We start from the raw sequence: 113420 nt of genomic DNA, 5'->3' as shown, positions 1-113420 counted from the left end.
CCTCCCGCCCCGCCCCTGGCCCCGCCCGCCCGCCCAGCCCCGCCCCTGGCCCCGCCCGCCCGCCCAGCCCCGCCCGCCCGCCCAGCCCCGCCCGCCCGCCCAGCCCCGCCCCTGGCCCCGCCCGCCCGCCCAGCCCCGCCCCTGGCCCCGCCCGCCCGCCCGGCCCCGCCCCTGGCCCCGCCCGCCCGCCCAGCCCCGCCCCTGGCCCCGCCCGCCCGCCCAGCCCCGCCCCTGGCCCCGCCCGCAGAGGCCGCGCTTCTCCCGCGCCGTTTCCCGCGTCGGGGCTCGGCTCTGTCGCCCCCCGGCTGCCGGCGGCGATGGAGAGGACCCGCGCCGAGGTGGACGCGACACTGCAGACCGCCAAGCTGGACGCGGCCGAGCTGCTGCCCGCCGCGCACTGCCTGCGCTTCGGGCCCGCGGCCGCCGGCGACGTGTGCCTGCTGGAGCTGGAACCCGCGCTGTGCGGGCGGCTGCAGGCGGGGCACAGGTGGGGGGACACGGGGGCGGTGCAGAGAGGACCGGGGGACGGGGGGCGCAGGTCGGGGGACGCCAGGGGGTGCAGAGGGGACGGGGGCCGCGCAGAGAGGAGCCCGCTCTGCGCCGGAGGCTGCGGGCGGGGAGTCCAGAGAGGAGCCCGCGCGCCCCCTCGCCCGGGACCAGCGGGGCGGCCGGCCCGCCCAGCGGGCGGCCCCGCCGCGCTGACCTCGCAGCCCCGCGGGCGGGCGCGAGTCCGGAAGCGGCTCCGCGGAAGTCGAGGGGTGTTCCCGAACCGCGCGCCCAGGCCGAGCGCCGGCGTGTTACGGTGACGCCCGGCGGTAGTGTCAACATTTACGGAGTTCCTCTCGCCTTCTTCTTAGGTTTATTTTACCCAGGTTGTAGCCAGGACTTTGGGGGAAGTTTAAAACTTTTTTTTTTTTTTTTTAACAGATTAGGTAATTGTGGAAGGCCCTTAAAAAAAAAAAAAAACTTGCTTGGGGTCACTACTGAGAATCTGAAGCTGTTTTCTAATTCTAGGTCCGCTACACATTTGCTGCAAGACCATGGGTTAAAAAACATACAGGAAAAGTCCATTCTCTGTCTCAACTTTGTGCAGTCCCAGAAAAAGAGGAGTTAGGCGTTCTTGTTTAACTCTCTTCTGCACTGCTGTTCCGCTGGCGCCTGTATTTTATTATATAGTTGTGGCTCAGGTGGTAAAGAGTCGGCCTGCAATGCAGGAGACCGGGCTGGGAAGATCTGGAGGAGGGCACTCCAGTACTCTTGCCTGGAGAACCCCATGGACAGAGGAGCCTGGTGGGCTACAGGCCATGGAGTCTAGAAGGGTCGGACACAACTAGAGTGACTTTCACCTTTGTTATCTTGTAAGCTTTTAAAAATTGGGGGACTTCCCTGGGGGTCCAGTGGCTAAGACTCTGTGCTTCCAAGGCAGGGGACTGGGGTTCGATCCCTGATCAGGGAGCTAGATCCCACATGCCGCGGGTAAGACCTGGTGCCACTAAATAAATACATTTGTTTTCTTTTTAAATTATGCTGCCTTTAGGGTTTCACTTTTCTTACTTTACTCATCGAACTTTATTATAGTCATAGGCTAGTCTTCAGATGCTAGCAGTGAAGGATCTCTCAGGGAACTGAGGCAGAAGCATCACTGTGGGTTTTCATCTCAGCTGAGTTGGCAGGACTTTGAGAAGAGACTTCAGGTGTGAGCACCTGCTTTGTCCAGTTATAGTTAATCTAGCTGGCAAAAACCAGAATGGAAAGGTGTGTTACATTTTTGGGGGGGGGGATGAGGGAAGGGGTTGTTTCAAACAAAATATTGGAAAGCAGAGATGGTGCAGTGTGGACATACATGTTAAGAGTAGGTACTTGGGACTATTGAATGTTGTTAGCACCAGAAAGCTTAAAAAAAAAAAAAACCCCAAACCCCATATTTTCACTTAAATGAAGGATTAGTTTTTCTAAAAAAAAAAAAATCAGTCTTTCAGTTCCGGTTTTTTATCACTTATTTAAAAGAAGTGAGTTGGTTTCAGGAGGATTAAACGTAGGCGAGGAAGACGGCTAGAGTCAGCTCCGTTTCTGTCATCTCCAGTATCTGCGTCACTCATTTTTCTTCTTCCCCGTCTCACTTTTGACCTTCCCCTCTTCCTTCTTGCTTTTCTCCACCTGTGACCGCTTGTTAGAGACATCGTTTAGTTTGGAAACATACCCATTGCACGTGTTTCTTTCAGCACTGCGGCCTTCTTTTCTCAAGGTCCCAGTTTCTTTGATGGTTAGGCCAGGATGTGTTCGTTTGATGGTGAGGGGTTGCTCGGGCCAAAACAGGAAGGCCCACTTGGGTGGGTGCCACGGCCAGCAGCATAGTCCTCGTCAGGGAGCTTATTAGTAATGCAGAATCTTACATCCCATCCCAGATGAGTTGCATCCTGACCTGCTTTTTAACAGGGTTCCCTGACATGCATACTCAAAAGTTTGAAAAGTATTGGCTTTAGCGATTTTAGAAAGTTGTGACATCTTGACTGCAGGTTACAGACACTCTTCCCAGCGGTTTACACAAAGATGCCATGTGGTAACATTTGGCCTCTTTGGTTTTTTTTTTTTGGCCTGTATGGAGTTATTTTTCCTTAGTCAGTTGGTCCAGTCCTTGCCCTGTGGAGCCCATTATTGTGGGGGTGGGGAGGAGGCTGTGAGAGGAGGGGCCAGACATAGCCTCAAGACTTCGTTGTAAATTCTAGAAACCTGGAGGGTTTTGGAGCTGTGTGTAATGAGGCTGGCCATTGGTGTCTCAGTAGACCATGTATTTTCTTTTCCTGTTTTCCTGCAGTCTAGTGATTCGTGGTGATAAGGATGAGCAGGCCGTTCTGTGCAGTGAAGACAAAACATACGACTTGAAAGTAGCAGACACTTCCAATATGTTGCTTTTTATTCCCGGTTGTAAAATTCCAGAGCAGCTGAAGATGGAAGAAACACACTGTGACATCATTCACACTGAGGTACTGTCTTCTGTTTCCTGACTTGCTTGAAAAAGACAACATGCCTTTAACTGAAAACTCAAGGTGTGAACCTTCCCTGGTGGTTAAGACTGTGCTCCAGTGCAGGTGCCGCGGGTTCGCTTCCTGGTTGGAGAACTAAGATCTCCCATGCTTGAGGCCAAAAAAAAAGAAGAGACAAAACTGGAGGTGTGAAATGCATAATCACAGAGAATCTGAAATTGTCTCTGATGCAGCTGGAAATTTCTCAGCATTATTTTCATTTGTTTGGAGTCATGTAAAGTTGTTTTTATTTTCCCAATGTGATGTTTAAGTCCCAGATAAACTGAGCATTTTCTGTAATATAGAAAATTTACTATGAGGTGACTCATTCTAAAAGTTTTACCTATTTTCAGGGAGTTTTGCTGTGGATAGGTTTTGAAAGGTGATTCCCTCAAACTATAGCTAGTGCATTAGGTGATGTAGGGAAATGAAAAAATATGTCTTTGAGGGAAGTGTGTTTCTCACCTTTGAAGTTGGTTTAGTTCATCTCTATCCATAGCCATGTGTAACAAATTCTTAATTACTTTGGAGACTGTTGATGGCAGATACCAAACAGAAGTTTCTATCCTGGCTCAATAGTTACACATATACAGTCAAAGCACCTTAATGCTATTAGAGTAACTTCAAACCAACCACTTCCTAAAAAGAGAATTGGAATAGAACTAGGAAAATACTGGGACGCCTGAGTGGCTCATATGATGTTGCTAGAACAGAGGAGCTGCCAGTAAATATTGTACTCTGATTTTTGTAGTTACGTCTTTGATTGCGATGAGCTAGAAATTTTGACTTTGATCCTTTTGGAAAAGATGTGATTTTTTTCATCGTGTACCTGTCTTGTGGGTGTTTTGGAGAGGATATAAACATCCGTGAGTACCTTTGAGCTCTTCTTACCCGAGTTCTGTGTTCTGGGACCGAGTAAAACGTAACAGAGATCTGCTAGCCAGAGTTTCAGAATCTTTGGGTTGTACTTCAGGTGCTTAAAAAGGCTCGGTCAGGAATGCACCTGAGCAGAGCAGGCTGGCATTGATAAATGGCAGTGGGTGCCCAGGCTCGGGGGTGATAGGGAATGGGGGTCTGTGACAGATTGGGGTGCACAGGCCTCAGGCAGGTAGGTAGGTGCTTCTTGGCCTTGTGGGAAAGCAGCCCAGCATTGTGTAGACAAATCCATAGACCTTCTGATTTCTTTTGTCCAAGTGAAGCTTAAAATTTAGGTTTTAGGGGGCAAAATCTCCTTATTTTTCAATGTTGGCAATGAATTAAAAGTCCATACTAAACTTCCTTTTCTCCCTCAACACAAAAGCGCACCCCAGCATCTGTGTGTTGGGTCCAGCCCCTTTGTGAGCTGCGCATGAGCTCAGTAGTCTTTCTGTTTTGGTCCTTGAGCTTCGCTTAGACTCCCGGCTCTCCACCAGGCCCTGGGCCTTGTCTCCTCTGTCAGGGCTTCTACTGGTTTGAGAGTGGACGCGCCCCCTGACCTTCCGCCTTAAAGCTGCAGTGTATCCCAGAGAGAATCCGTTTCGGCCTTTCTCCATTTCTTTCATGTGAAACAGTTATTGAGTGCCTACTAAGTGCTGATGTTGATTGGGCAAATCCTGGAGATTGAAGAGAAGGATAGCAGCAATTTACCCGCCATTTAGCCACTGTCACCTGATTTGAGTGACAGGCCTCTAAGTATTTCTCAAGTCCAGTAAGGAATTAGTTGCTGTTCTACCTAGTAGAAGCTCTTGCATTGAATAGAAGTCTTTCTTTTTTCACATCTGCTTAATGTTAGCGTCATAAGCAACACAGGGCAAGACTGCTGCCTCTTCCCTGTAGCATCTGTGCACGATTTGAAGACTGTGATGATGCCTCTTCTTTACGTTAAGTTTTTCCGCCTAAATACCTTCTTTCTCTGTGGTTTCTCCCTGGTTTCCAGAATGTCACCTTGCTGGTCATTTTTTTCTGGGCACACTCCTTAAAGTTTCCAGAATACACGTGAGATGTGGAAGGCAGGAGGAGGGGGCAACAGGAATAGATGGTTGGATGGCATCACCAACTCAATGGACATGAGTTTGAGCAAACTTCGGGAGATAATGAAGGACAGGGAAGCCTGGCGTGCTGCAGTCCATGAGGTTGCAAAGAGTTGGATGTGACTTAGCCACTGAACAACGATGACAGTGGAAGCTTAATTATGCATTCTCATTATGTTGGCAGTGTCTTCTTGACTGAGATTTAAACAGATGTGACCTGCAGATGGGGAGCCATCTCAAGCAGATGGCTGGATGAGCACCTTCCCGGCAGAAAGCAGAATGCCTTGGCTCCCTTTTCTTGCTTCTAATGGAGGACAGATGTGTTGGATGAAATTTTACGTAAAGTTTTCTTTTAGAATGGGCCCTAAAAGATCATGATGTATTTGTAATCTGTAGATCTTTGGTTTTTCTAACAACTACTGGGAATTAAGAAGATGTAGACCTAAACTAAAGAAGTTAAAGAAACTTTTGATGGAAAATACCTATGAAGGGCCTGACAGTGAAAAGGAAAAGGATTCCAGTCACTTAAAAGTAAGACTATTATTTTCATTTTTTTAATTGGGATTTAAAAAATAGAGCTATAGTGGCATTCTTTAATGGTGACATTCTTTTTAAAGTTCATATTATGAAACTTTCAAATACACCCCAAAGCAGAAAGACTCGTGTTCTCTCTGTTGGCCGTTTATCAATATTTTGTCGATCTCATGTCTTCTGTCCCCCTGCTGCCTCCCACCGTATTTGTATTAGAAGTTCAACTGGTAGATCGTTTTTCTTTGTCACTGCCTTATTGAGATCTGCTTCATATACCAAGCAATTTGCTTATTTTAAAGTGTGTAATTCAGCAGTTTTCAGTACATTCACAGAGTTGTGTGATCATCAGCTTGATGAAGTTTGGAATATTTTTATCACCCCTCCACGGAAACTGTGCCCCTCAGCTGTTCCCTCTCAGTCCCGCCTTTCTCTCTCCCCTCAGCCCTGACCTCTCACTCCGGCCTTCTCTCTCTCTCTCTCCCCTCAGCCCTGACCTCTCACTCCCGCCTTTCTCTCTCTCTCTCTCCCCCACTCTCTCCCCTCAGCCCTGACCTCTCACTCCCACCTTTCTCTCTCTCCCCTCAGCCCTGACCTCTCACTCCCGCCTTTCTCTCTCTCTCTCTCCCCTCAGCCCTGACCTCTCACTCCCACCTTTCTCTCTCTCCCCTCAGCCCTGACCTCTCACTCCCGCCTTCTCTCTCTCTCTCTCCCCTCAGCCCTGACCTCTCACTCCCACCTTTCTCTCTCTCCCCCGCAGCCCTGACCTCTCACTCCCGCCTTCTCTCTCTCTCTCCCCCGCAGCCCTGACCTCCCACTCCCGCCTTTCTCTCTCTCTCTCTCCCCCGCAGCCCTGACCTCTCACTCCCGCCTTTCTCTCTCTCTCTCTCCCCTCAGCCCTGACCTCTCACTCCCGCCTTCTCTCTCTCTCTCCCCCGCAGCCCTGACCTCTCACTCCCACCTTTCTCTCTCTCCCCTCAGCCCTGACCTCTCACTCCCACCTTTCTCTCTCTCCCCTCAGTCCTGACCTCTCACTCCCGCCTTTCTCTCTCTCTCTCCCCTCAGCTCTAGGCTGCTTGTGGGCATTCTGTATGAATAGAATCAGATGAGTGGCCTCTTCTGGCAGGAGTCTCTGACCTAGCATGCTGTTTTCAGGGTCCATCCGTCCCTGTTCGTTGCTGAACGGTGCCCTGTCTTATGGGTGTGCCGTATTTCATGCGTCCATTCATTAGCTGATGAGCATTTTGGTAGCTTCTGCTTTTTGATTGTTGTTGATTACTTGCTAATTGTGAATAACACTGCTGTGAACATTCATGTACAAGTGTCTGGTGAACCTGTGTTTTAATTTTTCTTGGAGATGTACACACACACACGAGTGAAATTTATGGGTCCTGTGGTCACTCTATATGGGCTTTATATAGAATGTTTGTACAGAAACCCCTTTGCCAATTTTCAGTTGGATTACTGTATTAATAAATTGTTGGAGAGTTTTTTATGTAGTCTAAACACAAGCTCTTTGACAGATCGAGTTTGCAAATGTTTTCTTCTATTTTATGAGGTATCATTTCACTTTCTTGGCTTTTTAAACAAATTGTGGCAAGTAACAGGACAGAGGTTCCCGTTTTGATGGCGTCCGCGTGATGTGTTTCCATTTTATTGCTTGTGATTTCAGCATCTTATCTGAAACGATTCCACATTCAGCATCACAAAGATTTGCTTTGTTTTCTTCTAAGATATTCTCTGATTTTGTCTAGTTATCATTACACATTAACTAAAAAAATTAAGCTATAAATATTGCCTTATCTGTCCCTATGTATTTATTCCCACAAAATTCAATAAGTCTGAAAAAATTTCTTCGTCCTAAAATGCGTTTTTTTGTTTGTTTCAGTATACGACTGAAGATTTGCTTGATCAAATTCAGGCAAGTGAGGAAGAGATAATGACCCAGTTACAAGTTCTCAACGCCTGTGAGATTGGAGGTAGCGTCACTGTTATCAGTAGTGGCGGGACTGGGCATCATCTGCGAGAGAGGCTTTGTGCATCCCCTCTGTTTATTGCGTCCTCTTCTGGCCTCAGAGATGACGATGTTTGTGTTTTGGGGGGTGGGGTAGAGACTGCATGTGATCACCTCTAACAAGGATGTCAGTCTCTGACCAGTGACTTGACTCACTCCTTACAGGCCTTTTCCTTTGGAGTACATGGTAATAGAAGCACCTCATTTGATCAGGAAAGGTCTCAGATATCAGGAATCTGTTCCCTTCCTTGACTTCAATAGGTGAGGAAACCAAGGCCTGGGAAGGGAAACAGAGTGGTCCAGGGCCCCATGGCGAGATAGTGACAGGAGGCATCAAACCAGGGACTCGAACTCCTGGTTCAGAATTAACTCATTGAATTTCCAAACTGCTGGGAAGCTCTGTTTATTCTTGTGATCACTCAACATGCTTCTGAATGAGTGTGAAGTAGTTTATATAATAAACCTGTGTAAAAGCAGTAGCAGCGAGAGATTGACGGAGTAGCCCAGCAGAATCTTCTTCAGGGTTTTTTGACTTCTGGTCCGGAGTGGTGGAGTGGGAGCTTCCTCCCAACCCCTGCCCTCCCCACCTGCCGCATCTGGGCCTACATTAACATTTGAGTAGCCGTTTGTGTGCATTTCTCAGCCCTCTCAAACTTACCCAGAGAAGCAGCTTAGTTCTGCACCCATGTGTTAGGAAGGAGGAAATTGGCATGGTTTGGTGGATGCCCTTTTCAATTTACTCACAGTCTTCCAAGCAAGATTAGCTTCTGTGGTCAATTCTGCTGAGCAAAGCAGCTGCACATGACTTTAGAACTAACTGGAAGCACTAACTTCTTTGTTGTGGTTCCTTGAGTTTTTAATTGTGGAGGCCTGTTTCTAATTGCTATGGTATAGGGATACCATGAATATTAAGGTGAAGAATAGGAGCATGGATTTAATGCAGCCCTCTGCATGTTTTGTTTATGGCATGGGAATGGAAAATATTTTGGTGTGTGCATGGTGGGGGGGTACGCCTAGATTTTTTCCTACTTTTCTTTTTCAGTTTGCATCACACGCTCCCATGTTTTAACGTTGCTTTTACTCAGAATAGGAACATTCTCCCATGGAAATGATGGGTGTGCACTTGATTTGTTTCTCCAGAGATGGTGGCAGTGCCTTTGGTTATAAGATGGCATTTCATCATCTTTCACAGGATTGGGAATATATATCTGGACACCCAGCCTTTGTTTTGCTGCTGGTCCGCGTCGTACCTGAGTCAGTTATCTCGTGAATGAACTAGACTTCTTTTTTAAAACATATTTACTCTTTCATTTGGCTGCCTGGCACCTTAGTTGCTTGCGGTGTGTGGGTCTTCACTGCATCTTACGGGCCCTCCGCTGTGGTGCAGTGATTTTCCAGCTGTGCTGCTCGGGCCTCAGCACTTGGCGCCCACGGGCACGCTCATGGGGTGCAGGCTTAGTTGCTTCTCGGCATGCGGGATCTTAGTTCCCTGACTGGTGATCCAGCCCACATCCCCTGCATTGCACGGCATATTCCTGACAACTGGACCACCAGGATAGTCCTTGAATAGACTTCTTCATGAGCACGAGAACGGCTCTCAAAGGTGGCTGGTGGGAGGGCGTAACCACGACAGTGCCCTGCTGCAGAGGTCACTGTGTGGAGTATCCGGCCCGCGACCTGAGCTCCTTTGTGTGACCCTCTAAGAAAACGACTGGACCAGCTACCGGTTTCCCATTTCCATTTAGAACAACAAGATTATTATGAGATAATTGAGGATTAAAGCACTTGGAAAAAAAGTCAAAATGTTGGTTATGTGCAAAGTACTCTTTAAAAACCACCTGACCTCCCTTGACACAGTTTGCAATGATTGGGAGAGAAGCTGAAACAGAAGCATTGTTTATAAAGAAAGTTAAGACTTATCATGTCTCTTTTTTGCAGTGGGCAAGAGTATACTGCTACTGTATGAGTCCTATCAGTCAATTCATTTGTTTACATTAAATTTGTTTAAAATGAATGTTCTTTAGTAAATGTAACTTTGGGAATTTATAGGTTATTGGAGGATTCTCGAATTTGATTATGAGATGAAACTTCTGAATCATATAACTCAGCTTGTGGATTCTGAATCTTGGTCTTTTAGCAAAGTTCCTTTGAATACGTGCCTTCAGGAACTTGGACCATTGGAACCAGAGTAAGTATTTATTCCCCATCCGTCCAGATTTTAAGGGAAAGAAAATTATTATCCAGGGTAGGACTAAACTCAGGGCGTAGACTATATTTTAATATCGTATAGAAATCTGAAAAATATACAACTAAAAAGGACTTGGGAATTTTGGTCACTGAGGAGAATAAATGTCATCTTTTTTTCCTGCCATTAAAAATATAAAGAAATAATTAAATATGTTATTTTATAATAAATGTATGCTCACATGATTTGTATAAAAATATTTAACATGGGGCCTGGCACATCGTAGCTTTCCAGTATATTTTAGTTTTTATTTTTTAAAGTTTCTTGGCTGCACCACATAGCCTGTGGGATCTTAGTTCCCTGACCAGGAATCAAACCTGTGCTCCAGGGGAGTCCCAGTATTTCAAATTTATATCTTAGTTTATAGTTAGCAATAGTGTTTGAAAGCTAATGCATAAAATTGTGAAAACTTTTCAAACAAGTGTTTAAAACTTTTCAGGGAAATGATTGAACACTGTCTTAGATGTTATGGAAAGAAATACACAGAGGAAGGTAAGATTGGGAGGATATTTTAACGGGTGTTTTAACTCGTGGTGCGTTAAACTTGGCCTGCCTTTGAAGTGTCTTCCTGTTAAAACTAAGATCTCCATGGGGGGATGGGAGACGAGTTGCGTGTACTTCCTTCTGTGAATTTGCGCTGAGGGAAAGCGGACGGTGGTATAATTCAGAAGACTGTGTGGCACCATCTGCTGCCCTTTCCTTAGGCGAAGTTTATTTTGAACTGAGTGCAGATAAGATATGCAGAGCCACAGCACAGATGCTACTTCAGAACTCAGTGAAATTCAACCTCGCTGAGTTTCAGGAGGTATGGCAACAGAGTGTTCCCGAAGGAATGACAACGAGGCTTGATCAGCTTCAGGTAAGGTGGTGACGTGATTACCTCCATAACTCAGCAGGTTACGAGGTGAGATGAAGCCTGTATTGGAACTGAAGTTGGAGATGATTTATTTTCCTACCTTGAGGGTGCACTCTACATTCAATCCATCACAAAAATCCTTTAAAAAAACAAAACAAAAAACCCACAAACCCCACTTAATTGAAGTATAATTTACATATCACAGTTGCCTGTTTGTAAAGGATTTGTAGTACATTTAATGGGTTTCCAGCCCCCACAGTCTAGTTTTAGAACATTCGTCACCGGTAAGATCGCTTGGGCCCATTTACAGTTAGGTTGATGCGTAGGTTTCCCTTGGGCCTCCCTGGTGGCTCAGCTGGTACAGAATCCGCCTGCAATGCGGGAGACCTGGGTTCGATCCCTGGCTCGGGAAGATCCCCTGGAGAAGGGAATGGCTACGCACGCCAGGATTCTGGCCTGGAGAATCCCACGGACTGTATAGTCCATGGCGTCGCAGAGTCGGACATGACTGAGACTTTCACTTCCTAGGTTTCCTGGGATACTGGGACTTAGAGCAAGTTTGGGCAGCAGACACAATGAGTTCATATATAAGTTCAGCTAAAGAGGTCTGGTGCTTGTATGAAGGATTTGGGGTGAAGTTCAAATATTAGTCATTAGCAAGTAAGTAAGTGGTGGAGGGAGTCACAGGTTTAGAGGAGCTTACCCAGGCCAGTGACAGCAAAACAGTTAGAGGGCTGGTCCAGGGGCCCAGGGAATTACATCAGTTCAGGAGAAAAGGCATGAAATCGTGATGCAGGCTTGAAGAAGAGGTGATCAATACTGGCGAAGTAAAGGGGGCTAGTGAGATGAATCCAATAAAGGGCCCATGGGCTTGGTAACGACAGCTCACAGTGAGCTTTAGAACCAGAGCCTTTTCACTAAACTGGTGGTGGTAAAAGCCAGATTCGAGAAGGGAAGGGAAGTGACTGCTCAGAGGCGCTCTTTATGAAAAAGGCTATTGTAAGCTCCTCAGCTCCGTGATGCTGAGGTTTTAAATACCTCAGGCTAAGCTCAACATAAGGTAAGAGAATGAGTCACTTTTTTTTTTTTAACATTAAACCATTGCTTGAGCTCTCCTTTTTCTCATTTCTTACAGGGTTTGGCCTTGGTAGATAGACAGTCAAGACCAGAAATCATATTTCTGCTGAAAGTGGAAGACTTGCCTGAGGGGGATCAGGAACGGTTCAGTAGTCTGTTCTCTCTGAGAGAGAAGTGGACAGAAGAAGATATTGCTCCATATATTCAGTACGTACTTTATTACAAACGGATTTTGAGGGTTGTTCTTTTCTAACGGGGAGCAGAGGGTTTCCGCTTTGTGTTTTGAGTCTTCCTGATGCCTGCTTCCTTCCCAGCACTCTCAACTCCTGGCTGGCTCTCCTCTTCCCGTTCTCCATAAGTACTGATCTGGCTGGTGGGGGATGTGTCTTCTCTCTTCCTCTCTGCTGTGTCTAGAATCACTTCTCTGCTCTTCTTGCAAACTGCAACTCAGAGGAACAGTCTGCTGTGTACCCTTCTGTGACTGTAAGGCAACCACCCCTCTCTGATGGCCACCTTCTTTTTTCCTGCTGCCTTAGCATTTTGGGAGAAGTTTAACATTTTGGGAGAAGTCAGAATTCATAAGAACAAGTTCACCCTGAAGTCACTACTTGTAAGACTGACCCCAAATCCACTGCTGCTGCTGCTGCTGCCAAGTCGCTTCAGTCGTGTCTGACTCTGTGCGACCCCATGGACGGCAGCCCGCCAGGCTCCCCCGTCCCTGGGATTCTCCAAGCAAGAATACTGGAGTGGGTTGCCAGTTCCTTCTCCAACGCATGCATGCATGCTAAGTCGCTTCAGTCGTGTCCGACTCTGTGCGACTCCATGGATGGCAGCCCACCAGGCTCCTCTGTCCACAGGATTCTCCAGGCAAGAGTACTGGAGTGGGTTGCCATTTCCTTCTCCCAGAATCCACTAACAAACCCTACCACTTCCTGCCTGTGTCCCATATCTCTTGGGGCCTCTCTCTTCTCTTTACCCAGCCTCCGTTGTCTCATATCTCACATGGGGTTGAATAATACACGACTCATACTCTCACCTTGAAGGTTGGAGATGATACATACGTGTGATGTATCTAGTTCAGCTATGGCTTCGTAGCCTCTCTCCACTCTTATCTCTCCCACAAATACATACCCTTATGTTTGTTGGAAAGGTGGACTTAGGGGAGAGAGAGAGAAAGAACTAGTGCTGTGAATATCATGTTATGTTCCCTAGACTATTTATGATGTTCATTTTTTTGTTTATTTTGTTCATTAATTTTTTTTATTGTTCCCACAGAGATTTGTGCGGAGAGAAGCAAACCGTTGGTGCGCTGCTCACAAAATATGCTCGATCTTCAATGCAAAATGGTGTCAAAGTTTATAACTCAAGAAGACCCATTTCTTAAAAAGAACAACAGTTTTTTCTTTGGGACTAAAGTTGCTGGATATAAGAAAGTGTTTTTTTATGTATTTGTATTGCAGACTTTGAAAAACTGAATGCTGTGAGGCCTTTTCTCCTCATCTTCAGTATTTTAAAACTATTGCTCTTTTTTCTTAAAAGTGATAGGATATTTTATGTCTTTCAGGATATGTTTGTTTCATGTACACAGTGTGAACAAGGACAAAAGTGCTATTTTCTATATTTAGTATATCTCGGTGGTCTATATGAGTTCATTTATAGAGTAACAGGTTTGGTTTTTTATATTGAAAATTGCATTATTTAATTAGGATTTGACATTCTAGTCACTAATAAATTTGAAAGTTTTCAGAGAACTAAATAGCAATATTTTCTAGAAGAGAATTATTTATTTACTTAAATATCATTTCCCAAGTGAGTTCCCGTCTACTTTTGACCTTCCACCAAAACAGGAAATCACATGATGCTATCAACTGTTTAAAGTTGTTGTTTGTATTGATGAAATGGGCTTGATAATGGCTCCTGTTTGCCTGGCTCCTGTAGATATGATTTCAGAAAGAAACAGTGAGTGGTCCTGAAGAGAGATCTTAGTTCCCTGCCCAGGAATCAAATCTGGGAAGCCTGGATAAAAAACTGAGAATCCTAGCTGCCAGTCCACCACCAGGGGCTAGAAAGTGAAATTGAAAGTGTTAGGCGCTTAGTCGTATCCAACTCTTCAAACCCATGGACTGTAGCCCCTCCAGGCTCCTCAGTCCATGGGATTCTCCAGGTGAAACACTGGAGTCGGTTGCCATTTCCTTCTCTAGATCTTCCCAACCCAGGGATTGAACCCAGGTCTCCAGCATTGCAAGTAGATTCTTTATTGTTTCAGCCTTGAGGGAAGCACCAGGAGCTAGAGGCAAGAAGTAAAGCTCTTTCCTCCTTTGAAAACAAAAGTGTTTTGAGAAGGCAAAAACTGTAAACACAGGTACAGTTTATCTTCAGAGATATAGCATAACAAGTGGGGGAGCACAGAGAAACAGTTTAAGACAGAAAAAGGCAGAAATACACACCAGGAAAGAAAGGGTGTGGCCGTCCTCCCTAATGAGGAGGAGCTCAGTAAGTTCAGTTCAGTTCAGTCCAGTCGCTCAGTCGTGTCCGACTCTGCGACCCCATGAATCGCAGCACGCCAGCCCTCCCTGTCCATCACCAACTCCCGGAGTTCACTCAGACTCACGTCCATCGAGTCTGTGATGCCATCCAGCCATCTCATCCTCGGTCGTCCCCTTCTCCTCCTGCCCCCAATCCCTCCCAGCATCAGAGTCTTTTCCAATGAGTCAACTCTTCACATGAGGTGGCCAAAGTACTGGAGTTTCAGCTTTAGCATCATTCCTTCCAAAGAAATCCCTGGGCTGATCTCCTTCAGAATGGACTGGTTGGATCTCCTTGCAGTCCAAGGGACTCTCAAGAGTCTTCTCCAACACCACAGTTCAAAAGCATCAATTCTTCCCGCGCTCAGCTTTCTTCACAGTCCAACTCTCACATCCATACATGACCACTGGAAAAACCATAGCCTTGACTAGATGGTCCTTAGCAAAGTAATGTCTGCTTTTGAATATGCTGTCTAGGTTGGTCATAACTTTTCTTCCAAGGAGTAAGCGTCTGTTAATTTCATGGCTGCAGTCACCATCTGCAGTGATTTTGGAGCCCCCCAAAATAAAAGTCTGACACTGTTTCCACTGTTTCCCCATCTATTTCCCATGAAGTGATGGGACCGGATGCCATGATCTTCATTTTCTGAATGTTGAGCTTTAAGCCAACTTTTTCACTCTCTTTCACTTTCATCAAGAGGCTTTTTAGTTCCTCTTTACTTTCTGCCATAAGGGTGGTGTCATCTGCATACCTGAGGTTATAGAAATTTCTCCCAGCAATCTTGATTCCAGCTTGTGCTTCTTCCAGTCCAGCGTTTCTCATGATGTACTCTGCATATGTTAAATAAGCAGGGTGACAATATACAGCCTTGATGTACTCTTTTTCCTATTTGGAACCAGTCTGTTGTTCCATGTCCAGTTCTAACTGTTGCTTCCTGACCTGCATACAGATTTCTCAAGAGGCAGGTCAGGTGGTCTGGTATTCCCGTCTCTTGAAGAATTTTCCACAGTTTATTGTGATCCACACAGTCAAAGGCTTTGGCATAGTCAATAAACCAGAAATAGATGTTTTTCTGGAACTCTCTTGCTTTTTCCATGATCCAGTGGATGTTGGCAATTTGATCTTTGGTTCCTCTGCCTTTTCTAAAACCAGCTTGAACATCAGGGAGTTCACAGTTCATGTATTGCTGAAGCCTGGCTTGGAGAATTTTGAGCATGACTTTACTAGCATGTGAGATGAGTGCAATTGTGCGGTAGTTTGAGCATTCTTTGGCACTGGAATGAAAACACCTTTTCCAGTCCTGTGGCCACTGCTGAGTTTTCCAAATTTGCTGGCATATTGACTGCAGCACTTTCATAGCATCATCTTTCAGGATTTGAAATAGTTCAACTGGACTTCCATCACCTCCACTAGCTTTGTTTGTAGTGATGCTTTCTAAGGCCCACTTGACTTCACATTCCAGGATGTCTGGCTCTAGATTAGAGATCACACCATCATGATTATGTGGGTCGTGAAGATCTTTTTTGTACAGTTCTTCCATGTATTTTTGCCACCTCTTCTGAATATCTTCTGCTTCTGTTAGGTCCAGACCATTTCTGTCCTTTATCGAGCCCATCTTTGCATGCAATGTTCCCTTGGTATCTCTAATTTTCTTGAAGAGATCTCTAGTCTTTCCCATTCTGTTCTTTCCCTCTATTTCTTTGCATTGATCGCTGAAGAAGGCTGCCAGTAGGTGCCCAATATGCTACTGGAGATCAGTGGAGAAATAACTCCAGAGAAAATGAAGGGATATAGCCAAAAGAAAAACAATACCCAGCTTTGGATGTGACTGGTGATAGAAGCAAGGTCTGATGCTGTAAAGAGCAATATTGCACAGGAACCTGGAATGTCAGGTCCATGAATCAAGGCAAATTGGAAGTGGTCAAACAAGAGATGGCAAGAGTGAACGTTGACATTCTAGGAATCCGCGAACTAAAATGGACTGGAATGGGTGAATTTACCTGAGATGACCATTACATCTACTACTGCGGGCAGGAATCCCTCAGAAGAAATGGAGTAGCCATCATGGTCAACAAAATAGTCCGACATGCAGCACTTGGATGCAATCTCAAAAACGACAGAATGATCTCTGTTCGTCTCCAAGGCAAACCATTCAATATCACAGTTATCCAATTCTATGCCCCAACCAGTAACGCTGAAGAAGCTGAAGTTGAACGGTTTTATGAAGACCTACAAGACCTTTTAGAAATAACACCCAAAAAAGATGTCCTTTTCATTATAGGGGACTGCAATGCAAAAGTAGAAAGTCAAGAAACACCTGGAGTAACAGGCAAATTTGGCCTTGGAATGCGGAATGAAGCAGGGCAAAGACTAATAGAGTTTTGCCAAGAAAATGCACTGGTCATAGCAAACACCCTCTTCCAACAACACAAGAGAGACTCTACACATGGACATCACCAGATGGTCAGTACCGAGATCAGATTGATTATATTCTTTGCAGCAAAAGATGGAGAAGCTCTATACAGTCAACAAAAACAAGACCAGGAGCTGACTGTGGCTCAGATCATGAACTCCTTAATACCAAATTCAGACTTAAATTGAAGAAAGTAGGGAAAACCGCTAGACCATTCAGGTATGACCTAAATCAAATCCCTTATGATTATGCAGTGGAAGTGAGAAATAGATTTAAGGGCCCAGATCTGATAGAGTGCCTGATGAACTATGGAATGAGGTTCATGACATTGTACAGGAGACAGGGATCCAGACCATCCCCATGGAAAAGAAATGCAAAAAAGCAAAATGGTTGTCTGGGGAGGCCTTACACATAGGTGTGAAAAGAAGAGAGGCGAAAAGCAAAGGAGAAAAGGAAAGATATAAGCATCTGAATGCAGAGTTCCAGAGAATAGCGAGAAGAGATAAGAAAGCCTTCTTCAGTGATCAATGCAAAGAAATAGAGGAAAAGAACAGAATGGGAAAGACTAGAGATCTCTTCAAGAAAATTAGAGATACCAAGGGAGCACAATAAAGGTGACTTAAATCACTCTATAGGACAGTTCCTGGTCTTCGTTTCCCTTGGCCCATCTTCTTACTTCTTTCCCCAAATCTGATCTGTTCCAGGGAGCTCCCTAAGGTCCATGCGCAACTTTTTGCTAAAGATGGATTCCACCACAGAGATTACTGGGGGTATTGGTGACCTGCCTCCCTTTTCTACCTCCAAGGGGCCTTTTTGGACCTGAGGGGTCAGGAAGTTTCCTTGACCTCAGGAATGGTCATCTTATCTCTATTCCAGCAGAGCTCAGCTTCTGCAACTCGCTTTGTCCTTGGAGTGTGGGGAAAACAAAGCTTCAGTGTTTCTCCACTTGACAGACACCAGCTGCCCAGCCCAGGGGCCCCTCTATCTCCTGCCTCAGATGTGCACTTTGGGATGAAAGTCTGTGTACTACTTACTGCTTATTTGCCTCCCATTCTTTCCTTAACCCAGTGACCTCTTTTTAACCCAGTTGCATCTATCTTGCTAAATATTCTCCATCTTCCATGCAAAATGGTATTAAAAAGTCTGTAATTCAAGAACACCCTTTTCAGTACTAATCCCCTGTGAAGAATAACAATAGTTTATCCTATAATGAAGGCTACTGACACAGGTAATACTCAAAAACGACAAGTAATTTCTGGCTTTGGAATGCTTGATAAAGTTATCTTACATCTTTATTTTCCTAGAATGTTTTCCTCTAGACCAAAGTTCAAATTAATTTTAGTTAATGAACCTGTCATCAGGACAGGTGGAAGGGTTAAACCTGGTCCAAAGTTAAAAAAAAATAAAGTTAATAATCCACAACCAAGATTCAACTGTCACTGGAATTTACAACCGTTTTATTCTCAAGCACATGAAATGCAGATGACTTCAAAATAGTTCGGTGTTTCAGTATTTCTGCATCTGTATAATCCACTTATTTAATTAATTTTTCAATAAATACCGAGGCAGCAATGCCTAGTGAGGACGTGAATTCGAGTTAGAGTCCCTGAGGTGTAATCTCGTCTTTTCCAGCCGAAGTCACAGCTCCGGTGAGTTGAGGGTTCTTCCTACACAGTGCCCGGACGGACGCCTCCTGGTTTCCTAGGTCTCGGCCCCTGGCGCTTTGAAAACCTCGTCCCCATGCTTTTCAGTGTTTGCGCTACATCTTCATTCCTCTAAAATTTGATGTTTCTCCTTTCCGTTCTGCTGTCCTCGCGTCATCCACAAAACATCTGTTAAGTTTCCTCAGCTTCAACGGTTTTCAGCCGCCGTCTGCACATTAACTGGCAAACGCAAAACCGGGTGCTCGCTAAGCCCCGCCCACGGACCACAAGACTTCCGGCTGCCGCCTCAGCACTGCCCTTCTTCCGCTGACGTCAGGGGTCAGGGGTGCCGAGAAAGATGTCGGCCGGCGGGCGTCTTTGGGCGCTTCTGTGGGGAGGGTCTCCGTGACAGGCGCTCGACGGAGACGACGGACGAGCCGAGTCCCCAGAGCGAGTGTGAGGGGCGGCCGCGGCGGATCGGGCAGGGCCGGGCGTGGTGCCCAGGGCGCCCCCGCCGCCCCCGCCGCGGGCCGTGACTTTTGGGAGCGTGCGGGAACGGGGAGCGTCGGGTGCCCAAGGCCGGTGATGCCCCGCCGCCGCCCGGGAGGCCGGGAAGCCGAGCTCCGCGGGGCCCCCGATGCCGCCGACTGGCTCTGACCCCGCCAGAATGAACAGGAAGAAAGGAGACAAGGGCTTTGAAAGCCCAAGGCCGTATAAATTATAAGTATTTTTTTCTTTATCTCCCTTTTTTCTGGGGCTTCCCGGGTGGCTCAGACGGTTAAGAATCCGCCTGCAGTGCGGGAGACCCAGATTCGATCCCTGGGTCGGGAAGATGCCCTGGGGGAGGGAAAGGCTACCCATTCCAGTGTTCTTGCCTGGAGCATCCCATGGACAGAGGAGCCTGGCGGGCTACAGTTCACGGGGTCACAGAATGGACACGGCTGAGCGACTAACACTTCTAGGTTTGGTTTTCCTTAGTTATAATTAATCAGTTTCACTGATCGCTTGAAACTGACTTAGTGGGCCTGGAAAGCCTAGTGGGAAACGAAGCCGCCCAGAGTTTTGTAGGGCGAAAATGTTTTCAATGACAATGTAATTTCAGCAGATTTACTGCCCTTTTCAGATTGATGTACCTTTTTCTTAAATTGTATTTTAGTCCAAAAAAATTTACTTTCGTGGCTGTTGCTGAATTTTAAGTAAACAAGTTACGCTAATTTCTAGGGTTTTAGCATGAAAGATGAGTATGATTTTGAGTTGCTTAGAACACAGTTCTTGTTCACACTGGGATCGAATTATACGTTATTTAATAATTGAAATATTTTCTTTATTCTTTAATGTACAACCCATCAGGTCGTCTGCATCAACAACATAAACTTCCAGAGAAAATCTGTCGTGGTAAGTATATTCTCAGCAATTATAAGCGATAACAACAGCATGCTTTACAATACTTAGAAACTTTCCGGGTCATGGGTTTTGAGAACAGATACGAATTAGAATTCAAACGTGTATGACTTCAGGAGCCATGGCCTTACTACTATACTGGCCAACACCTCAATTCTCCCTTTCCTTTTTTCCTGTTTTCTGATAAAAATTTATTTCTCCTAGTATGTTGTGGAATATGAAAGTCTACATTACCAAACATTTTAGATTTGTCTGTGAAACAAGAATAAGTCCACAGTGAGATTTTTTTTTTCTGTGAAAAAATTAAGGCTGATACACAAACTGACTTATTAACTTGACTGTTCAGAGGCTGCTTTTGTTTTTCTAATTTTTGCCTGACCTTGTTTCCCTGGCATTGCTTTGTAGTAAAGTTCTAGATAAAGGTGTTTGAAACCTAGTAATTGCCCCCCTCCCCACCCCCCGTCCCCTGGCCAGTTTAGATGTATGGACTGTTATATCCCTATGGGTTGATAAATATGCATATATATATCCATATATGATATATATGCAAATATCTATGTGGATTGATATATTTGTTCTAGAAACGCCGTTGATAGCCTAAGACCCAGGGTTATGAATCTGCAGAGCTCCCTTTTCTTCTGTTTTCCATTTCTTCTTTGTGCCTCTCATTTGACCACCCTGACCAGCAGCCGGAGGCTAGTGCCCAGTTAATGCATCTTCTTGGATAGAGAGTAGGGTTAGAGGGCAGATTAGGAAGGGCAAAAGGAAAATATCTACAACAGTCTAACCCCTTTTGCCCCCAGATCATCCTCTCAACACTTCTGTTTAGATGACAGTGTTCCCAGCTTAAGGAACTCCCATCAGCTATTGTAGCATTAGTTATGTTGTGGCATTAGCTAACTACCTGCTTTTGTAAGTAAAGTTTTATTTGAACACAGCTACACCCATTTATTTATAAACTGTCTAAGGCTGCTTTGGAGCTACAATGGCAAAGTGGAATAGCTGTGAAACTGTGAGGCCTGTAATATCTATTTAGTCTCTGGCCCTTTAAGAAAAAGTTTGCTGATCCCTGAAGTAATCCATTTGTGTGAAGAAATGGCAGTTTCAGCATTCTTCCCACCTGAAATATTAGCTATCGCCTGTAATGGAAGAAAGATGGGTAAAGAATGTGAAAATTAGTGACTATAGCCTTTGCTTTCTTCAGTTGATATCAAGGTCAAAGTTGATGAACACAGCTTTCTTCCACCTATTCCATTTTTCTCTTTCCTTTTGACAGCATTTCTTTTGGTCTGTCATAGACCTTCATTTTGCATCCTTGCTGCTTTTGACTTCATTTGGGTTGTTGCAGTTTTCCATTGATTAGGGCTATTTGTCAAGAGGACCTCAGAGGCCTTCCATTCAACCCCCTGAATTGCAAATGGAATTCTTGCTTCTGTTGTGTAACAGAATCTCAGTTGCTGCTAGTCTTTCAGCCAGGACAGTGACCCCTTTCTGTGCCTGTTGGTTCAGTGGCATGAGGAGCCCTAAGTGGTTTAGTCTCAGCTTGCAATTTAATAAAGCCGTGGCTCCGTGCCCTGGTGGATGCGTTCCTCCTTTGGCCACTAGGCTTCTGAACGCCCCGAACCTGAAGTCTTCAAGACAGGAAGCAAAATCCTTTCAGTGGCTTTTTGAAGCAGTAATGAGCATAGTCACTCCCGCTTTTGCCCCTTGGCTCCCAGGTCTGTTTGGCTGTGCAGAGATGACCTAATGTTACAATAGCGGCCACTGGTTTAGGATGGCCTCCTGTTGGAGGTCTCAGTTGGTGCTGTAGCTAAGCCTTCAGCAGTTGATCATGTTGGCCACTTCTGGATGAGAGGACAAAATTAATTTTACATGTAAAATTTATGTGTAAATTCTGCCACACTTTTCTATACACATGGAAGTGTGTATGGGATAGTATGTTGACATGGATGGCTTTTTGGAAGTGAATTGTATGAACAGGGAAGGAAAATCTAGAGTATGTGTTTTTATAAGGATAAATTACTGTCTCCCCTCTACGATACCAGCTGTCTAATGTAGTCATTTTCCTGCTGAGTGACTAACTGATCCTTCCTGGGAAGATGCCTTGCTAGAAACTTATTTTGATCCTCTGCTGTGGGGAGGCGGGCACTCAGCATTGATGGTGACCAGATCAGGCTTTGTTGAGGGCAGAGCACGTTGTTGGGTTCCTGTGTAGCCTCCGTTCTTGCCACCATGACATCTTTGTGTATTAGAGTAGCTAGGGAAAAAGTCTGTGGACATCTGCTGGATAGATAATCTTGCCAGTTGATTTTTGAGGGCCCCTTCCACAGTCTCTGAGGATGCCTCTGTTGGTCATTTATGTGATAATATTTTCATATTATACCTACTCTGAGAAATTCATGTGTACACTTCCTTTTCCCATCACCCTCTTATTTTCAGTCTTGTAGTCTTGTTCTTTACACAGTCCTAGCCAGCTGGCCAACCTAGCAGCCGCCCCTGGACCCCTGCAGACATGGACTTGGTCCATTTCTGCTTCTGTAAACACCGTACTGCCTGTTCTGTTTCCTGGCGTCCTGCCCACAGTAGGGTTTTCTTCCGCTCTTACAGGACTACACTTCAGTGAGTTCTGATGGCAGTTACCATCCATTTTCAACTGTGCTAGCATGCTGTACAGACTTATTCATAATTCAGGCTTGTGTTTTGTCTTGTTATTAAACATGGGGAACTCTCCATGAGGTCATGGGTGTGGATTGAGGGGAAGTGGAGATTCGACGGGAGCAAGTCTCTTTGGGTTCTGAGTCAGTGGCGCATGCTGTTTGCTTTTTGTGCCTTAGGAGCCTTCTTGGGCCTGGTCCGGAGGCAGTGTTTCCATTAAAAGTGCCAAGCTGCTGCACGCACTCAGGTCATGATGGCCATTTCAGGCTAACAGAGACTGCCTGAAGTGTCTGGAAGGCCCATGGTCATGTGTCCGGTCTCTGCTGCAGGGTCTCGTAGCAAAGCAGCAGTTGCTTTGCACATAAAAGATAGTTGCTGGCAGAGGAGGTCCCGGGTCTGCTCTGAAACCCCGGAGTGGCAGTGCAGTGTCATCCTGCTGGAGAAAGCCAGAGCCAGTGCAGCATGCCTGTCTGCTGGGCACAGCCCAGTGCTGCTGGCTCCGCTGAGTCATACGGCCCGAGTGGGGCCGCTTGGACCACAGCCTGGACCCGCTGCAGAGCTCTGTCTTGTTCTGGACCTCTTCCAGGAGATGATTCCAGAAGTCCTAATGATTGCCTAGTAAGCGATATGCCTGAATGTATAGATTGCTTTCTGAATGCAAAGAAGCCTCCCAATTTTCCTGCCTTCTTTTTTTCCCCCTCTTGGTGGGAAGTGCAAAGTGCAGTAACTTTGACTTTGGGTTTATTTTTACGTGCCTCCGACCACTGGACTCTTAGAAGCTGTATTGATGTGACAGTCCCCTGAATGCCCGTGAGATTTAACTCTCAGCCTCTGCCGTCCACGAGTTTTCTAGTAAGGCGGGTCGGGAACCTGCTCTTCCTTTCTCACCAGGATAATGAGGTGCTGTTGGTATAACACACCAGTGTAACTCACTCTGGGCTATCCTGCGGTCTGGAGACTTTTGAACTTCGTTTTGACTGAGCAGAAAGTTGAGAGAGTTACTGGATGATAGTGATGGGGTTCTCATGTCTAGAAGACAGCCTGCTTCTATTTTTTTTCCCTGATGGGAATTGAGGGGGGAAAAAATTGCTTGATGATTCATGGCAATATTTGCTACTAGGAGCTGTGCTGATTTGCTGCAGTCAGAGTATGACTTCTGCAAACGTGGTTGTGGTTGGCAAGTTTGTGATAGTTCACGATCATTTTGCAAGACCCACTTGGCTTTTGCACTGGCCAGATAGCTGAGTTAAGTGAAGGGGGAGTAGGCGTCGTCCACGCCTCTGGGGGCGCTGATCTCTGCCATTCCTAGAGGTGCCAGGTTGTCTTGACGGTTGTGTTGAAGGGGGAAAGGTGGCCCGTTGGTGTCCACTCAGTCCTTCCACTGTAGACCTCACTCAGATCAGAGAATGACTGTGAGGTTTGCCAGTTACTGAAATGTATCCTGTATGTTTGGACTGCGTAATAAACACCAGGCCTACCCTGAGATAGATGTGGGAACCCCTTAAACCCCTTTATTACTTGACCTCCAGAGGTCGCCAGCCTGGGGCATTCCCTAGCAGTTTAGTGGTTAGGACTCGGCATTGTTGCTGCCGAGGGCCCAGGTTCAGTCCCTGGTCAGGGGACTAAGATAGCATAAGCTGCACTGTCTGGCAAAAACAACCCCCCTCCGCATCCCCTCAACACTCTCACATGCACGCACACGCACACGCACACCCTGACTTCCAGTCTGCCTAGTGAACTGTTGTAAAGTTCTGGGACTCCAGGGATTAGTGTCAGTTCTGAACCAAAATATAGTTAACTCCAGGAAAGGGGCAAAAAATAATTTATGTGAGGTGACATAGAAGTTAAGATTTAAAAGAAAGATAAGAGAGAGTTGACATGTTCGTAGGCGTGGGGGAAAGTCCTGTGAAAAGAGAGATTGTAGTTACAGGAGAAGGTAGTTAATAGAGCACGGCTTCTGAGAGCACTACAGAGCGGGGCCTCTAGCAGAGGAGTGGAAGGGACTCTTCAAAACGGGGGGAGGAGACAGGCGCGTGTAGCCGGAGGGCGAGAGACTTGATAGTCGACAGGAGAGTGGGTCAAGGTAAGGCTCTTAGACGGCCAAGGAGGACAGCAGCCCTGAAAATGCCAGGGAGGGTTTCAGAGAGAGACTGGAGGAGGCCAAGGAGCAGGAGTGGGCCACGGGGTCGGCAGGAGGGCTGGCAGGAGGGCAGGCATTGTGGACACTCGGGTGTGAAGCGTCTGCGTCGGGGCTGTGCCGAGCAGTGACGGGGTGTCTCCCCGTGTGTGACCTTGACTGCTGTCCCGGAGTGGCTGCGAAGATGGTAGGAGCGGAAATGCAGCAGCTGAGAAGCAGCGTTCCTGCCAGATCAGCTGTATCCACGTCCATGGCCCAGCGTGGCGGCTGAGATGGGGTAGAAAGGCAGAAAGGGAAAGTGGGAGCTTCCAGCGCATCAGGGAAAGGGGTAATGTTAACGAAAGGAACAGAGGATGGTGTTCAGTGCGGCGTGAGCACATAGGAGAAGAAGCAGAGTCTACGAAGAATAACAAAAGCTTTCACTGGATGCCAGCGTGATTTTAAGGGCTTTCCTTGTTTTAAATTGCTCAGTTACAATAGTACCAAAAGGTAGGTAGTATTGCTGTTCTTGTTTTGCAGATGAGGAAACTGAGGTACGGGCTTCCCAGGTAGCTCAGCAGTATAGAATCCTCCTGTCAGTGCAGGAGACAAAAGACGCAGGTTCAGTCCCTGGGTCAGGAAGCTCCTGTGTAGTAGGACATGACAACCCACTGCAGTATTCTTGCCTGGAAAATTCCATGGACAGACGAACCTGGCAGGCCCTTAGTCCGTGGGGTTGCAGAGTCAGACATGACTGCGTACACCACCACCACCACCACCACCAGAAACTGAGGTATGGAGAGCTGGAGAGACTTAGCTCATGCTCTTCCACCTGCTGAGTAGTAGAGCTGGGGCGTTAGGAACTCGAGGACACCGTTCTGCCCTCGCTCTCACAACCTGTGCTGCAGGAAAGCCTGAATAAAAGAATTTATAGCTTCTTTTCAAAGGGGTATCGAGAGATGTTTCATCTAAGGCGGGGAAGTAAAGGAGCTTTAGAAAAGGTTGAATAGTGCGAGGGACTCTAGGAGGACGGACGGTCAGGGTGAGGTGCTGGGGCAGGAGCGAGAGCAGGAAGAGGGGGCGGTTTGCAGCCCTGGAGGCTGCATCCTGCACCAGCTGGGGCTGCTGGAGCTGGGGCTGTCCTGCCGGCGCTGGGGCTGCCAGAGCTGGGGCTACAGGGTTGCAGGCCAGTCAGTGGGTCTGTGCCTGGCAGGCAGGTGCAGATTAGGGCTCTGGGTGGTGTCAGAGACCTGATGACTCAAGGAGGCTGGGCTTTCCTTACCGTGACGAAGTGTACTCCATTCACTGTTTCATTACTGTTAACCTTAGTTTAGAAAGCCAAAGCTTATTCTTCTGTCTCATGTAACTACTTCTTGACAGCAGTTTCCATAATCTTTTCTGGTTCACTTTGGATGTTATCTTAGGAAATGGCAACCCACTTCAGTACCTTTGCCTGGAAAATCCCATGGACGGAAGAGCCTGGTAGGCTACAGTCAGTGGGGTCCCAAAGACTCCGACACGACAGCAACTTCATTTTAGTTTTGCTTACAGTCTTTTGGCTAATCCAGGATCCATCATGTCGATTGGTCATTGGATTGCTGATGTGCTAGTTAAGGGAATTTAGGTCTTTCTACAATTGCTCACAGTTTCAGTTCAGTTCAGTCGCTCAGTCGTGTCCGACTCTTTGTGACCCCATGAATCGCAGCACGCCAGGCCTCCCTGTCCATCACCAACTCCCGGAGTTCACTCAGACTCACGTCCATCGAGTCTATGATGCCATCCAGCCATCTCATCCTCTGTCATCCCCTTCTCCTCCTGCCCCCAATCTCTCCCAGCATCAGAGTCTTTTCCAGTGAGTCAACTGTTCACATGAGGTGGCCAGAGTATTGGAGTTTCAGCTTCAACATCAGTCCTTCCAAAGAAATCCCAGGGCTTATCTTCAGAATGGACTGGTTGGATCTCCCTGCAAGCCAAGGGACTCTCAAGAGTCTTCTCCAACACCACAGTTCAAAAGCATCAATTCTTTGGTGCTCAGCTTTCTTCATAGTCTAATTCTCACATCCATACATGACCACAGGAAAAGCCATAGCCTTGACTAGATGGACCTTTGTTGGCAAAGTAATGTCTCTGCTTTTGAATATGCTATCTAGGTTGGTCATAACTTTTCTTCCAAGGAGTAAGCATCTTTTAATTTCATGGCCTTAGTCACCATCTGCAGTGATTTTGGAGCCCAAAAAATAAAGTCTGACACTGTTTCCACTGTTTCCCCATCTATTTCCCATGAAGTGATGGGACCGGATGCCATGATCTTCATTTTCTGAATGCTAAGTTTTAAGCCAACTTTTTCACTCTCCTCTTTCACTTTCATCAAGAGGCTTTTTAGTTCCTCTTCACTTTCTGCCATAAGGGTGGTGTCATCTGCATATCTGAGGTTATTGATATTTCTCCTGGCAATCTTGATTCCAGCTTGTGTTTCTTCCAGTCCAGCGTTTCTCATGATGTACTCTGCATATAAGTTAAATAAGCAGGGTGACAATATATAGCATTAATGTACTCCTTTTCCTATTTGGAACCAGTCTGTTGTTCCATGTCCAATTCTAACTGTTGCTTCCTGACCTGCATACAGATTTCTCAAGAGGCAGGTCAGGTGGTCTGATATTCCCGTCTCTTGAAGAATTTTCCACAGTTTATTGTGATCCACATAGTCAAAGGCTTTGGCATAGTCAATAAAGCAGAAATAGATGTTTTTCTGGAACTCGCTTGCTTTTTCCACGATCCAGTGGATGTTGGCAATTTGATCTCTGGTTCCTCTGCCTTTTCTAAAACCAGCTTGAACATCAGGGAGTTCACGGTTCATGTATTGCTGAAGCCTGGCTTGGAGAATTTTGAGCATGACTTTACTAGCGTGTGAGATGAGTATAATTGTGCAGCAGTTTGAGCATTCTTTGGCATTGCCTTTCTTTGGGATTGGAATGAAAACTGACCTTTTCCAGTCCTGTGGCCACTGCTGAGTTTTCCAGCATATTTGCTGGCATATTGAGTGCAGCACTTTCACAGCATCATCTTTCAGGATTTGAAATAGCTCAACTGCATCTGAATGCCGAGTTCCAAAGAATAGCAAGGAGAGATAAGAAAGCCTTCCTCAGCGATCAATGCAAAGAAATAGAGGAAAACAACAGAATGGAAAAGAGTAGAGATCTCTTCAAGAAAATTAGAGATACCAAGGAAACATTTCATGCAAAGATGGGCATGATAAAGGATAGAAATGGTATGGACCTAACAGAAGCAGAAGATATTAAGAAGAGGCAGCAAGAATACACAGAAGAACTGTACAAAAAAGATCTTCACGACCAAGATAATCACAGTGGTGTGATCACTCATCTAGAACCAGACATCCTGGAATGTGAAGTCAAGTGGGCCTTAGAAAGCATCACTACGAACAAAGCTAGTGGAGGTGATGGGATTCCAGTGTAACATATAGTAGTGCCTAATAATAGCCCTTATAATTAATTGTTGTAATCTTGTTCTCCATGGTTATTGCATGAGTTTTATTTTAGATATTCCTGAGATTTTCAACCCTTGAAATGTTACTGTTTCATGCTCTTCCATATTTTGTGTTTTCAACCCAGAATATTAAACTCACTGGACATACATTCCATGTTTCACTGGTCTGTCTTTCCCATTTGATTCAGAGCAGGAGGGTAGTGGACAGTGGATGTAACTGTCTCTCGTGTCTTTTGTACCTGCTTCTGATAGCTTGCTTACCGCCAGGCTGAGGTGGTGGAACTGCATGGCATTTGGGACTGCTTGGTAGAAAATCATCCAGCACTTTGAAGTGTCTGCTGCTCTTGGAGGCTGCAGTTGATTTTTTCCTCCTTGCCTGAATTTCTTGTAACTCTTGCTGCCTCACATGTCCCGATTTACCTCCCATGAGCAGAGATGCATACTTGTTAGCTTTGGTGGTATAGTTTTTACCCTGTTTTGAGGGGCTGTTTTTTTTCTTTTTTATAAACAACATTCACTGATACTTGGCCCCGTCGGGTCTTAGATGGGGCACGCGGAATTGCGGTGCCGGGCTCCTTGTTGTGGTTCGGGGGCTGCAGAGTGTGTGCTCTCAGTAGTTGGGGCTCTTGGACCTTGTTTTCCTGTGGTGTGTGGGGTCCTGGTTCCGCGGCCAAGGATTCAACCGGAGTCCCCTGCAGTGGGAGGTGGATTCTTAACCTCTGGACCACCAGGGAGGTCCCCAGGGGCAGTTTTCTTTTACTCCCTGAACTGATTTTGAGTCTCTCTTCGCTCTTGGATTTTTTTTTTTCCCCTTCCTCCCTGTTTGGGTTACAGTCTGTCTATAAATTCTTATATTTGAGAATTTTATATATAAAATTCTTACATTTGAGTCATTTTACTTTTTTTTTCTAGCATCTGGTTTTATTTTCACTGATAGTGAATGTGAAACACCAGGATGATAAAGTCAGAATTCACACCCATTTAGTCACTCAGACAACCACACTTGAGGTGAAGTTAGAGCACTTGTGTGTGTGTGAGATTCTGTCTCTGGAGTGTAGAATGTGTATAAGTAGAAATCAAAGAAATATGTTGTAAAGTATACCAGTATTAATTATAATGAAATTATTATTCCTTCTCTTTACAGGGATTTGTGGAACTGACTGTATTTCCCACAGTTGCAAACTTAAACAGAATCAAGTTGAACAGCAAGCAATGTAGAATATACCGAGTGAGGGTCAATGACTTAGAAGCTGCCTTTATTTATAATGATCCAACTTTGGAAGTTTGTCACAGCGAATCGAAACAGTGAGTCCCGTGCTTGTGAACGTTGATGTTTCCTGAAGGATCGATATTCTCACCATAGTTCTCTTGGATTACTATTAGACTCTGGCTCCCAGTTTATTTCCTGCAGTTACATAACTTCTGTTGCTTCTGCCACTTTGCCCATTTGACTCAAGAAATTTTACTGGCTCTGGTCAGCATAGTAAGTTATTAATTTTCCTTTATCAGAGAACTTTAAATTAATTTTCTTAGCCAGTTTTCTACTTTTGTTTTTTTAAAAATAATTTGTTTCATAGATATTAATCTTCAGTGAATTAGGGGATACTGTAATCTATAGAGCAGAAACTACTTTATTCTGTGAAATATTTGACAGCTTGATAAAATATAAAAATAGTCTGAAATACCTAAGTCCTTCACTTTAAATACTGCATCTGTCTAGGTTACTACTGATTTTATCAGTAGACACATATTTTTAATGATCAGCGTTATGTTCTACATTTTTCATTTAAATACTTTTTTTTTCACTTTGTTATTGTTTTTATGGTCAGGCAATATTCCATTTACTCAGTATAGTGTGGATTGTCTGGTTTTCTAGATTTTTTTTCTTTTACTTTGAATTATTTCCTTAGGAAAATAGGATTGCTTATTATTCTTATGGTTCTTTTTAACATTTTACTTGATTGTGCGCCAGTAAGGTGTGTGCTGGTTTAAATGCTGTCAAGTACATTTGAAGGCAGTTGTTTCTTCAGAGTTTTGATAACATGCATTGATGGCGTGCATTGCATCATTTCTTTGATTCTCAGTATTTGGGGGTAGAGTGCCCTAAACTATAAGCTCTCGTTTTTTAATAAGTTATAAGCTCCTTTTAGTCGCGGTGCTGTTTTAACTAGTCTAGAGGTGGAGAGCATCTGCGTGCTCCCTTTCTTCACACCTTGTACAGCGTCGCACAGCTTCTCCAAACCCATCGTCCCGTGTGGTGCTCGTCACCCCTTGTGAAGTAGAAAGGCCTCATATATCCATCTAACTGACCAGCTAGGAACCTGAGCTTTATCCTGTGCTTTCCACACCGTAACATCAGTTACACTCTGCCAGTTGCTGGTTGCATTGTCTGAATGCACTGCATTCCAGTGAGCTCCACGCGAGCAAGGGTCAGACTGCAGACCTGCCTTGTGCCTTGCTGTTTCCTCAGAGGCTGGCACACCACCTGGCATTCAGCAGAGATCTGTAGAGCGAGTGAGTGAATGAATCGCCCCAGGGATGCAGACCAGGATCCCAGGCCTCATGTCCTCCCATCCAACCAGGGTTCTTGAAGAACGGTAGGATGCGGAGAGCACTGGAGGCCGCTGCAGCAGGCTCCCCCTGAGATGCTCTCTTGATGGTTTCCACAGGAAGAGCGGGCTCCTGCAGTCGGCGTACAGGGCTGTGTTTCAGGTGTGCAGCAGAGGGCATGCACTGCGCGTGGACCATCTCTTCAGTCCCTTTCCCCTGTAGGCTGGTACAGAGTACTGAGCCGAGTGTAGGTCTCTGCACTTGGTGACGGGTGAGAAGCTCCTCCATCTCCTGGGCACAGAGCACGGTGTTTGCATGGCTGCTTTACCAGCTGTTGCTGCTCAGGTTTCAAAGAAGAAACTCTGACAGCGCAGTGGTAGGAGCAGTGGGCTCCAGATCTGCCGAGGAAGCGAGCTTTACTTGGTTAATTTTGAGATGATGATATCCCTCAAAACTTCTCTCCAGTGATAGGGAAGATGCCTCATCACTTTTAGTATGATAAAGAAAAGGGAGTCGTAAAGGAGAGTACTTTCAAAGGTTCAGTTGGGAGATTGGAAAGGATAGAATAAATTTTAATCTTTTCAGTGGCACCACCACTCTTAGCCGTGGTCGCTTAAATACTCAGGGCAGCCCCTGCTTTCCTGCCTGGGTCTAGAACCCTGTTTACTTTTTAAGAGAGACGCCAGTTGTTTTTGTTGGTGTTTGTTTATTCTCTGACTTGTTCAAAACAGGGTTTGAAATTGGTTTTAGAATTTTATTCGACAATAGTTTTTTAAAGTAGCTAATGAAATTAGCATGAAGAGTGAGAAAAGTATAGGATGGTGTGTACCACACCTGAGTTACTAGAGGAGAACTGTAGGTTTGGTTTTGAGATTTCTGGTTACCATGTGAAAGAGGGAAATGCTATTGTTCGTAAGATTCCTAAAACAGGACAGAAGCACACAGGTGGTTCAGAAGAAACATCGCTTAGCAGTTAAGATGTGAAAATGATCTCTTGTAATGATATTTATTTATTGATGATATTTATTCTTAAAGAAGACTTTGTTCACAGGTAGTTAAGGTGTGAAAACGATCTCTTGTGATGATGTTATTGATTTTTAAAGAAGACTTTGGGAATGACAGGTAGTTAAGATCTTTAGCATGTTTCTAGATACTTACACTACCTCTCTTGTTTCCAGAGTAACTCTCATTGTTGAATGAAGCAATACAATTTCTACTGAAGCTGAAGCAGAAATTGAATAGAGTAGATTTCAAATTGAAAATTAAACTTAAAACTCAGTGGTTAAACTTGATCTTGAGTACATACCGGAATGTCCTGAAGTTCAGAGAAGTAATATGCTACTTCATCACATTCTCTTCTCGTTTGTTTTACGGTTAGGGTGCCAAACCCTTCTATTTTTAATGGCAAGAGTATGCTTACCTTGGTTGAGATGTAGCGCTTTGAACTGCAGGGGGGATATAAGGGAGGGAAGCATTTAGATAAGAGATTAAAAGGCATTTCTTCCTAGTTTATCCAAGTAAACGTTAGCTGACACGTTAAATTACCTGTCCTAGCAACTAGAAACCCTGTTGGTTATGTAACATGTAAGACTTCTCCCCTTCTGTCTCTCTCTGGCTTATTGTCTGCCAGGAAAATAAGCCTTTGAAGTTTCTCCAAATACATTTTCTATTTGAACTTACATTGTAGATGTAGTTTGCTTCCATGGATGCTGTGTCTCTTTGGCGGCTTTTTCTTTGTTTTTGTTTGCTGCGTTTCTTTCTTCTTCGAAAAGGGAAATGTAGATGTTTGCCAGAGACTTTCTGTGCGTGCGCGGCCTGCAGTGGCTGACATGTCCCCTCCTTGATCCTCCCCTTCCACAGGTAGGCTTTGCTACCTTGAGAACAGTTTGTTTATTTTTCTCGAAAAGTCTCCACTTTCCTGAGTTTCAGGAATCAGTTTAGTTCCTGTCTCTTGTCTTCGTTTCCACTGAGGAGTGACAGTAGAAACAAAGCTGACTCAGCAGAGAGAGGTGACTGCCGAGCGGCTGAAGCCAATTCCAAAGCTGACTGCAGACAGAAGTGACAACTGAGCAACTGAAGCCTATTCTAAAGCTGACTGCAGACAGAAGTGTCGACGGAGCGGCTGAAGCCGATTCCAAAGCTGACTGCAGACAGAAGTGTCGACGGAGCGGCTGAAGCCGATTCTAAAGCTGACTGCAGACAGAAGTGTCTACTGAGTGGCTGAAGCTGATCCCAAAGCTGACTGCAGACAGAAGTGTTGAGGAGCGGCTGAAGCCGATTCCAAAGCTGACTGCAGACAGAAGTGCAGTGACGACTGAGCAGCTGAAGCCAATTCTTAACTGATGAGAATTGATATTTTAATTCCGTTTTTTAGATTCTCTAAGTCCTGTGTATATTTTTTCAGCCCTGTATTTTTATATAGACATCTGTGTAGAGAGATTTTAAGTGTTGCTATTTTGCTTGATGTCATATGGTAGAAGTGGTTGATTCCTTTATTGATTATTTATGGTTAGGTAATATGGATAGTTTTATATTTTAACTCATCCACAGTGCCTCACTGTCCGTTGTTGTCAGAGTATTGCTTGGAATTAAGTTGTCATAGTGGAGAGAACTTTGGGGTTTGTTTAGTCAAAACTCAAGAGGAATTTTTCCCTCTACTGTTCCACCTTCTGTTGAGCTCACTGTTTTGTAAAGCACCCCTTTCATTATTTCTGAATGTTAGAAAGTTGTTTATTACATTGAATTCGTCTGTTTTGCTATAATGTTCAGAAACTTATCCTAATTAAAAATTGTTTTCCTGTAAGTTTTCTCTTTCCCAGTCTGTCGCATCTCAGTACTCTCGGTCATTCCTCATGGAAAACTGTTGGCAAGGTTGTGAACCGTTCCCTCTGCCGTTCATGAATGCTTTCATTTGGCCTTGTGTTTTCTTACATGTGGTAACCCTGAAACTAAATATGGTTCTTCTTATTTGGACTTCCTGTAATCACACACGCACAGCAGCAGAACCATTTTGTTCTTATCTATACTCAGTGTTTCTAGTGACTTGACATTCATTAGGCTTCTCAAATTGTTGTTCAGTTGCTAAGTTGTGTCCAACTCTTTGCGACCTCGGGGACACCAGGCTCCTCCATCCTCTACTCTTTCCCGGAGTTTGCTCAGATTCTTGTCCATTGAATTGATGATACATCTAACCATCTTATTCTCTGCCACCTCCTGCTTTTGCCTTTAGTCTGCCCCAGCATCAGGATCTTTTCCAATGAGTCACTTCTTCACATCAGGTGGCCAAAGTATTGGAACTTCAGCTTCAGCAAGAGTGCTTGCAATGAATGTTCAGGGTTAATTTCCTTTAGGAGTGATTGATTTTATCTCCTTGCAGTCCAGGGGAATCAAGAGTCTTCTTCAGCACCCCAGTTCGAAAGCATCACTTCTTCGGCATTCATCCTTCTTTATGGACAACTCTCACATCAGTACATGACTACTGGAAAAGCCATAGCTTTGACTTCACAGACCTTTGTCAGCTAAGTGATGTCTCTGCTTTCTAATACGCTATCTAGGTTTGCCATAGCTTTCCTTCCAAGGAGCAAGCGTCTTTTAATTTCATGGCTGCAGTGATTGTAGAGCCAAAGAGAGTGGAATTTGCCACTGCCTCCACTTTCTCCCCTTCTGCCTGCCATGAAGTGATGGGGCCGGACGCCGTGATCTTATTTTTCTGAAGGTTGAGTTTCAAGCCAGTTTTTCTTTTTTTGTTGTTGTTTTGTTTTTTAACTTTTATTTTTACTTTATAATACTGTATTGGTTTTGCCATACATTGACATGAATCCACCACGGGTGTACATGCGATCCCAAACATGAACACCCCTCCCACCTCCCTCCCCACAACATCCCTCCGGGTCATCCCCGTGCACCAGCCCCAAGCATGCTGTATCCTGCATTGGACATAGACTGGTGATTTGATTCTTACATGATAGTATACATGTTTCAATGCCATTCTCCCAAATCATCCCACCCTCTCCCTCTCCCTCTGAGTCCAAAAGTCCGCTATACACATCTGTGTCTTTTTTGCTGTCTTGCATACAGGGTCATCATTGCCATCTTTCTAAATTCCATATATATGTGTTAGTATACTGTATTGGTGTTTTTCTTTCTGGCTTACTTCACTCTGTATAATCAGCTCCAGTTTCATCCATCTCATCAGAACTTATTCTAATGTATTCTTTTTAATGGCTGAGTAATATTCCATTGTGTATCTGTACCACAGCTTTCTTATCCATTCATCTGCTGATGGACATCTAGGTTGTTTCCATGTCCTGGCTATTATAAACAGTGCTGCGATGAGCATTGGGGTACATGTGTCTCTTTCAATTCTGGTTTCCTCAGTGTGTATGCCCAGCAGTGGGATTGCTGGGTCATATGGCAATTCTATTTGCAATTTTTTAAGGAGTCTCCACACTGTTTTCCACAGTGGTTGTACTAGTTTGCATTCCCACCAACAGTATAGGAGGGTTCCCTTTTCTCCACACCCTCTCCAGCATTTATTGCTTGCAGATTGTTGGATCGCAGACATTCTGACTGGTGTGAAATGGTACCTCATTGTGGTTTTGATTTGCATTTCTCTAATAATGAGTGATGTTGAGCATCTTTTCATGTGTTTGTTAGCCATCTGTATGTCTTCTTAGCCAGACTCATCAAGAAGCAAAGAGAGAAAAATCAAATCAATAAAATTAGAAATGAAAATGGAGAGATCACAACAGACAACACAGAAATACAAAGGATCATAAGAGACTACTGTCAGCAATTATATGCCAATAAAATGGACAACGTGGAAGAAATGGACAAATTCTTAGAAAAGTACAATATTCCAAAACTAAACCAGGAAGAAATAGAAAATCTTAACAGACCCATCACAAGCACGGAAATTGAAACTGTAATCAGAAATCTTCCAGCAAACAAAAGCCCAGGTCCAGACGGCTTCACAGCTGAATTCTACCAAAAATTTCGAGAAGAGCTAACTCCTATCCTACTCAAACTCTTCCAGAAAATTGCAGAGGAAGGTAAACTTCCAAACTCATTCTGTGAGGCCACCATCACCCTAATACCAAAACCTGACAAAGATAATACAAAAAAAGAAAACTACAGGCCAATACCACTGATGAACATAGATGCAAAAATCCTCAACAAAATTCTAGCAATCAGAATCCAACAACACATTAAAAAGATCATACATCATGACCAAGTGGGCTTTATCCCAGGGATGCAAGGATTCTTCAATATCCGCACATCAATCAATGTAATTCACCACATTAACAAATTGAAAAATAAAAGCCATATGATTATCTCAATAAATGCAGAGAAGGCCTTTGACAAAATTCAACATCCATTTATGATAAAAACTCTCGAGAAAGCAGGAATAGAAGGAACATACCTCAACATAATAAAAGCTATATATGACAAACCCACAGCAAACATTATCCTCAATGGTGAAAAATTGAAAGCATTTCCCCTAAAGTCAGGAACAAGACAAGGGTGCTCACTTTCACCGCTAGTTTTCAACATAGTTCTGGAAGTTTTGGGCACAGCAATCAGAGCAGAAAAAGAAATAAAAGGAATCCACATTGGAAAAGAAGAAGTAAAACTCTCACTGTTTGCAGATGACATGATCCTCTACATAGAAAACCCTAAATACTCCACCAGAAAATTACCAGAACTAATCAATGAATATAGTAAAGTTGCAGGATATAAAATCAACACACAGAAATCCCTTGCATTCCTATACACTAATAATGAGAAAGTAGAAAAAGAAATTAAGGAAACAATTCCATTCACCATTGCAATGAAAAGAATAAAATACTTAGGAATATATCTACCCAAAGAAACTAAAGACCTATATATAGAAAACTATAAAACACTGATGAGAGAAATCAAAGAGGACAGTAATAGATGGAGAAATATACCATGTTCATGGATTGGAAGAATCAATATAGTGAAAATGAGTATACTACCCAAAGCAATTTACAAATTCAGTGCAATCCCTATCAAGCTACCAGCCATATTTTTCACAGAACTAGAACAAATAATTTCAAGATTTGTATGGAAATACAAAAAACCTCGAATAGCCAAAGCAATCTTGAGAAAGAAGAATGGAACTGGAGGAATCAACTTGCCTGACTTCAGGCTCTACTACAAAGCCACAGTCATCAAGACAGTATGGTACTGGCACAAAGACAGAAATATAGATCAGTGGAACAAAATAGAAAACCCAGAGATAAATTCACACACCTATGGACACCTTATCTTTCACAAAGGAGGCAAGAATATACAATGGAGTAAAGACAATCTGTTTAACAAGTGGTGCTGGGAAAACTGGTCAACCACTTGTAAAAGAATGGAACTAGATCACTTTCTAACACCACACACAAAAATAAACTCAAAATGGATTAAAGATCTAAATGTAAGACCAGAAACTATAAAACTCCTAGAGGAGAACATAGGCAAAACACTCTCCGACATAAATCACAGCAGGATCCTCTATGATCCACCTCCCAGAATTCTGGAAATAAAAGCAAAAATAAATGGGATCTAATTAAAATTAAAAGCTTCTGCACAACAAAGGAAAATATAAGCAAGGTGAAAAGACAGCCTTCTGAATGGGAGAAAATAATAGCAAATGAAACAACTGACAAACAACTAATCTCAAAAATATACAAGCAACTTATACAGCTCAATTCCAGAAAAATAAACGACCCAATCAAAAAATGGGCCAAAGAACTAAATAGACATTTCTCAAGCCAGTTTTTCTACTCTTCTCTTTCACCATCATCAAGAGGCTCTTTGCTTTCTGCCATTAGAGTGGTGTCATGCAAATTGTGTTTCATCCAGCCCAACATTTCTCATGATAGACTCTGCATATAAGTTAAATAAGCAGGGTGACCATATACAGCCTTGTCATACTCCTTTCCCAGTTTTGAACCAGTCTGCTGATTCTAATTGTTGCTTCTTGACCTGCATACAGGTTTCTCAGGAGATAGGTGTGATAGTCTGATATTCCTGTCTCTTAAAGAATTTTCCATAATTTGTGTGATCCACACAGTCAAAGGCTTTCGAATAATCAATGAAGCAGAAGTTAGTGTTTTCTGGAATTCTCTTGCTTTTTCTATGATCCATCCAATGTAGGCAATTTGATCTTTGCTTCTTCTGCCTGTTTGAAACCCAGCTTATACATCTGGAAGTTCTTGGTTCACATACTACTGAAGCTTAACTTGGAGGATTTTGAGCATAACTTTGCTGGCATATGAAGTGAGCGCAACTATACAGTAGTTTGAACATTCTTTGACATTGCCTTTTTTGGGGATTGAAATGAAAACTGGTCTTTACTAGTTCTGTGGCCACTGTGGAGTTTTCCAAATTTGCTGATGTGTCGAGTGCAACACTTTAACAACATTATCTTTTAGGGTTTGAAATAACAGCTGGAATTCTATCACCTCCACTATCTTTGTTCATAGTAAGTAATGCTTCCTAAGGCCCATTTGACTTCACACTCCAGGATGTCTGGTTTTAGGTCAGTGACCACACCATCATGATTTAGGACATTTCTCGTGTAGCCACTTTAAATTCACTCAGGTTTTAACTTGTTATCGGTGGAATCCCCTAGGCCTTTTCATAGAAAAGCTTGTTCCAGTAGAGTTATCTCTGAGCAATCTTATTTCATGGCATCATATCAGATGTTCTTTCGATCATTTTTAAGGAGGCATTTTATTTTTTGGTTGTGCCATGCAGCGTTCAGGATCTTAGTGTCCTGACCAGGGGTCAGACCTGTGCCCCCTGCATGGGTAGCGTGGAGTCTTAACCACCGGACCACCAGGAACGTCCCTCATTTTTATTAATTTTGATATTGGTTCTGTTTTTGGAAAATGAATTTTTCTGTCAGTCTTTTATTTTGTCTGTGAACTGTCAAAACTAAGGACAGACGAGAACATTGAATGTTGACAAGAATATAGCGAAATTACTTTTCAGACGCCGTTAATAGAAATGTAAACTGAGATCAAAAGTGTTTGTGCTCTGTGAATGAAGAGTCCCACTTGCGCGCGCATGCCCAGCTTGTCCACCACGAGGAAAGCACAGCAGTGCTCTCAACAGTGTCGTAATCATCAGAGCTGCAAAGAACCTGAAGACCTGTCCGCACTAGAACGGGAGATTCACTGTTGGGGCTCTAAAAACGACGAGACTGAAGGACCGACGGTTAAGTGCAGAGACGTGGATGGATTTCACAAATGTAACATCGGATAGAACAAGTCACCCACGGGAAGGTGTGTGGAGTTGCTGGCCTGCCCCACTGTCGGCAGAGCGCTGGGTTCCCCCGCCGGTGAGAAGCAGGGCCCGGCTAGTGAGGACAGGAGGGCTTTGGGGGCTGCTGAAAGGCTTGGCCCTTGCTCACATTGCTGCTTCTGTTGGTTTTGTGAAAATTCATGGAGCTGAATACTTAGAGCATATACACTTTGCTGATGTGATATATTTTGCTTTCATGAATTTTTTTTTTAATGGAGATAAGGTTTACAAACAGTTGAATCTTAAGTTTTGCAGAATCTGCACATTCAGTTTTTAAAAGTACATGTTCTTGACGAAGAACAGATTATTTTAATTCAGTGTAGATATTTATAATTGGTTCTTGGAGAAAATTCTTTTGATTTTACCCTAATGTACTTGCTCTTCAGTGTCCTCTGTAGCGTCACTCCTCTTTAAGCTTTGTTTCCCTAAGGCAGCCTGGAGATTGACACTGCAGTGGTTACAGGCCAGGGGTGTGTTAGTGTTGTACAGCCATTATCATTCTGGAAATTGAAAACACTTACTATAATCTTGCCTTGTAATTTTTGGCTTTTATTGGGTTGTTATGAAAGGAAACATGTTTGGTTTGTATTATGAAAGGAAATAGTAAAATCCAAGCCATAAGAAGATTATTCCTCAAAACTGGCTTTCCAACAGATTCCATTTATAGTGACTCACCATTTTATTTGGACCACTTTACCTCTTCTCAGGAAATGAGATTAAGTGAGAATAATTTTCCATTAAAAAAAAAGAGTGATTTAATATATAATGTTTAAATATAGCTTTTTTGTAACAATGAGTTTTTTTATTTTTAAATTTCACAAATAACTGGCTTTCAGATTTTGTGATTTTGAAATTTTATTGAAGAGAAGTTACAACCTGTAGATGTCCGAAGTAGTCTTTAACTAGCAGAGTGTGTTAGCTAAGTGCTAGTAAGGATGCAGGGCTCCTGGCACTGTCTTGTACTGCTGATGGGGACGCAGAATGGTACAGCTGTTCTGGAAAACAGCTCAGCAGACTCTTATAAAGCTGAGCTTATAGTTGCCATGTGACTCAGCAGTCCCACACTTGCCTGTTTGTACTGCAGAAATGAAAATTAAATTCACATAAAAACTGATACACAGTTGTTTGTAGCAGTTTTATTCCTAATAGCCAAAAGCTGGAAAGAACCCAGCTGTCTTTCAGTGGATGAGTAAATAAACAATAAACAATCTATGGTACAGTCTCTACAGTGGAATACTGTTCATTATAATAAGGGACAGACTGGTGGTACGTGTACACCTTAGATGAGTTTCAAAGACATACTGAGTGAGATGAAAGCCAGCCTCAAAAATACATCCTTAGCATTCCATGTGTTTGGCACAGGGGACTCTGGGGGATGGCGGAGCTGTCCTGTATCCCACTCGTGGTAGTGGCTACACACGCTGACATTCACAGAATTACACACCAAAGGGAGAGAGTTACTTTTACTGTATGATAATTAAAAGAGAAAAGATGGTCCTGGAGTTTTTATGCCCTTTATTTCACATATCTATCTAACAGAAAGGCAGTGTTAAAAGTCCCGAGAAGTCGGCTTACCCACTTTCAGAGCCTTATACTCCGTAGCTCTGAAAGCCGTGGCTGGTGTGGCCTCCTTCCTGGTCCGTGGAGAGCTGCAGGCGCGGGAGGAGTGGCCTCTGCCGTGCTGAGGGTGTGGGAGTGTGACGCTTTCTTTAATGGCTCCTGGTTTGCTTTCCCTGCAGTCGTTCTGTAGAGTGCGTGAAACTTGTCTTTTAACCAGGGTAAAGCTTCCTTCAGCTAGTGAGGTGTCCCCGACTGTGCCTGGTGGAGTCAGCTCAGGGCAGGACGGCTGGCGTGCAGGTCACAGCAGTGTGCCTCACAAGGCCGCGTCTGATCTCGCTTCCTTGCGCTTGCCGTTCCTTGCCCTTTGTTCCATTCCCTCTGTGTTACTTTCGCTGATTGCAGTGAGGAAATGTGACTTGTATGTGTGTGAATATGTATGTATATGAGTTACTTTATGGAAAAAAATTAGAAAATCAGATGAGAACAGTGTTTTCATATTTCCACAAGTCTTCTGTTTATGGCTTTCATCCAGTGGGAAGTAAGGCCACGTACCCAGTGAACAGGTGGCTCAGTGGGAGAGAACCCACCTGCAACCCAGGAGACATGGATTTGATCCCTGGGTCGGGAAGACCCCCTGGAGGAGGGCATGGCAACCCACTCGAGTTATTCTAGTCTGGAGAATCCCATGGACAGAGGAGCCTGGTGGGCTGTGGGGTTGCAAAGAGTGGGACACGGCTGAGCTACTAAGCCTGCCTATTGAAAGTCCCTGGCATTTAGGGGATGTAACAGTGAACCACACGAATGTTCCCTCCTTCATAGAGCTTAAAACAGTGAACCACATGAACGTCCCTCCTTCATAGAGCTTACGTTGTCGTGCACTGTGGCGTGAGGAGGGGCAGTGGTATATTCTGAGGAATTAATCCTGACTCGTTTTAAACATCTTGAATTTCTGTCAGATTATAAAGCTTGTTGAATCCATTCACATTTTTGCCAGATGGATAATAATTATTTTTTCAATTCTACCTGTATTCTTTAGATTTGTATCAGGGAATTGTAGTGGCTTTGGTGTTCTAAACTTAATGAAGGATGTGATAGTCATGATAAACACATAGCATCGGTGAACAGACTCTGTTGACAGACGGTGTATGCCACTGCACTCTCTGTTGTTGTTCACTCAGTTGTGCCTGACTCTTTGCCACCCCGTGGACTGCAGCATCCAGGCCTCCCTGTCCATCACCAACTCCCGGAGCTTACTCAGACTCATGACCATCGAGTCGGTGATGCCATCCAACCATCTCTTCCTCTGTCGTTCCCTTCTCCTCCTGCCCACAATCTTTCTCAGCACCAGAGTCTTTTCCAGTGAGTCAGCTCTTTGCATCAGGTGGCCAAAGTGTTGGAGCTTTAGCATCAGTCCTTTCAGTGAATATTCAGGGTTGATTTCCTTTAGGATTGACTGGTTTGGCCTTCTTGCATAAGTTTTTGTCTTGGGCAATAAATCTACAGTTAACTTGGCTCAAAGGCATTCCTGTGATTTATGGAAGATGATATAATGCTTACAAACAAGTGGTGCCAAGTATTTAAGAAAACATTTGGTGAAATGTGTGTCTTATTGTTAAGCCTGGCTTTCTCTCTTCTTTCCCCTCTCCCCAGGAGAAATCTCAATTACTTCTCCAACGCTTACGCGGCTGCGGTTAGCGCTGTGGATCCTGACGCAGGGAATGGGGAGCTGTGCATTAAGGTTCCATCAGAGCTGTGGAAACACGTCGATGGTAAAGTGTCCAGAACATTTGACTGTACAGTTAGATCATGGTGGATTCAGTAACTAAGAGCTTTTCATGAGAGTTCATGGTATTTAAGTTACAATCAGCTGAGATACACAGGAGTTGGAAGCTTTTTTTAGATAAAGATAACTGGCTAATAGGAAAACAGCAATCAAGTGCTGTGACAAAAAGCAACTCATTTCAATGTAGTTTTTAAAGTGAAAGTCATTTTAAGAAAACAAATGGAAGAGAACCCATATGATATTAAGTCAGTTTAGAATTACAGAGTTTTGTAAGAGGAAGGATCCTAAAAAATCATCTTATTCAGTTTCTTCCTTTCGCAGAAGAGCAGTCTGAAGTCTAAAGAGAGGAAGTGACCTGCTAAATGTGACTGATAAGGAGCGGAGCCAAGGCTAGAACCTGGGGTTTCTAGCACCCACTCTGCACACTCGTATTATTTCTAATTCTTTCTTTTCCTGTATAAAGTTACAGCTGTTTTAATTATTATACATCTCTGCCTACCTTTATTTTGCTGTATAAAATTAATCAAAATAAGGACGTGAAGTACTCTGTTTTGTTTTTGCTTTTTTTGGATAGTTTGTGTGTGTGTGTGTGTGTGTGGTGGGGGGAGGAGTTTATATTTTTAGAGATATTGCCTGATTTAGGGGAAAGGCATGGAAGGTCATTGTATTTTCAGGGACTGGAAAAAGTCCATATTGTTGTCATGTTCTGGGGGAAATTAAAAGAAACATTTTTTTTTAATCTTGTGAATGATGGATATGTGTGTGTGTGTGTTCAGTTGTGTCTGACTCTTTACAACCCATAGACGGAGGCCCACCAGGCTCCTCTGTCCATGGGACTTTCAAAGCAAGAGTACTGGAGTGAGTTGCCTGTTTCCTTCTCCAGGGGATCTTCCAGACCCAAAGACTGAACCCGAGTCTTCTGCGTCTCCTGCCCTGGCAGGCAGATTCTTTACCACTGAGCCACCTAGGAATCCCAGTCGTGGGAATGCAGTGCATATTTGTTGCTTAGAAACGAAGCATAATGACTAATGCTGCTTCCCACCTACTCCACTCCCTGCTCCTAATCCTCAAAGCCACAGGCAGGATTAGCAGGGTTTGTGGGAGCATAGTAAGTGGACAGACCTGAAAAGTGAGTTTTGAATGGGGTCTGGAAGACCGTAAGTGTCCTAGGTGGTAGTTTTGAACTTTTTTCTTTTGGCAGTATAGCACTGTCAGAAATGCTGAGAGGAGAATATGGTATGATCTATGTTTTGAGAGCCCACAGCTAGTAGCAGCTAGAACTGAGTGGAGATAAGGACACCAATCCCTGGGGGCTCAGCTGGTGAAGAACCCGCCTGCAGTGCAGGAGACCTGGCTTCAGTCCCTGGGTTGGGAAGATCCCCTGGAGAAGGGAAAGGCCACCCACTCCAGGATTCTGCCCTGGAGAATTCCGTGGACTGTAGTCCCTAGGGTTGCACAGAGTTGGACACGCCTGAGCGCCTTCCTGCTTGCACTGAGGACACCAGGAGAAGCAGGTTGCCGAGCTCCTGTAGGCAGAGAGATGGTAACCGCCTGCACTGGGTTAGACAGTGTGGTGTTTGTAGGTCACACTCAGCCTTTGGTTCCCACTTCATGTTTCGTGTTAGTCTCTACCCCTCTGACATCGACCACTGTGACCTGATATGTACTTATATGTCTGTGTATGTGCTTATTTGTTGCAGAGTTAAAGGTCCTAAAGATACACATCAATTTTTCTTTGGATCAGCCAAAAGGAGGTCTGCATTTCGTGGTACCCAGTGTAGAGGGAAGCATGGCAGAGAGAGGTGCTCATGTGTTCTCTTGTGGGTATCAAAACTCCACAAGGTAGAGTACGCGCTCTTAGGCATCACAGCTGACTGCATGTTCTCAGCTGTGTTTCTCTGTGTGTGTACATGCAGCACGGGTGCTCCATATTGGATGTGGGTGTGGGCCTGGGCTGCGCCCTCTGCTGGGCCCTCCCCCCCCCCCACTCCTCCTCAGCCCTGTCCTCCCCCCGCTCCTCTCTGTGTGTGCGCGCATGCAGCATGGTGCTCCCTGCTGGACCCCCCCGCCCCCCGCCCCCGGGCCCCTCCTCAGCCCTGTCCTCCCCCCGCTCCTCTCTGTGCGCGCATGCAGCACGGTGCTCCCTGCTGGACCCCCCTCCCCCGGGCCCCTCCTCAGCCCTGTCCTCCCCCCGCTCCTCTCTGTGCGCGCATGCAGCACGGTGCTCCCTGCTGGACCCCCCTCCCCCGGGCCCCTCCTCAGCCCTGTCCTCCCCCCGCTCCTCTCTGTGCGCGCATGCAGCACGGTGCTCCCTGCTGGACCCCCCTCCCCCAGGCCCCTCCTCAGCCCTGTCCTCCCCCCGCTCCTCTCTGTGTGTGCGCACATGCAGCACGGTGCTCCCTGCTGGACCCCCCTCCCCCGGGCCCCTCCTCAGCCCTGTCCTCCCCCCGCTCCTCTCTGTGCGCGCATGCAGCATGGTGCTCCCTGCTGGACCCCCTCCCCCGGGCCCCTCCTCAGCCCTGTCCTCCCCCCGCTCCTCTCTGTGCGCGCATGCAGCACGGTGCTCCCTGCTGGACCCCCTCCCCCGGGCCCCTCCTCAGCCCTGTCCTCCCCCCGCTCCTCTCTGTGCACGCATGCAGCACGGTGCTCCCTGCTGGACCCCCTCCCCCCGCTCCTCTCTGTGCGCGCATGCAGCACGGTGCTCCCTGCTGGACCCCCTCCCCCGGGCCCCTCCTCAGCCCTGTCCTCCCCCCGCTCCTCTCTGTGCGCGCATGCAGCACGGTGCTCCCTGCTGGACCCCCCCCCCCACTCCGGGCCCCTCCTCAGCCCTGTCCTCCCCCCGCTCCTCTCTGTGCACGCATGCAGCACGGTGCTCCCTGCTGGACCCCCTCCCCCCGCTCCTCTCTGTGCGCGCATGCAGCACGGTGCTCCCTGCTGGACCCCCTCCCCCGGGCCCCTCCTCAGCCCTGTCCTTCCCCCGCTCCTCTCTGTGCGCGCATGCAGCACGGTGCTCCCTGCTGGACCCCCTCCCCCGGGCCCCTCCTCAGCCCTGTCCTCCCCCCGCTCCTCTCTGTGTGTGCGCGCATGCAGCACGGTGCTCCCTGCTGGACCCCCTCCCCCGGGCCCCTCCTCAGCCCTGTCCTCCCCCCGCTCCTCTCTGTGTGTGCGCGCATGCAGCACGGTGCTCCCTGCTGGACCCCCTCCCCCGGGCCCCTCCTCAGCCCTGTCCTCCCCCCGCTCCTCTCTGTGCGCGCATGCAGCACGGTGCTCCCTGCTGGACCCCCTCCCCCGGGCCCCTCCTCAGCCCTGTCCTCCCCCCGCTCCTCTCTGTGCGCGCATGCAGCACGGTGCTCCCTGCTGGACCCCCTCCCCCGGGCCCCTCCTCAGCCCTGTCCTCCCCCCGCTCCTCTCTGTGCGCGCATGCAGCACGGTGCTCCCTGCTGGACCCCCCTCCCCCGGCCCCCTCCTCAGCCCTGTCCTCCCCTGCTCCTCTCTGTGTGTGCGCACATGCAGCACGGTGCTCCCTGCTGGACCCCCCCCCCCCCCGGGCCCTTTCTCAGCCCTGTCCTCCCCTGCTCCTCTTCAGCCTGCTCTTCTGAAGCCGTCGCTGCTCTTTTACTCTTTAAACTTTTGTGTTGAAGTGAAACAGCGTACGGAAAAGTAATGAATTGTAAATAGAAAGCTTGGTACCTTTGAAAGTGAACAGATTCCTGTAATTCCCACTCACATCGAGAAAAAGAACTGTAGCATTATCAGCGTTGCAGGGTCACCGCATCTACCCACGTGCACTCACTACTTCTCCTGATAGCCTGAGCAGTAACCTCCATCCTGAGCTCCAGAATGCCATGGATTAGTTGCACCTGGTTTTGGACTTTATTAAGTGGAAGCATGTGTATCATGCTCTTTGTATCTGCCTTTCTTGTATAACTGTGGTAGTGAGATGGACCTTTATTGTTCCATGTAATTGTAGTTCACTCTCGTAGCTCTGTATTTAACCATGTTACTGAAATATTCTCTTTGTTTTCTCTTCAGACTATTAACTCCTCCAAGCCAGGGATATTGTCTTATCCTTCTTTGTATTTCAGTAACAAGTACAGACCCTGGTACACAGTAAAACCTGATCTGAGTAGAACATTGACTAGAAATTTAATGTCTGGCTTTATCAGTGCTGTTTGAATTTATACAGTACATCACATACTCCAGAGAAGCAGTTTCCTGATGTATAGAATGGATTCTGAGTATTGTATTTTTTAAAACTTTATTGTAAGCATTTTTCAATCCTAAAAATGAATGCTACATAAAAACTAAATATACAAGTAAAAATTATTTGTAATTAAAACATCAGAAACTCAGATTTGGTTACTTCTTTTCAGGGTTTAAACTGGAGGTAGCACATGATATATTTTATTAATATTGCCAAGTAATATTTGGAGACAGGGCTGTATCGTTAATCACATTTTTCACATTGCTCAGTAGAAAGCATTAGTGTGCAGAGATGTAAAAGAGATTTTTTGTATGCATTCTGTAAATGTTAAAATAACTTATATGTGGGAGGAACAATGTAGCTTACATTTTCAACATTTTCTGTACTGTTGATCTTTTTTCTAGATTTTGGTTCCCATGTGTCGATTCATACTCTGAGTTATGCACGTGGAAGTTAGAGTTCACAGTGGACGCTGCCATGGTGGCGGTCTCCAATGGAGACTTGGTGGAGACCGTGTACACCCATGACATGAGGAAGAAGACCTTCCATTACATGCTCACCATTCCAACATCTGCATCCAACATCTCCTTGGCCATTGGACCTTTTGAAATCCTCGTAGATCCATATATGCACGAGGTAAACTGTGGCTTCTTGCTCCCTCCTCTCCTACTCTTTCAAGCCTGATCGGGAGAATACGAATAAAATACCAAGGTTTTCTTAATTCTTTTTTCAGCTACGAGAACTCTCACTAGAGAGAAGGTTTTTTAATCTGAAATGTATAATGACATAAACTCTTTTAATTTTCATATTTTTTCCATCAGAGGGCTTAGTGTTCCAAAAGAGCTTCAAGTAACTTGGTTAGAGTATTGGTCGATTTCTATAACTGATTCTGTTGTAGAACTACTTTGAGTTTATGAATGTTCTAGTTCCCTCTCCAGAACCTGAAATATTGCAGTTTCAGAATTAAAAAGCAAGATTTATTCTAACTTCAGCATATGTAGAGGGAAGAGAAAGGTTAAGGCAGGCAGGATTGGAGCCCGGGTCAGTGAGCTCACTGAGGTTTCCTCCAGTTCCCTCCGCATGTCTGATCGTAAATCAGGGACCAGTTGATAAGCCCTGTCGTGCTGTTAGGCCTCCTTAAGCATCACGTTTCTCTTGGGTATAAAGTGATTGATTTGTTATTGACCCTCATAGTCTCTGTGTAGGTTTAAAGTAACATTTGAATGAATCCCTTAATTGACAAGGTTTATAAAATCAATCATGGAAAATATTCAAGATACTTTATGAATGGTTTGCGTTTGGTATCTTAACAATGACTCTTAAACGTGTATTCACTGATAAGATGCAGTGAATTTTACCATTTTTTGGTAAATGACCCACTTTAAAATAAAAATTTGATTAGTACCTGGTTCGTATTTTGGAAGAATTTTTGGTTTCCCACTGAGCCATCGGATGGGAGAAACGTAAATGTCAGTCAAGAAATATTTTTCTTTAATACTTACAGCCTGTGACTTAGTCTTTCTCTCTCAAGTAAAGTTTCTCTTGTATTACCAGTAGGTTTGCTGTCATGTAGTTTTGTTTAAAAGTGAGTCTTTTTTTGATAAATAGTATTTTCTGTTTTGTTTGTGCCAGCGAGAGTGCTCGTCGCGGTGCAGCTGGGCCCTGAGCACTGGTGACCCACGCCCGCTCACCCTCCACTTAGGGCAATCTAGTCTGCCCTTTCATAATGTTGCCAGAAGAGTAGTTTTTATTGTATGTTAAAAGCTTTCCTTGTCTCCACATCCTGCAGTCATCAGATATCTTTAGCATGGCTTTCAAGAGCATCTAGAATTTGACCCTAATAGTCCTTTCTCGGGAGAAGGCAGTGGCATCTCACTCCAGTGCTCTTGCCTGGAGAATCCCATGGACAGAGGAGCCTGGTGGGCTGCAGTCCATGGGGTCGCTAAGTCAGACACGACTGAGCGACTTCACTTTGACTTTTCACTTTGATGCATTGGAGAAGGAAATGGCAGCCCACTCCAGTGTTCTTGCCTGGAGAATCCCAGGGATGGGGGAGCCTGGTGGGCTGCTGTCTGTGGGGTCGCACAGAGTCGGACACGACTGAAGTGACTTAGCAGCAACAGCAGCAGTCCTTTCTAGCTTTTTCCTAATTTCTTTTCTATTTATGTTTGTTCAACATAGTTTACCTATATTTTTTCCAACCAAACTGTATTTTCCCATCTTTGACTCCATTTGCAATGTCCTCTTTTTCTGTCCATACCTGTCAAACTTTTGTCCAGTTCTAAAAGATTAGCTCAGATTTAGTCGTCTTCATAAAACCTTTCTGGATCATTTTGGTCAGAGTGCCTGCATGCTCAGTTGCTCAGTCTTGTCTAATTGTTTGCGACCCCGTAGTCTGTAGCCCACCAGGCTCCTCTGTCCATGGGAGTCACTTGGTGAGAATTCTGGATGGGTTGCCATGCCCTCCTCCAGGGGATCTTTCTGATCCAGGGATCAAACCCCCGTCTCCTGCATTGGCAGGCATTCTTTACCCCTGAGCCACCTGGGGGGCCTGCTGGTCAGAGTGATGATGTCATTTTTGATGTTACTCTTATGCACAGAGTCGTAATAAGGAGCAGTGAGACGGTATGTAATATATGAGTGTTCGTGTCCAAAGTGGGATGTAGTGGAAGAAAGTCCGAATTATTGTTTCTGTTGCCTGCATTCCTTATCTCCTCACTGCCAGTAAGCCTTCCCTGCAGCTTTCATGTTGTTCTTTGTGTGTGCTGAAGATAGTCAGCTTCTAATTCTATAAGATAGTACTGTGACATGCAGTATTCACTAGGTTAGATTTATGAGTGAAAGGCGGGTTTATAGTAAGTCTCGAAAGTTTAGATTATTTTTGTTTTGTACGCATATGTAGAAAAAACTTTTAATTTGTAACCAAAATTATATTTTCATTGGATCTAACCTAAGCATTTCATAGACATAAAATCTATCATGAATTTAATTCTGATGCATTGAATATTTCATAAACATACTAATGGTAGTCACTAATTGCATACCAGTGTTTTATCTCAGTGCCATGGATTTGTTGTAAAGATGAGGGGAGGGGAGGGACTTAAATGCGGCTTCATTTATAATTGAGGTATTTAGGGAATTTAAGAGGTAAGCTACCTCTTACTTAATGGTCTTCCCTGCTTTCTGTTTCCAGGTCACTCATTTTTGTTTACCTCAGCTTCTGCCTTTGCTTAAACACACCACATCGTATCTTCACGAAGTTTTTGAGTTTTATGAAGAAATCCTCACATGCCGATACCCATACTCCTGTTTTAAGACTGTGTTCATTGATGAGGCTTATGTCGAAGTGGCTGCTTATGCTTCCATGAGCATCTTTAGGTCTGTATCCAAATTTGCAATGACCAAATTAGGTTCATGATGTGAAGGTTACTTATTTTGTGATCATTTTTAAGATGCATTTTGAACTTTTTCCCTTCAATTTAGCTATGAATGGCTTTGTAGAAATTCTGTGTTTTTAAAATTTTTAAATGTAGAAAACAAAGAAATTGAAATAAAGAAAATTTCAAAATAGCCCCAAAGAGTCAATATCTTTATCCAGAATTATCTGCTGCTAATAGTTTACGTGTTTGTTTTAGTCTCTTTTCTGCTTATGCACTTAAACAAATATACAAAGGACTATATGGCTATTTAGTGGAGTTTTTGTCCTAGCACCATATAAAAATTTACTAATATCATCAGAAATTTGTATGTAAAAAAACCTGAGGAGGAAAAAACTTTATTTTCTTTTTTTCTCTTACTCACTTTATCTCCCTCCCTTATTTTATTCCTTGAAAAGTTCCCAATTTGGAAGTTTTATGTCTCAGGACCAGTAATATTTTTTTCTGCGTCCATTTTCTCTTCTGTAAAATGGACATAATAGTAGTGTTCCTGCATTCTTCAGAGTGGTTAGAAAATCTGATGGGTCAGTGTATTTGAAAGTAAATATTATAGGACAAAAAGTTAATAGTATTATTAGGAAAAGATTTTTGAAATTAGAAGACCCCCCCTCATAAAATGACTAGTCTCTGATGAACATAGCAATTTCTGATTGCTGCTACAACTGCCTAGCCCCCAAAAAGAATATTTATATTTTTCACGGAAATTGGTGGGGAACATTACAGCCCTTACTTTAAACAAAAGTTACTAAAACATGGATTTCAGCTAAAATTTGAAAAGATGTAAAAGCTGTTGGGGAGAGTATTCTGTTTTTTCTCTGTTATATCTTAGTTGAATTTCATCATTTTAAAAGTGTGATTATTTTATTTTGATTGAATAGTTATTTATTTCTTGGTTATAATTAGCTGTCTGCTCTTTGAAATTCCAGCACAAATCTGCTGCACAGTGCTATGATTATAGATGAGACACCTTTGACCAGAAGGTGTTTAGCCCAGTCTTTGGCCCAGCAGTTTTTTGGATGTTTCATATCCAGAATGTCTTGGTGAGTAATTTCAAAGTTTACAACTCCTGAGAAGAATCAGAAAAGTTTATTTTTATTTTCTTTTCCTGCAGTGTAAGTTGAACTTTGTTCTAACTGCAGATAATTAACAGACACTATTCTGTATATGTTTAAAGAAAAATAATGAGTATAAATTTTATCCTAATTTTTTTGCCATTTCCTCAATATGTCAGTATAATCAGTTCTGTAATTTTCAATAAGGTAAGAATTTTGATAGTAGCAGTTCCTTAAAGAATGGAATAAATACTGTGGATACAAGGACTTGAGTGTGCAGAGAACTGCGGTCAGGATTCTGATGCCAGCTTTCAGTGCACTCCTCCACAGTGCTGACAGTGCTGTAGGGGTTTCCTGTTAGTGCCTGGTTTTGAACTAATTTACTTGAAAAATGTGAGAAATAAAATACTTTTCGTTTTCTTTCTGATTAACCTGAGGTAAATTTGAAGAAACAGACAAAATTTCCTTAAGATTATAACCTACAATTATAACATATATTGATAGTATGTAAGTCTTGATTTCTTTCTGTTTTTTCTTTCTGGAGGGTGAATGAAGGACAGAGGGTAAGGCCTCTTAATTTATAGTTTCCTAAGACACACAGTTTCGCTCAAGAAGAGTCTGTGGAACATGTAGACAGAATGTTTGAATGAGTGAATAGGTAGGCATGGATATATACCTGAATGGATGGCCTCATTGTCTTTCCTCTTAAGAAACTAAGAAATCAGTGATTAGACCTCAGGTCTCCGGGTGCCGCTGTAATCACGTGCGGGGCTGGCAGGGCTAGAGTGTGGGCATTGCAGAGCTGAGCCGTGTGGTCCTGGCTGTGTGCCCGTGGCTCCTCAGAAGCGGGCGGTGTGGGCGGGCCTAGGGGAGGAGCTCTGCCAGAGGGAGCCCAGAGCAGCAGCCCCGAGACTTGCAAGGGGCGGCCGGAGGGAGTGGGCACCAAACAGGTCCAGGACGTGTGCCTTCTTTAAACAGGCAGTGAAGTGCTTGCTGGGCTTGCTCTGTTACCCTCTTTGGCCTTATCCAAAGAATTCTTATCAAAATAATTAAATTTATTATATTTTATTTATATTTAAATAATATGTTATTTGGCTTTTTGCTTAGGTCTGATGAATGGGTATTGAAAGGAATTTCCGGTTATATTTATGGTCTTTGGATGAAAAAAACTTTTGGTGTTAATGAATACCGCCACTGGATTAAAGAGGTAAGAGCAGCTGGATCCATTTATCTACGTAGGAGTCAATGAGACGTGCTCGTGTTCTCCAGATTTTCCTTTATTTTTAGTAACTATAAAATACTTACTGTTAATTGAAAGCCCCTGATTTTTTCTGAAAAAAGAATCATTTTATAGAGACTTATCTGTTTTATCTAGTTTCTGTTGCCATTGTTGGCCTCCAAAGACGTTTGCTAAGAATGAGAATATTTAAGCTCCTTAAACGTCAATTCACCTGTTAGATATAGTCCTGCTCCTCACAGTCACTATTTTTAATGGAATCCTGTAGCATTAATCTCTGAGGGCTTCCTAGGTGGTGCTAGGGGTGAAGAGTCCTCTTGCCAGTGCAGGAGACACAGGCGATGCAGGTTCAGTCCCTGGGTCGTCAGGAAGATCCCCTGGAGTAGAAACTGGCAGCCCACTCCAGTATCCTTGCCTGGAAGGTTCCATGGACAGAGGAGCCGTGCTTTCTGAATTGGTTTAGACTCAGAAGCCAGATTCTGCAGCCAGTTTGCTGTTCTCTTTGCTTTTATTCACTCCCAGGCCTTATGACATGGGCCACTTTCTCCAGGCCTCTTGTATCAGGAGAGTGAGTAGTGGCAGCATCTGCGCCGTGGGCGGGCACTGGAGGCGTCCTACACGCAGTGTGCGCAGCACCCGGGTCGCAGGAAGTGCGCACTGTGCGTGGTCCAGTCCTGCAAAACATTGACGTTCTGTCATTTTCGCATCTTTTCCCATTATTTAAAGATTTTGGCCAAGCAGAAAAAAAAAGATTGTATTTTGCCCAGCCCATTCTGTTCACATGCATTTTATTATCCTCTTTATCTCCTCCCTTCTCGGTTGGAAAAAGTTTAGCCTTTAACAGCCTCATTAGATGGGCCCTTTTTATTCTCCCTCTTTTCTCATTTTGCATACCTTGGTCATCTAAACCTAAACTCAAGTAAGTTTATTAAAAAGTAATTGTAAAAAATTTCAAGCACTGAGGATTAGGAAACAATCCATATATCTACAACTGTACAAGTCCATTTTTGAGTTCAAAAACTATTAACCAAGGGGGAAATGTGACATACAGCATTTATGGTATTCCAGGTACTGTTACAAGCATTGTATAAATAATCACTGTCTTAAACTCCTAACTACTCTGTCACTGTTTGCGTTTTACAGAGAAGGAAACAGACGCAGCGGAGTTGCTTGGCTAAGGCTGCCCAGGCAGTGAGCCGCCGCGCCGGGCTCCAGAGCTGGCCTTGCGCTGCTCCGCTGGGTCTTGCCACTTCTCTGTCCTGCCTGAGTGCTCTCTGAACCAGCGGTGGATTTTCAGCGCGGTCATGGTGTCTCTTTTTTCCATTGAAACTTTTTTTTTTCAATTTGACCTGTGTCATATTAGAGAAAGTAGAGTTTTAAAATCACAGATTCCGGAGATAATTTTATCCCTATTTGTTTTTACTTGCTTAAATCCTCCACCAGAAGCAAAACACAGAGAAGGAAGAGAGAAACTTGAAGAACGGGTCAGAGAGGTTGGGAAGAGCCGCTAGGAAACATGGCTGGGCTGCCGGCCGCCCCGTGGTCCCACAGGAGAGACGGCTGTGTGGCTCCGTCTCAGCCAGCTGTGCAGTCTGCTTCGTTTATGAGAACACAACTACTCTCCAGATACATTTCATTTACTTTCGGAAATTTACGTTCTGATTCCAGGAAATTAGAAATCACAGTTTAGTCTCAAGTTTAATATGGAAAATAATTTTCATTGGCCTCTGTTTTTACATCCTCAGGAGCTGGACAAAATAGTGGCGTATGAACTAAAAACTGGTGGAGTTTTATTACATCCCATATTTGGTGGAGGAAAAGAGAAGGATAAGTACGTTTATTGTTCAGAGATGATATTACAAACTTTGCTTTATGAGATTATAGAATCACTTGTGTGTGTAATGAGGCCCGTACAGGCCACAGAAGTGGTCTGTCTGGAGACCACAGGTCCTGGTGATACTCTCATCACTCCTTCCATTACTGCTGCACATGGTGGCTGTAGATGGGTTTAAGCATTAAAAAAACCTTTGCATTAAAAAAAGAACTTTAAAAGACAGTGCTTTTTTTCTTTTTCATATTAATTTCCTAATGCTAATATTAATACATCATACTGTTCTCATAGAAATTTAAAAATAATGGAACAAGTATTTTGCTTATGTATCACTGATTAATTTTTTAAGTCTAAGTAGATGGTTTCATCATCCACACAGCCTACCTATACCTGTTTGTCTAAATGGCCAACTATGTAGACACTTATTTACTCTTGCCTTTTATTTCCTTCTCTTTTTTGTTTCTTAAGTCACTGTAAAGGAAATAGCCATTCATAGCAACATAATGGTGCCAGCAGGAGTTCTTATTTGTTCTAGGATCTGTAAAGTCACTAATGGAATATGAACTGAACTGGGTGGGAAGTTTTCTCTGTGTTGTTACTATTAACTGAAATTTTATGTTTCCTTTACTTATAAACTGTCTGTAGATAACAGACAGTGCTGTGACTTTGCCAATGTAGAAATTACGAATGTTTTCCTATCACCTTTTAATTGTTAGCAGATATCTTGAGATATGTTTTACACTCGTTACGTTAGAATTGCAACAGTAGACCACTGCTAGATCTTATTAGTAAACTAGCACTTGTATTGGTAATGTCATAGTTTTAAAAAATATTTTGATAACTGTATTTCATTATAATTGGTTTCCTTTGTAAACTTGTATACTTTCTGTGCATTTAAAAGCAGTTTTTCTCTTGTGGTCTGTAGGATTAATGAGGCTACCCAAGTGTCTAAAAGTTCAACAAAGGTTAAGAAACTGGAATTTGTTTGCCAGTAGTCTTGTCTTTCGTTGAAGCATGAGACAAGGTTAAGGTCCCTGAGACAAGGTTAAGTCATTGGGAAGGCATAGGAGTTTGGAGTTAGAGAAACTTGGATTTTTATAGTTACTGATTTTGTGAGCTAAGAAAATTGTATAGCCTTTCTAAGTGTGTGTGTATTTTAATGTGTCAGACAGTGATGATCTGCCTTAATCATGAGGGTTGCTTAAGGTAAAGCTCTAAGCACGGCATGCAGCCATTTAGACATTAGCTCCTTTCTCTTTGTTCTCTTGGCCGTCTGCTATTTGGCAGTTTCCTGGCTGTAATTAGAGCCTTCCCATTGTGTGCAAATATTATTTACACTGAGTGTTTTTGTGTTGTTTTGCCCATTTATTTAGTTCTGTCTGTATGTTTGATTTTCAAAATTCATGTGTAAAAGTAGCAGATGAATGCATGCTCTTCGAGGAGATTCAGACAGCACAGTTTAGAAGCTTGTGGAATCAGAAGGAAAGATCTTGTTTAGCCCTCTTTTACCACGTCTGACTCCTTCCACTTCCTCTCCTTGGCGATAACCGGGATTATACATTTGGTATATTGTCTTCCAGACCTCTTTTTTTTTTTTTGGCTTTTATGTGCATATGGCAGTCACAGAATATGATTTAATTACGCGCATCACCGTGTACTTTCTTTTTGGAAACTTGACTGCACCTGTGTTTTGGCACCTGTGTTTTTTGGAAACTTGATCACACCTGTGTTTTGGCAGGCAGTCCTCGGGGCTGCGCATTAGCTTCTGTTGTTGCTCAGCTGCTTGGTTGTGTCTGACTCCTTGCGATCCCATGCACTACACACCAGGCTCCATGGGGTTCTCCAGGGCAAGAATCCTGGAGTGGGTTGCCATTCCTTCTCCGGGGGTCTTCGGGACCAGGGACTGACCCCCCTCTTCCTGCACTGGCAGGTGGGTCTTCAGCGCTGAGCCACCTGGGAGCTGCGCGTGAGTCTCCTTTGCCCCATTTGCGTGCTGTGTCTGCCATTCCCTTAGACCTTGGGGTTCACGCGGCCTTTCCATATTGCTGTGCATAAGCTCAGAAGTAATGAGTGAGGTTTAAACGCGATTTTTCAAATACCAGTTTAACAAATACTTTAAATTTCAACATGCTGTGCTTTTTAAGGAGGTGTAATGACTGCCTGGGGGCTCAGAGGGTAAAGTGTCTGCCTGCAGTGTGGGAGACCCGGGTTCGCTCCCTGGGTCGGAAAGATCCTCTGGAGAAGGAAATGGCAACCCACTCCAGTACTCTTGCCTGGAGAATCCCATGGACGGAGGAGCCTGGTGGGCTACAGTCCATGGGGTTGCAAAGAGTCGGACACAGCTAAGCGACTTCACTTTCACTTCTTTCACTTTCAATGACTATTCTTACATACTGATTGTGAGACAGTAATTTGGTAACACTAATTTTGAAGGGTAATTTGTTGGTACCAATCAAAATTCTAAAATGAGTAATTTTTAGATTCAGCTGTTCAATTTCTGTTATCATATAGATATTATTCTTCTAGATATTTGCCATAGAGAAGTACCTGCATATGTATTGGAAGGTAGTCACTGTGGCAGTATTTGAAATAGTAAAGTGTAAGCACTGCAGATTTTCATGGGTGTCATAAATCTTCTGCTGACTGTTCCTCTCTTTTACTGATAACCTCCTTCATCATGTTAGAATTTTTCATTTTTACATGGTCAATCTGGTCTTTATGTCCTCTGGATTTTACATTTTTCCTAATGAAGATTTTTCCCGTCGCAAGATAATGAAAAGAACATTTTTTCCTTTATTTTTTTCTAGTACTTTTATCATTGTTTTTGTTTTAGATATGTGGTCCATCTTGACTGGTTTTTTGTGTCTGCTTTAACCTGGGGACATTGATTGCAGTTGCATTGACTGTATGAATGAATTTGGAGAACATTGAATTATTTACGCTAGGTGTCTTCCTGCCTAGGAGATGTTTCCATTTATTCAGATTTTTTTTTATGTCCTTTCATAAAACTTGATGATTTATTTATAGTTAAGTTTATTTTTAGATGTTTCCTAGTCTTCATTGGTGTCATGCTAAGGAAATTTCTCAGATATTCCCATGAAGTTTTTGACTTAGTGTCTTGATGTAGCCGTGAAATTTATTATTCACTCCATTCAGAGTTGTTACACTAAGAGAATCTGTTTTCTTAGCCCAGCGTCCCATCTGCACTTCTCCATAAAGCACCCACATACGCTCTCCTGGGAGTACTACACCATGTTCCAGTGCAAAGCCCACCTTGTGATGAGGCTGATTGAGAACAGGATCAGCATGGAGTTCATGCTGCAGGTGAGTGCTAAAGAAGGGCCTGTTCCATACGCATGTGACCCGAGTACTGTTCTCTAGAGCAGGAATCAGGGCATCTGGCTTTATAGCTAGGCTTCAGTTACTAATGAGCTGTTTGTCCAGTAAGTAAACTGTTCTTTTTTTTTAAATTTATTTATTGAAGGATAATTACTTTACAGAATTTTGCTGTTTTCTGTCAAACCTCCAGATGAATCAGCCATAGGTACACATAACACCCCTCCCTCTTGAACCTCCCTCCTTCCCCCTGCCCGTCCCACGCCTCTAGATGATACAGAGTCCCTGTTTGAGTTTCCTGAGCCACACAGCAAATTCCCGTTGCCTGTCTGTTTCACATATGGTATTGTAAGTTTCCATGTTATTCTCTCCGTGCATCTTACCCTCTCCTCCCCTCTCCCACGTCCATAAGTCTATTTTCTATGTCTCTTTCTCACTGGTGCCCTGTAAATAAATTCTCCAGTGCTATATTCCAAGATTCCGTATGTATGTGTTAGAATACAATATTTCTCTTTCTCTTTCTGACTCACTTCACTCTGTATAATAGGTTCTAGGTTCATCCACCTCACTAGAACAGACTCGAATGCGTTCTTTTTTATGGCTGAGTAATATTCCGTTGTGTGTATGTACCACAACTCCTTTATCCATCCATCTGTCGATGGACATCTAGGCTGCTTCCACGTTCTAGCTATTGTGAATAGTGCTGCAGTGAACAGTGGGATACATGGGTCTCTTTCAGTTTCGGTTTCCTCAGGGTGTATGCCTAGGAGTGGGACTGCTGGTTCATATGGTGGTTTTATTCCTAGTTTTTTAAGGAATCTACATACCATCTTCCATAGTGGCTGTATCAGTTTACATTCCCACCTACTGTGCAAGGGTGTTCCCTTTCCTCCACACCCTTTCCAGCATTTATTGTTTGTAGATGTGTTGATGAGGGCCATTCTGACTGGTATGAGGTGATACCTCATTATAGTTTTGATTTGCATTTCTCTAATAATGAGCGATGTTGAGCATCTCTTCATGTGTTTGCCAGCTATCTTTATGTCTTCTTTGGTGAAATGTCTGTTTAGGTCTTTTTCCCACTTTTTGATTGGGTTGTTTGTTTTTCTGGTATTGAGTTGTATGAGCTGCTTGTGTATTTTGGAAATTAATCCTTTGTCAGCTGTTTCATTTGCTGTTATTTTCTCCCCTTCTGAGGGCTGTCTTTTCTCCTTGCTTATAGTTTCCTTTGCTGTGCAAAAGCTTTTAAGTTTAATCAGATGCCACTTGTTTACTTTCGTTTTTATTTCTGTTACCCTAGGAGGTGGGTCATAGAGGATCTTGCTTTGATTTATGTCATCGAGTGTTCTGCCTGTTTTCCTCTAAGAGTTTTAGAGTTTCTGGTCTTAAATTTAGGTTTTTAATCCATTTTGAGTTTATCTTTGTGTATGGTGTTAGGAAGTATTCTAATTTCATTCTTTTACGTGTAGCTGTCCAGTTTTCCTAGCACCATTTATTGAAGAGGCTGTCTTTGCCTCATTGTATATTCTTGCCTCCTTTGTCAAAAATAAGCTACCCATAGGTGTATGGAGAAGGCAATGGCACCCCACTCCAGTACTCTTGCCTGGAGAATCCCAGGGACGGGGGAGCCTGGTGGGCTGCCGTCTATGGGGTCGCACAGAGTCAGACACGACTGAAGCGACTTAGCAGTAGCATAGGCACGTGGGTTTATTTCTGGGCTTTCTGTATGGTTCCATCAGTCTGTCTTTCTGTTTTTGTGCCCGTTAACCTGTTCTTTCTGTCGGTGTTTCCCCAGATGTAGAGTGGGTGTCAGCTCTTGGCCCATGCAGTGCAGGGTTTTCACGGAGATGAAACTGAAATGCGAGGCTAGAAGTGAAGCCTGCTTGCGCTGGGATTCTGTGTTTGGCGTTATTTAGAATGTTAAAGATGAAGTGCCATTTAGAGATATTTTCAGCAGGAAAAAGCAAATTTATCTAAAAGATGTTAATTTTTTCTGTTGCTAAGTTCTCCCTTATGTTTAAGCAAGTTTTAGTGGAACTTGTTGAGATGTTCTAGTTGAGGTAATAGAAACACTTGTATTATAAATGCTTAGCCATTTTTTTTTCCATTGGTGATATTCTTAGAGGTAAATGAAAAATAACTTTTTAGTAATCTTTTTGAAAAAAACATTTTAAATTTGCCTCAAAATTAAGTTTCTTGAATCCTCTATCCTTCACCTTGCCTTTGAAGAACAAAAATATCAAGTGAGAGGTGGTCTGTAAAGAGCCAGTCCACTCTTAGAGTGGCGTGCTCAACTTCTTAAAGCTCATGGCACAGTACATTATAGATGTGTATTATTATAGTTCCTAAAAACACAGCGTCACTGTCTGGCCAGGACATCGTTAAAATTCAGTCATGTTTAGAAGAATAGTTTTGTAGTCTGGCTGTTTAAATCTCCTCATGCTTTACTGCTCATAGTTTTTAACTAAAACAGTCTTTGAAGTAAGATGTGAAATTGTTGTCTTCTATGATTGTCTATAATAAACTTACATTGCAAAGTGGGAATAGTACAGAATTGAAAACGATGTATAATTGTGTTACACAGACAAATTAAATGATACTTTCTTACAGGTTTTCAATAAACTGCTAAGTTTGGCTAGTACTGCTTCATCTCAGAAGTTCCAGTCACATATGTGGAGTCAAATGTTGGTTTCCACATCTGGATTTTTGAAATCCATCTCAAACGTCTCTGGCAAAGACATCCAGCCTTTAATAAAGCAGTGGGTGTATCCTTTTCTGTAGTAGTTGAGCGAAGGAGGGAAGACTGTTTGTATAAGGGGAAGAAGGAAGAGCTTTGGGGGATAAAAGGAGGCAAATAATGGTAGATGTGACCAGGAACCGTAAATCATTTCCTCTGAGGTGCCAGCTAGTCACTGAGGCGCACACGTCCCTACACATCTGTATCCGTAAGGTTTCGCTCCCTTTAAAGTGCCTTTTAGTGTGTGAGTGCAGCGTAGGCTTGATGATCAGGGAGGTGAACACCCACCAGACAGGCCTGTAGGGTCACTTGTAAGATACAGCGGTCTCGTGACTCCTGGACGTGGCTGGGAGTTGGCACAGCCTGCGTGGCATCTTGGAACTTTTCGGTGGTTACATTTTTTCATTTCAAAGCACTTTCTATATTATTAACCCTGTAGAGTGGTTTTGCTTCTTTCAAAAAAACTAATTTCTTCATGTTTCAGGATCTTTTTTTAAATCTGGGAAAACATTTTTTACGGGAATTTTAAATGCTTCGCCACCTGGTTTACAGTGGAGTACGCTCTCAAGCTTTGAACTGGTGGGAATGTTTTTGAAAATTACTACTACCCTAATGAATAATTAATTTTGTTTAGTGAGTGTTTATTCCAGTATGCAAAGACTCCTTTACAGTTAGTTCTTCAGAGACCAGAGCGGAGTGGTAAAATTTTATGGAAGTTTCGCCTTTAATAGGAAGCGAAATGTCTTGGAACTGGAAATAAAACAAGATTATACATCTCCTGGAACCCAGAAATATGTGGTAAGTTTTTTTTTTTTCCAAAATGGCCTTTCTGCACCACTTTCCGCCCAGTTTAAATAAAGGAAGGGCCTATGGGTGACGGGAGGGAGGGCCTACTTTTAGAGGTCTTGGGGAGACAGTCCCCCACTTCCCCCTCCTCTGGCACCAGCTTCCCTTCTGTGTCTCCACATGCAAATCTTATACAGTGTTGTTTAATGTCTTGGTGAATGTTCCTTACATATAAGAACACATGTGATTTGGTGGGGGTTTTTTTTTTTCTTCTTTTTCCTAGCACTATCTTTGAACAGTATGTTTCTTTTTAAAGGGACCACTTAAAGTGACAGTACAGGAATTAGATGGATCCTTCAATCATACATTGCAAATTGAAGAAAACAGCCTTAAACATGATATACCTTGCCATTCCAAAAGCAGAAGGTAGGCACTGTCCAAGATAAAAACCCCAGTGTATATCTGATTTTTTAGATAGAGGACATGTTATCTAGTATCTTTTTTCCCCCATTTTACTTCAAGTTAGTATTACCAAACTCCTTATCCACCTTCTGTTCTTGACAACATTTTTATCCTTAGAATTAAACAATTAATTTTAAAATTTAAGTATGAGAATCCTTACTTTGTAGGAACAAGGGGAGGTGGAATGGAAGTTTGAGTTTTGGGAGCCAGGAAAAATTTAGGACAGATTGCTTAGGGTTGTTCTTACTTATCTCATTGGATTTATAGCTATAGAAAATCTGGGGGAAATGAACAGTGACTCTCAAGAAAGGAGCTGAGCGCATATGTCATGAGAACGCCCCGCCTTCTCTTCCTGTGTCTACTCTCCGTTTTCTCCGTGTCACTGTGACCTTAAGAACACCGTAGGTGTCTTTCTAAGGCACACTGCCCCCAATAGTTCATCTTTATTTAATACGCTTTTTCTTTACCACTTTTTTTAAACTCAGCCATTAGCACATATTGTGACTAGTGAAAAATGAGAACGTTTTTGTTCTTTGCTTGAGGAGTGAGAATTTGAGGGACAAAAGTTTTTTACTCATGACTGCACTTAGGTCATCTCAAACAGACTAGCATCCCGGTTGATTTTAAGTCCTTTAGAGAACTTGCTTCTAAGTCTCCCTGTAATCATGCCCTGTGAACATTCTTAGTTCAAAGGAGATCGTTCTTCTTGTTCTGTCCGCCTTTGACGTTGGGGGCGTCTGGCTGCTCCCCCTCTGACATGGGGACGTCTGGCTGCTCCCCTTTTGACCCTATTTCCTTGGGTTTGTTTTCCCTGTGATGACAGTGTGCCCTCTGCTTATTGTTTGGCGTGAGGAGCAGGAAGGCTGTGCTCTCTCTCCCCGCTTGTGTGTGTCCCCATGTGACCATGTATCTAGTGTGGTGTCCAGAAGATTGAATTATTCAGGAGAGATTTGCACGGAGGCAGTTGCTTTTGCTTTGGCTCATCATAAAGCTTGTGCATATTAATTAGTTATGCACGTCAATTCGTACTGTGAGGACGTTTTGCAGTCAACGTCTTCATTTCATACAGGACAGCACCTTGCATGTATGGCACGTGTTGAGAATTCTTCGTTGCTCATTTCAGGCCTGTGTGGTTTTTTTTAATAAAGCATTTCTTTATTGGTAGATCTCTTATCTTCTTGTATAAAATTTCCAGGTACCAGTTCTTAGAAATATGTATATGTTTTAAGTTGACATTTAATTAGATATTTCTGACTTTTGTTAAGCATTGATCAGGAAGACCTTTTAATATCATTTACTTCATTCTCTTAAGTTTCAAAGTAGATAGGTTTTGTTGTGTTTAAATTCCATGATATTTTCCCTCTCTTCCTCCTTAGAATATCTTTCAACACTACATGCAATTCTTAATTTGAACTTCAGCTGCTCTTTATCTCTTGTCAAAATTGGAAATGTCAGAATTTTCTAATTTACTTTTTGTTAAATGTAGGAACAAGAAGAAAAAAATTCCACTGATGAATGGTGAAGAAGTTGACATGGATCTTTCTGCAATGGAGTAAGTTAGTTACTTAAATTGAAAGATGCAGTATTTTCTGCATCCTCATTTGTCGTGTAGCTTACATCTAAATGTGAATGTCCTGAAGTTAGTGCTTTTAAAACTTTCAAAAGGCAAAAGAAACTTTACGTTGATAACAGATCGAACATAAAATTATAACTAATCAAAGAGAGAAAAGTAGCCTGGCCCCGATCAAAGTCAGAGGAAACAGCCTTGAACTAGCTTTCCTGCTTCCCGGATGGTCTCCGGAGCGGTGCTTCTCAAGCTGAAGTGCATGCACAGTGCTTGGGGATCTCCTTAAGAGTTTAGTTTCTGATCCAGCATTTCACTTGTGAGTCCTGACAGCTTGCATTTCCAGTGAACTCTCAGATACTAGTTTTCTTTGTCTTTGGACAGAGCCTCAGGGCACTTTGAGGCTGCCTATGTTTGCAAAAAGCAACTTAAATATCATTCTGAGTTTTTTGTGGTGATATTTACTGATTGACAGATTTTATCTTTAAACATAATGCAGCTCAGACTGTGTTTTGCCTCTGCATATTGTGCCTGTGTGCATTTTTGATGCCTGTGTATTTTATAAAAATACTAATACTTTATAAAAATAGAAAATATCTGTAACTGTTTACTAACTTGGGTATCAGATATCACTGCTATTTATTACACAGCTTATATAATCTTTTCATTTCAAGTATCTCACCTATATTAAGTACCCAGTAGTATTTGTTGAATTGTATTGATATTTCAAGTACTCTTCTTTTGTTAAAAGAGACTAGATTTTTAAAAACTGTGTTTGAGACTTTGAGAACTACCTGAGGATAAATTTGTGCTGTGCCTCTGAACTATGATTTCAGGACTTTCTATTTGATAATCATCATGAGACTAGCATTCTTTAAAAATATTGAAAGCCAGTGGAACAGGTTAACTTAGTAAGTTAATAAGAAGTAACTTTAGTCACAGATTGCTTTCTAGTAAAGAGTGGCACTTGTAACCACTGTCAAGTAAGTGTTAAGCTTTAGGAAAGGAAGAAATTTGGTCCCATTTTCCCTTTGCACACTGTATAATCACTAATAAAAGTCCCCAAATTATTATTTTCAGGTGGATTTTTCTGTTTCAGCAAGATTAATATAGGTTAGACATACTAAATATAATGGGAAAGTTGTCGGTGTGATTTATTTTTTAAAAACAGCAAATATAGTAAAACCCCAGGCACCTTTGAATACTGCATGGAGAAGGAAGTCTGGTGAATAAGTGCTGTGTGTTTGCTTTGTAAACATGTGAAGTGGGAAAGAGGGAAACGCGCCTGCTCTCTGCTTCCAGCGCCGACTCCCCGCTGCTGTGGATCCGGATAGACCCCGACATGGCGGTGCTGCGGCGGGCGGACTCGGAGCAGGCAGACTTCATGTGGCAGTACCAGCTCCGCTACGAGCGGGACGTGGTGGCGCAGCAGGAGGCCATCGCGGCCCTGGAGCGCTTCCCCACCCCTGCGTCCCGGCTCGCGCTCACCGACGTCCTGGAGCAGGAGCAGTGCTTCTACCGCGTGCGCATGGCCGCCTGCTTCTGCCTCGCAAAGGTGAGGCCTCGCGCAGGGGAGAGGGGGCGAGGCGGCCCGCGCGCTGAGAAACAGCCTGGAGAGCAGCCAGACTGCCCCGCAGCCTTCCGTCTCACTGGCTGTGACTGGACTGCCCCGCAGCCTTCCGTCTCACTGGCTGTGACTGGTCTCCTTTGCCACATACTTTTAACAAGGCTGATTTGAAAGAGCATGTTCTGACCTGAAAATAAGTCGTGCCCTCAAGTCTTGTGCCTGTCAAACTGAAAGTCAGGTTTTAAAACCAAAGAGAATTTTTCCCATTTTACTGAATTGCCACGCACGTTGTTAAAGTAGAGACTGTAAGCAGTTCCTTGGTGTGAGGGATGTTTTACCTTATGGTACATGGAGTTCATTCATTCATTAATTTATCCCACTGTGGTGGTGATTTCTTATTGGTTAGGGCTTAGTATTCAATATAGGGATATAGAATTTAAAATGATAGAGTCTATCATTTAACATTGTACAAAAGTTAATTTATTAAGAAAAGTAAATATTTTTCTTTAGATACCAAAAAAAGAGAAAAGAAACATTTGACGATAGAACAAATGAAAATCAAAAAGCGCTAACAGATATTTGACCAAAAATACTGGGTTCCAGGTCTTTAAAAACATCTTGATGATAAGTTCATTCCCATGTATTTACTGTCTTGCTTTCCTCACTGCTGTATCCACTTGTCCAGTATTTCAGCAGATTATAATGATTTATATTTGTTTCACCTTTAGCAGTGAGACTGCTTTATCTACTCAGAATGTAAGGGAAAATGTGCTTTTCTTGGATAATCGCCTGCTGAGGGTGTAATTTTATTGCTTCTGTAAAGTTGTTGTGATTCTCGCAGGCTAAATCCTTAGCTGCTGCTGCTAAGCTGCTTCAGTCGTGTCCGACTCTGTGTGAACCCATAGATGGCACCCCACCAGGCTCCCCGTCCCTGGGATTCTCCAGGCAAGAACACCGGAGTGGGTTGCCATTTCCTTCTCCAATGCATGAAAGTGAAAAGGGAAAATGAAGTCGCTCAGTCATGTCCGACTCTTCGCGACCCCATGGACTGCAGCCTACCAGGCTCCTCCATCCATGGGATTTTCCAGGCAAGAGTACTGGAGTGGGGTGCCATTGCCTTCTCCGTAAATCCTTAGCAAATCCGTAAAATTATTGCCTCTGTTAAAGTTAATTATAATTTCATTCTTTTCAGCAATGGTTTTTATACACACTTAAATTAGCTTTCTTGGTGGCTCAGATGGTAAAGAATCCGCCTGTAATGCGGGAGACCTAGGTTCAGTCCCTAGGTTGGGATGATCCCCTGGAGAAGGATAAGGCTCCCCACTCCAGTATTCTGGCCTGGAGAATTCCATGGACAGAGGAGCCTGGCGGGCTGCAGTCCATGGGGTCACAAAGAGTTGGACACAGCTGAGCAACTTTCACTTTCAAAGTATCAACAACAAGGTGTATTTTCTTTGCAATGTGTTCTTACAGACTTAAGCGGTAGGACTCTATTTGCCTTATTTTTCAATTAGCGTAGAGTTTAAATGCCTCATTTAAAGTCCATGGTGACGTTTCTACCTGATAAAGTTAAAATATTAGAGCTCATCTGCCTGCATGGATAAACTTAGACGTCTTTGCAAATAAGATTTCTTAAAACATAAAAAGAATGCTCCAATTTAGAGATTAACTAGTAGAAAATAGTTACTATGCATACATAGAATTTTAGGAGGGGGGAGTTTATATATTTTCTTGTAAATGATAGTGAAACGCTGAAATATATTAAAGTTTTAAGAATTGAAATCCTTGGAAATGAATCCAATATATTGATAACTTTCAAAAAGCTGTTTTATTTATTTTAAAATACATTTGCTGTGGTGACGGAAATTATTCTATTTTCTAATTATTTGCAGATTGCAAATTCAATGGTGAGCACATGGACAGGACCACCAGCTATGAAGTCACTCTTTACTAGGATGTTTTGTTGTAAAACTTGTCCAAACATTGTGAAAACAAACAACTTTATGAGCTTTCAAAGTTACTTTCTACAGAAGGTACAGTTTCCCTTCTAGTTTCCTTATAATTATTTTATGCCAATGTCAGTATATATTCATTTACCTTGGGGACTCTTCAAATATTATTTACTTTCTTACAAATATTTTGTCTTTTTTCTCTTTTTGCTTCTGAAATACTTTCCAAAGTTTTGATTATTCTTTGGTTTTATGAACTGTGTGCAAGTGACTCACTGTCCACGTTAATACTGAAGTCAATAGAAATGGATAGTGTGACTCTTTGGTTGGGTCCCTGGGGGATGGACGCGCACGCGAGTCCCTCTGATGCTTCTGGGCCTGAGACCGTGCGGCACGCGGCTCCAGGCTAGCCCCGGCTCTGCTGCTTACTAGCAGTTTGCAAGAGGACAAGTCTTTTAACTCTAAGCCTTGGTTTAGTCAATTGTAAAGTTTATCTTTTTTAGAATTAAATAATATCAAGCATGTGAAGAGTTTCACACTATATTTTCGTCACATAGTAAGTTGTTTATAAATGGCAATTTAACAAGTGGTGGTGTGGTGACGTCACGGGTTTAGGAAGCAGTGTGGGATTGGCAGGGTGGTCAGTGTTTGGGCAACTTGGAAATCACTCGTAGAATATTTTGAGTGACTTAATAATACGGAACGCAGAGATTAGATTAACTGGATTGAACTAGGAGTAAAGCTGAAGAGCATGAGAAAAGGAGACACATTAAGGATGAAGCAAGGCTGAGAAAGGGCATTTCCGGTTTTGTGTAGAAAGAGAAAAGCTTGAGGCCTGTTTGGCACAGAGAAGAGAGCCAGTGGAGGAGAGAGCTGTTCACCTGGAAGCAAGTAAACATGGAGAAGACAAGACGGCAGGTCCTGGTGGTGGTAGGAGTGGGCAGAACGTTGCGGAAAGGCTAATGTTTGAAAAGATGGAAACGTTCCATTTCCTGAGGCAGGTAGAAACCAGATTAAGTGAAGTGGTAGGTGTTGAGGGGGTGTGAAGCAGGGTGCGGTGTGTGTGTGAAGGAGGGGAATGTGGGAGGGTTGCCCAGCACGCTGAGACTCACGTCGAGAGTGGCAGGCATGGCGCAGCTGTAGTGGGCGTCCTCAGCAGAGCAGACGCAGGAGACCTGGGCTTGAAGAAAGCCAGTGTTGATGTGATTAAGGGAGTCTGAGGCGTTCTGTTATTTTTAACAGCTGAGCCTCTTATAGTCCTCGAACGTGTTGCTCAGCTCTCTGTGTACTGCCGCTCCACTAACGTGTGGCCTGGAAGCAAGTTAACTTCCGAGCCTGCCAAGCACATCCCCTTCGCTGTGCCCTTGTTCTTCCATGGGCCTTGGGCCAGTGTGCAGAGTGAGAGTTGAGACCCATTAGTCAGGCAGTCGTGAAATCTATTGGTAAGCTTTTTTGTTTTTGTCTTTAAATAAAGCAATAGGCAGTATCAGAGTGCAGCATGTGTAATAAGGGTAGGTATAAGCTGTTTTGGTTTTATTTTTTAGTTTGTGTATGTGACTGTGTGTGTGTGTGTGTGTGTGTGTTCAGTTGGGATGTAAACATATTTCTTAGTGTGGTTTGCAGTCAGAAAAATTGGAGAAGCCAGTGCTTTCAGACCAGTTCACCTTTCACATAATACTTGCAGTGCCAGAAAAAAGAATGAAGGTTCGTGCTTAGATGTAAGCCCTGTTTCTGTGAAGCAGCATCTTCCCCTCAGCCCTTCTGGCGTTGGTGACGCCTGTTGCAGCACTGAGCATCCTGGTGCTTCTGCTCCTTCAGCCTAGCAAGGAGCCACGCTGCTCTCGTCCGCCAGTTTAGAGGGTACGGCTACTTTAATCAGAAGACAGAGCGGTCCCAGGCTCTGTACCGGGGACTGTGATGCCCATTGTCTGTGGTTCTATCTTGAGTTGGAATAGCTTTGCTCTGATGTTGTTCTGGTAGAGGTTACCTCCGTGGGTCAGGTTTCCACCTCCTTAGAAAAGCTGTCTGTGAAAATTTGAAAAGGGGGAAGTTCGATTTCAGGTAATCTACCATTTTTCCTTAGGCTGAGAAAGATGGTACTGGAGAGTCTGTGTCTTGAGACCAGTAGCTGAATTCTCCTGGGCGCCCTGTGCCTCTAGCCAGTGTGTCGGTTAGCCCTGACAGCGGTGCTCAGTGAGCAGCTTGCGGGGATGACCCGCCGTAGACGGCAGTGGAATACAGGCTCGATAGGGTCTGTCTCATGCTGGAGCCCATACATCCCTTTTCCTCTGTGAATCACAGAGCTGGGTGTGCATGACGTGTCCCTCTTCCAGCAGGTGGGCTGCCCAGTGCCTCCAGCTCTGCAGCTCCCCCCTGGGGTTCCTGCTTAGCTCTTCTGCTAGAGCCTTTGAGGCCTGTTCCTGTGGGAGGGGTAGGAGCCGGGGGGCTGGGCGCCTGAACTCCCCCCAGATACTGTGTCAGCCCCAGGGCAACCCTTTTTCAGCGTGCACTGCATTGAATTATAGTGATAAAACTGAAAACAATTTTTTTTTTGTAGACTATGCCAGTTGCAATGGCCTTATTGAGAGATGTTCACAACCTTTGTCCCAAAGAAGTCTTAACGTTTATTTTAGACTTAATCAAGTACAATGACAACAGAAAAAATAAGGTATGTAACTTTAATATAATAAAACTAGCCAGTGATATTTTGTTTTCAGAGAAATATTTAGACTGTGAAATCATTGTTGTGTCCATGGGACTTGAAATTTCTAGAGATAGAAACATACAAATATGATTTATTATAATAACCAGATATCTGGAAACCAAGATTAGTTGATTTTTAAATGCTCCTCATGCCTGTTACAGTGTGGAGAGCAGCGCGTCGGATTCCGGGAGCTCAGCTGACCTCTGTCCTGGTGAACCTGACAGCCCAGCTTCATTCTTACTCCTTTTTTCTTCTGTCAGGAAACAGTTCCTCTTGGATCACTTGTTCATTGATGAATTTGACTCTTTTTTTAACTATAATGTGTGTTTTATTCACAGTTTACTAAATAGCTATTGAATGCCATGCTTCAAAAGTTATTTCACCTTACTCATTATCATTCTAACAATCGGCAAGTGTTTTTGAGAATATATGCTATGCCAGGCAGTATACCGTGTTAAATAGAAAGGGAAGGCATGGTAGTTGCCATCTCGCATTTCCTTTAAAGTAGGCAGATATCTGGGACTTCCCTGGAGGTCCGGTGGTCACGACTCCACGGTCCCACTACAGGGGTGCAGGCTCAGTACCTGGCTGGGGACTAAGAACCGACATGCTGCACAGGGCGGCCAAAACCAAACAGAAGAACTGCAGAAGAACCGCTGTGTATATGACAGTCTGATTCTGGGCCCTCAAGGTTTCACCCTAATGGGGAAATCCAGCAAGTCCACAGCTAGGTCTGTTACTGCCAGAGTGGAGGAATGTATACACAGATTTCTGGAGAGAAAGTAGTTATCCACAGTAACAATGGAGCTATAAATATTCTTGCAGAAAACTTACAAACATTATTTAAGTAATCTCTGAATACGAATGACCCTGCTGATAGAATTAATTTGCTTGCTCCATGTTCAAATTTCTAGGCCAGTACATCTGATTTGCTGAGTTTAAATCAAGCCAACCTGAATTGCTTTCAGTTAAATTAGTCTTCTGGGAATTGCCTGGGATATGGATTTAGAAATTTTTGTTCATTTTGGGGGATAGATTCCTCCATTTTCTCTGCTTCTTTTGCTACAACTCCTGTTGTCTTCTACACCAGCCCTCCAGCTCCCTTGTGCTTTCTTCCCTATTTTTAACTTTTTTGCTCAAAATTTTGAGTTTTTTATTTTTCCATTTTATGTTCCAATTTAATTTTGATTCTCATTCCCTGCATCTTTCTTTCTCTTAAACATGTATTATGCTGTTGGAAGTCATATCATTGGTTATTTCTCAGACTGTGTTAATGATAACTTTTGAATTTTTTTCCCTCTACTGGTTTTCTTTTCTTTGCGTACTCTTATTTCCTCCAAGCTGCTTTCCCCCCTTTGTTCTGGTCTCTCTTTATGTTGATGCTTTCTGCAGATATCTGGTGACCCTTGGTTAGATGTCTTAGATGAGAGTGGAACACAGAAATAGCTGATTCAGAACTCTGTATTACCAGCAGAATTTGTGAACTGCAGTCTTCTTTTTAGACGTATCTGGCTAGATTACTACGAGAGTGCCTTACATGTAGTCAACATTCGTCAACTAAGCTAGTATCTTCAGTTCAGTTCTTCAGTCGCTCAGTCATGTCCGACTCTTTGCGACCCCATGAAACCGCAGCACACCAGGCCTCCCTGTCCATCAGCAGCTCCTGGAGTCCACCCAAACCCATGTCCATGGAGTCGGTGATGCCATCAAGCCATCTCATCCCCTGTCGTCCCCTTCTCCTCCTGCCCTCAATCTTTCCCAGCATCAGGGTCTTTTCCAGTGAGTCAGCTCTTCGCATGAGGTGGCCATAATATTGGAGTTTCAGCTTCAACATCAGTCCTTCCAGTGAACACCCAGGACTAATCTCCTTTAGTCTGGACTGGTTGGATCTCCTTGCAGTCCAAGAGACTCTCAAGAGTCTTCTCCAACACCACAGTTCAAGAGCATCAAGTCTTCGGCCCTCAGCTTTCTTGATGGTCCAACTCTCACATCCATGCATGACCACTGGAAAAACCATAGCCTTGATTAGATGGACCTTTGTCGGCAAAGTAATGTATCTGCTTTTGAATATGCTATCTAGATTGGTCATAACTTTTCTTCCAAGGAGAAGCGTCTTTTAATTTCATGGCTGCAGTCACCATCTGCAGTGATTTTGGAGCCCAAAAAAATAAAGGCTGACACTGTTTCCACTGTTTCCCCATCTATTTCCCATGAAGTGATGGGACCAGATGCCATGATCCTAGTTTTCTGCATGTTGACCTTTAAGCCAACTTTTTCACTCTCCTCTTTCACTTTCATCAACAGGCTTTTGAGTTCCTCTTCAGTTTCTGCCATAAGGGTGGTGTCATCTGCATATCTGAGGTTATTGATATTTCTCCCGGCAGTCTTGATTCCAGCTTGTGTTTCTTCCAGTCCAGCGTTTCTCATGATGGACTCTGCATAGAAGTTAAATAAGCAGGGTGACAGTACACAGCCTTGACGCACTCCTTTTCCTGTTTGGAACCAGTCTGTTGTTCCATGTCCTAGTAGCTAGTATGTTACTATTAAGTAAGTCTCTTTCATTCTTTTTTCCGATGTGTGACTCTATGCCAAAGGACAGTGTTGAATACTTACCTGAAAACTTGCTTGTCTTTGCAGATAAATTGTGTTTTTAAAGTTACTACGTTTTATTCCATTCACTTTTGAAGAGCAGTGTAAGTTTATCATTGTCTGGTAACTGTTCCTCGGTTTAGTTTTCAGATAACTATTATCGCGCAGAAATGATTGATGCCCTTGCCAACTCTGTTACGCCTGCAGTCAGCGTGAATAATGAAGTCCGAACTTTGGATAACTTAAATCCGGACGTGCGACTCATTCTTGAAGAAATCACTAGGTTTTTGAACATGGAAAAACTTCTTCCAAGTTACAGGCACACCATCACCGTCAGGTATAATGATTCTTCATATTTGCTTCTTGAAGTTACTTGCTTTTATAATTAAAGAAATTTATTTTCATTAAAAAAATCTTATATGAGTCTACCATCCATGGGTAAATTATTACTCTTTTGGAGAAGGTCTTCTAAATTTTTTCCTGTGATAACTATATCAATTTTTAATTTTTGACATTTATATAATTTTTATATTTTACTTACGTCATGAATGTTTCCTCATGTCATCAGAAATTACTCATAAGCATTGTATTTGATATCTGCATAAGCTTTTATACCATTGGATATAGTTTAAACATCCCTCTATTGTTAGGCTTCTTTTAAGATTTTTTGCTTCTCAAATTTTTTGTAGCATGACTATCAACAGGTTTTATCTATTTCATTAGGAGTTTGCTAAAAAAAATTGTTGATTTACTGATTCAGCAATATGAATAGTCTTAGCTTTCCATATATGTTAGTGAATAAACTATATTTGTATCACTAAAACTTTTAGAAAGAGTACTTTGTTATATTTCATGCTAAATACATTTTGCTGTAGTGTGTTCCTGTTATAATGATATCTGAAATTGGATTTCCAAAGTTTTGAAATGTGCCTTAATACTTTTTTAAGTGTTAGTAAGTAAGTGTTAGTTGCTCAGTCGTGCCCGACTCTTTGCGACCCCATGGACTGCAGCCCACCAGGCTCCTCTGACCATGAGATTTTCCAGGCAAGGATACTGGAGTGGGTTGCCATTTCCTTCTCCAGGGGATCTTCCCAACCCAGGGCTTGAACCCGGGCCTCCTGCATTGCAGGCGGATTCTTTACCAACTGAGCTACAAGGTAGAGTTTTTTAGGGTGATTATAAAAGCCGAGTGTTCAGAAATTAAAAAGAGGATTCAGATTACATCAGTTTTTCAGTTTATTGTTACAGATTATTTTAAATTCCTAGGAAATAAGTTTAATTCAAAGTATTGTAACAAAAGTGTTTAACTATAAACGCTATTCTCCCAGCTGTCTGAGAGCCATACGAGTGCTTCAGAAGAACGGGCATGTGCCCAGCGACCCGTCCCTCTTCAGATCTTACGCAGAGTATGGCCACTTTGTGGACATCAGAATAGCAGCTCTGGAAGCGGTGGTTGATTACACTAAAGGTAATGCTTCAGAAATGTATGCTTATATCATTTGAGGAAGAATGGTTTACCATTTACTGTTTGGTCATTAAGATTTTCATAGTATGTGCATACAGATACCTTGATTTTTAATTAACTCACTGATTTAGAATTTTTGGTAAATATAGAATTCATATAAGAACTTGTAAATGGGAGAAAAGAATAAAATAGATATTAAATCGACAGAGGATGAGATGGCTGGATGGCATAAAATAGATAGAATAAAATAGATACCTTTGGTCTTTCTGAAAAGTCTGTGCATCATTCTGTAGCCTTAATCAACATGTTATTTCAAGATATCTTGGAAGAAGTTTCTAATTATATAAGGATTCAAGAAAACATTTTGTACGTGTCAGAAGTTTTCTCTGCAAAAGTCGAAGAAAAGCTAACAGTCAGTGCCGGGGTCCAGCCTCAGTGGATCCAGGGTAATTCAAAGCGGGGACGGCGTCAGCCTCTGAGGAATTAATTGCTTAATTAAAGATATGGAGGGAGATTAGAAGGAAATAGTGTAGTAGGAAAATAAGTGGAGAAAAGAGGCTGAATAACTTGGTTTACGTGGAAAACCGATAAAACTCCAAGACAAGGAGTTTGCACCACCTACGCAGGCCACCGGCACCCGCTTGAATAGTGGAGGGTGCCCTGCTTTGGGCTCCCTCTCGCGTGGGTCTTAGAAGCCAGGACAAATAAGTAGACACGGTGAGCCTCCACCCTCCAGATGGGAATTCAGCCAGAAAAGGGAGAAAAGAACGACATGGGGGAGCCAAGCATCGGTGCCAGACCCCCAGCTTTATTTTCAAAAGCAGCTTATATATTATATACCCCAAGTTGTGCATAAAGAAATAATGGAATATGCAGTTATGCAGGGGCAGCAGTCCTGACCCTTAGTGAGACCAGGCTTTCTTTTTGCATACCTTCCCGTATACAAAAGGTCTTAGGTAGTTTTACATCATCTTCTGGCCAGGGGGCCTGTTAACATTTTTATGGCTCTTTTCCTAGATAAATGTCTATCAACCAGAAAACTCATTTTCCCTTGAAGTGTTTTTTCTTTAATCTGCATCACCCTCAAAGCACTAAATAAAAAGTTACATCCCTGTAGAACAAAGGTGCAGCGGGTTATAACAAAGAAAGTACTTAACTCAAAGATCTAGTGTTGCTAATGTCAGGGCTACTGCCTGTTTTTCTATATACCAACTATATCTACAAATAAAAGATATGAAACTTGGCAGCAAGTATTGGCTCAACAAATGAAACCCTTAATCAGTCCTATTCTAATGATTTTGACTCCTCGGAAGCCCCTACATTCCTAGGATGTTTTAAGCTTCCTGTGCGTCTTGCGGTCAGGAGGCCGCAAACAATCACATGCACAGCTGTAAGAGTCCGGCTGGCAGGCTAGAAAGCCATCAGAGGGGTTTTTGGATTGAAACACTCTTTTTATGCCCAGTAGACTTATTATATAAAAGCTCTAAATTAACTTTTTCCAGAAAAAGGTGGTGGGGGGACAGCCCCCTGTTAATGTCAGAGGAGCTGGTGGAAGGCATAACACAGTAAAGCAGGCAGACTCTGGTTTGGGGGCAGATGCTCGAGCAGATCCAGCGAGGCTCCCTTAAGGCCCGACTCGCCTTTGCCTGTCGGGCCCCTTAACCTCATGACCTTTGCCACGGGCCGGACTCCTCGTGCTGGCTCCCGGCAAGTCGGGGACTTCCCCCACGGTCCAGAGGCTGAGACCCCGTGCTCCTGGTTCAGGGGCCTGGCTTCCATCCCTGCTCAGGAAGCTGGATCTCACATGCCACAGCGGGCACCCAGCACAGCCAGTAAATAAATACTGAGGGGGAATAGGTGTTACATGGGGACTTCAGGAGGGGGGTAAACAAGGCTTTGTGAAGCTGGAAAAAAAAAGAAGGAAAAAAGTGAATAAGGGAATATTACATATTCAGAACATTGTCAAAAATACAGAGTGGAAAGTACGTTAAGGAGATAAAAAATTTTTTTTTAATTGTCATGAAGAATAATAGGTGGAAGAAAATAATAGGATACATTATATCCTGTTATCCAAGAAATAATAGGATACTTTGAAAGAGTGTAAATGAGACTGACCTAAGCTAGAATCTGATGAAATTTAAAATTTTAAGATTAAGGAAAAGTCTGTAAACTTCAAACTATTCCTAGAAGCGTCAGAACACGTTTATTGTACAAGGGAAAAGAATAATGGAGCCTATAAATTCTTCAGAGTATAAAGAATTCAAAAGACAGCACAGGCCAACATAATGTCTAGGGAAAATTATGATCTAGGATTCTCTGCTTTGCTAGACTGTTGTTCATGTACCCTTGGAGGCCTGGAAGACCATATCCTGTATGTAGCATTTTTAACAACAAAGTCCCTGGGCTGCTTCAGTGGCCCCGTGGCCCCCATTCGCGCCCTCAGTGCAGACGGCACAGGCTTGACCCCTGGCTGGGCAAGTTCTGCGTGCCTTGGAGTGCTGGAAGGATTTTCCCAAAATGCTTTTCAGCTGATCTGGAGGTGAGCCAGAATAATAACTCAAGACTGATGAGAGTGTGATAGGAAATTCCCAGTGAAATGCCAGGCATCTGTGCCTGTAAACTAAAGAGCTAAGCTTAAATTCTTGTTAACATGTAAAATTTAATGCAAATTTCAAAACATAGTTCTTAAAAAATAATATGCAAATATAAGAAATATATAAATCTAAAGTTCCAGATTATACTAAAATGTGGGGAATAAAGAAGTTATGGTAATTTCTTATCTAACTGTGTAAAGAGAGGACTGCTTAAATTTTACACATTAAGTAGAAGAAAATATAGGCAAATCCTTACATTTTGGTGTCAATTTCAATAGGAATACTGCTTCTCAGGAGAAATTAAAACAGGTAAGAACAATATAGTGTGTGTCTTGTATATGTTGGCCCAAGTTTAACAAAGGCTGTCATTTGTTCTTCCTTTGTGTCTAGGGTTAAAATTTCCTTTTTTTCAAAGAATGCTGGTAAAGATAATGTTTTTTATGTATTTCTTAGCAAGAAAAAAATTTAATCCTATGTCAGTTTTCCGTTTTATTTTGACTTTTACCAATTTGTGAAATCTGGAAATTTTGAGATTCACTAAATAGACCATTATTCCCAGCCAAGGTATTCAAATAATGTTCACTGTCTCATAAAGAGGAAGTTTTCATTAATTATCATTACCTGAAATCAAGTAGAATGTTAATATTGTGATTTCAGAAGAATGTAAATTAGTAAGTATGATTTAATTGAAAGATGTTTAAAGGTGTACCATAAATCCAGTTCACTAGAAGAGGAGAGGAATGGAAAAATATTAGAAATTAAATTCTGAAAATAAAGGTTTTCAAATCATAGATATACTACTCTTTGAAAAGGTAAATGGAAATAGCTAGTGAATTTTGTTAAAAGTTAATTATACTTATAGTACTGGTTTTACAGCTGTTTTTTTATGTTGTACTGAAAAGTTAAGGCTGCTCTTAAAGAAACCACTTGGGCAGCAGCAGTTCACTGTGTGATTCAACTGAGACACCATTGAATAGCAAAGCTCTATAATCTTATCTGAGCACCTAGAAACACTTCTGTTTAAACACGTTTCCCCTTAGAGTTATTCATCTCTGATTTAGGACTCTAATAAATTACACTTTTGTTTTATGTTGTATTTGCCATTGATTTGAGCCTAAGTGGAAAATACACTCTTGGTCCTGTTCTTTATGTTTTGACTGCATAGATAGCACAATACTTGTAAAATTTGCAAAGTAGCCTGTTGCAGTAAAAGTGTAAGAAATTGCCTGCATCCTTCATTTCTAATTAGAAATCTGGCTAAGACAGAGTCCTAGATAGTAAGTGTGGACTCCTTGTTTGTCACTTGTTTAATTTGTTATAATTAACAACAAATACATTTCCCTGTTTTTATTTTCAGTGGACAGGAGTTATGAAGAATTACAGTGGCTACTTAACATGATTCAGAATGACCCTGTACCCTATGTAAGGTTAGTTTTTTTGTGCTATAATATTTTGTTTTTATAAATCATGAAGTAAGTAATTTCAGAAAATTAGGCATGGAGCTAAGTCTTAGTTTTTGAAAATATGGGAGTACCTTGTCCTGGTACTCATGTCGTTTTCTATTTGGTTTGCCTTTGGAAAGATACTTTAAAAGATACAGTAAGTTAATTCCCTGAATTTTACACATGATTTCTATTGTAATTTAAAGAAAACCTTATGTAACCCTTTTTAATACACATGGGGTATCCCTTATGTATCAAAAAAATCATAAAACCTCCTTATCAATTGATACACTCTATTTTAAAAGTAAATAAGAGCAGTGTTTTGGTGTATCCCATTTGTTCCTTTTCTTGCTCAAATAAAATCCTAATTTAAAAAAAAAAAATCCTAATTTTTAATAAATGGATTTAAGATAAAAAAATGTAATACAACATTGTTAAAAATTTAGAAAATAAGGGAAATTAAAATTCCAGTCCTGAGTTAGTAACTATTTTCATTTTTGTATTCTTTTCATTTTGTTCATTTCTGCTGCTTTCTTTTGCAAAGTAGGATATTTATAGTGTATTTGAGCAGGATTAGAACTTTTTACTATTTCTGTCTTCCTTTCCTTATACCTAATAGACTCAAATTTGTGTTCTTTTGTTGTAATAATTCAATTTCATAAAATGAAATTTGAAAGCTGAAAAATAATTTAGATTTTAGCCATTCCAACTAGAAACAGGAACATAGACCCAGCGGCAGCATCCTGCTCCAGGCTGCACATCGTCTGGCAGGTATCTTCTTCTGAAAAGGCACACAGGCACACTCTGCCTTTTGACCTTACTGAAATCCGTCTGGATGTGAGGCATGCGCGGGCGACTCCAGCTCCTAACGGAGAGGTCTTTGAGCAGCAGGTCTTTCAAGTTAGCTGTAGTAGGGTCCTGGTTTAGGCACCTGTGTATTTCAATCTTTTAAGCAATGCTTATTAAAAAATATTCTTTGTACAGTTTTGCTGTTTTTATTTCATGGTTCTTGATTTGTGATCTGAATTGTATTTGAAATAATTTGTCCTTGGATTGATACATATATGAAGGATCAGGTTGATGTGGATAAAAATCTCATAATCACCCGTTCTGAAGTACAGACTTACATGAAAGAGAGTCGGCAGGAAGCCAGTCTGTTCTCTGGTAGCACTCGTGCATTTGAAAGTTTATAAGATGCTGCTGATAGCAAGTAGGGACAGAAATTATAAACGTAGCTCATCATGTGTTCATTTATGTTTTCAAGTCACATCAGGAACTAACATTAAGGCACTTCTGAGATCTCAAAACTGCGTTTTGAAGACCATTTTATTGAATATTTGAAGTTGTATTTCTAAATTAGATACTATACAGTCAGATTGCTTTTGAAATAAGAGCACTTATTTATACTGTGAACTGAAAATCTATTTAAAGATATATTCATGATTATATTTGACATGTTTACTTCATAATCAATATGGTTTATTTATATCACCAATAGGGAACCTCTTAGGCTTTACTTCATATCATCTAGCTCATAGTTACAGTTTTAAAAGTTCAGCACATCTTTAAAAAGCTTTAATAGCAGTGACTGATTACAGGATAGGAGTGTCACCACATTAGCGGCATTGTACGTGTGTTATTTGGTGTCTTGGGACATCAGTCGCTGTATTTTTTGTGGTTTTTATACTTTGAATAGAAACTTCGTCCTTCTCCCTGTCATCGTTGCCTTCTCTTTCCTCCCTCCCTTCCTGTCTGTCTCTGTTGAGGCATAATTGACAGTTTCAGGCACATAGCATATTAATTCTCTATGTGTATATTTTGAAAAATGATCACCATCATAAGTTTGGTTAACATCTATTACCATACATAATTACAAGTATTTTTTCTTATAGGAACTTTCAAGATCTGTTTTCTTAGCATCTTTCAAATATGCAACACAGTTGTTACTAACTGTAGTCACCATACTATACATTATCCCCCCATGACTTATTTCATAAGATAAGTGGGGATTTGTACCCTTTGACCCCGTTCACACGTGTCACCACCACCCCCACCTCTGACAACCTCCAATCTGTTCTATTATTTACACTCAGAGTAACCATCATATAGAACTGCTGTGTTCTGCTGTTAATGGGATAGGATTCTTAGTCTTAAAGATAGGCAAACATTTCTATTTCTGCTATTTCTGTCTCTCTTAACAGCAGTGACATTCATCTCTCCTGCCTCAAATACAGCATTTTATTTTTATGGCTTTTGGTTGATTTTTAAACTCCTAATAGTAAAATGGCCTTTAATAAGAACTAATCCTTTTAAAAAATACAGATTTTTAAAATTTCTCTCTTTTAACATTAAAAATTCTATGTTATTATATATGTTAGGGTTACTGATTTAGATAAATCACTAGAGTTAGATAAAGCTCTGCAGAATTTGGGGGCTGAAACCTTAAAATTTGGAGGAAAAGAAACTAATTACTTGTAATTACCCCTTTATTCTTTAGAGCTAAGTTGAACATCATTTCTATAAGGATACCTTCTTGATTCCCTGCTCTAGGTTAGGTTCATCAAGTAATAATTGTCCATAAAATCCTACAGTTGTTCCTTTACCCAAGTATATAATACTACCCATGTATATAAATGGTAATTTTATAGTTTTTTTTAACCTGCTGTCTCCCCCATGGGAACATAAATTTTAAAAAGACAGAGACTGTGTCATCTTTTGCCACTGTATGGATAGCATTTAGTATGATGCTTTGTATATGGTTAATTAAATATGTGTTAAGCAAGTGGTTGTTATGTATATTATATGTATTATATATTTGCCCCTTCTAATCATATATATGTTTAACTTAATTCATATGTTAAAGAAAAGTGATTTTATCTCTGTAGTGACAACTGTATGTAGAAAAAAACTTCAAGCTGTTGAATTCCTTTTAAATGTTTGAGAAAGTTGTTAGTCTAAGAAGAGAGGTGATAAAATAAGATGGAGAAACTTGAGATAGTTTTCAAATGTTTTTATTTCACGGTTAGCAAAAATTTAATTTTTCTTTATCTTTCAGACATAAAATTCTAAATATGTTGACTAAAAACCCACCCTTTACCAAGAGCATGGACTCTCCCTTATGCAGTGAAGCTTTGGTAGATCAACTTTGGAAACTTATGAATTCTGGTAAGAGAGCAGTGGCTTTTAAAAAAGCTTTTTATTATTGGGGTTTTTTCATTTTATTGTTTTTTTTTAAGGAGACCGCTTACCGTACTTGCCTTCACAGGGGTGGCTGCGATAACATTTGCTAAGGGCATAGCCACACACCTTGCCCCACAGGGTAGTTGAGGAAACGAAAATACTAATTTAGTGAAAGTGTCTCAAATGTTTAAAGAGCTATCAACATGCACTTGCACAGTATTACTGTTATTTTTATCTCAGAAGGTTACAGAGGGTTGAAAAATAAGTCTTCTTTCTCTTTTCGCTAGTCCTCCTAGTGGCCTTTCCCAGAGGTAACCAGCTCCTCGCGGACCCTTTTCAGGGCGGTATATAGTGTTAGCTTTCTGCACTGTGGAGACCATGGCATCTCATCGTCACGGTTTTAATTTACATTATCTGAGTGCAGTCAGGAGGTGGTCAGTGCTCCTAGGCATGAGCTCTGAAACCAGTTTGCTGAGGATTAAACCTCAGCTGAATGACTTGCTCTCAGTGTGACTTGTCTAAGCCCATGAATTTCTCATTTTAAAATAGAGGTACTTCTGCAAACTGAAAATTAAATGAGTTATTATTTATAAAATGCAGTAACTAGTTCATACTAAGTGCTCGGAAAGGTTGTTACGCTAACATGCTAATGACACTATGTTGAGCACCTCTAATATCCGGGCGCTATATCTGTAGTTTCTGCTTTGTAAATTGTTCATGTTCCTTGACGTTTCTGTTTAATTGAATCAGTAATCTTCTCCTATAGGATTGTAACTATAATACATACGTAAAGAAAATTTGCCTTATGTCTCCGATATGTTGAAATTGTAATATTGGTTTTGATTTAAAATTCAATCTAAAGCTAGACTGAAAGTGTTTGGCTTTGCGAGAAGTTGCTACAGATAGATGGTGAGGGAGCAGCGGGCATTCATTCTAAGAAATACGCCGCTTTACCTTCTCTCTGAAGCATTGGAAGATAACTTGCTTGCCTATCTCATTAGTGACTACTTCACTGAATCCCACCTAGATAACAAGTTCTGATTCTTTTTCAAAAATTAATTAATTTACTAACATTGAAATGTTGAGCGGCTGTATGACTTGTGTCCCTGAGTTTCATAATCATAGTACAATACCCTCAAGTAAAGGCACCATAGTAAATATTTCATTGAAATATAAAAATGAAAATAAAATGGCCCTTGTCCTCAAAATCTTTAGAGAATAGCACATAACCCAGTTTATATCATTATTGCCAAATTGTTATTCTCATGCTTTCCCTGGTGCCTAGAAGAATGATTGCTGGGGTTTACGTGATGTTCTGTATTATGCTATTTGTGGTTGCCTAAAAGGGTGTTAGGATCACTGTCATCTAGATCCAAGAAATGAGCACACAATTCAGGAACTTGTACAGGATCGTTCAGCAGTTAAAATGTGACATGACAACCCACTCCAGTATCCTTGCCTGGAAAAGCCCATGGACGGAGGAGCCTAGAGGGCTGCAATCCATGGGGTTGCAAAGAGTCGGACATGACTGAGCAACTTTACTTTCACTTTCACGCATTGGAGAAGGAAATGGCATCCCACTCCAGTGTTCTTGCCTGGAGAATCCCAGGGACAGGGGAGCCTGGTGGGCTGCCATCTATGGGGTCACACAGAGTCGGACACGACTGAAGCGGCTTAGCAGCAGCACCAGCATGTGACATGAACTGCACTGTGTTGAGTATATTCTTACCAAGAATGCAGGATTCCATGATTGTGAGGGAGTGCAGCTTGACAGACAGTCATAATGAGTACGAAGAAGTCGCATGTCACTTCTTAGGGAAGGTTTCATGGGCAGAATAAGTGTATGTTTAAGATTAATGGGACAATCTCTGTTAAAACGTTTGAACTCCGTTGGAAGATTGTAGTTATACAAATTCAAGCTCTGACTGATGTCTAGTATTTATTATTGCTAGTGTTCAGAATAAAGTACAGTTACTGCTTTGGTTTGGAATTCTCTGTGCTAATAATCTAAACAGAACAGATCAGTGAAGCCATCGGCATAAACAGTTTTTTACTCTTGTTCTTCAGATGTATAAATAAATGGGAACAGAACAATATGAACAGTGGGAATGGCTCAAATAATTGAGAAGGTTTTTTGTTTTTTTCTTTTTAATGTTTTTGGAGAACATTGGGCATTAGACAGGGAAGACTGATTAGAGGATTGCCTGAGAGAGTTCCCGGTTTTTACTCAGTTGCAGCATTCTGAAGACTCTTATTTAATCTGCCAGCTACCCCTCCCAACTCAATCACTTAAATGGCAAGGAATACTCATGTACCTAGCCACCCCCACCCCCCGCCCCGCCTTGATTCTTGATTCTTCCCTCGGGTAGCAGGCTGCCCTTATATTCTCATTCCAGGTCAAGCTTTGGGACCCACCCTGCCTGCCTGCCTGAGCCAGAGAGGCAGTGCTCAGGGCAGATGGTCTCTGCTCAAATCAGAAAGTATCTGAAGACAAATCCCTCAGATCACGAATCTGATCTTAGAAAAGATCATTCCTTCATTTTCTGAGGTGATTGCTTTTAAAGCTGATCAAGACACCGTTTTCAGGACATTTTTCTTTTCCTTGCTTATGAAATCTTGATTCCCCGACAAGGGATGGAGCCCATGACCCTGCAGTGGAAGCGTAGAGTCCTGACCCCTGGGCCGCCAGGGAAGCCCAAGGACATTTTGCAGTAAACTCGTCATCCCGCACTGATGACAGAAGCTTGAAAGTGCGCAGAGGCAGGCTCCACGGGCATGACGCCGTGCGGCCAGCTCTGTCCCGATCTTCCCGTCCATCTTTCTGACTCTGCCGCTCACTGCCGCTGTAAAGTGACAGCCATTCTAAGACTTTATTCCATGGTTTTGAAATACAATGTTCTCATTATTTTTTTCTGTTTTACAATTTTAACAGAAGCACTGCTTATTTTTTAGCTCCATCCTATCAGCCTTAGGTTGTAATATATATAACTCAGGTGTTTGAGGAAGGAGAAACAGTCAAGGTCTGCCGGGGTCCAGCCTGGGTGGATCCAGGGAATTCGAAGGTGGGGACGGCGTCGGCGTCCTTAGAAAAATACATATTTAATTACAGATATATAGAGAGATTAGAAACGGATAGTGTAGTAGGAAAATTAGTGGAGAAAAAGAGGCTGAATAACTTGGTTTGCGTGGAATAGCATCCATGCTCCAGATGGGAATTCAGCTAGAGAAACAGGGAGCAAGAAAGAAACGACATGGGGGTATCAGTCTTTCCGGAAACTGATCCCGATTTCTTTATTTTTGGGTTTGCTTATATACCTTTTGTTACACATAGGGATGAATAGAGAGTCACGTGGGGGTCAGCAGTCCTGACCTTTATCAAAATCAGGTGCTTCACATAAAAAGGTCTTAGGGATTTTATGATCCTTTTTTTCTGATAACCAAAAACATTTTTTCCAAGGGTGTTTTTTCTTAAACCAGGCACCATCCTCCAAATAAAGTTACATTCCTATAGGGTGAGGGTGTAGTGAGTTACAATCAAGAAAGGAATTTATTTAACCCAAGGTTAACATGATTAATCTTAAAGGTTAATACTTATTTCTCCTATATGCTTAAAGATTAATGCTTATTTCTCCTGTGTGCTAGTTATATTCATTGTAAGGGCAGGGAATATGGAGATTTAGCAGCAAACATCAGCCCAACAAATGAAAATCCTTTCACCAATGCTCCCCTTAAGATCTGTTTAGTCTTAAGATAGTGATAAAGTTACATTTTTACATAGCAAGGACACAGTGATTTATAACAAAGCACAGTGATCTATTACAAAAGAGAAAATCCATTAACTCAAAAAGTCTAGTATTGCTAACCTTAAAAACTACTATATTTCCTTTTCTATATTCCAAATACATTGATTAATTTATTCCCAGGTGCCTAAGGATATGGAGGCCTGGCGGCAATCATTGACTCAACAAGAAGAAAAGCCCTATGCTAATTAAGACTCTCCAAATACTCCAAAACTCTCTGTGCTGTTTATGGTTGAGAGGTAGTAAACAATCATGTTCGTAGTGGCAGGAGTATGGATAATCCTGTCACACAAGCTAGTCTGTCAGCAGAGAGGTTTGACCTGAGACACCCTTGTCACACCCAGGGTAGGGAATTAGCAGCAATTATTGGCACAACAAATGAAAAACCCTTCACCAATATAATTCCTAACCAACCCACTATACTAATAATTTCCAACTCTCCAAAAGAATTTGCCTTTAGTAAGTCTAAAACATCTCGTGCCTCTCAGGTTGGGAGACTGTAAACAATCACATGTGGTGAACCTATGCAGGTGGGCTAGATAACCTTCAGAGGCGTCCGGAAGCTGAAGCACTCTTGTCACGCCCAGGAGTTTTTATTGCCTTGGAGCTGCACGTGTACTCCTTCTCCGAGAGAAATGGTTATGGGGGAGAGCCCCTCGTAAAGTCAGAGGTGTAGGTGAGCGCATAAAACAGACTCTGGTTTTGGGGTAGATGCTCGGGAACGGGGGGTTTCCTGAGGCTTGATCACGCCTTTGCGCATGCCAGGCCCCCCTCCTCGTGACCTTTGCCGCGGGCGGAGCTCCTGACGCTGGCCCCGGCAGAGGTCCTCCCGTAAGAACAGAGTGGTGCTGCTTCCTCCATGCAGATTGGAGGCCTGCCGAAGCCTTTACCAGCCCAAACCCGAAGCCCACACAGAAACACAGAGCAACAGCGCGCCTGCCCGAGGGGCTGGGGACGCGCGGCAGCCTTCATGCCCCGTGCCGTCTCATGGTCCTTAGCTGACCCTCAGGAAACAGGGCGCCCCCACGCACCAGAACATACATTTCCCACCTGCTTTTTAAAACTGAGATAATGCTGCTTTTAAAAACACTTTTTAAGAGTTCATACTGAGTTGCATGACTGGTTTCGACGTCATCTGCAGTATTTGCAGATTCCAGACTCATTATTTGCAGTCGACATAACTGGGCAATCCTCACCCTCGAGGTTTAGCCTTATTCCAGTTGTAAATGCACCCTAAGCCGTTCTGGTTTCTTTACTGATAGAGTGTCTGAGATGGCCGTCTTTTCCTGCTCTGCCCCTGAGTGGTAGACACGGAGGGCTTGCTGTTTTGGCAGCCTTCATTCCGTTCTTCAGAGGGCTGAGTCCCTCCAGCTTCTGTGATGAAGGTCCAGGAATCCGACCCTTGTCCTCTGTGGAACCTTTCCATGTGTGAAAAACATTGAGGAGGAGAGTCACGAGGGCCCCCAAGACATGGGGCAGTTTCAGTCCATTAAAGTGTGCGGGTATGGATATTCCAGAGAAGGAAATGGGTTTCTAGTGTAAAATCCTTACCTTCACTCTGTACTGTTCCCATTTCTGGTTTCTCTCATGCTTCTCAGAACTCTTGCTTCTTTCTCTGCTTCCAGCAGTATTGTGTATCTGTTGTTAGCTTACCACACGGTAGCGAAGTTGAGGATGTCTCAAGGAAGACTGACAGCCGTTTCCTGATGTGCAAAGTGCCTAATACAGAGTAGCATGTATAGTGTGAACTCTGTAAAATTGTAACTCCTCTGACAGCTGAGAGGACACCCCCATGTGGGTTTTCCTTGCACCTAGTTAATATGACAGGTACTTACCTGTTACTGTTGCTGTTTAGTTGCTAAATCATGTCCGACTCTTCTGCCATCTCACAGACTGTAGCCAGCCAGGCTCCTCTTTCCATGGGATTTTCTGGGCAAGAATACTGCAGTGGGTTGCCATTTCCTTCTCTAGGGAATCTTCGTGACCCAGGGTCTGTTAGAGTATATCTCATCAAAATCATTACTTGATTTCAATTTATTTATTCTAATGTTTGTTGTTGAAAACCACAAAACTTAGCATGATTAACTGTCCTGAATTCGCTGTAGCGATGTCTTCCCTTTTCGTTCCTCTTCTTTAAAACGTTGTGGCCGTCTCTTCTGAAACCCTAGTTCTTGGCCAAAATTATTTATATGGTTTATTTTTCTTGTCTAGAAGAGTATTTCTTCTCACCCGTTTTAAATTCTCTAGGTCATTTTAAATTCTGGCTAGAAACCATAGTCGTTATCTAACCCTAGGTGATAATGTCATCTTGGCAGTGCTGTGTGGTGGCAGTGTCTACCTGGAATGTCCCACTGGGGGACTGAAAGGCAAGTGGGGAGAGTTCTGGCATTCCCATGCTCTGGTCTGCCCTTGCTGTGGGGTGAGGTATCCTCTGAGCCCACAACCCTGATTTCGGAGGTGAAAACAGGGACACTCATCAGAGAACCCGGGCGGTCTCTCGGCCGCCTTGGGCTGAGTTTCTGCGGATGCAGTCCTCCTCTGGCCGGCGCGTGTCCCCATCTCCATTACCAGCCTGTGGCCATCCCTGTGGTTTGCTGCTTTCTGAAGAGCACAAATATGTAGGTATTGAGCAAACACTTCTTCTACAATAAATCCAAGGTTAGAATTGTGTGGTTTCAAATAGGGTTTCTTACCATATTTAAAATCTGAAAGTAGTAAATTTGAGCATTAGAATTTGTTTCCAGTATAGCGTTCAGTAGGGTTCATGAAGGTTCTTGGTGTGCCATCTTCCTAACATGCTATTAAAGAAGAAAATTGGACTAGGTGAACAGAGAATGAATGAATGTGGGCCAGTTCTGACTCTTTGGGACCCCATGGACTGTAGCTCACCAGGCTCCTCTGTCCATGGAATTCTCCAGGCCAGAATAGTAGAGTGGGTTGCCATTCCCTTCTCCAGGAGATCTTCCCAACCCAGGGATTGAACCCAGGTCTCCTGAATTGCAGGCAGATTCTTTATCATCTGAGCCACCAGGAAAGCCCAGTATAAGTCTAATACTCCAAAAATAGTATTTTTTTTTTCTGGCTTTAAATCTTCCTTTTAATTCCGCCTCCTTGGTTGACTGCTCCACATTCTTTCATTCCCTGTTCGCCTTGTCTGACTTTCTTCTTTAATAGCATGTTAGGAAGATGGCACACCGTGAACGTTCATGAGGAGTAGCTTCATGAACGCTACTCCTGGAAATAAATTCCAGTGCTCAAATGTATTACTTTCAGATTTTAAATATGGTAGGTGTCTAATTTTTATTTCATAGGAGAATGAAAGAATTAGATTTTTTCAGTTGTAAAATTCAGTATTTCCTTGGAACATTTATGGTTTTTGTGACAGAGTGTAGGTCCCTGATGCTAAGGTAGGAAGCATCTTTACAGTAGAAGGCTTGCCACTGGGGCCTTCGTCAGTAGGCGGCTCCTTTTAGGCGTCACACTCCTCTCTTCCCTTCCGTCTGTCCAGGCTCTGGGCGTCTGGACACATATGGGTAGATGTGCACGCTGACCTTGCTATCGCTGTCGGTTGCTCCCTAGGCGCTTCCCACGACTGGAGGCTGCGGTGCGGGGCTGTGGACCTGTACTTCACGCTTTTTGGCCTCAGCAGACCTTCCTGCCTACCCTTGCCAGAACTTGGCTTGGTCCTCAATTTGAAAGAGAAGAAAGCTGTCTTGAATCCAACCATCATTCCAGAGGCCATAGCAGGCAACCAAGAAGCTGCAGTGAACCCAAGCAGCCATGCACAGCTAGCTGGATTCCAGAACCCTGTAAGAAGCACACGCCATGTGGAAAAAGTAGCAATAGTCGTCTTATTTAGAGCTCCAAAGAGGAGAATTGTTTCTTTAGAGCTAGAGGATTTTAGAGCCACTCACAGCTTCTCGCACCATTTTAAGAAGTGCTGGCTGACACTGTCTTAGCACTTGACAGTGTCTGGAGCGCTGCTGACGGCTGCGTAACGGCAGCATGCAGATGTTGTGACGCCAGGCCACTCACTGCTCTTGTGATGACAGTGACTTTATGTGCTTGTGCATAAAGTATCTCCTTTGAGTAGTAGAAATTTGAACATTTAACCAATTATGTATTAACCGAACTTGTCTGTACACTGTCGTGGCAGGCTGTTTTGAACACAGGACCTTGACATTTATCTCTTTTTTTGCTACTTTGCATTAATAGCCTCATTCTAAACATTTTTGAGAAGTGCCTGACAACTGCTTATTGAATCATTAGTAAATAAGTGGATAATGATGAATGGCCCAGTGAACATGTAAGCTGCTCACGGGGGGAGGAGAAATGCATTATGTGTTTTTTAGTTTATGTATATATGTATGTGTTTGCTTTCACAGAAACTTTTATTGCCAACTCTGCATTATGAAATTATGAGACTGTATTGTAGAAAGGCCTTCATACTGTAATTTAAAGAACGTTTTCCAGGAGCCTCTTGCTCATTGGTGACACAATGTCCCCAGTGCTTCAGGCTTCGTTTTTCACCAATATTGAGACCAGATTACTTGCCTGGCAGTACCCTACTGGTGTCTTGACACTTTAAAGCTTAAATTTCTCTTTATGCTAGTTAGTAATAGTCATTTAAAAGAAATTATTCACCTAGATTTTCTGAAATATAATCATACTTATTTTTGTAAATTTAAAATGTATCCTAGAGTTTGGGTTATGAAAAAGTAAGACAAATCTTTTCATAGGAAAAAAAAAAGTCTCGTTAAAGAGCTCTTTTGTATCTGACTGTTGATAAGCCAGTGGAAATGAATATATTTATAATTCTTGTCCATATATGTTGATTTATCCACTTTCATACTTGGAGTCTTTAGGATAAGAGGAGAAAATGACACCAAAAGATATATGCTCTGGGGAAAGTTTTAAAAGTTCCCTTTCATATCTCCCTTCTCCTCCCAGAAAGACCAGCAGACAGGGGCGGGTGAGGTTTGTTTCTAGCCCGTTGCTGACAACTTTCAGGCACTGGGCAGGTTCTAATCTGCATGGTTGCTGTAGGTCTTAGTTTTCAGCTATGACATGAGCTACTTGTCTTCAGGAATCTAATTTTGATCTTGAATATTGCCACAGGAAGATGATCACCTTGCCAAGGAAGCCTCATGTAATATGTCAGCTCATCAGCAGGGAGTGAAGAGGAAGGCTGACACACCACTGGGGTCCCCACTAGAGCCTGGTCAAATACTGGAGAAGAATGAGGATAGCAGTAAAGTCAAACTCAAAATCAGAGTAAGACATACAGGCTACACCTGTATGAGCAGCGTAGGGCGCTCACCTTCTTTACCCCCTTGTGACTACTCGCAGTGGCTTTCCCTTCGCAGGAACAGGTGGGACAGCCTAAGTCATAAAAGAACTCACATGTCCAGCTAAGACGCTCCAGCCGACAGTCAGACTTCTGTTGCCACACGCGTCTTCTCTGTCTGGGGGAGGAGCTCTGTGTGCACAGCCTGCACAGCTCACTGCTTCTCGCCACAGCGCAGGGCAGGCCTCAGCCGCTGGTGCACTTCCAGTCATCCCAGTCAGCTTCTTTGGAGGCTGGGCCGCATCATCTCTTTCTCTTAATGCTTTTTGGGAAGGAGACTACTTTTCCTTTTAAATGTTTTGGGGCTGTATCCTGCGGCTTTTCTGCTGCTTCTCCTGAGAGCAGAAATCCAGACAGAAAGTGATACAGTGGCTTCTTTCCTCTTTTGTTTTGTGTTACAGTTTTCAAGTTCTCAAGAGGAAGAAGAGATTGATATGGATACTGTTCATGATAGCCAGGCATTCATTTCCCATCATCTAAACATGCTTGAAAGGCCGTCAACTCCAGGTAAGGTGGTGTACTGCGTTCACCGGGGTGGTGGAGAGAGTCTGCTCGGTGCCACTGTGTGAGGGGGTGTCGCTCTATTGTCAAGAGAATAACTGTAAAGTTCAGAGGCAGCCAGGGTGGAATGCTAGACTGTATCAGATAACACATATCAGCAAAGGAATAAAGTATTTCTTTTGATTTTCTACTTTGTTTTGTTTCTTTTTAAATATTTGGCTTACTTCTAGATCTGTTCTTTGAAAAAATCCATTCATCAGATTCCCTCCAGTAGCTTTAATTTGTTTTTTGTTTGTTTGTTTTTTGAAGTTTAGACTTAATCTCAAAATAAAATAGATCTGTTTTTTAAAAAATAATGTAACTGTAATTATATAGAAAACTTCTTGACTACAACGAATGCAGCCCATAACGCAACTACTTTATTTTCCTGACTGCTTGTTCCATGTAATTTGTCATATTGTAGATTTTTGCATGCATCTCTCAAACATCATCATCTTTTCTATTGAAAATATTACCTGAGACAGTACTGAGTTTATACACTTTAATTTACCTTATTATTTCCCTGTGGGCAGGCATTTGTTTCAGATTTTATTTTTATGCAAGTAATTCTCTCTGAGTGTCTTCATACAGAAGCTTCTTTATTGTCAAATTATGCTTGGGATAAACCCCTTAAATATATTTTTGGTAAAAAGGTTAATTTTAGCTTCATTGTGAGGTGCTTATCTTCAGAGGATTTTCATGCTCTTGGTGTTACCACCATAACGCTTTCTGAAGAGATTATGCCTAGTTCACATCATCAGCATTTCCAGGTTTTCAAAAATGAAGCTTTGGTGTAACTTGGTCGTGGCTGTGAAGTACAGTAAGTAGTGAAGCAGGTCTTGGTGGCCCCCCCTCACCCCCACCCCGCTAACCCGTGGCATTCTCCGTTCTCCGGCCACTCTCTGCTTCTCTCCTGATGCTGTTCCCCTGTGCATTGCGAGTAAGTAAATGGTGTCTCGGCCGTTTTTCCTTCAACATTCTGTTGCTTTTCTGTATAGTGTACCACACAGATACATGATCTATATGTTTACTTTGCGTTTAGTTTTTGAATTATGTGAAAACTGTGTGATTCTCAATATGACTTGGCTTTTTTTCACTGAACGTTATGCTCCTGAAACTCACCCATATTGATACGTAAAGATGTAATTCATCAGTATTTATCATCATGCTTTGTACTCCAGATACTGTTTTATTGTCATTGTGGTAACTTGATAATTAACTATAATTACCATTTTAAATGATTATTAATTATGATTCTCATTATAATTCAAGTTTATGATATATTTCTTTAATTATGAATATGACTGTTTCTCTTTATGTGTTAGGAGTAGGTACTATTCCTGTTTCTTTTTACTGGAAAATCCTATTTATACTTCATGCTGGATGTGGTTATCTTTTGTGATCTTTGTGTTTGAATGGTTTTTTTAAAACATGTTACATTTGTGCAACTCTCCCTTACCCACCGGGGTATGCTTTTTGTTTGGTTTTTTGTTTAGTTTTGTTTGTAAGACCTGAATTACTTTTTACTCTTTAGTAACCTGGGGTGAACCAGTAGAATTTGAGAACTGGCATCAGAGAGAATATGAACCTGATTATATTTGAAAACTGAAAGATGATGAATTCTTTGGCTTTCATAATCATAATCAAATCATTAACAATTATTTTTCTGTTCTGTCCATTTTATGGATAAGTAAATTTAAGCAGAGATATATTAAATAATTTGCCCTCAATGACATACCCAAGTAATAGCCAACTCAGTGCTAGATCCAAATCCAATTTTCCATTTGACAAAGGAAAAATGAGACACAAACAAAGAACTGTCTTACCTGGACTGGATCTCTAATTTTTGGATGATTTGGCATTAGAACCTGGGTATCCTGGTACGACAGTGCTCTTCATGTTTCACCATTATAACATTTCATGTTTCAAATATCTTTATAATCCCTAGATTATTTTGATCTGTTAGTTAAATATTGTAATGGAATTTATTAATAAATTTTGGGGAGAACAGGCATGCTTAACTCTATGCAAAGTTCCACGTAAATAATAAAAACCGTGCATGACATGGTTCTGCTCCAGAACATGGACTCCGGTTTGCATGTTGAGCAGCTCAGCCAGGTGGACGGTCTTTCCTGAATGTTCATTCTTCTCAAACGCAAGTCTGTTAGAGCCCCGACAAAGGAGCAGGTCCGATGGGATCTCCAGCAGCTTTGAAAGCAGCGTTCTTTTTATTATCAGAGTTTACTGTTGAACTGAGACTGCTTTTAAGGCAGACTGTTTTCTTCTTTGGGGAAGTAAAGAAAGAAATCCCCGGTTTTCCTCTTTTTGCATCTTAGGGCTCTCCAAATATCGGCCAGCTAACTCACGATCTGCTCTGACGCCCCAGCACTCAGCAGGCTGTGACGGCACGCCCACCACAAAGCCCCAGTGGAACATGGAGCTCCCACGGAAGGGGACAGGTAACGCACGGTTACTGTCGCTGTCACTTTACTCAAGAACGAAGCTGTGAGCTTCATAAAGTTTCTTTATCAAACTACAGCTCTGAGGACTTTCATTACGGTATTGTCCAACAGACTTCTTTCTTCAAATACAAGCTGCATGTATACTTTTTTGAATTACTTTTGATTCGCAGTGTTCTGCTAGCTTCAGAGACGGGCAGCACACTGCTTCTGCTAAACGTATATGCGTTCTTCCCCAGAGCATGTGGCTTGTTACAGAGTGCTGGGTGTTGGTCGCTGTGCTGTGCGTGCAGTAGGCCCTTGCCGGCTATCTGTCTTCTGTGTCACAGCGTGTCTGTTCATCCCACGCTCCTAGTCTCTGCCTTCCCCCATTTCCCCTGTGGTAACTACAGACTTGTTTTCTATGTCTGTGGGTCTGTTTCTGTTCTGTAAATAAGTTCATTGGCGTATCAGTATATATATATCGCACATATGAATCATATCGTACATTGGTCTTTCTCTGCCTTCTTCACTCAGTGTGATCATCTCTGGGGCCATCCGTGTTGCTGCAGATGGCATGATTTTGCTCTTTTTCGTGGCTGAGTAGTGGTCCATTGCAGTCCACATCTCTAGCCATCCATTTGTCACTGGGTACTTAGGTTGCTTCCGTGTCTTAGTCACTGTAGATAGTGTTGCTAATGAACACTGGAGTGCATGTATCTTTTGGAATTATGCTTTTCTCCACATATATGCCCAGGAGCGGGATTGCTGAATCATATGGTAACTCTGTTTAGTTTTCTAAGTAACCTCCATACTGTTCTCCATGGTAGTTCTACTAATTTATATTCTCATCAGTACTGTGGGAGGGTTCTTTTTTCTCCACACCCTCTCTAGCATTTAATGTATGTAGACTTCTGATGATGGTTATTCCAACTGGAGTGGAGTGATACCTCATTTTAGTTTTTATTTACATGTCTCTAATAATTAGTTATCTTAAACATTTTTCATGTGCCTGTTGGCCATCTGTATGTCTTTTTCACGCAGGTGTCTATTTAGATTTTATGCCCAGTTTTTTAACTGAACTGTTAGTTTTTTTGACACTGATCTATGTGAGCTGTTTGTATATTTGGGAAATTAATCCCTTGTCAGTCACATAGTTTGCAAATATTTTCTCCCATTCTGTACGTTGTCTTTTCATTTGCTGTGCAAAACCTTAAGTCCCATTTGTTTATTTTTGCTTTTGTTTCCATTACTCTAGGAAAGGATACAAAAAGATGGTGCTGTGATTTATGTCCCAGAGTGCTCCGTCTACGGTCATTCTCTCATTTTCATTTTCTTGAAGAGATCTCTAGTCTTTCCCATTCTATTCTTTTCCTCTATTTCTTTGCATTGATCACTGAAGAAGGCTTTCTTATCTCTTCTTGCTGTTCTTTGGAACTCTGCATTCAGATGTTTATATCTTTCCTTTTCTCCTTTGCTTTTTACCTCTCTTCTTTTCACAGCTATTTGTAAGCCCTCCCCAGACAGCCATTTTGCTTTTTTGCATTTCTTTTCCATGGGGATGGTCTTGATCCCTGTCTCCTGTAGAATGTCACGAACCTCATTCCATAGTTCATCAGGCACTCTATCTATCAGATCTAGGCCCTTAAATCTATTTCTCACTTCCACTGCATAATCATATGGGGTTTGATTTAGGTCATACCTGAATGGTCTAGCAGTTTTCCCTACTTTCTTCAATTTGAGTCTGAATTTGGCAATAAGGAGTTCATGATCTGAGCCACAGTCAGCTCCTGGTCTTGTTTTTGTTGACTGTATAGAGCTTCTCCATCTTTTGCTGCAAAGAATATAATCAATCTGATTTCGGTGTTGACCATCTGGTGATGTCCATGTGTAGAGTCTTCTCTTGTGTTGTTGGAAGACGGTGTTTGCTATGACCAGTGCATTTTCTTGGCAAAACTCTATTGGTCTTTGCCCTGCTTCATTCCGCATTCCAAGGCCAAATTTGCCTGTTACTCCAGGCATTTCTTGACTTCCTACTTTTGCATTCCCGTCCCCTATAATGAAAAGGACATCTTTTTTGGATGTTAGTTCTAAAAGGTCTTGTAGGTCTTCATAGAACCGTTAACTTTAGCTTCTTCAGCGTTACTGGTTGGGGCATAGACTTGGATTACCGTGATATTGAATGGTTTGCCTTGGAAATGAACAGAGATCATTCTGTCATTTTTGAGATTGCATCCAAGTACTGCATTTCGGACTCTTTTGTTGACCATGATGACTACTCCATTTCTTCTGAGGGATTCCTGCCCGCAGTAGTAGATATAATGGTCATCTGAGTTAAATCCACCCATTCCAGTCCATTTTAGTTCTCTGATTCCTAGAATGTCGACGTTCACTCTTGCCATCTCTTGTTTGACCACTTCCAATTTGCCTTGATTCATGGACCTGACATTCCAGGATCCTATGCAATATTGCTCTTTACAGCATCGGACCTTGCTTCTATCACCAGTCACATCCACAGAAGGGTATTGTTTTTGCTTTGGCTTCATCCCTTCATTCTTTCTGGAGTTATTTCTCCACTGATTTCCAGTAGCATATTGGGCACCTAATGACCTGGGGAGTTCCTGTTTCAGTATCCTATCATTTTGCCTTTTCCTACTGTTCACGGGGTTTTCAAGGCAAGAATATTGAAGTGGTTTGCCATTCCCTTCTCCAGTGGACCACATTCTGTCAGACCTCTCCACCATGACGCGCCAGTCTTGGGTTGCCCCGTGGGCATGGTTTAGTTTCACTGAGTTAGACAAGGCTGTGGTCCTAGTGTGATTAGATTGACTAATTTTCTGTGAGTATAGTTTCAGTATATCTGCCCTCTGATGCTTCTTGCAACACCTACCATCTTATTCTGGTTTCTCCTACCTTGGGCATGGGATATCTCTCACGGCTGCTCCAGCAAAGCGCAGCCGCTGCTCCTTACCTTGGATGAGGGGTATCTCCTCCCGCTGCCGTTCCTGACCTTCAGCGTGGGATGGTATCTGGTCTTACATTTAGATCCTTAATCCATTTTGAGTTTGCTGTTATATTTGGTATTAGAGAATGGTTTAATTTCATTATTTTATAGGGAGCCCAGTTTTCTCAGCACCACTTACTGAAAAGACTATCTTTTTTCTCCATTGTATATTCTGGCCTCCTTTGTCACAAGTTAATTGACTGTAGGCGCAAGGGTTTATTTCTGGACGTTTATCCTGTTCCATTGATTTATATTTCTGTCTTTGTGCCAGCACCGTACTATTTCGTTTACTGTCACTTTGGAGTGTACTCTTAAGTCACAGAGCCTGCTTTCTCCAGCTTCATATTTCTTCCTTAAAATTACTTTGACTTAAAGACTTTAAAATTACACTTTGTGCTATTTCAAAAATAATATGCTCCTATTATATACAACTTTGAAATCGTAGAGAAGAGGGGTAAAAATTGTCCCCTATTATGCCATTTCCAGAGAAGGCAGTGGCACCCCACTCCAGTGCTCTTGCCTGGAAAATCCCATGGACAGAGGAGCCTGTGGGCTGCCGTCCATGGGGTCGCAAAGAGTAGGACACGATCAAGCGACTTCACTTTCACGTTTCACTTTCATGCATTGGGGAAGGAAATGGCAACCTGCTCCAGTGTTCTTGCCTGGAGAATCCGAGGGGCAGCGGAGCCTGGTGGGCTGCCGTCTATGGGGTCGCACAGAGTTGGACACGACTGAAGCGACTCAGCAGCAGCATGCCATTTCAGCTCAGTTCAGTTCAGTCACTCAGTCGTGTCCAACTCTTTGCAGCCCTATGGACTGCAGCACGCCAGGCCTCCCTGTCCATCACCAACTCCCAAGAGTCCACCCAAACTCATGTCCATCGAATCAGTGGTGCCATCCAACTATCTCATCCTCTGTCATCCTCTTCTCCTGCCTTCATTCTTTCCCAGAATCAGGGTCATTTCAAATGAGCCAGCTCTTCGCATCAGGTAGCCAAAGTATTGGAGTTTCAGCTTCAACATCAGTCCTTCCAGTGAACACCCAGGACTGATCTCCTTTAGGATAGACTGGTTGGACCTCCTTGCAGTCCAAAGGACTCTCAAGAGTCTTCTCCAACCTTCTCCCACGGTTCAAAAGCATCAATTCTTCTGTGCTCAGCTTTCTTTAGAGTCCAACTCACATCCATACATGACCACTGGAAGGACCATAGCCTTGACTAGAGAGACCTTTGTTGGCAAAATAATGTCTCTGCTTTTTAATATGCTGTCTAGGTTGGTCAAGGCTTCCCTGACAGCTCAGAGGTTAAAGCGTCTGCCTCCAATGCGGGAGACTGGGTTAATCCCGGGGCTGGGAAGATCCCCTGGAGAAGGAAATAGCAACCCACTCCAGTATTCTTGTCTGGAGAATCCCATGGACGGAGAAGCCTGGTGGGCTATAGTCCATGGGGTTGCAAAGAGTCAGACACGACTGAGCAACTTCATTCACTCACTAGGTTGGTCATAACTTTCCTTCCAAGAAGTAAGCATCTTTTAATTTCATGGATGCGGTCACCATTTGCAGTGATTTTGGAGCCCCCCAAAATAAAGTCTGCCACTCTTTCCCCATCTATTTCCCATGAAGTGTTGGGACCAGATGCCATGATCTTCGTTTTCTGAATGTTGACCGTTAAGCCAACTTTTTCACTCTCCTCTTTCACTTTCATCAAGAAGTTCTTTAGTTCTTCTTCATGTTTACCATAAGGGTGGGATCATCTGCATATCTAAGGTTATTGATATTTCTCCCGGCAGTCTTGATTCCAGCTTGTGCTTCATCCAGCCCAGCGTTTCTCATGATGTACTCTGCATATAAGTTAAATAAGCAGAGTGACAATATACAGCCTTGATGTACTCCTTTTCCTATTTGGGACCAGTCCGTTGTTCCATGTCCAGTTCTGACTGTTGCTTCCTTACCTGCATATAGATTCTCAAGAGGCAGGTCAGGTGTCCTGGTATTCCCATCTGTTTCAGAATTTTCCACAGTTTGTTGTGATCCACACAAAGGCTTTGGCATAGCCAATAAAGCAGAAATAGATGTTTTTCTGTAACTCTCTTGCTTTTTTGATGATCCCCTGATCTCTGGTTCCTCTGCCTTTTCTAAATCCAGCTCGAACATCTGGAAGCTCGCAGTTCACATATTGCTGAAGCCTGGCTTGGAGAATGTTGAGCATTACTTTACTAGCGTGTGAGATGAGTCCAATTGTGTGGTAGTTCGAACATTCTTTGGCATTGCCTTTCTATGGGGTTGGAATGAAAACTGACCTTTTCTACTCCTGTGGCCACTGCTGAGTTTTCCAGATTTGCTGGCATATTGAGTGCAGCACTTTCACAGCATCATCTTTTAGGATTTGAAATAGCTCAACTGGAATTCCACCACCTCCACTAGCTTTGTCCATTGTGATGCTTCCTAAGGCCCGCTTGACTTCACATTCCAGTTGTCTGGCTCTAAGTGAGTGATCACACCATCGTGATTATCTGTGTCATGAAGATCTTTTTTGTACAGTTCTTCTGTATATTCTTGCCACCTCTTCTGAATATCTTCTGCTTCTGTTAGGTCCATACCATTTCTGTCCTTTATCGAGCCCATCTTTGCTTGAAGTGTTCCCTTGGTATCTCTTAAGTCTTTCTCATCCCATTTTTTTCCCTCTATTTGTTTGCATTGATCACTGAGGAAGTCTTTCTTATCTCTCCTTGCTATTCTTTGGAACTCTGCATTCAAACGGATATATCTTTCCTTTTCTCCTTTGCTTTTTGCTTCCCTTCTTTTCACAGCTATTTGTAAGGCTTCCTTAGACAGCCATTTTGCTTTTTTGCATTTCTTTTCCATGGGGATGGTCTTGATCCCTCTCTTGTGTACGGTGTCATGAACCTCTGTCCATACTTCATCAGGCAGTCTGTCTATCAGATCCAGTCCCTTAAATCTATTTCTCACTTCCAGTGTATAATCATTAGGGATTTGATTTAGGTCATACCTGAATGATCTAGTGGTTTTCTCCACTTTCTTCAATTTAAGTCTGAATTTGGCAATAAGGAGTTCATGATCTGAGCCACAGTCAGCTCCCGGTCTTGCTTTTGCTGACTGTATAGAGCTTCTCCATATTTGGCTACAAAGAGTATAATCTATCTGATTTTGGTGTTGACCATCTGGTGATGTCCATGTATAGAGCCTTCTGTTGTGTTGTTGGAAGAGGGTGTTTGCTATGACCAGGGCATTCTCTTAGCTTAATGCTGTGAGCCTTTGCCCTGCTTCATTCTGTACTCCAAGGCCAAATTTGCCTGTTACTCCAGGCGTTTCTTGACTTCCTACTTTTGCATTCCCGTCCCCTATAATGAAAAGGATATCTATTTTGAGTGTTAGTTCTAAAAGGTCTTGTAGGTCTTCATAAAACCATTCAACTTCAGCTTCTTCAAAGTTACTGTTGCGGGTATAGTCTTGGATCACTGTGATATTGAATGGTTTGCCTTAGAAACGCACAGAGATCATTCTGTCATTTTTGAGATTGCATCCAAGTACTGCATTTTGGAGAAGTACTGGAGAAGGAAATGGCAACCCACTCCAGTACTTCTTGCCTTGAAAATCCATGGATGGAGGAGCTTGGTGCAGGCTACTATCCTGAGGGTCACAAAGAGTCGGGCACGAGTGAGCGACTTCACTTCACTTCACTGCATTTTGGATTCTTTTGTTGACTATGCGGGCTACTCCATTTCTTCTTAGGGATTCTTGCCCACCGTAGTAGTTATTATGGTCATCTGAGTTAAATTCACCCATTCCAGTCCATTTTAGTTCGCTGATTCCTAGAATGTCGACGTTCACTCTTGCCATCTCCTGTTTGACCGCTTCCAATTTGCCTTGATTCATGGACCTGACATTCCAGGTTCCTATGGAATATTGCTCTTTACAGCATCAGATCTTTCTTCTATCACCAGTCACATCCACAACTGGGTATTGTTTTTGCTTTGACTCCATCCCTTCATTCTTTCTGGAGTTATTTCTCCACTGATCTCCAGTAGCATATTGGGCACCTCCCGACCTGAGGAGTTCATCTTTCAGGGTCCTATCTTTTTGCCTTTTCATACTGTTCATGGGCTTCTCAGGCAGGAATACTGAAGTGGCTTGCCATTCCCTTCTCCGTGGACCACATTCTGTCAGACCTCTCCACCATGACCCGCCCGTCTTGGGTGGCCCTACAGGGCATGGCTCATGGTTTCATTGAGTTAGACAAGCTGTGGTCTGTGTGATCAGATTGGCTAGTTGTCTGTGACTGTGGTTTCTGTCTGTCTGCCCTCTGATGCCATCTCTCAGTGCCTGCCGTCTTACTGGGGTGTCTCTGACCTTGGACGTGGGGTATCTCCTCTCGGCCGCTTGTCGCTCCAGCGCTGCGTTAGGCTGTTTAAAGATACCTATGATGTAACATTTTACTCCTTCCTTGCAGTGCTCTTTCAGAGAATATTCTAGTTTGAAAAATGTCAGCTTCCCTAGAAACTGTCAAATTTATACCTTTATAATTTTATAAAATAGTCAACTTATTTCTCCTCTCACCCTCCCCATGACAGTTTTCACAGTTGATCATTCATGATCAGTCATGAGGACTTGATGCTCTATATACCTAGAAGCCTAACATATTTTGTCTTTTAAATTATTTCATACTTACTGGACTTAGGTTTCCAACAGAATTCCGTTCCGATGCGATTGTTCCCCAACTTGACTGTTTTACATTGTCTTCTGTTTACTCTGTTCTTGTTCTTACAAAATGAAGATTGTCATCCAGATAGAGTAAACAAGTGATGCTGATGAAGAGAGACTCGGCCTTCAGATTTTGGACGGACAGGGAGTAAAAACAAGATACATAAGCAAAATCATTTTTAAAAAAATAGTTTTTCCAAAAGTCATTAGTCAGGCTTCCCAATGCCAGCCGATGGATCTTGCTTACATAAACCATGTTTTTAATCATGTAAACAGAAGAGGAACTGTTTATTGCCTTGAGGAGCTCAGGAGCCAGCTGGGAGGAGTAGAAGACTGAACAGAAGTGGCCCCGCAGGGCCCAGGGGTCTCAGGCCCTGGCTGCTGGCGGCCGCCTCTCTGTGCGTGTGTGTGTGCTCTCTGAGGCCTCGGCTGCTGGTTGCTCGTGTCTGTGTGTGTGTGTGTGTGTGTGTGCGCGTGTGCGTGTGCATGTGCATGTGCGCTCTCTCTGAGGCCTCGGCTGCTGGTTGCCCGTGTGTGTGTGTGTGTGTGTGCTCTCTCTGAGGCCTCGGCTGCTGGTTGCCCAAGTCTGTGTGTGTGTGTGTGTGTGTGTGTGTGTGTGTGTGTGCTCTCTGAGGCCTCAGGCTGCTGGCAGCCGTGTCTCTGTGTATGCTGTCATCATTTATTGAAACAGTTGCTCACAGAGTGTATTTCAGGAGGAAGTTAGCTGAAGACTTTAGCACTTACCTTTAATACATGAATCTTGACAGTGCTTGGCCTTCCCTTGCCAATTTTATATTCTCTGGTTTTGTTTGGGGTTTAGAGTAATTTTGCTTTCTTATACTTATTAAGATTTTATCAGACATGAAAATTTTTCTACATCGTTTTAAAATGATAACACTTAGGGCATTTCAAACCTCAATCTGATATAATTGGAGAGTGACACTTCCACCTACCTTCCATGCCTTTAGGAAAATAAATTCTGTCTAATAAATTCTTAGTCTAGTGAAAAATCCAAGCATGTTTGTTTGGTTTTTCCTAGCGATATGGCATACTAGCCTATATATAGAAGCAGATCTTAACGCCGTTAAGTGTACCTTTGTGTCACTGTTTCATATTGCTTCATTTTTACCTTTTTTGGAATCTCTTTACAGTTTTTAGTTCTCGTAGCATCACGTGGGAAGACTGGAGAGGCGATAAGAGCATCGTCGTGAGGAGCAGGGGAGCGCTGACACTGTGGCCCTGGTGGCTTCAGGGTCGGGTCCCTTACGTCACCAGTGTGTTACATGGACTGATCTGTAAAACTTAATTTTGAATATATTCTTTAATTTGCCTTTGCAGTTTCCCTTAAATATATTTGTGCTGTGCGCTCTGACCACTGAAACGGTTAGTCGTTCAGTCGTGAGCGATTCCTTGCGACCCCATGGGCTGTAGCGTGCCAGGCTCCTCTGTCCGTGGAATTCTTAAGGCAAGAATGATGGAGTCGGTAGTCGTTCCCTCCTTCAGGGATTCTTCCTGACGCAGGGGTCAGACCAGGGCTCTTCTGCAGTGCAGGCATGTTCTTCACCCTCTGAGCCACCAGCGAAGCGGCAGTGACCACTGAGCACATCTTAAAATTCATCAGTGACGTTATCAGAGTTTAGAAAACATTGATACTACAAATGATAGCGTTCCAAAAGTTTAACTCATACCTGTATTTTATTTGGAATTCTAAAAACAGGTTTCTGGTAGACATGTTGTATTTGATAGGTAACGTTCCCAAACTAGCCAAGGAAAACCCTTTTTAACTTACACTATACAGAAGAATAGAAGTATCAAACCCAGCTACTATGTGTAACAGTGTTTCTAAGAGAAAGGGCACTCAGTTCAGTTCCTCAGTCAGGTCTGACTCTTTGCGACCCCAGGAATCGCAGCACGCCAGGCCTCCCTGTCCATCACCAACTCCCGGAGTTCAGTCAGACTCACGTCCATCGAGTCAGTGATGCCATCCAGCCATCTCATCCTCTGTCGTCCCCTTCTCCTCCTGCCCCCAATCCCTCCCAGCATCAGAGTCTTTTCCAGTGAGTCAACTCTTCGCATGAGGTGGCCAAAGTACTGGAGCTTCAGCTTTAGCATCATTCCTTCCAAAGAAATCCCAGGGCTGATCTCCTTCAGAATGGACTGGTTGGGTCTCCTTGCAGTCCAAGGGACTCTCAAGAATCTTCTCCAACACCACAGTTCAAAAGCATCAACTCTTCAGCGCTCAGCCTTCTTCACAGTCCAACTCTCACATCCATACATGACCACAGGAAAACCCATAGCCTTGACTAGACAGACCTTTGTTGGCAAAGTAATGTCTCTGCTTTTTAATATGCTGTCTAGGTTGGTCATAACTTTCCTTCCAAGGAGTAAGTGTCTTTTAATTTCATGGCTGCAGTCACCATCTGCAGTGATTCTGGAGCCCTGAAAAATAAAATCTGCCATTGTTTCCCTGTCTTATTTCCCATAAAGTGATGGGACCGGATGCCATGATCTTCGTTTTCTGAATGTTGAGTTTTAAGCCAGCTTTTTCACTCTCCTCTTTCACTTTCATCAAGAAGCTTTTTAGTTCCTCTTCACTTTTGCCATAAGGGTGGTGTCATCTGCATATCTGAGGTGATTGATATTTCTCCCGGCAATCTTGATTCCAGCTTGTGCTTCATCCAGCCCAGCGTTTCTCATGATGTACTCTGCATATAAGTTAAATAAGCAGGGTGACAATATACAGCCTTGACGTACTCATTTTCCTATTTGGAACCAATCTGTTGTTCCATGTCCAATTCTAACTGTTGCTTCCTGACCTGCATACAGGTTTCTCAAGAGGCAGGTCAGGTGGTCTGGTGTTCCCATCTCTCAGAATTTTCCAGTTTATTGTGATCTACACAGTCAAAGGCTTTGGCATAGTCAATAAAGCAGAAATAGATGTTTTTCTAGAACTCGCTTGCTTTTTCCATGATCCGATGGATGTTGGCAATTTGATCTCTGGTTCCTCTGCCTTTTCTAAAACCAGCTTGAACATCAGGAAGTTCACAGTTCACGTATTGCTGAAGCCTGGCTTGGAGAATGTTGAGCATTACTTTACTAGCATGTGAGATGAGTGCAATTGTGCGGTAGTTTGAGCATTCTTTGGCATTGCCTTTCTTTGGGGTTGGAATGAAAACTGACCTTTTCCAGTCCTGTGGCCACTGCTGACTTTTCCAAATTTGCTGGCATATTGAGTGCAGCACTTTCACAGCATTATCTTTCAGGATTTGAAACAGCTCAACTGGAATTTCATCACCTCCACTAGCTTTGTTGGTAGTGATGCTTTCTAAGGCCCCCTTGACTTCACGTTCCAGGATGTCTGGCTCTAGCTGAGTGATCACACCATCGTGATTATCCGGGTCATAAAGCTCTTCTGTATTTTGCTATGTGAGCAGCACAGCTCTAACCCAGCCCAGAGGATGAGGATGAGGGCAGTGAGAGAGGAGCAGACGCTGGGGCCTCCTGCTGTGGCAGCCACCGTGGCCTGGGGCTCTGGCAGGGAGGCTCCTGGTAGTGGTGAGGGGTCCTGGGAGCTCTCTTAATCTCTGGTGATGCTAGATAAAAGTTCACAGGTGGGTTTGCAGGGCCTTATTCAAGCTCATCCAACTAAGGCACCTTTTATTGGGCTATAGAATTCTTACAAAAATTTTTTGAAGTAGGTGACTAAAAATGAAATCACAGATAAAGATTCACATTTCCAGCTTCTCTTAGAAAAAGAGTTAACTGATGCGCTTCAGGCTGGGATTTGCTTTCCATTCCGGTGGTCCCTTTTGTGTTGCGCCGGGCAGTCTGCTTTGGCGCTTAAGACTGCTTGCTGTTTCTGAGCTGCCTGCCCTAGGGCTGGCCCGCCAGATGTCTGTTGAGAGCTGGGATGTGTGCAGACATCATCTGGGAGGGATGGACCCTGCCAAGGAGAGCAGAGGTCAAGGTGTGCTCTCCAACCCCTCCCCCCAAAGCCGGTTTCCCTTTCCTTGCACAGGCTGCTGCTGCTGCTGGTGCTAAGTCGCGTCAGTCGTGTCGGACTCTGTGCGACCCCATAGATGGCAGCCCACCAGGCTCCCCCATCCCTGCGGGGGAATGTTTTAGGGCAGGGGTAGAGCATGTTTGGTGAGTTCTGCCATTTGGGGTAAGAACTGAGGAGCAGCAGTGTTCATTGTCATTTAACTTGACCTTCTCCCGAGCTGGGGAGGGAATCGGAGGAGGGCTGCAGAGGAGGGCTGCGGGGCTGGGTGCACTGTGCACACCTCTCCTCGGCCTGGCGCCCCCTTCTGTCCCCTCCCCTCCCCCAGCGCCCCTTCCCCTCCTCTCCCCTCCCCCGGCGCCCCTCCCCTCCTCTCCCTCGCCTGGGGCTGCCCTGGGAGCAGGGGAGGTGGGTGGCAGGAGGGGCTGAGGGGACCCCTGGGGTGGGTTTCTGCTGGGAGGGAGGAGCAGAGCTCCTGCAGTGCTGAGAAGGGGTTGCTGGTTACCTAACAGTCAGAAAGGCACTGTCCTGGTTCAGAAATCCTTTTAAAAAAAAAAAAAAAAGGCTAGAGTTCTTTCTTCTGAAACTAAAAAAAGACTTGGATTTTTTTCTTTAGATTATTACACAATTCTACACTTTTTTTTTAAATTTGAAGAGCCCGAAGAACAGACTTCAGACTTCTAACAGAAACTGCAGGTTTTGTGTTAAATGTAAACAGATACCGAATGTGATGAATTTAATGGAATTAGCAGGTTACTCACTGTTACTAGCACTTTTATCAAATGGGCTGGAAAACTTCTACATTAGGTTTGTCTTAAATACCTTTTTTGTTTGCTTTGCATTTGTTAAATTGACTGCAGCTAACCCTTATCCACAGTGAACTGCTGAGGCCTCTAGGAAAGATTTTATGTTAGATGGAACAACAAAGCTGACCATCTGTTGTGTTCTTCGTCTGTAACTTGAAATGGGCAGACTACAGTATTGTGAATTACTTTTATCTTCTTTTCCTGAAGAGTCTATCTGCAGTAGAAACATGTTTTGCGTCACTAAAGTGCTGCCATTAACTTTGGTTTTAATTTCTGGTTTCTGTGGGAGTTTAGGCAGCTTGCAGTGTTCTTTTAGTTTCGGGTGAGTAGCAGCGGGGCTTCGTCAGCTTTTAAATGAATGTTGCCTGACCTTGAGAGGACAAGTGCTGAGGCATCCTGCAAACCCCTAAAATGATGGGTATGTGGAGTTGTGCGTGTTACTGTCCATGTCATGGGGACGGTAATAGACGCATTTTTTCCAGTAGCGATTCTGTGGAGTCACTATTACATCATGATGCTAGTATGAAAGTAAGCTCAAATCTGACTGTTAGATGGGTTCACATGAGAGAGAAGTTGTATTTTCTTACCATGTTGAATTAGACCTGCTAAAAATTATTCAGAAAAGAAATTAAACAAGTAAAAAATATATCTTGTCTATATAAATGAAAACTTAAGAGCTGAAGGTTAGTATGATGATAGAGTAATACTAGGTTTTATCTGATATTCTATTCTAGTGAATATTTTTGTATATATTTCTTTGCACTTATGCATTAGCACATTTGTAGGGTATGTTTCTAGGAATGAACTTTCTAAATTAAAAATAGGAGCATTTAACATTTTTACAGATAGTGCTAATTTGTTGTAACTTGTTCTTTTTAAAAAATGATTCTATTAGAACTGTGAAGTTGTCAGACTAGTATAAAGAACCTCCTCTAACCTTTACTTAGCTACAGAAATGATCAGTCTTGTTTAATCTATAGCCACCCCATTTCTACCCTTCTCAATAATTTTGAAACAAATCTCACATATTTTATGGATAAATAATTCTGTGTGTATCTGTAAAAGATAAGGGCTTTAACAACTGATAGCCATGATAATATTCTTGTACTTTAAAATATAAAGGTTTTTTGTATCATTAAATATTCAGTCATTGTGTACATTCCAGTTGAGTCATTCATAAATGCCCTTATCTTTAGTGCTTTATTTGTTTGAATCCTTGTCCACAGAAGCAATTGACAGATACATCCTTTACATCTTTAAAATTAAAAGTTTCCAATCCATTGTTTTTTTTCTTTTCCCCCCTTTACAATATGTATTTGTTGTAAACACCAGGGTTTTGATCTTTAGTTTTCAAGTCTGTGTTTTGCTAATTGTGATACAATTAAAATATTAGAGTCCTCTATATTTCCTTTAAATTTATAGTTGTATCTGGAAGCTTAATTGGATTCAGGTTTATGGATGGTGGTATGTTCTTCCATCTGGAAGTATACAGTGTCTAGCTGACTTTTTATATGAGATTCACCACTAATACATTCAAAGCATCAGTCCATTAATTCATTAAGGATTGCAAGAGTGTGACATTCTAATTCATCCTTCTGTTTTTATTTATAAGTTGATTATTTCTGTGAAGCTGGGTGGTCTGTTGTTATCCATTGGTATAGCTCATATAGCCAAGGAAAGAAAAAGACTTGATTCTCTTTGTGTATTTAGTCAGTTTCAAAATAGTAAATTGGCTAACATCCTCCAGTGGTGATCAATCACTTCTAGTCATTAGAAGTTACTATCTTTATCAAATTCAAATTTTTCCAACTTCGATTGGTGAGAAACCCTTAAGTTGACTCTTAAATTTTTGAGTAGACTTTTAACTTCCTTTCTACTATTATACCTGATGTTTCAGGCTCATCTTGTAAATATTCTGTCCAGACCTGCAATCGGCCATTTGTCCTAGAAGCCCTGGTTCCTAACACCTTTATCCTTGGACCTAGCTAATCCATTGTCTTCTTAATAGACTTTATGCTAATCGAGAGAAATGCAAGATTTGTTTAATATTTTTTAACTTTTTATTTTATGTTAGAGGATAGTTGATTAACAGTGTTGTAATAGTTTCACATGTCCACAGAGTGGCTCACTTATACGCATACATGTATCTGTTTTTTTTCACTTCTCCCATTCAGGTTGTCACACAGTGTTTGGCAGAATTCCCCACGCTGCCCAAGCAGACCCTTGTTAGCTGTCTGCTTCAAACCCAGCAGGATCGACTTCCATCCCAGAGTCCCCGGCTGTCCCACCCTAGCAGCCAGAAGTTTGTTCTCTAAGTCTCTCAGTCTATTTCTGCTTTGTAAATAAGTTCATTTTGTATCATCCCTTTTAGATTCTGCAGATAAGCTATATCATACAGTATTTCTCTTTCTCTGTCTGACTTACTTCACTCAGTATGATGGTCTCCAGGTCCATCCATGCTGCTGCAGATGGCATCACGACTTTCTTTTCCACGGCTGAGTAATATTCCGTTGCGTGTACGCACCACGTCTTGATGTGTTCCTCTGCCAACAGGACACTTAGGTTCTTCCATGGTCTTGGCTGCTGTGGACATCGCTGCAGTGACCATGGGTGCTCGCAGCCTCTCAGACCGCGTTTTCCGTGGGTATGTGCCCAGGAGTGGGAGGGCTATGTTTTTAGATTTTTAAAGAACCTTCATACTGTTTTCCATCGTGACTGTGCCAGCTTATGTTCCCATCAGCAGGGTAGGAGGGTTCACACGCTGTGCCCATCCTGTCTAGCGTATATTGTTGGTGGATGTTTTTATGATGGCCATTTTGACTAGTACGAGATGATATCTGGTAGTTTTGATATGCAAGAAATGTAAGATTTATAGTTGGTGTATCTTGAATGCAGGTTGTAAGACCTCCAAACAAGAGATTGACTTTACTTTTGAAGTGGTTAACAGTGTCCCCTGGAAAGGAAGACTCTCGCTTGTACGCTTGGCAGTCGCCTCCACCGGGAAGTGCAGTTCCCGGTATAACCAGTGGCTTTTCTGCAATCCAAGTAGCTTGGCAGGTGTTAGGATTGGATGGTAAAATGTCTCTCGGTGAAGAAAAGGACCTCAGACTCCAAGCAGTGCAGACTGCCAGTTGGGAAGCCTTGCAGTCTGTTGATGTAGCCTGGCTAAGTAATGGATAGGGGTTAAAGGAATCTGTGAGGCTTTATTACTTCCCCTGTCACTTGGCTATGTGTATTCTGTTAGGTAGGGACTTGTATGCCCATATTTGTAGAATTGAGAATATAGTGACGTAGTTCATTTGAAATGAAAATTAAAAGTATATAGTAGCATATTTACCTGTAAATCAGATCTCTCTCAAATTTTTTTCTTTTTCTGGGCACCAGTTATTCAAAAGATACCAGTGGCCCAGACTAGCTCCTGTGTATAATCTCTCTCCTTTTTTTGTGTTACTGTGTTAGCGTTCAAAACATCATGAATATAAAACTGTAATTCTGTGGTAGTACGGGGTGTGGATAATCTGTGAGGACAGGAGTGTAAGCCCATCCACTTGTCCCGAAATGCTGGAGTAGTGCCTGGCACGAAGAGAGCACAGTCGCCAGTGCCAGCCTAATGAACGGCCTTTAACAGCTTGTTTCTGTTTCTGAACTAACAGTTTTAGCTGATTCCTCTCCCTTCAAAATCAGCGGCCTTCAAATTGCATTTTGTCAGCTGAGTTCACCTGACATCCTGTTTAAAAAGAAACACAACAGTTACATGAATTTGTGACACTAATTCCTTCATTGAGCAGGTGTGGGGAAGTGAGGATGCTGGATCCTGCGCGGTGCCCGGAGAGACAGCGGTGAGGCCCCGCCCTCCAGGGGCTGCGTCTCGTGGGAGGGGCCAGAGAGAGGCGGGTGTGCGCAGTGGTTTTGTGGCTCAGGTTTCCCAGCACCACCGTGGGCAAGTTGCTTACTTTCTCTGGGTCTTAATTTCCTCATCTGTATTATGTTGTAGAAGCTAATTCTTTTGGGGAAGTTTGGTGAAAATTTTCTTCCAAAATGATGTTTGAGCTGTTTTAAGTCACTGAAGAACCTGCATGTTTTTTCCTCTCCTTCCCCCTCCTTCAGATTGCAGCTTAAATGTGACTTCCTTGCAGCAGTGCGTCCCTGATTCGCTCAGGCTGCCCTAGTGACTGAGGTCTCCAGCTGTGCGCCTGTTCGATTCTGCCTCTGCCTTTCTGCTGGTCCTCCCGGGGATGCTCGCTCCTCTTTGCGAGCCTGTGAACTCCGGGAGAGCTGAGACCAGGGCCAGCTCACCGCCGCTCCCAGTCCCCATGTAGCTCCTGCTGCTTTCCACACGAGCGTGCAGGTCAGGCCAGAAGTAAGGGAAGGCCGTCCCAAGCCTAGGGGTAGCGCTTACAGACACACACACAGGGCCGTGAAAGGGCTCGTCTAGGGCACGTAGAGAGGAATGGTGAAAGACAAGATAGATTCAAGATTCAGATTGTAAACTGTCAGTAAACTTAGTGCTAAAAGTTGATCTTCAGAAAAATTCTCTGGTGATGCTGCTTTTGGTTAAAAAAAAACCAACAAAACAAAAAACATGGCTTGGGGCTGAATTGGATCAGAATTAGCTCTGAGAATTTATGCTTTAAAAAAGAAAAGAAACTCCTGCATTCGAGTCCATTTTAGTGAAACGCTTGGTCTAGTTTGGGTAAACACATACATGTGTGTGTGTGTACATATGTGTACGCACATTAAAGTGGATTTATATGCACGTTCGCACAGAAATTCCCACGCTGAAGTCTTAAGGATTTTGTTCTGTCAGTAGAACTACCTGAGTTCTTAAACAAGTAATCACGGTCAGGGTTTTTAGGAGCAGAGCTGCGCAGCAGGGCCTCTGAACCCCAGCTCTATTGACATTTTGGGCCCTGAGAATTGTCTGCAGTTGGGGGCTGTCCCACTCCAATTCTGACAACCAGAGTGTCTCCAGACGTTGTCAGACAGCCCCTGGGGAGAAACGTTGCCCCTGGTTTAGAACCACTGCTCTGCAGCTGTGTAAGGTGTGGATTCAAGTGTAAGACACTTCAGGCGAAGAAACCAGTTAGTAGGTGAGTACTCTGATCCAAGTGAGATGAGATGGTCTGAGTTAGTACAGACAGGATACAGGGGCAGATTTAAGAGATTCTGGTAAGTAAGAATAAACGAGACTCAGTAGCCAGCTAGTCTACAAGGGAGAGGCTCTGAGATGATTCTTCCACGTTATTTTCCTGGTGGCGGTAATTTAGTTGCCAAGTTGCATCCTACTCTTGTGACCCCATGGGCTGGAGCCCACCAGGCTCCTCTGTCCCTGGAGTGGTTGCCATTTCCTCCTCCAAAGGATGTTCCCAACCCAGGGATCAAACCCACATCTCCTGCATTGCGGGCAGATTCTTTACCACTGAGCTACCAGGGAAGCCCCTTTTCTTAGTTGGCTGCATGTAAAGTGGTACCATTAGCCAGGATAACACACAGAGAGAGGATTCTCTGGGTATGGCCCCAGGATTGCACGTCTGGAGGAAGCAGGAAATTCTGTACATTACTCGCTATTATAGATCCCCGGATGCATAGAACGTTGGAAACAGAAAGAACCTTCAGAGACATTTGCTCCATTTTTAGGTGGGATAAAATACATGCTGAATGTTTTCCATTTCATCTGAAAGTTATGTTTATATTATACTGTTGTCTGTTAAGTGTGCACTGGGGTTGTATCTTTCAAAGTGTACATACCTCAGTCAAAAAATGCTAACCACCATCTGAGCCCTCAGCAAGTCAGTCTTTTCACTGATGGAAATATTTTGAAATACTGTAAAAATTACCAAAACGTGACAGTGACACAGTGAGCAAGTGCCGGTGGGAAGGGCTCCACTAGGCTGGCCGAAGGCAGGGTTGCCGCAAAGCTTTGCTTGCGGTTGATTTGCGAGCAGCCCTGTGTCTGCAGAGCGCAGGGGGACCACGCCTGCCTGTAGAGCTGCCCTTCCCAGCCCCGAGCCCAGAGCAGAGCTGTGGTTCCGGAGCTGTGTCTCCGTTGACCAGTGTCGGTCTTGATCTGTAACAGACACGTCTGGTCATGTTGCTTCATGGTACTTTAAACTATTAAGTGTTCATTTCCAGAAGATGGTTTGATAGCACACTGGTCTATGTCATCATTTGTATAGAGTGCGAGGAATTGAAATACTGCCTTCTCGCAGTGCTAAAAAGTTAGGTCTGTGTAACTGACTGGATGTCTCAGTTGGATACTTCTCCCATCCCTAGCTTCTTCCATGGGCGCGATGAACCCCGAGGAGCCCGTCGTCTTTTCTGTCCTGCCACCAGCTCCCTTTGAGTTCCCTTTCCTGTTACAACAGGAATTCATTTGAGTGTTTCTCACCTTGAAGGTAAAGAGCAGCCCCCTCTGGAGATGAGCGTGCATCCGGCCGCAGCAGCTCCGCTGTCGGTGTTTGGCAAGGAGCCTGCGTCCTCCAAGCACGGCGAGCACCACCACCACCACCACCACGAGCACAAGAAGAAGAAGAAGAAGCACAAGCACAAGCACAAGCACAAGCACAAGCGGGACGGCCGAGAGCGGGCCCGGGCGCCGCTCGCCTTCCCCAGCCCCGCCGGCGGCAGGTCCGCGCGCTCCCCGTCCCTGTCCGACTGAGCCGGCCGGGGACCGCTCCCCCGCGTGCAGAACAGTATACAGACTGAGGGGCCGGGGACCGCTCCCCCGCGTGCAGAACAGTATACAGACTGAGACCGGCCGGGGACCGCTCCCCCGCGTGCAGAACAGTATACAGACTGAGGGGCCGGGAACCGCTCCCCCGCGTGCAGAACAGTATACAGACTGAGACAGGCCGGGGACCGCTCCCCCGCGTGCAGAACGGGCGTACAGAACCAGCATCATCAGCTGGGAAGATGATAGAAAAAGTCACCTCTTGTAGAGACTCAAGTTCTAAATATTTGATTTATATTATTTATACAGTTGAAACCTAATTAGGAAAATGTGTTTTATCATCCTGAGTAAACCACCTCATCCGGTTTCTTCCTGGAAACACACACGCACAGCAGACCCTTCCTCAGGGCCTCATGCACGGGCAGCCCCCATCACATCATGGTCTCCGTGTGTACTGCCAAAGTCAATTATGTTTTAAAGCCTTTGATTGATACGATGGTACAAAGTTATGTTTTAAACAGAAGCTACTGCCAAGCCTGTGGTAAAACCACTGTTTCCAGTGAAATATTGTATAGCACCATTTGGAACTACTGAATGCTGGAGCCTTTTCTAGAGGGCTCTTCTATTGCGTGTTTTTGTGTGTATCTGTTAACTGTAGAAACCAATGCTGAAGTTTTCAGAGGCAGCTTTAAAAAAAAAAGGCTTTTTTGATAGCACATTTGGTCATTATGTTGTTGGAATTTAACAAAACTACCAAATCCACGGTTCTCAAATCAAGATGTTTAAATTATAACTTCCTTTTTTTATTAAGTATAAGTGAATACATTCATATGTAGAACATGTTTACCAAATGTGCACAATTAATACACCTAATACATATTCTAAAATTATTTCTCTAACGATGGTACCTTAAAAAGGTGTTTATGTGCTGTTCATAAGCGTAAATGTAGACATTTTGACCCTCAGCGTGAGTATACCAGCAGTATTTAAAAAACATACAAAACATTTTGGTTTCCTACTTCAATAGTTTGTATGTTTGTGTGGTTTTTTTAATTTCCAAATTTACCACGTGCTTTATTGTTTGCCTAAAAATGTTGCTCATACCTGTTCTATTTTAATCATTCCCCTTATTATTTAGAAAGTGTGACTGAATGCTTCTTCCCAGAATAGATGTTTCAAAGGGATTTGGTAATGTTGGACTTAAATATACTTGTTTAATAAATAACTTTTTAAATTGATCATTTTGCCGTTGTATTTTCTTATAGCTTCTGTTGCCTTTCTCTTTCTGTGTGTATATAATATACCTGTTCACAAGTTTGAAGAGAGCTTTTGGATAGGTAGGATTTGAGATGGCCCTGTTAGGAAGGATGGTTTCAGTAGGCAGAGGGGACAGAGTTTTCTCAGCAGAAGAGACGTATTTTCAGATGATTGGAGGATACATTTCAAAATAACTATGTGAGGTATGAAGTCAGCAATGAGTAATGTAATTTAGTGGCCTCTTATATAGCAAGCATGGTGCTAGGAGCGGTTTGCTATGCGTTTCTCTAAATTGGCGATCCACGTTGGATGTTTCTCATGAGGCACACTTGCTATGCTGAGCTTTCTGCTCTTTAACCTGGTGGATGGATATAAACAATGAAAATGCATATTTATAGTTGCTGCTGCTGCGAAGGCGCTTCAGTCATGTCCGACTCTCTGCGACCCCATAGATGGCAGCCCACCAGGCTCCCCCGTC

At 43.1% G+C, this 113420-nt stretch overlaps 2 protein-coding genes across 2 annotated transcripts; both read left to right on the top strand.

Annotated features, from left to right (window-relative positions):
* The first annotated feature begins 317 nt into the window (after nt 1–317).
* On the top strand, nt 318–13404 carry DSCC1 (DNA replication and sister chromatid cohesion 1). The gene is made up of 9 exons (XM_068983826.1): nt 318–487; nt 2816–2984; nt 5429–5563; nt 7449–7539; nt 9624–9762; nt 10259–10311; nt 10524–10678; nt 11811–11959; nt 13028–13404. The coding sequence occupies exons 1-9, from the start codon at nt 318–320 to the stop codon at nt 13134–13136; spliced, it is 1170 nt and encodes a 389-aa protein (XP_068839927.1). The 3' UTR covers nt 13137–13404.
* A 5567-nt stretch (nt 13405–18971) lies between these two features.
* On the top strand, nt 18972–112883 carry TAF2 (TATA-box binding protein associated factor 2). Its single transcript, XM_068984175.1, has 26 exons — nt 18972–19054; nt 19675–19729; nt 29155–29315; nt 42093–42211; nt 43926–44067; nt 46834–47065; nt 49623–49807; nt 50793–50906; nt 52026–52125; nt 53901–53986; nt 57175–57310; nt 59933–60087; nt 60743–60857; nt 61162–61271; nt 62794–62859; nt 64174–64426; nt 66331–66471; nt 68945–69055; nt 71824–72017; nt 73009–73148; nt 77097–77166; nt 80237–80346; nt 87741–87970; nt 89910–90015; nt 92385–92507; nt 111411–112883. The coding sequence occupies exons 1-26, from the start codon at nt 18972–18974 to the stop codon at nt 111671–111673; spliced, it is 3600 nt and encodes a 1199-aa protein (XP_068840276.1). The 3' UTR covers nt 111674–112883.
* The last annotated feature ends 537 nt before the right edge of the window (nt 112884–113420 follow it).

Source organism: Capricornis sumatraensis, chromosome 11 (assembly GCF_032405125.1).
Source record: "Capricornis sumatraensis isolate serow.1 chromosome 11, serow.2, whole genome shotgun sequence".
Lineage (NCBI taxonomy): Eukaryota > Metazoa > Chordata > Mammalia > Artiodactyla > Bovidae > Capricornis > Capricornis sumatraensis.
The sequence above is the reverse complement of the archived record's forward strand: the minus strand, read 5'-3'. Positions and strand labels throughout refer to the sequence as shown.

Bases quoted from the DNA above. Each gene is read 5' to 3' on its own strand.
- DSCC1 (XM_068983826.1), top strand. From the start codon at position 318: ATGGAGAGGACCCGCGCCGAGGTGGACGCGACACTGCAGACCGCCAAG. The intron at 7,540-9,623 runs GTAGCGTCACTG...GGGAATTTATAG, and splicing joins CAACGCCTGTGAGATTGGAG to GTTATTGGAGGATTCTCGAA. The intron at 10,679-11,810 runs GTAAGGTGGTGA...CATTTCTTACAG, and splicing joins CGAGGCTTGATCAGCTTCAG to GGTTTGGCCTTGGTAGATAG.
- TAF2 (XM_068984175.1), top strand. From the start codon at position 18,972: ATGCCGCCGACTGGCTCTGACCCCGCCAGAATGAACAGGAAGAAAGGA. The intron at 61,272-62,793 runs GTAGGCACTGTC...TGTTAAATGTAG, and splicing joins TGCCATTCCAAAAGCAGAAG to GAACAAGAAGAAAAAAATTC. The intron at 87,971-89,909 runs GTAAGAAGCACA...TTTGTGTTACAG, and splicing joins TAGCTGGATTCCAGAACCCT to TTTTCAAGTTCTCAAGAGGA.